General features: G+C 43.2%; 1 protein-coding gene across 1 annotated transcript; it reads left to right on the top strand.

Annotated features, from left to right (window-relative positions):
• The first annotated feature begins 36535 nt into the window (after window positions 1-36535).
• On the top strand, window positions 36536-118578 carry TRPM2 (transient receptor potential cation channel subfamily M member 2). Its single transcript, XM_069985318.1, has 32 exons — window positions 36536-36685; window positions 39616-39701; window positions 45893-46064; window positions 48600-48783; window positions 49274-49437; window positions 53719-53899; window positions 59333-59394; window positions 61102-61302; window positions 63391-63493; window positions 63633-63754; window positions 63920-64270; window positions 64705-64842; window positions 66825-66954; window positions 71900-72045; window positions 73046-73158; window positions 78958-79186; window positions 80439-80557; window positions 82957-83089; window positions 85108-85279; window positions 87149-87332; window positions 90060-90241; window positions 98795-98927; window positions 100613-100700; window positions 102554-102641; window positions 105193-105338; window positions 107499-107575; window positions 107653-107754; window positions 109282-109368; window positions 109855-109960; window positions 113650-113751; window positions 115662-115778; window positions 118453-118578. Exons 1-32 carry the CDS (start codon window positions 36536-36538, stop codon window positions 118576-118578), a joined length of 4494 nt encoding a protein of 1497 aa, XP_069841419.1.
• Window positions 118579-131858: the final 13280 nt, after the last annotated feature.

Raw genomic sequence — 131858 nt, 5'->3', positions numbered from 1 at the left:
TGTATACATGGGGAGAGGACTGGTGTGTGTGGGGTCTGTATACAGGGGGAGGGGCCTGGTGTGTGAGGTCTATACAGAGGGAGAGGACTGATGTGTGTGGTCTGTACACAGGGGGAGAGGACTGGGGTGTGTGTGTGTGGGGGGGGGGGGTGTCTGTATACAGGGGGAGAGGACTGCGGTGTGTGGGGGGGGGGGGCATGGGGAGGGGGGTGTCTGTGTACAGGGGGAGAGGCAGGGCAGTTTCTAGGTAATTTTGACTACAGGGCGAATCTTGATAAAGGCGCCCCCCCACATACACACTACGCCATTCGCCCCCCCCCCCCCCAGCACACACACTATCAACACACACCTAACCGCCCCCCCCCCCCACACACACTATGCCCCCCTGACCCCCCCCCCCTTAACACACTATCCCCCTGACCCCCCCTCCTCCACACACTATCCCCCTGACCCCCCCTCCTCCACACACTATTCCCCTGACCCCCCCCTCCACACACTATACCCCTGACTCTCCTTCTCCACATACCATCCCCCCTGACCCCCCCCCCCCCCCTCCTCCACACACTATCCCCCGGACCTCCGCCTCCTCCACACACAATCCCCCTGACCCCCCCCTCCACACACTATACCCCTGACTCCCCTTCTCCACACACTATACCCCTGACTCCCCCCCCCCTTCTCCACACACAATCCCCGGACCCCCCCTCCTCCACACACTATCCCCCCAACCCCCCCCCTCCTCCACACACTATCCCCCCCTAACCCCCCCTCCTCCACACACTATCCCCCCCTCCTCCACACACTATCCCCCCCCTAACCCCCCCTCCTCCACACACTATCCCCCCTAACCCCCCCTCCTCAACACACTATCCCCCCTAACCCCCCCCTCCTCCACACACTATCCCCCCTAACCCCCCTCCTCCACACACTATCCCCCCTAACCCCCCCTCCTCCTCACACTATCCCCCTGACCCCCCCTCCTCCACACACTATCCCCCCTGACCCCCCCTCCTCCACACACTATCCCCCCCTCCTCCACACACTATCCCCCCCCTAACCCCCCCTCCTCCACACACTATCCCCCCTAACCCCCCCTCCTCAACACACTATCCCCCCTAACCCCCCCCCCTCCTCCACACACTATCCCCCCTAACCCCCCTCCTCCACACACTATCCCCCTAACCCCCCCCCCTCCTCACACTATCCCCCTGACCCCCCCTCCTCCACACACTATCCCCCCTGACCCCCCCTCCTCCACACACTATCCCCCCTGACCCCCCCTCCTCCACACACTATCCCCCCTGACCACCCTCCTCCACACACTATCCCCCCTGACCCCCCCCTCCTCCACACACTATCCCCCCTGACCCCCCCCCCTCCTCCACACACTATCCTCCCTGACCCCCCTCCTCCACACACTATCCCCCCTGACCCCCCCTCCTCCACACACTTCCCCCCCTAACCCCCCCTCCTCCACACACTATCCCTCTGACCCCCCCCCCCCCTTCCTCCTCACACATACACACTACCCCACTTCATATTACATAGATGGCTGCCTTCTCACCTCTCAGATTAGTGCTGCAGCGGTAGTAGTGCGCATCGCCCGGCATCTTGCCCCTTGGTCTGTCAGATCCCATCCACAGCTGCCGCGACCGTGCTCATGTGACTTGCCCCGGCCATCCCTGCGCCTCACCTACTGCCCGCACTCCTCCAATCAGCGCAGAGCGGGAGCGTGGGGCCGCTGTGGCCGGCCGTGGCGAACACATTGATTGGCTGCGTGCACCACGGGCGGCCCCACGCTCACGCTCTGCGCTGATTGGAATAGTGCAGGCAGTAGGTGAGGCGCAGGGACGGCCGGGGCAAGTCACATGAGCGCGGTCGCGGCAGCTGTGGATGGGATTGTTGCTTACATGAGCATCCCGTGCCACTCATCTGACTGATTGGGGGGGGCGAGATGCCGGACGGCCGGGTGCGCTATCCAACCCAGGCTGTGTGAGGTCCAGGGGGATCCACCAGCGCCCCCTAACTCTCGGCGCCCCGTGCCGTCGCCCAGCCCGCCCAGTCAAGAAACGGCCCTGGGGAGAGGACTGGTGTGTGGGGTCTGTATACAGGGGGAGAGGACTGGTGTGTGTGTGCGTGTGTGTGGGGAGGGGGGGGTGTCTGTATACAGGGGGAGAGGCAGGGCAGTTTCTAGGTAATTTTAACTACAGGGCGAATCTTGATAAAAGCGCCCCCTCCCCCCCCCCCCCCCATACACACTACGCCATTCGCCCCCCCCCCCACAGCACACACACTATGCCCCCTGACCCCCCTCCTCCACACACTATCCCCCTGACCCCCCCTCCTCCACACACTATTTCCCTGCCCCCCCTCCACACACTATCCCCCTGACCCCCCCTCCTCCACACACTATTTCCCTGCCCCCCCCCTTCCACACACTATACCCCTGACTCCCCTTCTCCACACACCATCCCCCCTAACCCCCCCCCCCCTCCACCACGCACAATCCGCCGGACCCCCACCCCCTCCTCCACACACTATCCCCCTGACCCCCACCTCCTCCACACACAATACCCCTGACCCCCCCTCCACACACTATACCCCTGACTCCTTCTCCACGCACTATCCCCCTGACCCCCCTCCTCCACACACTATCCCCACTGACCCCCCCTCCTCCACACACTATCCCCACTGACCCCCCCTCCTCCACACACTATCCCCCCTAACCCCCCTCCTCCACACACTATCCCCCCTGCCCCCCTTCTCCACACACTATCCCCCCTAACCCCCCCTCCTCCACACACTATCCCCCCTAACCCCCCCTCCTCCACACACTATCCCCCCTAACCCCCCCTCCTCCACACACTATCCCCCCTAACCCCCCCTCCTCCACACACTATCCCCCCTAACCCCCCCTCCTCCACACACTATCCCCCCTAACCCCCCCTCCTCCACACACTATCCCCCCTAACCCCCCCTCCTCCACACACTATCCCCCCTAACCCCCCCCCCCTTCCTCCTCACACATACACACTACCCCACTTCATATTACATAGATGGCTGCCTTCTCACCTCTCATATTAGTGCTGCAGCGGTAGTAGTGCGCATCGCCCGGCATCTCGCCCCCCGCCATCTCGCCTCAGCGGCCCCACGCTCCCGCTCTGCGCTGATTGGAGGAGTGCAGGCAGTACGTGAGGCGCAGGGACGGCCGGGGCAAGTCACATGAGCGCGGTCGCGGCAGCTGTGGACGGGATTGTTGCTCACATGCGCGTCCTGTGCCACTCATCTGACAGATTGGGGGGGCGAGATGCCGGGTGGCCGGGTGCACTATCCAACCCAGGCTGTGTGAGGTCCAGGGGGAGCCACCAGCGCCCCGTGCCGTCGCCCGGCCCGCCCAGTGCAAGAAACGGCCCTGGGGAGAGGACTGGTGTGTGTGTCGGTCTGTATACAGGGAAGAGGACTGGTGTGTGGGGTCTGTATACAGGGGGAGAGGACTGGTGTGTGGGGGGTCTGTATACAGGGAAGAGGACTGGTGTGTGGGGTCTGTATACAGGGGGAGAGGACTGGTGTGTTGGGTTTGTATACAGGGGGAGAGGGCTGGTGAGTGGGGTTTGTATACAGGGGGAAGAGGGCTGGTGTGTGTGGGGACTGTATACAGGGGGAGAGGGCTGGTGTGTGTGTGTGGGGGGTCTGTATTCAGAGGGAGAGGACTGGTGTGTGGGGTCTGTATACAGGGGGAGAGGACTGGTGTGTGGGGTCTGTATACAGGGGGAGAGGACTGGTGTGTGGGGTCTGTATACAGGGGGAGAGGACTGGTGTGTGGGGTCTGTATACAGGGGGAGAGGACTGGTGTGTGGGGTCTGTATACAGGGGAGAGGACTGGTGTGTGTGGGGTCTGTATACAGAGGAAGAAGACTGGTGTGTGGTGTCTGTATACAGGGGGAGAGGACTGGTGTGTGGGGGGGGGTCTGTATACAGGGGAGATGACTGGTGTGTGTGGGGTCTGTATACAGAGGAAGAAGACTGGTGTGTGGTGTCTGTATACAGGGGGAGAGGACTGGTGTGTGTGGGGGGGTCTGTATACAGAGGGAGAGGACTGGTGTGTGGGGGGTCTGTATACAGGGGGAGAGGACTGGTGTGTGGGGTCTGTATACAGGGGGAGAGGACTGGTGTGTGTGGGGTCTGTATACAGAGGAAGAGGACTGGTGTGTGTGGTCTGTATACAGGGGGAGAGTACTGGGGTGTGGGGTCTGTATACAGGGGGAGAGGGCTGGTGTGTGTGTGTGGGGGGGTCTGTATTCAGAGGGAGAGGACTGGTGTGTGTGGTCTGTATACAGGGGGAGAGGACTGGTGTGTGGGGGGGGATCTGTATACAGAGGGAGAGGACTGGTGTGTGGGGTCTGTATACAGGGGGAGAGGACTGGTGTGTGGGGTCTGCATACAGGGGGAGAGGACTGGTGTGTGGGGTCTGTATACAGGGGGAGAGGACTGGTGTGTGGGGTCTGTTTACAGGGGGAGAGGACTGGTGTGTGGGGTCTGTATACAGTGGGAGAGGACTGGTGTGTGGGGTCTGTATACAGGGGGAGAGGACTGGTGTGTGGGGTCTGTATACAGGGGGAGAGGACTGGTGTGTGGGGTCTGTATACAGGGGAGAGGACTGGTGTGTGTGGGGTCTGTATACAGAGGAAGAAGACTGGTGTGTGGTGTCTGTATACAGAGGAAGAAGACTGGTGTGTGTGGGGGGGTCTGTATACAGAGGGAGAGGACTGGTGTGTGGGGGGTCTGTATACAGGGGGAGAGGACTGGTGTGTGGGATCTGTATACAGGGGGAGAGGACTGGTGTGTGGGGTCTGTGTACAGGGGAGAGGACTGGTGTGTGTGTGTGTGTGTGTGTGTCTGTATACAGACCCCCACACACCAGTCCTCTCCCCCTGTATACAGGGGGAGAGGACTGGTGTGTGGGGTCTGTATACAGGGGGAAAGGACTGGTGTGTGGGGTCTGTGTACAGGGGAGAGGACTGGTGTGTGTGTGTGTGTGTGTGTCTGTATACAGACCCCCACACACCAGTCCTCTCCCCCTGTATACAGACCCCCACACACCAGTCCTCTCCCCCTGTATACAGACCCCACACACCAGTCCTCTCCCCCTGTATACAGACCCCACACACCAGTCCTCTCCCCCTGTATACAGACCCCACACACCAGTCCTCTCCCTCTGAATACAGACCCCCCCCCACACACACACACCAGCCCTCTCCCCCTGTATACAGTCCCCACACACACCAGTCCTCTCCCCCTGTATACAGACCCCACACACCAGTCCTCTCCCCCTGTATACAGACCCCCCACACACGCACACCAGTCCTCTCCCCTTGTATACAGACCTCACAAACACCAGTCCTCTCACCCTGTATACAGACCCCACACACCAGTTCTTTCCCCCTGTATACAGACCCCCCCACACACACCAGTCCTCTCTTCCTGTATATAGACCCCCACACACCAGTCCTCTCTTTCTGTATACGGAGAAGACTGATGTGTGTGGGGTCTGTATACAGGGGAAAGGACTGGTGTGTGTGTCTGTCTGTATACAGGGGAGAGGACTGGTGTGTGAGGTTCTGTATACAGGGAACAGGACTGGTATGTGTGTGTCTGTATACAGACCCCACACACCAGTTCTTTCCCCCTGTATACAGGCCCCGCACACACCAGTCCTCTCCCCCTGTATACAGACCCCACACACATCAGTCATTTTCCCCTGTATACAGACCCACACACCAGTCCTCTCCCCCTGTATACAGACCCCACACACACCAGTCCTCTTCCCCTGTATACAGACCCCCCACACACACACACCAGTCCTCTCCCCCTGTATACAGACCCCACACACACACCAGTCCTCTCCCCCTGTATACAGACCACACACACACCAGTCCTCTGCCCCTGTACACAGACCCCACACACCAGTCCTCTCCCCTTGTATACAGACCAGTCCTCTCCCCTTGTATACAGACCCCACACACCAGTCCTCTCCCCTGTATACATACCCCCCCACACACACACCAGTCCTATCCCCTGTATACAGACTCCACACACCAGTCCTGTCCCACTGCATATAGACCCCACACACCAGTCCTCTCTTCCTGTATACAGACCCCATACACACCAGTCCTTTCCTCTGTATACAGACCCCACACACCAGTCCTCTCCCCCTGTATACAGACCCCTCCCACACACAAGGCCTCTCCCCTGTATAGACTTCACACACACCAGTCCTCTCCCCTGTATACAGACCCCCACACACTAGTCCTCTCCCCCAGTATACAAACCCCCACACACCAGTCCTCTACCCCTGTATACAGACCCCCACACACATTAGTGCTCTCCTCCTGTATACAGACCCCCACACACCAGTCCTCTCTTCCTGTATACGGACCCCCACCACACCAGTCCTCTCTTCCTTTATACGGACCCCACACACCAGTCCTCTCTTCCTGTATACGGACCCCCACACACCAGTCTTCTCTTCCTGTATACGGACCTCACCACATGAGGACTTGTCTGGATTATTAACCAGGCATGTGAAGTCGGAACTAGCTTTGGCTGGAGTCAGAGTCGACTCCAGCTTTAAAAAATATCTTCCAAAATTTTGTAATTAAGTTTTCATATGAATTTTATAAATGTTCCTTAATAAATATTTATGTCCTATCAATCTAAGGACCTAATTTATAACAACCAGAAAAAACATTTTCTTACATATGCTTAGTTATCTTCATACTATCAGTAATAAAGCACTGGCCCTATTAGATGAGGGTGGTCAGAGGAAAAGTTAGTGGTCACTATTTGGCAGTTTGTTTCTGAGCTGAAAGAGTCCATTGTGTGGGAGGAGATCTGTGCTGTTCTCTTCCTGGATACTGGATGATTGTGTTTGAGCAGCAGTGTAATACCGTATGAAGATATCCTGTGTAATATAGGCAAGGAGGAGAAGTGATAAATAGTGTACCAGTAAGCTCTGTCCTCAATGTGTTTTTTTTCTCTCTGGCAATAGATTGTGTGTGTGTGTGTGCGCGCGCTATGGCAGCAGCAGGGTATCTGTAAGTGCTATAGAGCAGCAGGCTATGTGTATGTGCTATGGCTGCAGCAGGCTGTGTGTGTGTGTATGCTATGAAAACCTCCAAAGAAACCAAAGCATATGCACAAATAGGTAGCACGTCAAAAAAATTCCTTTATGATAACATAAGTATACAAGAAGATCCAAAAATTAGAGAAAGATAATGGAATAAATCCGATAAGGTGCAGAGCATGTATTTATGTTATAATAAAGGAATTTTTTCGGCTTGCTATCTATTTGTGCATATGTTTTGGTTTCTTTGGAGGTTTTCATGTTATTTATATGCATTGGTTTAGCACTCTCACAAAAATTAAAGGGGTATTCTGGGCAAGAGTGAAAAATCCAGGGGGTAAAATCCTATTTACCTGACCCTGTGGCCCCTGCAGTGCATTGTCACCGTTTATGGTCACCGCTGGGTTCCCACTTCTGTGATGTCACACCCCCAATCAGAAATGCTCACTTAGCCAATCAGATAATGGCTGTAGTCACTGACTGGCTTAGCAGGTAGTTCCTGTGGGGCCACAATGATTAAGGAACACAAACGCTGACGGAGAGCTGATAAATCTGGGCCTATGTCTCACCTCTATATCACTATGGCTGACCTCTATATCACAGGTATCTAGCTGACTAGCTGCATCCATTGCACACACACACAGAGGAGAATTTGCTTTATATCTTTGCCTTATTCACTCAAGAAGTCGCCCCAGGTTCATGTAGGACGTTACGAACAAGCTGCTGAGACAACTCTACTTTACTTTGATAAATAGCTCTTCTGGTGTCTGGCCACTTATGAAGGAGCTAGAGTCTGAGTTGGTCCCAGATAAAATTCAGGAGTCAGATAAAATTTCAATATCAGAGCTGCGGCTTACTGACTCCACACCACAGCCCTGCTGTTAACCCCTTTATCACTAAAGGTCATTGCTGCACATATGTCCACGTCACAATAAAGCAGTGTTACTCCTCACCTTCTAAGAGCCATAACTCCTATTTTTCCACCTAGAGGGCTGTTTTGGGGCACATTTTTTTGTGCCATGATCTATGGCATCATATTGGTGTAGATGGGAATTTTTGATCACTTTTTATAAATTTTTTTTCTTCAATTTTATTAATGTGACACAAAAAATGCAATCTGCAATTTTTTTTCTTAGTTTTTGTTCTCTTTTCATTTACTATGCAGGAACAATACTTGAATAGTTTGGACAATTCTGCATGCCAAGATACAAAAATGTGTTTTTTTTGTTTTGTTTTTTTAACATGGACCCTGGTGCAAGGTTTTAGCTTGCCCCCCCCCCCCCACATCCCATCCAATGTCCACCGTGTCCTAATGAACTGTCACTATCCCCCTCATGTACCGTACTACTGCCTACACCTATTGTATTGTGCCACTATTTCCTCTCATGTACTGTGCCACTGCCCTTAATTAATGGACTGTATGACTGTGTCATTGTCACGGCCGCAGCGTCCCGTGCTCCAGGCCGCCGCCGCGACCTCTCTCCGCCCCATGCAGCCGCCGGGGTCCATGTGCAGGGACCCGGCGCTGCTACCTGTTCGGCCCCTGGGGGCGCCTTACCTCGCCCTGCTCCTGTATCCGTCTGTGCGGGGGGTTCGGGTTCGTACAAACCCCGCCCGAACCAGGTTCGGACCATCCCTAACACTGACCCATTTAAAGGTAGATACCAGCTGTACAAAGGTTCTGAACACCATGCAGCAACATCCAGTGACTCACAGGTGACGTCTTCTCTGATTGCAGCTGTTCATTTTTCACTTTCTTCACCATCTGGCCCATGAAGACTTTTCCTGAACACACCTTGAACCCGCAGAATCTGCCAGACAAACGTTTTAGGCTTTTCATTCATACAGTATAGGTGTCCTTTGTGCCCCCATATAACAGACCTCCTCTGTGCATCCATATAGTGGTTAGACCCTCTCAGTGTCTCCATATAGTAGTTAGGTACCCCGCTGTGCATCCATATAGTAATAAGGTGCCCCGCTGCACATCCATATTGTAATAAGGTGCCCTGCTGCGCATCCATATAGTAATAAGGTGCCCCGCTGCGCATCCATATAGTAATAAGGTGCCCTGCTTAGCATCCATATAGTAATAAGGTGCCCCGCTGCGCATCAATATATTAATAAGGTGCCCTGCTGTGCATCCATATAGTAACAGGGTGCCCCGCTGTGCATCCATATAGTAATAAGGTGCCCCACTGTGCATCCATATGGTAATAAGGTGCCCCATTCTGCATACATATGGTAGTTAGGTGCCCTTTTGAGCATCCATATAGCAGTCAGGCCCCTCTGTGTCCCCATAAAGTAATCAGGTGCTTCTGTGCATCCATATAATAGTCATGCCCTTCTGTGTGTCCTTATAGTAGTCATTCCCTTCTGTGCATCCATATAGAAGTCATGCCCTTCTGTGCATCCATATAGTAGTCATGCCCTTCTGTGCATCCATATAGTAGTCATGCCCTTCTGTGCATCCATATAGTAGTCATGCCCTTCTGTGCATCCATATAGTAGTCATGCCCTTCTGTGCATCCATATAGTAGTCATGCCCTTCTGTGTATCCATATAGTAGTCAGGCCCTTCTGTGCATCCATATAGTAGTCAGGCCCCTCCGTGTCCCCGTAAAGTAATCATGTGCTTCTGTGCACCCATATATAGTAGTCATGCCCTTCTGTGCATCCATATAGTAGTCATACCCTTCTCTGCATCCATATAGTAGCCATGCCCTTCTGTGCATCCATATAGTAGTCAGGCCCCTCTGTGTCCCTATAAAGTAATCAGGTGCTTCTGTGCACCCATATAGTAGTCATGCCCTTCTGTGTGTCATATAGTAGTCATGCCCTTCTAAGCATTTATACAGGCATCCTCATGTAATTCTTCCTGGTAGTTCCCCCAATAAATAGTATCCCCCATGTAGATGACATCCCCCTTAATCTAATCCCCCATTTAGTACATATGCCCCAGCAGGTAATCCTATTGCTGTCCCCCAATAGGTAGCCATTGCAACAGGTAGTATCCCCATGTTAAAAGCCCACACCCCTTTAAAATAAAAAATAAAAAAACAAATACTTACCCAGCTATAGCAGTCCACCATGTGGGGGGAGGGGTGCTTCATCAGCATCTTTCGTCACTCCCAGCAGAGGAAGAGCAGAGGCAGAGAGAGAGAGAGAGGAAAGGAGCAGGGAGAATGCAGCTCCCCCACTCACTATCCTGCTGCTGCAATCCACTTCAGTAGCCTAAATAAATTGCCCAAAAAGATTATTTGGTCCTTACCGCACAAAAGAATACATATCAAACCAAAAAAGATCCACAAGGGATCACACAAAATGCAGGACAGTCACACATAAATATAATTGTAATCTTTATTTGAAATATTGCTTGTTAAAAAACATGATTATGATGGGATTGAAACATAACCAAATACATACATAGGTGAGGGGACATAACAAAATGTTTTATGGAATCATATATTGCACATGCATGAAAATGAATGAAAACTGAAATAACCTGTGGCAGTGCAGGCAACCTCCACTGTGTAAAAAGCAATGTAAACACCAGTAAATAGTAGCAGGTAATGAAAACTATTTAATTAGACAATGGGTATACACAGAAAGAATCCTAAACTAAATCACAGTTGCTCAATGAGCAACATGTGTAGGTGACATCACCAAAAATAAATAGTATAAATAAATGGACAATAGGAGGATGCGTGCACTGCAACAGATCCCACTCACCCTACGCACGTTTCGCGTGACTCGCTTTGTCAAGGGATATGATCCACTTCAGTAGTGTAAGCCGGGTCCAGCAGGGTTGAGGCCCCTTCCCCAGGCTGGATCACAGCATCGCTGTACAGCAGGCAAGTAAAGATCAGTGAATACAGTGATGTTGTGATCCGGCTGGCGGGAGGGGCCTTAACCCTGCTGGCACCGGCTTACAATACTGAGGAGAGGAGAGGTTGATTACAGCAGTGCGATCCACTATTTTTCCTCTCAAGTGCAGCCTGCCGGACATGGCCCCTCCCACAAGCCAACGCCGTATAGGTACGGCGTCAGTAAATAGCTTGTGCCGCAGGTGCATATGTCAAGGGAAGGGGCTGGGGGTTGCTGGTACTTGCTGTCATCTGACTAGGTAAGAGGCCCAGTCAGATGACAGCATGAACCCTTAGCTATCCCAGTGGCACGGGACAATCAGAGGTTGTGTAATGGAGGTGTTGGGGTGGGAGTCCAGAAACAAAAGTGGCGATAGGGGCCTGGCGAGCCCCCCTAGCATAGGGACCCGGTCGCATGGCGACTGCTGCGACCCCTATAGCTACGCAACTGGGGAGGGGGTAATTTCAACGTTTATTTGGACCCGTTGTAATATTTTTTAATAGCATCAATCAGTGAGATCTGCTACTAGAGTCAGCCTGAAGCAGGAGTAAAAAGAGAGCAGGGGTACTTTGGAGAATAACTTTTTGTTGTTGTTGCTCCTCGAGTGTGGTCCCTGTGTGAGCGGCAGTGGCCCCCAAGGAGCAGACAGATTAGGGGGAAGGCACTGGAGGACAGGTCGAGTCATCAGTGAAAGAGTCAGCGCAGTACCAGGGATGAGATATTAATTTTCAGACAGATAAAGGATCGGGGCAGGTGACTTTAGAGGCAGGTCAGACAATTCAGGTCAGTAACAGAAGATGCAAACAGTACAGGCAGGGTTCAGGCAGGAAGCGTAAAACTGAAGAACAGGCATGGGGCAAAATACACAGAGAATTAGCACAATCATACAAACACTGCAACAATGCAATAATGCTCAAGCAGGTGGAGTAAATAAGCGCAGGTATGACAGGATTGGAGGTAGGCAGAAGTTGGTGGCGACAAGCTGACCCTTTAAATCCACAGCAACTGACAGTATGTGCACCTTAGTGGTCAGAGGTGTCAGTACAGTGGTGGCTCGAGTAAGGAAGCAGATGCTGGGAGTCGGAAGAGGACTTGAAGACCACTGGAGAAGCAAGCAGGGAGAAGTTGGCTGGCAGGAACAGAACTAAGACAGCAGTACCAGAGGTAAGTATTTGGAAGCCAATTTTTTTTTGTAGAAATGGCAAAAAGAAGGAAAGGAAATGTAAACTGGGAATTGCACTTATCATAATTCTTTATTGGTTTGTGAGATTTTAGTTTTCATATATTATTAAGAACTTCTAAATTTGTCAGAAACCATAATGAACAGCTTGATCCTAGAATAAGAATAAATCTGATAGCAGTGTGCAAATAGTGCATATAATGTAACCTTACTTATGATTTTGGAAGATTTCAGACTTTCAGAATAGGTTTAATTTGTGTCATTATGGTTTGTGTGGGGGGAAAAAAACATTAAATCGAATTCACAATGGATATTTGTCTGGTTTAAACTGAAAAAACTTTTAGATTAATGTGGTGGAGACACTATAATTCATATGAATGTTATGCTCTTTTTAATTATGTTTTCCAGTTAATTATAGAATGCATTACTTTGATATGGAAAACATTTGTCTTTAAGTGATATTGCTGTCTTTTCAATGTTATTCCTGAATATCAAAAAAGATTAATCTGGTATTGCCACTGTGGGGGACATTTATAAAGTTTTGTATAGTGCTTTATGCCTGCAAGCAGGCCTAAATCATGATAAATCAGGCATGGCAGGAGGCCACACCTCCTCCCTGCTTTGCTGTGCCCTCCCTTGCCTGCCCATTAGGCGAGCTGGGGATACGGCAGGCATACACCAGGAAGATGGGGCAAACCTGCGCCTGCTCCCTGGCGTACGCCCAGGCCGCAGCCTTCAGAAGTCTCTTCCTGTGAATTGAAATTTTTGGCTCCCTGGCCGGCTGATTCTGCACCCTGTAAGGCTGGGAGGGTTAATCTGTGGTCATGTTACTGGTGACCTAACTGTGATTAACCCTCCTGGCATTACAGAGTTCAGATACAGCCTGTCAGGGATGCTAATTACATATGTTTACATGGGCCCTCTCCAAAAGGAGGACGGGGAGACAGAGAGAACAGCTCACATACATATTTCTGTTTCTTTAGCACAAATCAGGCTTAGAACTGGGGGAAGGAGACAGAATATGTAATAACAAGTATGGAACAATTTGTTAGTCTTCAGGGGGGAGGGGATTCAACATGTATTTTACCTTAGCGGAATACCCCTTTAAGATTCAGATTTAGCTTTTTGTAGTTCTGAGTCTGCTCCATACCTCCTGACACCACATTTGGAGAACAGGTACAGTATGTCAAGTGTTGGGAATGGGTATTCTCATCTTGCACATTCATGGTATATCCATGATATCCACTTCTTTTGCTGCTAGGCTAGGTTTTTTTTTTGTTTTGTTTTTTTTTCATTTTTTACAAACACAATTCTAAACTTTAATTGGTAATTCTTGTTTCAAACCACTATACCCTATTTTCTGGCTTATATCACTTCATTTACCAAAAAAATCCTTACCCAGAAAACCTTGCCCATTTTAGTCTTAACTTTTAACTGTATGCTTTCCTGATCTGTAGAGCATACAATAGTGTTTATGTGTTATTATCATTATTATTATTTTCTACAGTTACTGAAGCTGCCTGAAAGACTTCCTGTTCAGTATTTTCTGACTGTAAAAAGGGTCACAGATGTGTGTTTGAAGCCTAACTGAGAAAGCCTGAGAATCGCCCAAACTATAAAATTATCGCATTTCTTACCTTGCACTGTATACAGCGTAATCGCAATAACCTACCAAAGTGCAAAATTGCTAATTTTTGGTCACATCAAATCTGGAAAAATTGGAATAAAAAGTGATTAAAGGGGTACTCCGGGCAAATTACATAATTTAACACTGCACTTACAAAGGAAAGTTATATAACATTGCCATTTACACTCATTAGGACAGCTGTAATGTTACCCGTTTTTCAAAGAATCAAAATCCCACAGGAAGTTCTGTAGTTCAGGAAGAAGGAAACACATCACGTCTTAATGCTGTTCCACAGGTGCCATATTGAGACGTGATGTATTTCCTCTCTGTCACAGGGAAACCCGCCCCTCAACACATCCTCTGCCCGCCCTACTCCTCCTCTACCCGCCCAGTTTTACAATACATACTATATTATCTGTCGGGCTCCCTCCTCTGCACGCTCTCAGTCTCCTCTGCTTCTCAGTCATCCTGGAGATCGGCATCTATCTATCTATCTATCTATCTATCTATCTATCTATCTATCTACAGCTTGCATAAGCACAACCACCATCATCAAGTATCAGCATGGCATGATGGTGGGGGTTGTATGTGTCCAAGCTGGAGTTGCACAGCTTTCAGAACTACTACCACCATCATTGTCTCTTGGACAAGATGCTGGTAGTAATTTTTCAAGCTGTGCAACTTCAGGTTGCACAACCACAACCAGGGCCGTTTTAATACATTGGTGGGCCCAGTGCACAGCCCTCAAGAGTGCCCCCCCCCCCCTTCCCTTTTGGCACATTGTATAATGTACTGAATTTGCCCCCACACTGTATTAAGAGCCCCAATACATACAGTAGTTACCTTATAACACTATTTCCACCATACAGTGATTACATATTACATAAAAACTGCACTAAACAAAACAGAAAGCTATCATCAATGATACCATTACATAATACCGCCCTAACACTACAACCCTATAACAGAGTGCAGTTACATCCAGTGACTCACTGGGGGCGTCTTCTCCAATCAGAGTCTGTCACCTTTTCTTTTTCTCTCCATCCAGCCTGGGCCACCTTGAAGTCTTCTCCTGGCTGTGAATCTTCTCTCCAGAATCTGCCAGACAAATATTTAAGGCTCCAACACATACAGTAGTTAGGTCCCTTGTACCCCTATACAGTAGTTACACCCCTCTGTACCCCTACATAGTTACACCCCTCTGTGCCTCCATAGTTTTAAGGTGTCCCTGTAGTATATAGACCCTCATGTGCTCCTCCAGTTATATACAGCCCTCCTGTGTGCTTCCCCATTAGTATATAGCCCCCCTGTGCACTCTCCCCAGTAGTATATAGCCCCCCTGTGCTCTCCCACAATAGTATATAGCCCCCCTGTGCTCTCCCCCCAATAGTATATAGCCCTTCTGTGCTCTCCCCAATAGTATATAGCCCCCCTGTGCTCTCCCCAATATATAGCCCCCCTGTGCTCTCCCCCATAGTATATAGACCCCTGTGCTCCCCAATAGTATATAGACCCCCCTGTGCGCTCTCCCATTAGTATATAGCCCTCCTGTGCTCCCCAATAGTATATAGACCCCCCTGTGCGCTCTCCCATTAGTATATAGCCCCCCGTGCTCTCCCACAATAGTATATAGCCCCCCTGTGCTCTCCCCCCAATAGTATATAGCCCCCCTGTGCTCTCCCTCCAATATTATATAGCCCCCTGTGCTCTCCGCCCAATAGTATATAGCCCCCCTGTGCTCTCCCCAATATATAGACCCCCTGTGCTCTCCCCCATAGCATATAGCCCCCTGTGCTCCCCAATAGTATATAGCCCCCTGTGCTTCCCAATAGTATATAGCCCCCTGTGCTCCCCAATAGTATATAGCTCCCATGTGCTCCCAAATAGTATATAGACCCCTGTGCTCCCCAATAGTATATAGCTCCCCCATAGTATATAGCTCCCCTGTGCTCCCCCATAGTATATAGCTCCCCTGTGCTCCCCCATAGTATATAGCTCCCCTGTGCTCCCCCATAGTATATAGCCCCCTGTGCTTCCCCATAGTATATAGCCCCCTGTGCTCCCCAATAGAATATAGCTCCCCTGTGCTCCCCCATAGTATATAGCCCCCTGTGCTCCCCCATAGTATATAGCTCCCCTGTGCTCCCGAATAGTATATAGCTCCCCTGTGCTCCCCAATACTATATAGCCCCCTGTGCTCCCCCATAGTATATAGCCCCCTGTGCTCCCCCATAGTATATAGCTTCCCCATAGTATATAGCTCCTTTGTGCTCCCCAATAGTATATAGCCCCCTGTGCTCCCCCATAGTATATAGCCCCCTGTGCTCCCCCATAGTATATAGCTCCCCAATAGTATATAGCCCCCTGTGCTCGCCAGTAGAATATAGCCCCCTGTGCTCCCCCATAGTATATAGCTCCCCTGTGCTCCCCAGTAGTATATAGCTCCCCTGTGCTCCCCCATAGTATATAGCTCCCCTGTGCTCCCCCATAGTATATAGCCCCCTGTGCTCCCCCATAGTATATAGCTCCCCTGTGCTCCCTCATAGTATATAGCCCCCTGTGCTCCCCCATAGTATATAGCTCCCCTGTGCTCCCCCATAGTATATAGCCCCCTGTGCTCCCCCATAGTATATAGCCCCCTGTGCTCCCTCATAGTATATAGCTCCCCTGTGCTCCCCCATAGTATATAGCTCCCCTGTGCTCCCCCATAGTATATAGCCCCTGTGCTCCCCCATAGTATATAGCCCCCCTGTGCTCCCCAATAGTATATAGCCCCCTGTGCTCCCCATAGTATATAGCTCCCCTGTGCTCCCCCATAGTATATAGCCCCCTGTGCTCCCCAATAGTATATGTGCTCCGCCTCCCATATAACATTGAAAAAAACAAACACTTTTACTCACCTAGGTCCACGCGTTCCTCTTCTCTTCCCTCTTGTGACCGCACTTCCTGCAGTCACAAGAGGCTGCATTCCCCTTACCCTCGCGCCGACGCTCCAGTGACGTTGGGTGCTAGAGGGAGAGTGCGGCCTCTTGTGACTGCAGGAAGTGCGGCCACAAGAGGGACTGACAGGGAGGGAGCCAATGGCTCTCTCTCTGTCAGTAACGCTGCCGCTGAAGCGCCGCAGCGGCAGCAGGCGGGCGGGGGCAGCGGCGGACGGGGAGGCCCTGCAGGGGGCGCCATGGAGGGGTAAGTAGATTACCCATCCATGGTGCTCCCCCCTGACAGGCTGGTGGCCGGAGCCCTGTGCGTCCGCACTGGTCGCACATAGCAACGGCCGGCCTGCTTGGGGGGGCCCCTTTAACCAGTGGGCCCGGTGCACGTGCACCATTTGCCCTCTGGTTAAAGCGGCCCTGACCACAACCTTCAGCATCATGCCATATTAAAAGTAGACAATGGTGGCTGCAGTTTTTATTTACTGGACACCCAAATAAGGGGGCTGGGTTGTCAGTATTTACCATTACTGCTTGTGTAGGGGACTAAGCTGTGCAGTGGGAGGGGAATAGATGGAGGGAGGCAGGGAATAGAGGAGCTAGGGATGGAGGGCGGGGTTGTGGCCATGTTTGTGGGTGGGAGGAGGAGGTGGGAGGTATACAGAGGCAGGCCAGGGGAACAAGGCATTGTGGGGACTGTAGGAATATGCAGCACACAGGCACTGATCCAAACAGGAAGCTGGAGATGTAATCAGCAGAAACAGAGAACAGTGCAAGAGTGGGAAGAAATGTGACAGAAAGGAAGCCAGTAACCATCCCCCAGTGTGTGAGGAGTTTAAATTTTACAGGGGGTGCCTGGAGTACTCCTTTAAGAAATGTCATTTATGCAAGCAAGTTACTGATAGAAAATAGAGATTATGGAGCAAAAGTGACACCTCACATAGCCCCACATAGCCCCATAGACCAAAGTATAAAAGCGTTATAAGGATGGTAATAGAGAAATTTTAAACATATTTAGTTTTCTTTAAAAGGTTTACATTTTTTTAAAGTAGTCAAATTACAAAAAAGTATCAAAGTTATAGCAGGAGGTACTGTAGAAGTAAATATTGCTGCTCAGGAAGTGGAGCAGGTTGGGAGTTACACATATTTAGGGGTGCTCGTGGATAACCAGACTAGAGGTTTAATATTTTAATGTATGTAGCAAAATAAGTGACAAGTGGCATCTTTTTTCTCAGTTTTATTTGTTGGGGAAGTACTGTGTGGATGGCTAACACTAACAAACTCAACAAGCTTATTAGGAAGGCAAGCTGGAGGGGTTGGTTGCCTTCTGGATACTTTTGAGGCTCAGACTTTTTTCTTTTTAAAAGAACCAGTGAGGAGGTGGCTAAACATAACAACATGCACTTACCTCCCTGGTTCCATTGCTGGGGCCTATGTCCTCTGCTCCACTTCCCAGCCGCTTCCTGGTCTCAATGGGGACCTAGGTCATGAAATGTCAGGCCCTCTCAGCCAGTCAGCGACCGTAGCGGGGACCTCAGCGCTGGAGCTAGGGATGTACGTGCATGTTGTTATGTTCATCCACCTCCTCCCCAGCTCTTTAGAAAAAGAAAAGCAGCGTCTGGACTTCTCCTTTAACCCTTTAAGGACGTGGCCCATTTTCGTTTTTACGTTTTCGGTTTTTCCTCCTTGTGTTTAAAAGGTCATAGCACTTGCATTTTTCCACCTAGAAACCCACATGAGCCCTTATTTTTTGCGTCACTAATTGTACTTTGCAATGACAGACTGAATTTTTGCATAAAGTACACTGCGAAACCAGAAAAAAATTCAAAGTGTGGTGAAATTGAAAAAAAACACGCATTTCTTTTATTTGGGGGAAATGTGTTTTTACGCCATTCACCCTGGGGTAAAACTGACTTGTTATGCATGTTCCTCAAGTCGTTACGATTAAAACGATATATAACATGTATAACTTATATTGTATCTGATGGCCTGTAAAAAATTCAAACCGTTGTTAACCAATATACGTTCCTTAAAATCACTCCATTCCCAGGCTTATAGCACTTTTATCCTTTGGTCTATGGGGCTGTGCGAGGTGTCATTTTTTGCGCCATGATGTTATCTTTCTATCGGTACCTTGATTGCCCATATACGTCTTTTTGATCGCTTTTTATTAAATTTTTTCTGGATTTGATGCGACCAAAAATGCGCAATTTTGCACTTTGGGATTTTTTTGCGCTGACGCCGTTTACCGTACGAGATCAGGAATGTGATTAATTAATAGTTCGGGCAATTACGCACGCGGCGATAGCAAACATGTTTATTTATTTATTTATTTGTTTACTTTTATTTAAAACCTGGGAAAAGGGGGGTGATTCAGACTTTTATTAGGGGAGAGGGCTTTTTACTATAAACAACACTTTTTTTTTTTTTTTTACACATATACTAGAAGCCCCCCTAGGGGACTTCTAGTATATACACTGTGATCTCTCATTGAGATCTCTGCAGCATAGATATGCTGCAGAGATCCATGAGATCGGCACTCGTTTGCTTTCGGCTGCTGCAGCCGGAAACAAACGAGTGCCGAGCCGAGGACGGCGCCATCTTGGACGCGTCCCCGGCCGGCATCAGTAACGGAGATCGCTCCTCCGGGACAAGGTCCCGGAGGAGCGATCTCCCCCACTAGACACCAGGGAAACGTTGCCTCCGGTAATCGGAGGCAGCTGTCAACTTTGACAGCTGCCTCCGATTAGCTAATTAGCGGGCACGGCGATCAGACCGTGCCCGCTAATAGCGGCGGTCCCGGGCTACACGCGGCACCCGGGATCGCGGCACTTCAAAGCGGGGCCGCCGCGCGGCCCCGCTTTGAAGTGCAAGTGAGGACATAGGACGTACCGGTACGTCCTATGTCCTTAAGAGGTTAAAGGGGTAGTAGAGCAAAAAATTCTTAAGGCTGCATTCCCATGTTCTGTTTTCCTCACAGAACACGGACATGGAATGCTTGTAACGGACTTTACCCCGCCCGGGCAGCATCTGTAATTAGATGCTGGGAACGGGGGAACTGTACAGATATACACAGCACTGTAATGACAGAGCCACGCGGCTGATTCATTACAGTGTGTCGCATATCTGTGCAGTTTCCCCGCTCTTAGCATCTAATTACAGATGCTGCCCGGGCGGGGGAGAGTTCGTTACAGGCATTCCATGTCCGTGTTCCATAAGGAACATGGAACGTGGGAATGCAGCCTAAGAAGTGGATAGTGATAATGAGCAATAACTCCCACCCATTATATGGGCTGTTTATGAGGCAAAGAGTATTTCAGTAACAATCTAATTCAACTAAGATGTAGGAAAAGATAAAGGAAATAGGTACATCACAGCATATTGTAGTTCTGTTTCTCACTTTGACAGCTGAATACTTTTTACTGCCAGATATGTCAGGCAGCTGGCCTGACATGGATAATAACTAGAGATGAGCGAACCTCGAGCATGCTCGAGACGATCCGAACCCGAACTTTCGGCATTTGATTAGCAGTGGCTTGGATAAAGCCCTAAGGCTATGTGAAAATCATGGACATAGTCATTGGCTGTATCCATGTTTTCCAGACAACCTTAGAGCTTTATCCAAGTTCAGCAGCCCCAGCTAATCAAATACCGAACGTTCGGGTTCGGATCGACTCGAACCCGAACCCCGGTTCACTCATCTCTAATAATAACCTCCTTCTTGCTATCAATGCTTTGCATCAATATTTTGCATAGAATGGAATTACAGTGGTGCCTTGGATTACGAGGATAATTTGTTTCGGGACTGCACTCTTAAACCAAAGCGGATTTTCCCATAAGAAATCATTGAAATGCAGACAATTGGTTCCACATCCCATAAATAATGTTTTATTATTATTGTTGTTGTTATTATTATTATTATTATTGTTATTATTACTCTGAGTAACATTTAAAACAAATGAAACAAACATTTAGAAACAGCGGAATATGTCATATCATAAGTTACTTAAAGGTATAGCAATCAGCATGTGAAGTATAATGTATAGTAAGTGCATAAACTGGAAAAAACAGAAGAAGTTTGTAGATACAGGATGGAACTGCAGATCCCCATAATGCAGTAGAGTAGTACAACAGGCTAGAATAGAGAAGCATGCACTCTCTGTCCGGGGAGAGAGGGGTTACAGCTATGAGGAGATTACCTCCACAGTACTCTGATACAAGCCCCAGCATGAAGTCCATCTGCTATGATTTGAAAGATGAGGGAGACTTCTTGGGTCAGAGTACAGGGCTTTAGACCCCGCTATGCAGACAGTGCCCCTCCCCCACTTGCTCTCTCACCCAGGGAGCTCTCAAACCAAAGCAATGCTCTTAAACCAAGTTACAATTTTAAAAACTGTGAGCTCTTTTTGCAAAGCTCTCTCAATCCAAGTTACTCCTAAACCAAGGTACCACTGTATTGATTTTTTTTTTTATTTTAGAATTGTATTGCAACATAGAAAATATACAATTGTGTTTCAATTCAGGCATTCCTTTAGGTTGCTTTTAGTAAACAGTATGTATCTAATGCATGTCTGTACCTTTAAGCCATTTCGATGTCATTGGATACTACAAAGCAGCAGTGATGAGTTTGCATATCTGGTTCAGTACAGCAAGGTCAGTAGGAATTGCAGGTTGGTGCATGCTGTCTTTGCTCTAGAAATAAGTGGCAGTCACTAATCATTTGTGTTACATATTTTATCCCATGTTATTATATTCATTACTGTTTCCAGTGCATCTGATTTAATGCTCAGATGTACTGCAGTATCTGATGCTTCTGGACTCCAGCCAAAACCAACCCTAAAATGCAGCATTTTGAAGAATATTTGTGCTAATGCTTATGAGAAGCACTTTCTTCCCATTAATTATTTTTTCCATTTCACAAAAAACACTGTGTGATGGTGGTGGCGGGGAGGGGGGGGTTAACACACAGTGTACTTTAAATTCAGACTTGACAATTGCAGCTCATTTGCACTGTAGCTCCAGCGAAAGAAGATTGCCAACTTAAGGTAGGACCATTTATTACACTTTATTAATTTTATAAAAGTGATATACCTGTATAGATCTGTACATTCACTGCATACCATTTTTATCATTCTTAGACATGACCTTAATAATGACAAATGCTGTGTATATATGACATAAGGCAATCAAAATATTTCAACCTTTGTCATGTTATGGTACATTCTGAACCGGTTACCTTTATATAGTACAAGATAATAAGTGAATAGACAGACTTTTTTAGCTGTATATCTTATACCTTGCATACATTTAAAGTCGATTAATCATTAACAGTTAATGTACTGTATGTGAAATATTCAATGAACTATTTAGTACGTTTGTGCTGACTTGTACTGTATTTTCTTAAAGGGTTAATCCCACTTTATAAAGTAATGGCATATTGCTGGGTTATACCATCATTATAGGGGAGGGATAGGGGAGTCCAGCTGCACAGCACCACCTCTATCCACCTGGATGTGTAGGGACCACTATTTAAAAAAAATTGAACTAAACCATGAATTTATAATAGGGCCATGTGACAGATCCCAAGTCATAATTTTATGCATTGTGAATGCCCCCTTTAAATGTTCTGCCTTAAAGCAGATTTGGATTACTTTAAGGTGAATCTGTCAGCTGCAATCCATGTTACAAACTGCTGACACTGTTAGATAGCTGTTAGGTCAGTGAGACATATGGTACTTTTTTCATATCTGTCTGTAACATAACATAGCAGTAACTTAGCAGTATATCATCCCATTTGATGTATTGCCATTGCCAAACTGCAACAAAGTTAAGTATCCAAAAACATATAAACATATAACTAACACATGTATTGTGCACACAATATTTCATACAATAGCTATTCATTGATCTATATCACACTGACAGCAGATTCACTTTACAAATTTGCTGATTGTTTTCCTTTATTTCTATATACTGGTGTCATGTTTCTTTGTGATCCTTCTGAAAGGATAATGTGAAGACTGCTGACATGTTTTTTTTTCTACAGAAAAGGAATTATCAGCATATTATTATGCTAAATGGCCAGAATGAAAACAGCAAAATTTCAATATAATGTTATCATATACAAATGTTGCCAACACCAACATAAGTAAAGTGGAGTGATATGTAGGTACAGCATTGCCGCTCACTGTTACATATTCTCTGGGGTCAGTAAATGTATACTGCTGCTGGAGGTGAGTAGTGCATTGCCACTCACTCACGCCCTGTCCCCAGCCCAGCAAATGTGTACAGAGAGGTTGCTGCAATTGGTTGCTGCAATTTACTGGTAGGCCAGTAACATTGAAATAGACAGGAGGGGCGGCTTCTGATAGCTCTCCCTTTGATTTGATCTCTGATCTCCTCTGTTTTTTTTTTCCAAACATATCTTTATTGTTTTCACATTTATAACAAGACAGCAAGTAAGCGAAGAGAATTGCTGTAAAATCGCATTTACAGGTCAATAAGTAATCTAGATGAATTCCAGAACATAAGACACATAAGCGGTGCTTGCTATATAAAATTCCTAACATCAGATACTAGAAAAATAACCCCAAACTGTTCCCCCCCCTCTCCCCCTCCCCTGAAACCCCCCCCCTCCCCCAGAATATCCCCCCCCCCCAAAAAAAAACATCCCACCCCCACCCTTAAACAACCCCCCCTCACCTGCAGGAATAGGAACTCGCACCCACCCATCCAATACATTGCTTAATTCTGAATTTTCAGGACTCCCAATGAGCCCGCAATATCTGCCTTCAGATACCATGTGGTGTTTCGGAAAGGGAACATCACCCTCCTGATCTCTGCCTGGTCTAGAAAAGTAATTATAAACGCCCTCAATTCCCTTGCTGGTTCAGCGTCCAATAGGTCCATTTGCAAATAATGTTTCATTTGCGACAAGATGTGTTCTACAGAGGGCATCTCCCCCGTAAGCCACCTTGCCAGTATGCCACGTTTAGCTACCAAAATCCATAAATGAAAGAGATGTGTAACCTTAACATCAGGTGGGGGGATATGCAACATCATAAGATGGGGAGTAAGTGGACAGGTGAAATGTAATTTATTTTCCAACCAGGCCAACAATGTCGACCAAAATGCCTGAACTATAGGGCAGGAGTATAAACCATGTTCCAAATCCGTACCCACCTCCCCACATTTCGGACATGCTATAATTCTGTTGGGATGAGTCGGTGTCCTAGGGAATGAGAACCCATACGTGGCATGGTGCATTATTCGGAATTGGGATTCCCTCCACTGTTCTGAAACAATAATTGACCGTACAGTATTCCACCCCTTCAGTGCTTGAACCAATAGATCCTCCATAGGCCATTTAGTTGCCCAATAGTTCAGGATAGTGGATGCCGGCCCTTTGGTAACTGCATCTCTAAGGGTCGTATACAGAGCAGAGAGAGAGTGCATAGGAATAGAGGTAGTAACATACATAGATATGGGATTAGAAGACAGTTCTGTATTTAAGTTGCGCAAACGGGAGAACAAGAAACTATGAATTTGGTGGAAGGCTAGAAAATGGCCTGGGCCTAGCCCAAACTTAGTCTGCATCTCGGGGAAGGTTAGATACCGTTTCTCGGAGGTGCACACCAAGTCCTGTACTTTTAGAATACCTCTAGTCCTCCAGTGGGTAAAAAGAGGGTTTTGTTGTCCCTGTGGGAAGGCTGGGTGGTGCCAAAGGTCTAAAAGGGTACTAACTTGCCATGGGAGCCCCAGTAGTTTCCGGCCTACTTGCCATGCCTTAATAGAGTCACGGAACAACAAGCTGAGTTTGATGTCACGCGGCATGTCCCCGTATTTTGTGTGGAGTAGGCTATTAAGGGACCAGGGCTGCGCCAGATGGGCCTCTAACGTATAGTTGGAGTAAGTACTAGATCCTCGCAGCCAGTCCAGCCCATGTCTCAGGAGACATGCGATATTGTATAAGCGAGCATCAGGCAAGTTTAAACCTCCCCTCTCTTTGGGTAGCATGAGCTTCTTGTGAGCTATTCTTGGCCTCTTTGCAGACCAGATAAATTTGCAAATAGCTGTTCTGATAAGATTTACATCAGCATGTTTTAATAGTAACGGAATGGTCTGGAGTGGATACAGGAGCTTGGCAAATCCTACCATTTTAACTAAGGCCACTCTGGCGAAAAATGAGAGAGGTAAGTGGGACCAACGTTGGAGGTCAGAGCGGATTTTTTGTATTGTGGGAGGAAAATTTAAGGAGTAAAGGGATCCTGAGTTGGTGCCGATCTTAATACCTAAATATGTAATAAAGTGCCTGGTGGACCGAACCTGCAAAGACAGTGGCGTCAGGGAGCCAGGGGCTGGATTTCGGGAGAGGTCCAATAAATTGCTCTTGTCCACATTGACCTTGAATCCGGACTGCTGCTCAAAGTCATGCAGATACTGGAAAACTTTAGCCAGATCTTTACCAGCATTGTCTAAAAAGACCAGAAGGTCATCGGCAAAAAGAGCAATGCGCACCTCATGTGCCCGTACTTTGACGCCCTCAATATCTACCGCTCTCTGAAGCCGAAGGGACAGGGGTTCGATAGCCAAATTAAAGAGGAGGGGCGAAAGGGGGCACCCCTGCCGTGTCCCCCTTTGCAGTAAGAAGGCGGCAGAGAGAAACCCTGGTGTATGTATCCTAGCTACGGGAGATGTATACAGAGCTCTTATATAGTTCATGAAGGGCCCCGTGAAACCCATCCGGTCCAACACCCGCAACATCCATCCCCAGCTCACGCTGTCAAAAGCTTTCTCGGCGTCAATAGAGAGTAGAGCTGGAGATGGATGCACATGGGGTCGGAGCGTTATCTCATCCAACACCGCCATCACCTTACGCACATTCATTACTGCAGAACGGCCTCTTACAAACCCAACCTGTGAGGGAGAAATAAGATCTGGGAGAATGCAAGCTAAACGCTCTGCCATGATTTTAGATATCAATTTCAGGTCCAAGTTCATTAAAGAAATTGGCCGATAGGATGATGGGGAGTGGGGGTCCTTGCCGGGTTTCAGCAATAGCTTTATGTGAGCAGTGTTGGACACGTTAGGGATAGGGGCCCCCCCCAAGTAAGAGGAAAAAAGGGATAGCAGTGTTGGGGAGATGTCGTCACTTAAGATCTTATAAAAGTCGGCTGAAAACCCGTCAGGACCGGGTGCCTTATGATGCTTCAGTGTAGATAAGACTTGTTTAAGTTCTTCTAGTGAGACAGGTGAGTTGAGAATGGCTAGCTGTTCCTCTGACAACGCTGGTAGTGCATGGTCCTGGAGCCAATCCGGCGGTACTTTATTATCAGTCCTGGGTGGGACTGAATATAGAGTTTCATAGTAGTTCATTAGTACAGAATTAATCATCCGAGGGTCTCTCTGTGGAAGGCCACTAGCATCAGTGAGTTGTGATATGTGTTGGGGAGTGTATGGTCCCTTTGCAAAACGGGCCAGCAATCTGCCAGCCTTACTGCCATGGCGAAACAATAAGGCGTCAAAGTAAGATCTATTCAAGTTCTCTTTTCGCTCCAACCACTGCTCATATTGTTGACGTGTGTCCTGCCATTTCTTTTTTGTGTCTACTGAGGGGGCAGTCAGAAAAGCTGTATAAGCATCTCGTAGTGCAGTACTTAGCTGCCGCAGCTGTACTGAGACCCTTTTCTGCATAGTCGCCTTATAGGCCATTATGCGGCCCCGAAGAACCGCTTTAGCGGTGTCCCAGAACAGCTGCGGTTGGGACACATGTCCCGCATTGTCCGTGGAATATTCCAACCACCACGCCTTTAACAAAGATTTAAAGTCATCATCTTTGGCTAACCCAATAGGAAATTTCCATAAGAAATCAGTACCTCTAGGTAACTGGGTATGAAAAGTACATACTAAGGGAGTGTGGTCTGATATGACCATATCTTCCAAGGTGTGTGAATTTAATCTAGGGAGAAGGGCAGCTGAGACTAACACGTAATCAATGCGGGACCATGAGCCGTGCACCGGTGAGAAATATGAATATTCTCTCGCGTCTGGGTGTAGATACCGCCATGTGTCCGTGAGTTGTTGGGACTGACAGAGGGATCGGAGCGGTGTGACAGCAGTACATGAGGAACGTGAACCAGTGCGATCTTCCACAGGAGACAAAACCTCGTTAAAGTCTCCCGCCACCAGTGTCAGTGGTAACTGAGCCGACGCCAGGTGACGGGAGAAATTGTCATAAAACGACTTGTTAGGGCCATTAGGGCCGTAGACATTATAAATCAAGACCTCCTCCGTAGGCGTATACGTAGTGCACACCATCTACCAGCGTCATCGCAGGAAAAATTCAAGACCTCACCTTGAAACGCTTTATGTACCAGAATGATCACACCCGCCCTATTATTTACCGCAGCTGATCCATAAACCTCCCCAACCCATAGTTTCCGCAACCTGAAAAAGTCTCCGCTACCCAAATGAGTTTCCTGAAGCAGTGCTAAGTCGGGTCGAAGCCTTTTCAGGTGGCGGAGGACCTTCATCCTTTTGTGAGGGGAGCGAAGGCCTTTTATGTTCCAGGATATCACACGCAACATAGCAATAATAAGATATGCTTAATATCTAGACAGTGCCCATGCGAGTTCACCACTCCTGCAGGATCCCACCCAACCTTTTCCCCACCCTCCCGACTAAACCGCCCTCCCCCCCAACAGAAAGAAAAAACAAGCTCCCTTGAAAACATTCTCCTGTCAAGGAAGCGCCGTTTCAGGACTTCACTTTTTTCCAGGCAGTAGGACTCTAACTAACTGTAAGAAATAACACCAGCTAACATATAAACCATCACCCCGGTCCCGGAGTAAACATAACAGTACTAAAGAGATTTGCTGCTTTGAACATGACCCTGATCACAGCATGTTAAGCCCTTTTAGTGATGTAGTGATAACCCCGAAAAGCTTGGCGGAGGAAATAACAAACGTTCACAGGGCAAACCCTTCAGTTGAGCAGGCGTAATCCAACACGAGAAGCGTTCTTAGGCATGTGGAAGAGAAGAACGCCTGCGTCTCTGCTCCCTTGGCGGGCTGAACCAATCTGATCCCTGCCGGCGAGGTGAAGTATTGTCTCCCCACGATGCAGGAGATTTCTTGGGGCTGCGAGCTCTCCTTGGCGTGGCGGGGTCTATGTTAAGTTCCTGGAAAGATGTTCTTTGGCATCGTCAGGGGAGTGATAGGTGGAGAACGAGCCATCCGGGTGGAACACTCGTAAGGTAGCTGGATGGAGGAGGGCGAACCGGATCTTCTTTTGGTACAGTACAGAGCAAATAGGGGAAAACAGCTTCCTCCGTCTTGTTGTCTCAGCGGAATAATCACCAAAGATCAGGAGCTTGTGATCCTCATAAAACAGGCCCCCTTTTAGACGGCGGAAGACTCGCAAAATGTCAGTTTTATCCGCATAGTCTAAATAGCGCACAATCACCTGTCTCGGGCGCGCGCGATGTTGCAGCGCAGCGTGAGATGTATCCCCCGGTGCCGGTCTCAGATCTGGGCCCAGGCGGTGCGCCCGCTCCACTTTACATATACGGTCAATGTTTAACCATTCAGGGATCAGTACCTCACAGAAGTGCTTTAGATCTTTTTGGAGAATCGTTTCCGGTACCCCCACGACCCGAAGGTTGTTCCTTCGGGAACGATCCTCCAAATCCTGGATCTTATCCCATAACTTGCGGGTTTCCTGGGCAAATATACCCTGCGGAGAGGAAAGAGTGTCCATCTGATCTTCCATATTTTGGATGCGTGTCTCTATCTCCTCTATCCGCTCGCCCTGTTGCTTTACTTCAGCTTGAAGCTGCTGGAATTGATGGGCTATAGTAGTTGCCAGGGTCTCTTGTAGGTCAGGGGCTAACCGGGTGGCTACCTCACCTGCCAATTTTACATAGTCCACGTGCACCGAGGATGCTTCCCCCCTGCCGTCTGATGATCCTTTTGTGGAGCGAGTGGGAGAAGCTGTTCTCTGACCTGCGTCATCTCGGCCTTCCGCCATGATGGTCTCCTCACGCTGTGTAAGATTTTTCACTGAACCTCGGGTTTTCGGGCCAGGAGTTTGCAGAAACCGGTCCATAGTGATGGATTATACCCTCGGACACTCAGTCGGGTAAGTTGTGCCGTGGTGCGGGTGGTAGCAGCTAATTAGCAATGTTGGGACCCGGAGCTGCGGTCTGAGACGTCCTCACTGCATGGCGCCGGAACCGGAAGTCTGATCTCCTCTGTTGTGTGTGGAAGAAGTTAGGGAACTGGGAGAGAACAGCAGTGCTGGCACAGTTAAGTAAGCACAAACATACACATTAACCCCTAGCCTGTTCTTCCCCTGTTACTGTATCTAATAGTCAACTCTGACACCTGTGTTGTAATTATTAAACATACATGTCCTCTGTTGCTGTAACTGTTAGTAATCCCTATCCCCTCTTACTGTACCTGATAATCTACCCTGTCTCCTGTTGCTGTATTTGATCTTTGCTCATGTTAGTGCACCAAATCATCGCTCCTTTAAATGTTTCTGATTGTCGTCTCTATTAGATTATGTAATTGTCGCTTCTGTTACTGTACCTGATAAAATAGACTATTGCCAAATATAGTAAAAGTATTGTAATTGTAAATTATTAGCTCATTTTTTACACATAGATAACCCTAGAGATTTTCACATTTTTGACATTCTAAAGTTTTTCACAGAGAAAGGGTTAAAGTGTCACTGTCATAACTTTTAAACTCAATAGTCAATAATCAATAGTATATGTGAAATAAAGCAAGTTTGCACTATATATTCATTATAAAACAAAGCTATACTTACCAGAAATCCAGGTCCAGTCTCCTGAAGACAGATTTTTAGACTTGTGCTGATTGAAAAAACAGACTAAACACAGGGACCCAGATTTATCAAAGGGTGTAAAATTTAGACAGGTGCAAACTCCCCACAGCAACCAATTACAGCTCAGCTTTGAGCTCTGGTAAGATGAAAGCTGAGCTGTGATTGGTTGCTGTGAGCAGTTTGCACCAGTCTAAATTTTACACCCTTTGTTAAATCACCCCAGTTAGTCTGACTAGTACAGATTGTCACAGTTCACTGTGTCCATCAATTACAAGACTGCCTTCTCTCTGTGAGTGCTCAGATGACCTGGAAAGCACAGGACTTCCTGTTTCCTGACTCTTTGAAGAAAAAAAAAAGTCAGAAAACAGGAAGTGCTGTGTTTTCCATCATAACTAAAAAATAAATAATGAATGCATATTGCAAATCTATCTATATCTACTGTTGATATAGATTTTGAAAATTATAACGACAGTGATACTTTAATCGACTAAAATTAACAATGGAAATAAGGTGCATTTTGTCACAATAAAACAATCTCTGAATCACTTAGATATATTCAAGTTTCATGAAGTTATTAGCACATAAAACAAGATCATTTAAATTTGAAAAATAGGGCTCAAGGGGTTAGGTCCCTATAGAAGACTAAAAACATTTTTAGGCCATGCTCACACACTGTATGAACCATCCAGGTCAAACAACAGCCTATTTCTGAGATGTTCACCCAGCCGATACAGCAGTATCAGCTGGATGAACATCACTTTACTATAATTGGAATGCGGCACATTCGGTTGTGCCCGTGCTCCAATTTGTCATAGACTGCAGTGTAAAGTACGGCCAGGAGCTGTACTTTACACTGTGAGCACAGGCTATCTGCTCATTGAATCACAAAACAGACCTATTAATTATTTTGTGCGGCCGCGAAGAACCACAGCCGTAGTGTATACAGGGTGTATTCACTACGGCCGTGGTTACATAGACTGCTATTTAATAAAGCAGTGCTGTCGAACAACGGCCGTTGTTGCACTCTGCAACAACAGCCGTTGTTTAACAGCAAAATACACTGTGTGAATGTGGCCTTAACCCCTAGACGACCCATGAGGTAAATGTACGTCATGGCGCTTGCCTCTGCAGCCTGTTTTGGCCTTAATGCCCAGGGCCTATTTTTCAAATCTGACCTGTCTCTCTTTATGTAGTGATAACTCTGCGGTGCTTTTAATTATCGTGGTCATTCTGAGACAGTTTTTTCGTGACATATTCCTCTTTATGTTAGTGGTATACTTTGGTTGATACATTCAGTAGTTTAAAAAAAACACATTTGCGCAAAAACTTGAAAAATATACGTTTCTTTATATATTTAATATTCTCTTGTTCTAAGAAAAATAGTCATGCCACATGAACTAATTATTACTGCAACATCTACAACATGTCTACTTTATGGTGACGTCATTTGGGACCGTCCTTTTACTTGTTAAGATGTTAGAGGACTTCGAAATTTTGCAGCGAATTTTCAAGAAAATTTCTGATTCTGATTTTATTAGGGACCAGTTTAGTTCTGAAGTAGATTTGTGGGGCCTGTATGTTAGTTACCCCCATAAATCTCTCCACTTTAAAAACTGCAGCCCTCAAAGTATTCAAAGTAACATTTCATAAGTTTATTAACTCTTTTAGTGTTTCGTAAAAATTTAAGCAGGTTGCTGGAGAAATTAAAATTTTAAATTTTTTTTGGCAGATATTCCATTTTAATCCATTTTTTTTCCTTTAAAGGAGACCTGTCACCCCCTGTGCCGGGGTGACAGGCTCCCGACCCCCCGTTACAGCCCCATATACTCACCTGATCCTGCCGGGTCTCGCTTCCTGAGCCGGTCGGGTCATGGAGATATGAGCGCCCGAAGCCCGCCTTTTTTTTTATTTCAGTTTTTTTTTGCCATTATACCATGTCACAGAGGCCTTGCAGTGCCAACATATTTGTGTAAGACAAGTTGACGTTTCCATCTGTACCATTCTGGGGGACATGTTACACCCTGATCTTTTTTATTAAGTTTTTTTATGAGGTGGTACAAATAAAAAACACAATTTAGCAGCTGTTTTTGATTATTTTTTTGTACGCCGTTTACTATATGTTGGAGTTATGTGAGGGCTTTTTTTGCAGCATAAACTGATGTTTTTAGTGGTACACCTTTTGGGTACATGTGACATTTTGATAGCTTTTATCTATATTTTGTAGGGGGAGGGATTAACAAAAAAATTTCATTTTGGTTAGCTTTTAATTTATTTTTTTACAGCTTGAGGCTGGGTTCACACTATGTATATTTCAGGCAGTATTTGGTCCTTAAGTCAGGTCCTCATAGCAACCAAAACCAGGAGTGGATTGAAAACACAGAAAGGCTCTGTTCACACAATGTTGAAATTGAGTGGATGGCTGTCATATAACGGTAAATAACTGCCATTATTTCAATATAACAGCCGTTGTTTTAAAATAACAGCAAATATTTGCCATTAAATGACGGCCATCCACTCAATTACAACATTATGTGAACAGAGCCTCAGGCTATGTTCACACTACGTATATTTGAGGCTGTATATTTGAGGCTGTATAGCAACCAAAACAAGGAGTGGATTGAAAACACAGAAAGGCTCTGTTCACATAATGTTGTAATTGAGTGGATGGCCGCCATTTAATGGCAAATATTTGCTGTTATTTTAAAACAACGGCTGTTATATTGAAGTTATTTACTGTTATATGGCGGCCATCAACTCAATTTCAACATTGTGTGGACAGATCCTTTCTGTGTTTTTAATCCACTCCTGGTTTTGGTTGCTATGAGGACCTGACATGAGGACCAAATACAGCCTCAAATATACATAGTGTGAACCCAGCCTTAATAGGGTGGGATAATTAATGTAACGGATTAATAGACGGGGTCATTACGGATGCGGCGATACCAAATATGTGTATCTTATTCATAGGGGATCATTTATAAAGTGGGTATATTTATTTTTTATCTATATTTATTTATTTACCTATTTTATTTACTTATTTAACTTATTTGTTTGTTTATTTGTTTCTGTATGTATGTATGTAATTGTGTGTGTGTTTAACTTTAACTTTTCAGGTGCATCTATAATACATTACAGCACATGATCTGTATTATAGAATGAATGAACTGTCAGAAGGCTGACAGCTCATTCATACGATCAGACACCTGCCTCAGTGCAGGGGCCTGATCGTTCTAATTCATAGCAGCTCAGAAGCATAAATCAGCGTTTGGGTTTCTATGGCAACCCCCTGAAGCTACGCAATAGCTTGGGTGGGGTCGGAAGAAGCGGATCTCCCTCCGGCTCCCCCATAGACACTGTGGTCCCATTGCCTATGGGGTTAACTGCCCGGGGGGGGGGGGGGGGATTGCGGTCGGGGGTCTGTGCCGTAATGGCAGAGCAACCTCATTGATCTATGCACTATATCTATACTGCATAGATCTCAATGAGAGATCAATTTGGTTATACTAGAACTAGGGACTCCTAGTTAGTGTGTAAAAAATATAAAATAATGTTTTTTATTAATAAAAAAATCCCCTCCCCTAATAAAAATCTGAATCACCCCCTTTTCCCATTTTATAAATAAAAATAAATAAATAAACAAACATGTTTGGTATCTCCGCATGCGTATTCGCCTAATCTATTAAATTCTCATATTCCTGATCTTGCACGGTAAACAGCGTTAGCACGGGAAAATTCCAAAGTGCAAAACTGCACATTTTTAATCGTATCAAACCCAGACAAATAGTGATAAAAAGTGAACAAAAAGTCGCATATAAGCAAAAAAGTAATAGAACATTTTTTTTAAAGGTTTTAATTTTTTATAAGCTATCTATTAAAATAAAAGTTATGCAGGAACTGTCCAGAATAGGAGAGGCTTTCTATTGGAATCCCTATAGAAAACCTCTCCTGCTCTGGACAGTTCCTGTCTTGGCCAGAGATGTCAGCAGAGAGCACTGTGTCAGACTGAAAATAAAACATTTCCTGCAGGACATTTAGTAGCTAATAAGTAAGAAGTGGGAAGACTTGAGATTTTTAAATAGAAGTAAATTTCAGATATATGTAGCTTTTTGACACCATTTGATTTGAAAGAAAATTTTCGCTGGACAACCCCCTTAAAAGAAATTTTTCTTTATTTTCTTTTCTTCTTTATGAAGAAAAAGTTTAAATTCATCTTTCAATTAGTCAAAGATTACATTATTATTCACACACTGTGAAAGCCATAAATAAAGAAAAAAAAAATGGCAGAAGAAATTTCCAACTACCCCAAAATTGTATCAATCAAAAAACTATAGATCACTGTAGAATAATGAAAATGGTATAGGGGTTACATTTTTAAACATAGTGAAACATAATAAAAAGTAGATCTTCCCACACGCATATGTGTGGCATGCGAGTCTCACTGTCCTCCACATGGATTTATACTATATGACATCGTAATGCTCGGAATGAATAAGGGCAAGTTAGCCTGAAAAGCATCAGTTTCACAAATGAAATAACAAAGAAGTTATTGATCTAGGAGCTAGAGCGTTTCTGGAGTTGTATTCTATTTGTTTATAATTAAAAAAAATGGGGGAGCTCACCTCGGTCTATAAAACCGAAATAACAAGGGGTGCAGCTAAGTGTCCAAAGGAAACTATCACCACACTGGTGGTGTGCGCTTGAATATATAGTGTCCAGCTTTTTTTCTTTTTTCTGGTATTCTATCTGTTTGTCCCCAAGTCCAGGCTATAGTGGTGTGCCGCAAGGGTCTTTTCTAGGTCTTATTCTTTTTAATATGTTTGTAAGTGACATAGGAGAAGTTTGTCTGTTTGCTGATGACACAAAAGTGTGCAATAGGGTTGATATTCCTGGAGGTTTCAGTAATATGGAAAATGGTTTTGCTTTACTAGATAAGTGGTACAACCAATGGAAATTGCAGATCAATGTTTTCAAATGTAAAATAATGCACTTAGAGAGGAGGAATCCTTCATCCGAGTATCACATCAGCAGCACTGTGTTGGCAAAGACTTCAAAAGAGAAAAATTTAATGCTAGGGAATGCTGACAGCCTTAAAATGAGTCACCAGTGCAACCATGCGGTGGGGAAAATGAATTATATGCTATATGTATAACTAGAGGTATAACCAGTAAGAAGAAGGAGATTGTGATCCTGCTGTATAGAGCTCTAGTGACATCACATTTGGAATACTGTGTCCAGGTCTGGAGACCTCACCTAGATAAAGATATATTAAAGCGACTCTGTACCCACAATCTGACCCCCCCCGCCAAACCACTTGTACCTTCAGATAGCTGCTTTTAATCCAAGATCTGTCCTGGGGTCCGTTCGGCAGGGGATGCAGTTATTGTCATAAAACAACTTTTAATCCTGCAGCGCTGTGTCTAACGGTCGGGGCTTACATTTTTATATGCACTAGGCTGCCAACCTCTCTGTCCTTCCTCCCCACCCTCCTTATCATTAGGAATGCTCCAGGCAGATTGCTTCCTATTCCTCACCTGTGTGTATAATGAACATGGGCTGGATCGTTAATACACCTGTGCAAAGCTCAAACAGCAGTAAATGTTCCTGGATCATTCCTAATGGTGAGGAGGGTATGGATGAAGGACGGAGAGGTGGTGCCAGCCTAATGAATATACAAATATAAGCCCCGGCCGTTAGACACAGCGCTGCCGGATTAAAAGTTGTTTTTATGACAATAACTGCATCCCCTGCCGAACGGATCCCAGGACAGATCTTGGATTAAAAGCAGCTATCCGAAGGTACAAGTGGTTTGGGGGGGACAGATTGTGGGTACAGAGTCGCTTTAAGTTCTAGTTGCATCCATATACTGGCAGCATGATGGTCCAATAACATGACAAATACCATATACTTTTAACATGAGATAAGAGGAAATGAGACCTCAGAAGGCACTTTGACATTTTAACTCTTTTTAGATATGGCTAGATTAAAGTGTTATCATGTCTCTATTTAATATCAACACCATTTCAACAATACAAAAACACGTTTCTTTTTTGTTTTAGTACTCATGAACCATTTAATTCCACCACCAGCAATACAACAAGGACGCTAACTTTTGTAAGATATTGTGTAGGAAACTGAAAAAAGTAATTCTCAATAATTCTCAACGACCAGTGTCACATCAGCTGTTTAGTGTTGGCACCAGTTTATCTCATCAGCCATCTCATCACTCTGGAACCAGTGTAACATTGTGTAGCTTTCACACTATATCATGAAGTCTCTTACAGTACCAGTTGTCACAACACACACGGTCAATATCAGGTTTTTGGCCCGATTCTTGGGACAAGGGCTTATCTTATGTGGTCAGGTGTCTGGTCAGAAGTCACAGAAAAGTTCTAAATGTTTATTATGATTTTCAATACATTAGCTTTTTTCAAATGTTTAAACAATGTGCAATGGAGAACATATTACATCATACAAAACATGTGTTTAATTAGAGAAACCTTCCACTTTTAGTTCCAGCATGACCATAACTAAAGCCACATCAGCCAGAGCAGCTGTTGTGGGGCTTAGAATCGAAGGGGTCCCTCAAGTAAAAGAACATTGCCTCCCTGTCATGTGAATTCTAGTCATGAGATAATTTCAAACTGAACACTAGCAGTGCCTTCCTCCTTTGTACCAAACCAAGTATGCATAGGGAATGGTTATTATACACATGTATGCAACATAAGAATATGACCAAAGGCAGCTCTCTATAGAGTACAGTTTGTCTGATAGTGGTTAAAGCTTCATTTAAGAGATTGATCCCTGTTCACAGGGGATAAATGAAAGTGACAAGTCAAAAATTGATCATGAAAGGAAAGCGTATATATTGTAATAGGCCATTTATAGATCTACGCCACCAATTTTGACTATTGTTTTTTTCTTTAGATGTCTGAAACATTTTAAATTTAAAACCAAGTCTTTATGATGTCAAACGCTGAGAGCAGCATTAGTCAAGATGAAGACAGCTTTAGGCCACAACCCAAGAGAATATCACATTTGGTATCTAACTTCAGATATACTAACAAGATCAAGCGCAAGAAAAGGACAAACTATTCCTCTTCTCGAGATGAAAAGGTAACATTATTATTTATTAACATATGATATGATATACTAATATTTCCAAAGTTCTTATGAGTACCTTTACATCAGCTCTACAGTTCCTCAAACAGAAAGGCGGTGGGGTGGAGAAAAGACTATTTCTGTGGGCCAACGTGGTCTATCAGTCTGCAGAACTTTTTTAAGACCTATGTGTGTAGCCAATACAGACAAATGTCACTTGTCACGACAGGGGGAAGGGGTGAGTCCTGATCTCACAGCCTCTGTCCCTGCCTACTTGCCGATCTGCGATATTCATTATTTGTTGAGGTAAAGTGATTCAAACATTAGAGCAAAGGGTTCTTTACAGTAATGTAGCCAAACTTTGCAATGCCCTTCAAGGTAATATTAATTGATACAATGACTGTATTGACTTGATTCTGTGAGTTTGGCTATTATGCTTATTAGGATTGGAGAAGTAATCTCACTGGTGGAGACATAAGAAAAAACTGTGATGTTATTTGATCTCCAGCAAGGTAGTTGTCTGTTCTGGCCTGTTTTTTCTTGGAATGGGTGGAAGGTTGGTAGTGGGGCTTCCCATTCCACATCCCTTCACTCCAGGTCTTGTGAGTCTGGGTTGAGCCAGCACAGGTGCTGTGGCTGAATGATTAGCTGACTATAAAAACAAACCCTGCAGAAAGAGAAATGGTGTGTTTACACAGACAAATTTATGTGACAGATTATTGAAGCCAAAGCCAGGAATGGATTTGAAATGTTCTCTGTTTATAGTCTATTTCTGGCTTTGGCTTTAACAATCTGTCACAGATCTGTCAGATAAATCTGTCTGCGTAAACACACCCTTTGGCTTGGTGTAGCTGAGAATGCAGTAAGGTTATTGGCCTCCAAGGAGCTGAATACCTGGCTTAGGTAAAGGACTGTGCTCTGTCATGTGTATGTGTTGTGTCCAGCTAGTAGTAAGCTGCACATATAGTCAGGAGTTCAAGGGTATGTTCACACTGAGTAAATCAGGCGGGATTCCGCAGCAGAACTTTCCGCCACGGAATCCTGCCTGTCTCAGTGTGTCATAGCCTGTCTATGGGGGAGTGACATGTCACTTCTTTGAGTGAAAAAAGCAGCGGCAGTGGAGGTGCGTGAGCTCTCCCATAGACAGGCTATGACACACTGAGACAGGCGTGATTCTGCCTGATTTACTCAGTGTGAACATATCCTTACTGTTTTTTAAGGGTATATTCACACGGGCAGGCTCGCAGCGAGATTCTCGCTGCGAGCCCGGCAGGTCCTGTCAGTTCCCATAAACTACATACTTGCTGCGGTCTAAACGACCGCAGCAAGTATGTAATTATACTGCGCTTAACCCCTTCTACTCCCGCCGACTCCCCCGCTGTAAGCAGCATACTTTACCTGTCCTTGCTGCACGGGTCCGGCGTCCTGCTCTCCCGCCCGGCCAATCAGTGGCTGCGGCTGGGCAACACACTAATTGGCCGGGCGGGAGAGCAGGACGCCGGACCCGTGCAGCAAGGACAGGTAATGTATGCTGCTTACAGCGGGGGAGCCGGCGGGAGTAGAAGGGGTTAAGCACGGTATAATTACATACTCGCTGCGGTCGTTTAGACCGCAGCAAGTATGTAGTTTATGGGAACTGACAGGACCTGCCGGGCTCGCAGCGAGAATCTCGCTGCGAGCCCGCCTGTGTGAATATACCCTAAAAGTGCTGGACAAGCAGGGTTTTATTTTGTTTTATGCACATGCTAATAAATACAGCCAAGTATCACTGTCTCTGACTGCTGTTTACACAGCAATCCTGCACTCTATTGAACTAATTCTCCCACAGTGCTTACCTAATGACCATAGAGAGGACCTTTCACTATTCCTGGCATGTCTTTTTTAGCAAATAAATGTAATGTACTGTACATTAAATAATAATCTTAGAACACCTTTTCTTATAGCTCTATGCTGTGCTGTTCCTCGGTTATTCTTACCAGAAAGGTGTGACTGAATAACCAGCTGAGTGTTACCAATTGGCTTGTGTCCCTAAACTGTCTGACACTATCCAATCGGAGCCGACAGTGCCAGACTATCTTGGGACAAACTCTTAAAAAGGCACTGTCGCAATTTTTTCTTTTTTAAAAAATAAATAAATAACAGGAGTTGTGCTAACAATCATTTTTGCGGGATAAGTTTTTTTTATATGTTTAACCCCTTCCCCCAAAATGACGTCCAGGGACTTCATGAAAAGCAGTGCCATTCTGCATCATGACGTCCCTAGACATCATGCTTTCCCTGCCTCCCCCCGCTGTCCCTAGGTGTGATCCGGCAGATCTTTCTGCTTCTGACCAGGAGCGGTTCTCTATGCACTGAAGTGTACTGCTCAACTACCTAGGGTACATCTAGCATCGTTCAGCACCCAGCTGGTGTGTGTGTGTGTGTGTGGAGTCATATGGTATATTTATCTGATAAAGGTGTTATTTTTGGAGGGGGCAAGCTATGCCTCAGCTCCTCAGCAGGTCTGGAACCCCAGGACCCTGATACAGTAAGCAGCAATGTGCTATGCACTACTTCTTACTGTACAGCCCAAAGAGATAGGTGGTGATGCTGTTGCATTTGCTATTGCTTTTCAGTGCTCTCCCATGCACTGCTAGGGGTGTGTAAATAGACTACTCTTCCGGCCTGAGAAAACATCACCCACATGAAAGGCCAGCCCACTGACTCTGAGAGAACTGAAAATCAATGGGTACCAGAATGCAGAACTAAAGGCTGGACTGGCCAAGGAAAGTGCTTTTCCAAATATTTCAGCTGATGACAGGTACACTTTAACTGGTAACACCCAGTTGGTTATCCATAGATTTCTAACAAGCCGTGGCATATCTGCAGTCTGCCTTTTTTTCCTAATATAATTTGTTTTGTTTAAAATTGACTTGTTTCATAATATATACACTACCTTATTACAGGAAAATATAAGCTCTTGGATTGCAGAACATATTAAAAAGAAGGAATGTACATTTTATGTGGAAAGCTCTAACATGACAGATAAAAGGTATGTCTTTATTATCTATATATTTCTGCATTTGTTAATACATTTATTATATTTTAGATACACTCCTTTTGATTGTGACATCACCTTTGACATGGCCTCCCGCGCTTGACCTGGATTTGTTACTGCTCTATTGTTTTCCCCCCTCCTGTACATTGTCACCCACTTGCTAGGGCAGGTCAACCAAGTAGGCAGGAATAGGGGGCTGGGTTTATTTTAGGGCTCACTTCTTCCCTGCCCCTGACGTTATAGATGGGCTGCACCTAAATGGGGAGAGTAGTGCTGTGCTTCTGGTAAAGATGGCCAAGAGTTTGTAGTTTGAGTGTTTAAAAAAGGAATTACATTGTGTTAAAAATTGCTCCATTTTTTTAAATAATATTTACATTTTTTTGGCTATGGGGCTCTGCAAAGGCTTATATTTTATATGTAATTTTTTGGCACAGTGATATGCAGCTTTAATCTGTGCCACACTTGCATATATGTGACTTGATGATCCCTTTTTACAGTTTTTTTTTTCTAGGATGTAATGTGACCAAAAATCAGCAATGTTGCACAAGTTATTTAGCATGCAAGATCGGAATTTGATAATTTGTCTGGGTGGGTGATTCCACGTGCAAAGAAACCAAATGTGTTTAGGGTGATTTAACCCCTTGCCGCATAAGGACGTACCGGCATGTCCAAATCTCCAGCCTGTTCCTGCAGATGGACGTGCCGGTACGTCCTCGGGATGACAGGGGCGCAGGACCTGCGCTCCTGTCATCCCCGGTGGGGCCCGGCTGTCAGAGATAGCCGGGCACCCGCCGCAGCTGCCGAGATTCGGGCCGTGCCTGGATCTCGGTAGTTAACCCCTTAGTGACCGCCAATACGGCGGTCACTAATGGGTCGGCACTGCCTTTCATCTCCCCCCACAGTGAATCCACGGTGGGGGGAGATGAAATGTATCAATCAGACCCCAGATAGGCCCCCTAGAGCCCCAGTCACTATCCCTCTCCCTCCCCTGGCAGCCAGATCCAAGATGGCCGCCACCATCGCTGTGAACAGACTATGTCTGTTCACAGCGATGGAAATGTAAAAAAGCGGAGAGCATGGGGCAGTGATCGGGGACCCCCCTGTGGGGTCCCGGTACAAGCGATCAGCGATATATACTATATACCGCTGATCGCTTGTGCCATGTGCTGCCCAGCACTTTTTATCCCCTGCCACCATAAATGATTGGTGACGGGATAAAAAGTGTCCGTCCCCCCCAAGTCACCCCCCCAGTCACCCCCCAAGTCACCCCCCAATCACCCCCCCTTCCCCATATACATTACCTGATCCATGGAGGTCCTTCCTCCTCGGCGTCCAGGCTGGTTCTGAAGTGCGCATGCGCTCCAGAACCAGCCAACTCTGAAAATTTAAAGTGACAGAGACCAATTTGGTCTCTGTCACTAAACTATGATTACTGTGATAGAAAATATCACAGTAATCATAGTAACACAGTGAAAATGAATGTGTAAAAGTGCAAAAAGTGAAAAACATACAAAAAAATAAAACACACTTTTTATTATAGTAATATTTGCAGTTTACTCCCAAATTACCCCTAACCCCCCCCCAGATTACACGTTACCACCGCACATTGCCCGTAACCACCGCACATTGCCAGTAACCACCGCACGTTGCCCGTAACCACCCCACGTTGCCCGTAACCACCGCACGTTGCCCGTAACAACCGCACGTTGCCCGTAACCACCGCACGTTGCCCGTAACCACCGCACGTTGCCCGTAACCACCGCACGTTGCCCGTAACCACCGCACGTTGACCGTAACCACCGCACGTTGACCGTAACACCCACACATTGACCGTAACACCCGCACGTTGACCGTAACACCCGCACGTTACTGGTAACCACCGCACTTTACCCGTAACCACCGCAGGTTGCCCGTAACCGCCCCAGGTTGTCCGTAATCACGCCTGATTGCACTTAACCCCCCAGATTACACGTATCCACCCCACGTTGCCCGTAACAACCGCACATTACCCATAACCACAGCACGTTGCCCGTAACCGCCGCACGTTGCTTGTAACCACCGCACGTTGCCCGTACCCACCGCACGTTGCCCATAACCACCGCACGTTGCCTGTAACCACCGCACGTTGCCAGTGACCCCCTCCAGATTGTCCGTAATCACCCCAAATTACATGTACCCACCCCAGATTACCTGTAAGCGCTTCAGTTTATCCGTAACAATCTAAGATTGTCTGTAACCCCCCCCCCCCATGTTGCCCGTAACCACTGCAGGTTGCGCATAACCACCCCAGGTTGCCCGTAATCATGCCAGATTACATGGAACCCCCCAGATTGCACGCAACCACCGCAGGTTGCCTCTTACCACCGCACGCCGCCTCTGACCACCACACGTTGCCTCTGACCACCACACGTTGCCTCTGACCACCCCAAATGGCCAATGACCCCCTCCCGATTGCCCGTAACCACGCCAGAGGTACCCACCTCAGATTACCTATAAGCACTTCAGTTTATCTGTAACCACCCCAGACTGTCCGTAACCACCCCAGATTGTCCGTAACCACAACACGTTGCCAGTAACCACCCCATGTTTCCCGTAACCACAGCAGGTTGCCTGTATCCACCCCACGTTGCCCGTGACCACCCCATGTTGACCGTATCCACCCCAGATTACCCGTAACCACCCCAGATTACCCGTAACCACCTCCAGATTACCCGGAACCACCCCAGACTGTCCGGAACCATTTTGTTTTAGTAACTGCGCTATTCGAATAACTATTACTAGCTGCGGTTTTGCTCCAGCAAATTGGCGCTCCTTCCCTTTTGAGCCCCGCTGTGTGCCCATACAGTGGTAAATGTCCACATATGCGATACAGATTTTGGGGTGCGTTTTCTTATCCCATTCCATGTGAAATTTAGAAATTTCAAACTAAACCAACATATTATTGGAAAAATTCGAGTTTTTCATTTTTACTGGCCAATTTTGAATACTTTCCTCTAATACCTGTGGGGTCAAAATGCTTATCCTACCCCAAGATGAATTCTTTGAGGGGTGCACTTTCCAAAATGGGGTGACTTTTGGGGATATTTTACTCCGCTGACACTAAAGGGGCACTACAAACGTACCTGGCGCTCAGAAACTTCTTCAGAAAAATCATGCACTGAAAATGCCAATTGGCGCTCCCTTCCTTCTGAGCCCTGCTGTGTGCCCATACAGTGGATTTTGCCCACATATGGGGTACCGTTCTACTCAGGAGAACCTGCGTTACAGATTTTGGGGTGTATTTTCTCTCCTGCTCCTCATGAAATTGAGAAATTTCCAACTAAAGGAATATATTATTGGAAAAATTCGCATTTTTCATTTTTACTGTCTACTTTTGAATACTTTCCTCTATTACCTCTGGTGTCAAAATGCTCACCACACCCCAAGATGAATTCTTTGAGGGGTGTACTTTCCAAAATGGCGTGACTTATGGGGAGATTTTACTCCGCTGACACTACAGGGACACTGCAAACGCACCTGGCACTCGGAAACTTCTTTAGCAAAATCTGCATTGAAAAGGCTAATTGGCTCTCCTTTCCTTCTGAGCCCTCCTGTGTGCCCATACAGTGGTTAATGCCCACATATGGGGTACTTTTGTACTCAGGAGAACCTGCGTTACAAATTTTGGGGTACTTTTTTTTCTTGTTCCTTGTGAAATTGAGAAATTTCAAACTAAACGAACATATTATTGGAAAAATTCGAGTTTTTCATTCTTACTGTCTACTTTTGAATACTTTCCTCTAATACCTGTGGGGTCAAAATGCTCACCACACCCCAAGATGAATTCTTTGAGGGGTGCACTTTCCAAAATGGGGTGACTTATGGCGGGATTTTACTCCGCTGGCACTACAGGGGCTCTGCAAACGCACCTGGCGCTCAGAAGCTTCTTCTGCAAAATCTGCATTGAAAAAGCTAATTGGCGCTCCTTATGTTCTGAGCCCTGCTGTGTGCCCATACAGTGGTTTATGCCCACATATGGGGTACCTTTTTACTCAAGAGAACCTGCCTTACAAATTTTGGGGTGCTTTTTTTCTCTTGTTTCTCGTGAAATTGAGAAATTTCAAACTAAACGAACATATTATTGGAAAAATTCGAGTTTTTCATTTTTACTGTCTAATTTTGAATACTTTCCTCTAATACCTGTGGGGTCAAAATGCTCCTCCTACCCCAAGATGAATTTTTTGAGGGGTGTACTTTACAAAATGGGGTGAATTTTGGGGGGGTTCTATTCTGCTGAAAATACAGGGGCTCTGCAAATGCACCTGGCACTCAGAAACTTCTTGGAAAAGCTAATTGGCGCTCCTTCCCTTCTGAGCCCCGCTGTGTGCCCATACAGTGGTTTATGCCCACATATGGGGTACTATTGTACTCAGGAGGACCTGCGGTACAAATTTTGGGGTGCTTTTTTTCTCATGTTCCTTTTGAAAATGAGGGCGGTGGGCGAAGACTGTTTACACGGAACGATCGGCGAATGTTTTGCGAACGACGAACGATGATTTAAGAACCTGTTAAAAGATCAAAATGAACGATTTGTCGCTCGTCGTTCGATCGTTCGCTGCGTTTACACGTACGAATTCAAACGTTATCGTGCAAATTTGCACGATAATCGTTCCGTGTAAACCCAGCATTAGTCTCTGTATGAGCTGTTGTTGCAGTTTGTTAACAAATTAGTGACACAGTCTGTTTGCAGAATGTCTGCCCTGTATAGTTCAGTAGTATTCAAAGGGGTATATGGAGAATAAGAAAGAGTCAATTTAAGACACCTCTTACCCATGTAGAGTATGCTTTCCGTATATCTAATCCTTTAGCTGAATAAAGCGCTGTGATAGTGGTGAGTGGCTGCAGGTCCGCGCTGCCTGTAGATCCCAGTGTAAAGTCTGATCTGTAGCTGGGCCTGGCTCTCTCGTTCTAGCAGATCTCTGTTCCGATCCTCTGTATGACCTATAAACTCTGTCTGACCTATAAACAAGGTGTGTAGTCATTTAGACAGGTACTTTATACACAAACACTGTGCACTAGCGTAAATATATGTGTCTAAACACGTTTGAGGGCGCTGGGCTACTTCCTCAGTAGGTTGTGTCACATGCACTGTGCAAAGGAGGATGAGGTCAAGTCAATTAACCCCTCCCTCTCTGGCCAGGAGCAGTAATGCACAGATGACAGAAACCAGATCCCCTGTGCTTCATCCTGCACTACACCCAGTCCAACAAGTAAGGGCTGAAGTCACTTAACCCTTTCCTTGCTGGACTGTATGCAGTCCAGACGCTGTCTGTGAAGTTTACGCTGGCTGGTACTACAGTACTGGCCAGATGAACTTCACTTCTTTTAATTTGGAATGTAGGCACATTCGGGTGTGCCCACATTCCGAATCACCATAGCAGACAATGTAAAGTGGGCCCTGACACTTGCCCGGTTGCTGCTTGCTTGTTAGAAATATCTTAAAGCATCTAAAAAACAAATAAACAAAAACTCCTTAAGGACCCATACCCGTACGCCAATGAGTCTCTAAAGTGATACAGAGAGAAGTCACTCCATGACCCCACTCTGTACCCAGCCGCCTATTTACTACATTGATCTCTGCAATTGGTGCTCAATTACTATGGGCTGCAGAAGCCCATAGTAAAGGTTTGCTGAGCTGGGATCAGTGTCATTACTTCACTGAGGCCTGTCAAGTTAATGGATCGTAGAGCTAGGTGGGACAATCCCCCCACTAAACCTCCACAGATGCTGATAGCAGCTTGGGACTGTAGCTATTAGATGCCACGGCTCAATCCCCGCATCGCCTAATTAACCATTTAAATATCACTGTCAAAACTGACAACGCTATTTAAATGCTGTTAAACAGGATCCGTGGTTGTTTAGTGATGGGATCTATTAATTACAGTGTAACAAAAAAAATCTAATAAATAAAAAAAAAACTTCTCATAATAAAACAACCCTTTTGCCATAAAAAAAAAAAAAAGTTAAGTAAAAAAAAAAGTACAAAAAAAAACATATTTGCTATTTCCGAGTGCGGTATCACTTGAACTATTAAATTATCCATTCTTGATCTTGCATCATTTTTTTAAAGCAGTAAAATAAAAGTTATTTAAGTTACTTATGGCTGTAATCAGTACAGTAAAAATGTTTTGTTTCTATATTAACAGACAGGGAGTCTGTATGTGTGGATATTCTAAAGAACAACACATAGACACAGCTACGAGACCACAGCCATTCCAAAGCAAAGAAACATGGAATGTAAATGAACATATTAAGGAAATGCCTACAGATGCATTTGGAGATATCAACTTCACCGGCCTGGGTCCAAGAATCGGAAAGGTTTGCTTTGTGATTCTTGTAGCATTATATCAATTTATCAATATATCAATATATATATGCTTTTTTTTTTTAATTAATAATTCAGTAATCTTGAACAATTTATGTCCTAAAAAGCTTTCTTTCAAGACACTTCATGCCTCTGAATTTTTTATTTACCATGTGGTACAAATAGTTATTTACTTTCTATAATTTATTAAAATGTTAATATGGTAAGTTTGTCAGGTATTTTTTTTTCAGTGGTATCACCTTTAGGCTATGTTCCCACTTCGGTACATATCAGGCAAAGGTGGCCGTCTCGTAATATAGATGGCCGTTAATAATGATCATGATCTTTATTGGTGGCTGTCTATATAATGGTATGGTCGCCTTCCCCCACTGAGTTCCTGAAGTTGGAACATAGCCTTGTTTTGATATTCCCTTGGAGATCTAATACTTGTGGTAAAAATAATTTAGTTTGCTTATCTTTCCTCTGCAGATAAGGAATTGTATTGTTATGCATTACAACATGAGAGGGAAAGAGAGAATGGTTTTCAGAGATGTGCAACATGTCTGACAAAGGGGCAAGGCTTAGTTGGAATTGGGTTTGGCTTTCAACCAGTGGTTCAACCAGGGAGGCATTGGGCTAGTGACTCAATAAGCTACAGTGCATTAGATTATTATGATATACAAAATAACCTTCATATTAAAGCTCCTATACTGTACTTGCTAATGTCATCACTACACAACAAAGTTGTTAAGGGCCTGTTACATTATGCTAATCTAGTGCATTGTACCAGCAATAATAATTGCTGGTGCTTGGCTGGGTTTGCAGTAGTGGTATTGTGAGAAGAAGAGGAACTCCCTTGCCACCAAGGATACACTGCTCAGTAATCATGACACCCTACACCCTGATGAATCTTTTAATTTAAGAACAGTAAGAACGAGTGCTCACTGTGACAGTAAAAATTCTGGCCTACCTTTCTTATGGTGCCAAGGAGTTGCTCTACACATAGGGTAGGAGAGTGAAGAGCCCCAGGCACATCAATCTGACTGCCACCCATGTACTGCTACCTGCTATTACCTGCTAATGAGATCACTTTAGAAATATCCTCCTTCGTTTACTGCAGTTTGTATACTGAAATAAATTTTCTGTAATCATTCAGGAGTTTTATTCCTTTAAGGGGTACTCTGACAAAAAAAATTCTTTCAAATCAACTGGTGTCCAAAAGTTAAATACCGTAGATTAGTAATTTCCTTCTTTTTAAAAATCTCAATTCTCCAGAAATTATCAGCTGCTGTATGTTTTTTCTTTCCAGTCTCACACAGTGCTATCTACTGCCACCTCTGTCTGTGACAGGAACTATCCAAAGCAGAAGAGGTTTTCTATGTGAATTTGTTACTGCACTGGACAGTTCTAATCACAGACTGAGGTGGCAGCAGAAAGCACTCTGTCAGACTAAAAAGAATACACCACTTCCTGCAGGACAAACAGCAGCTGATAAATACTGGATGACTAGAGATTTTTCAATAGAAGTAAATTACAAATCTATATAGCTTTCTAACAACAGTTGATTTGAACCCCCTCTGCAGGAAATTAGGTGTAAATAAGCCCATGGCGAAGTAGAACTAGCCATTGAGACTCTGAGTATACCTCTTTTATTTTAATAGCCCTCTCCAGTGCGGAAACATAAGCCTTTTTTTTTTTCTTAATTAAAATGCAAATGATGCTTAAGTGCCCAGAGGGTATTCCTAAGCACAGCACAAGCCTAGCTAAGTCCAGTCTATATCCTCTTTATTTAGTTGTTGTCAGTCAATCAGGGTAGGAAGAGGCCAGTGGGTACAGAGGCGGTGAATAAAAAGTCATTGGTTGGACTTTTGCTATGCTGGGGAATGCCCCTTGTGTACTTGTGCCATAAAAAGGCTTATATCTTGACAATGAAAAGGACCATTGAAAGATATGCTCAAGATTCCTGTTGACTAACCTTTTATATATAAGCCAATTTATCCATTGGAAACATCTCTATCGTCCCACTGACAGCTCCTCTTTAAATTCCATAGTATTAAAAAAAATAACATTAATAAACTTTGCCATTGGTTCTATTTACCTTATTAGCCATGTCTCCCTACTAGGCACTCTGAGCTGTCTGTAATGTATACAGCTGCTTGTCTAGGTTCCTGATCACCCCCGAGTGTTATCAGCTGGGGTGATGACTCCCTCCCTCACTGCCGCCAGCCTCTGTGTCATAATGACACTCTATGGGAGTGTCATTATGACATGGAGGCTGGCGGAATTCCGCGGCGGACAATTCCCCGCCACAAAATTCTGCCGTTCTTGTTCTGTGTGAACGGGGCCTAATTTATTTTCTCACTGACAGCTCCCAGGACCCTAAAGGTGACCTTTACAGATCCATCTACACAGGAATTGTTACACAGCTATCCCAAACTTGTTGCTGATGGAGGTCAGAAAGCAGCATCAGCACCACCAGGTGGCAATAGGGATTTTTATTTTTATATTCATTTGTTGTATTAAGGCTCTTGCTTTTTTTTTCTTCCCAGCAGTTTGTGAGAGTATCATCTGATACTCCATCTAATGTTCTCTACCAGCTGATGACTGAACAATGGGGACTTGAAGTTCCCAATCTTTTAATTTCAGTAACGGGAGGAGCTAAGAACTTCCGAATGAAAATGAGACTGAGAAATATCTTCCGCAGGGGTCTAGTAAAAGCAGCACAAACCACAGGTGATTTTATGTGTGTGTTTTTAGTGAAGTGTATTACATATAGAATATTAATGCAAAGATAAAGTTCTACATGTAAATGGACATTATCTTCTTAATGACAACAGAGTATAAACTTCGGAATGCCGTGGGTTGGATGCAGCACTAGTTGCTAGGTACTAAACTTGAAGCATAGAACTATATCTAGGCTTTGCTTTACAAAAAACAATATGGGAAAAATTTGTAAGTGCATTTCATAAACTTGCATCTTTTTGGTAGTCAAAATAAATATTATACTATATTATAAACTACTTTATAGGTTATAAAAAACTGCATTGAACCTTGATCAAAGTTGATCTTTGATCTGGTTATAAATAAGGTTAGTAGATTGTTCAGGTGAGAAGAAAGTGTTAGTGGAGACTGAGCTATTAGGTAACCATGTTCTGACCAAGTCCTACATGGTATTTAAAGGTTGACATTTGCTTATTTATAAAATGATAATATTTTTGAACAGGTGCCTGGATTATAACTGGGGGTTCTCATGCTGGTGTAATGAAGCAAGTTGGTGAAGCAGTAAGAGACTTTTCTGTGGGAAGTACCAACAAAAACAAAATTGTCACTATTGGTATTGTGACTTGGGGAATTGTTCACAATCGAAACAGCCTGATTTCTACTACTGTAAGTATTTGAATGTAAAGAAAATCTGTCAGCAATATCATGTTGTTCTACTGGTTACAGTGTATTAGAGAAAACATAGCTTCAACAATAGCCTCTGCCGAGTTTTATACATTAGACTCAAGGAGAGATATTTGCTGGGCAACAATCTCTGACTTCTCTATGCTGAGCTCAGTATTGTTGTTTCTTCCTATACACTTGTCGGAGAACCCTGTCACAAATTCTGAGCTGGACAGGGTAAGTCAGAGGGGAGCTGCTCAACAAATACCACTCCTTGGACCTGGTACTTAAATATCAACCACCAATACTGCAGTGGTTTAGTATAAAACCACATGTAAATATGATCAATGTGTCTCAAAGTAATGCTGTTGATGGTTAGAACAAATCATGCCATCTGTTTTTTTTTCCCTTAAAATTCATTTTTAATTACTTAGTAAATAAACTAGGCTTGATGAGAAATCTTTGAGACTTTTCATTAGTCCTAGTGGTAAATATTCTTGCAAAACTGATACAGTTGTGGTTATTTCAGTCACCTTTATCCATTCATCAAGTAGCCACAAATTTTGCAGTAGCTATTGTTAAAACATCCTGTATCTGTTAAAAGACTCCAGGGAGGGCATTGAGACTTTGATTTCTTTTTGGCTTACGTGCTATACTAATGGATTTCTCACTCTTATCAACACAGCAAAAGAGTTGTATGATTTATTTAGGGGCATTAAATTTATGGTCACAGGGGTTCAAATGAGACCAGGGCCAGCAGAGAAGGGGGGTCCATCTTGGTATTGTGGGCATATAACTTAGATCCCCAGGTGGGTGTTGCTTTCAACTGTGTCTAACGCCATGAAAGCAATTATAGAGCATGGAGCCATTGGCCTCCTCTTCCACTGCTTTACTGTTTACTGTTGGTAACTTTCAAAAATCTGTTTTGAAAAAAAAACAACAACTTAAAAATTTACAAAAACTTTCAAATCTAAATAAACAGGGAATTTGACATAAACATTGGACTTTCTGTGTTTAGAGTCTTTGAAAAAAAAGAGAGACTAAACACAGGAAATCCTGGCCATCTGCGCAAAGAAACGGCATCAATCATTTGCCATAACACTCTGTACTGGCCGGTACTCCCTGTGTTTAGTCTCTTTTTCTTCATCCAGCACAAGACTAAAAGCTGCCCTCAAGAGACTGGACCTTGATTTCAGATAAGTATAGTTTTGTTTTACAGCATGATAACAAAATAAATAAATAAATAATTTAAATTACAAACGTACTGTATTTCTACTGTTGTTTTCGATTTAGAAAGTTGTAACAACAGTGACACTTTAAATAATAATAATATTTATTTGTAGAGCACCAACAGATTCCACAGCGCTTTAAAGTATAACTATCATTTGCAAAAACTTCTGACATATCACTGTAACATACAGTATCAGAAGTGCATATCGGTTGGGGTCTGCGTGCTGAGACCCACGCTGATCACTAGAACGAATGGGCAGAAGTGCTCAGCAATGCGTGCTCTGCCCCTTCATCTCCGCTATAACTGCAGTCTATTGAATTATAACTGAGCCTGTGGAATAGGCCGAAAGTTCTATAGGCTCCCATTATAATTCCTAAGACTGCTTGCATTAGCAGTCTACGAAATTCTTCATATTAAGGAGATAAAGGGGCAGAGCATGCACTGCTGAGCGCTTCTGCTCCTTCATTCTAGGAATTGGCGGGGTCTCAGCACCCAGATCTCCACTCATATGCACGTCTCACATGTTGCTATGATATCAGAAGTTTTTACAAATGATAGTTGGAGCCCTGGACCAACTCCAGAGCAGCTATTAAAGTCAGCCCAGCTATTGAAGTCAGCCCAGCACAGGCGGACCAATCACATCACTGTTTTTCACTAGCTATATTAGGGTCCTTTTACATGCACAAATAAATTGCTTAATTGCTTGTTTAGCGAACAACAAGTGAATCCCCTAAACCGCCGATTGCGTAAGCAACACCAGGGAGTGGAATCTAAGGGGCCGCTGGTCTTCACCAGAGCCCGCCGCAAGGTGAGACCCAAAGCTGTGGATTTGCTGTGGCAAGCGACCCCCAGGTCGCTACCACTGGCTTGGCTTGCTAATGAAGGCAGGCGAGATGCACGTAGGCAGGAAGGCAGCCAGGAAGACAGCGGAACTCACAGATAGAACCAGGATAGCAATCATGGGCTGGAATCACGAGCAGCAGGAACCAAGAACAGCAGACATGATGCAGGAATCAGTCAGCAGACACAGTGCAGGAACCATGGACAGGAATCACAGGCAGGAATTATGGTCAAGCTGGGACCACATGCCATGGAAAGCATGCGGAGGCTCCAACAGGGGAGCCAGGGACTAACTGCATAAGAAATACAAGGCCGCTGTGCAGCAGCCAATTAGGGACACACTGGCCCTTTAAATTGAAGCAGCGCCAGCGCACCCTTGTAGAGGGGACATGCATGCTGGACCAAGCAGGGACAGAAGGAGCAGCTCTGTATCACGCGCGGCCGAAGGTGACAGTCATGGCCAAAATTGGCCTAAATTATACAGGGACACATAGGGTAAATACAAAGAGTGTGGGGGCGCAAGCGAATTTACATGGAGTAAGTGTAAATAGGGGAATTACAAAGAGCGTTGGGGGTACAAAGGAGCATTACAGAGAGTGTATGCATACAAGATACAAGGGGGAATACAAAGAGTTTGGAGTACAAAGCAGCATTAAATAGTGTGTAGGAGAACAAAGGGGGAATAATATAGCATATGGGGCACAAAAATCTATTAGAAAAAGTATGGAGGCACAGAGAGGGAATAAAATGGTTATCTAACTTTTAAAAATCGATTGATTGGCAGCAGTCCAGCACCTAGCACCCCAGCAGTGAAGACATAGTGTCATTCATGCTGCTTCAATGATACCAGTATTAGTCTTTCACACAACTTTTTTGGATAAGCTGTTCTATATGTATACATGGGTACACTATATAACTGATACATGCCATTCTGTAGATGACATTTCTGAGCTACAGTCTTTATATGTAAGATCCAGTTGCCCCTGAGCTGGTGGCTGGAGGCTAACGTCTATAGTGTCTGCCATACACTGCACGCACAGCACTACTGAACAATCTAAGCTGTATATCAAGACCTGGGGTGAGATCTCTTGTTTACAGTAGCTTTATGCTGTCTCTACAGTTTTGGGTCTCACCAGTAACACCCCCCCCCCCCCCAATTTCCTTCCTCACCTCTCTGTAGACTTGTATTCTCGTATTGGCAGCTTGTAATATGGTCTCAGTGAGGTAAAATTAAAGTGATACTGTAACCCCCATTTCCCTCCTGTGTGCTTTTGTTATTGTAGGACAGTATCACTAAGGTGGGGCACTCTGTTAAGTCCCCTCTTCCTGCCTCAGGTAATTCCTATTATCCACAGTCCCCCTGTGATGAGACAAAGAGAGCTGGTTTAGCGGGTGCTAAGCACCGCACTAGTAAGACTGCTTGATAAGAGGAGAAATGGATAAATAGAGTATTTCTGCACAAAGGTGGGCCTTACTATTTTGTGGGGTTTTATTCCTCCTTGGGGCTTTGAAGATCGGGAATTTGTATAGAGGTAGACAGATCCTGAAAAAAGGAGGAGCCTAGGATGTTTTCTGGCAGATTCTTTAGAGACAAGTCATAGAAAATAGTGCTCTGCTTTAAGGCCTGGGCTGGAAGGAGAAGAGAAGAAAAGCAAATTACTAGTGATGAGCGAATACTGTTCGATCGAATAGACATTCGATCGAATAGTGATATATTCGAATATTCGATATTCGTACGAATATCCCGCAAATATTCGATAAATATTCTATATGCGTTCAAATCCCCCATCTTCCGGTTTTACCCTCCAAATGGTCAAATAGATGTTTTTCACTAATCGAATACGTGTTCCCATAGACTTTAATGGGATTGAATATTCGATTGAATATTCGAATATTCGCGGGATATTCGTACGAATATCGAATATTCGAATATCTCACTATTCGCTCATCACTACAAATTACATGACCTATGCATCATTGGATTTAACCACACCTCAACAATCCAGGATTAGCCCCTAGGTCTGTAGATCCAGTCCATTTATCTCCTAACGTATACGTCTACCTTTAGTGAATCAACAGTAAACACACAAGGACAGTGCAAGGTAAGAATATTTTTATTTACTGCATTCAGGTCGGGGGTTTTATGTGTTTGACACTAAACATTTTTACATTTTACTTTTACTTGAGTACAGCATATTTTTCTTTCCTTTAAGGGTTCATTTCCCGCTCAGTACCACATAGATGAGGAAAACCAAGGAAGTCTTGCCTGCTTAGATAACAATCATTCACACTTTATTCTTGTGGATGATGGGACTAATGGCAAATATGGTGTTGAAATTTTTCTGAGGACTAAGCTGGAAAAATTTATTTCAGAACAGACAAAAGAGAAAGGAGGTAAGAATGTTTTACAACTATAGCATCATTGTAGGTTTTGCGCAGGTATGGTGGCACACCTGCTTTTATTTTAGTGGGCTGGCTATACCTTGTTCCCTTGTGACCCACCCGGACTATTGGCACTGCCACCCACAGAAAGTGGAGATGACCCAAGGAAGGTGTGTGTGCTGTGTTGGTGCTGGACAAGGAATCACAGAGTCTCTTTAGCATAAATATAATCTTCTTTACTCTGAAGATACTTGAGGTAGGCAGCAGATAATACAGCTTTGCCTTGATACAATACTTTACTCTCGATAAGTCACTTTATACTGTAGAGTTCAGATCTGTACTGAGAGTAGAAGGAGTGATACAGTCGTGCTGACTGGGTTGCGTGATGAGAGATGAAATTAAGGATCAGAAGAGTAGAGAGGAGGATGTCGAGAGAGTCCCAACCCAATGTAGTACTGTGCTCTGCCGGAACTTCGGAGGTAGAAATAGAACAATACTTGAGAGTAGAGAGAATACTTGTGCCTTTGTTTTGACTCTGTTGACTTTTGACTTTGGTCTTTGCACCACTATTGCCCACCAATGTCGAGTGACCCGTCCTAGAGGGTGACACAAGCCCCAGAACTTGTTACCTGGGATGAGTGGAAGGCTGAGGGTTCCCTGATGACACCTGTGCTGCGAGAAAGAGTTCATAGGCTTCTAGCAACTTTGCTCTATCCGAATCAGTTCCTCACTTCTTTATGCATACTGTTCTGCATTGTGTTCCTCCTTGTGGGTTAGGATGTAGGGCTGGGCGGTATACCGTCAAAATACTGATACCGTCACTGGCGTCGGTTAACCGACCTCAACCCTGACAGGACGGTATCTGCGGTATTCCCCCCCCCCCCCCTCATCCGGCGGACGCATGCTCTGCTCCCCTCAGATCTCCCTCGCTGATCCTCCGATTCACCTCCCAATCCCAGCCAGGGCGCACATATGCAAGGCAAGGTATGGAAGATCCTGCTGCGGGGGGCTGAAGAGGAACACTCTGACAGGCTGCGCACAGGCGTGCTGTGTGCTCAGCGCTGCTGCTGCCGGGCGGCTCACTCGCTTCTAGCTTCTCTGGAAGCTGCACAGTGAGCCCTGCCCCCCCCCCCTCTCCCACACATACAGTGGCTGGAGGGGGTCAGCTATAGGTCGGCACATCCTTGCTCCCATGGGCACCGCACTCTGTCGCACACAGGAATCCTCGGCGCCCCGTTATCTTTTGATCTTGTGCTGGAAGCAGCCGTGTGTGACGCTCAGCCCAGGACACAGATATATGTGCTACACCAACACTGAGTGACAGGGGCCGAGGATTCCTGTGCGGGAGAGAGAGAGAGCGCTGCCCAGGGGAGTAAGGAGGTGCCGACCTATACCTGACCCCAACTGTATGTGCGGGAGAGGGGGGGGGGGCAGGGCAGCATGTGGCAGTGACTGGGGGTAGAGAGAGAGAGAGATGGATAGATAGGAGATAGATAAAGATGGATGGATAGATAGGAGATGGATAGATAGGAGTCCTATCTATCTATCTTTCTATCCATCTATCCATCTCCTATCTCTATCTATCTATCTATCCATCTCCTATCTATCTATCTATCTATCTATCTATCTATCTATCTCCTATCTATCTATCTATCTATCTATCTATCTATCTATCTATCTCCTATCTATCTATGTATCTCCTATCTATCTATCTATCTATCTATCTATCTATCTATCTATCTATCTATCTATCTCCTATCTATCTATCTATCTATCCATCTCCTATCTATCTATCTATCTATCTATCCATCTCCTATCTATCTATCTATCTATCTATCTATCTATCTATCCATCTCCTATCTATCTATCTATCTATCTATCTATCAATCTCCTATCTATCAATCTATCTATCTATCTATCTATCTATCTATCTATCTATCTATCTATCCCCCTATCTACCCAGAGTGTGTGTGTGTGTGTGTATATATATATATAATATATATATATATATATATATATATATATATATATATATACACACATACACGCTGTCTATATATATATATATAGAGAGAGAGAGAGAGACAGACAGGAGATAGATAGATAATAAATAGTAGATAGATAGGAGACAAGTAGATAGATACACTCACCGGCCACTTTATTTGGTACACCTGTCCAACTGCACGTTACCACTTAATTTCTAATCAGCCAATCACATGGCGGCAACTCAGTGCATTTAGGCATGTAGACATAGTGAAGACAATCTCCTGCAGTTCAAACCGAGCATCAGTATGGGGAAGAAAGGTGATTTGAGTGCCTTTTGAACGTGGCATGGTTGTTGGTGCCAGAAGGGCTGGTCTGAGTATTTCAGAAACTGCTGATCTACTGGGATTTTCACGCACAACCATCTCTAGGGTTTACAGAGAATGGTCCGAAAAAGAAAAAACATCCAGTAGGCGGCAGTTCTGTGGGCGGAAATGCCTTGTTGATGCCAGAGGTCAGAGGAGAATGGGCAGACTGGTTCCAGCTGATAGAAAGGCAACTGTGACTCAAATAGCCAACCGTTACAACCAAGGTAGGCAGAAGAGCATCTCTGAACGCACAGTACGTCGAACTTTGAGGCAGATGGGCTACAGCAGCAGAAGACCACACCGGGTGCCACTCCTTTCAGCTAAGAACAGGAAACTGAGGCTACAATTTGCACAAGCTCATTAAAATTGGATAGTAGAAGATTGAAAAAATGTTGCCTGGTCTGATGAGTCTCGATTTCTGCTGCGACATTTGGATGGTAGGGTCAGAATTTGGCGTCAACAACATGAAAGCATGGATCCATCCTGCCTTGTATCAACGGTTCAGGCTGGTGGTGGTAGTGTCATGGTGTGGGGAATATTTTCTTGGCACTCTTTGGGCCCCTTGGTACCAATTGAGCATCGTTGCAACGCCACAGCCTACCTGAGTATTGTTGCTGACCATGTCCATCCCTTTATGACCACAATGTACCCAACATCTGATGGCTACTTTCAGCAGCATAATGTGCCATGTCATAAAGCTAGAATCATCTCAGACTGGTTTCTTGAACATGACAATGAGTTCACTGTACTTAAATGGCCTCCACAGTCACCAGATCTCAATCCAATAGAGCATCTTTGGGATGTGGTGGAACGGGAGATTTGCATCATGGATGTGCAGCCGACAAATCTGCGGCAACTGTGTGATGCCATCATGTCAATATGGGCCAAAATCTCTGAGGAATGCTTCCAGCACCTTGTTGAATCTATGCCACGAAGAATTGAGGCAGTTCTGAAGGCAAAAGGGGGTCCAACCCGTTACTAGCATGGTGTACCTAATAAAGTGGCCGGTGAGTGTATATTATAGAGAATCCACAGCACTCTTGAGTAAACGGAGAAAAAAAATCTGTGATTTATTTCTTTAAAGCCTAGTGCAAAATATCAGGGCGCAACATTTCAGCGGCATCTCGCCACCATTTTCAAGCGGATAGATAATAGATAGATAGGAGTTCTATCTATCTATCCATCTCCTGTCTGTCTATATATATATATATATATATATATATATATATATATATATATGCTGTATAGATAGATAGATTTAGCTAACAATATAGGCAGCACACTAAACGAACTGTGGGTGCCAGCAGACGAATCCCAGACCTTTGACCAAGTCAGCTAGTAAAAAAATACTCTGCAGCACTCCGATGGCAATACAAACGTGAAAACGTGAATTTATTCCATATAACAATGTGCAGCAAACTTCACAAGTAATATATGACGTTTTGGCGTCTCCTATGCCATTTTCAAGTGCCACTTGAAAATGGCGTAGAAGATGCCAAAACATTGTGTATTACTTGTGAAGTTTGCTGTACATTGTTATGTGGAATAAATTCACGTTTGTATAACCATTCGAAAATAGGATTTTCAAAAGGGGTGTGGCTTTTAAAAGGGGCGTGTCATAATTATTGTTCAATTTATCGTTACCGCAACGATATGTATGATAAACCGCGATATTGATTTAGGCCATTATTGCCCAGCCCTATTAGGATGATCCCTGACTTGTGCTCTCTAGTGGAAGTTTAATACTGCTTAGTGTGTCGTGAGGTTGTTTGAGATAAAACCATCTAGCTGCATGTGCTCTGGTCTACGTCTAGACTACACACTGAACTGGGGACCTGGCAGGAGCCAGGGCCCAACTTGGCTGCTGCAAGAAGCGTTCTAGCTTGTGTCCTTCCCCTACAGAAACCAAAGGTAAAAGACCCTACACTTCCTGTACCCATGTGACTTCCTTCCTACAGCGCATATAAGTTTTGCTGTGAGTGGGTGAGGAGTGCGTGTGTGGAAGTAAAGTGAAAAATGATAGATGAGAAGAAGTAAGAACTCTCATTGGTGTACAGACCCATGTGGTACATTAGCAAAACAATAACCCTTTGAGTACTACAGCCGTGCAATATCTAGGCATACATACTTGCAAAAACGACATCTTGTGGCAAAACTCTGGTACTACTACATTACAACTTAACCTTAAAAGTACAGGCTTTTACGAAGGGTGTAACCAATAGCAACACCCCTGGTGGGACACCACGTAGATGGAAATATAACAGCATTATTACAGAAGGTAAGGAGGAAAAAAATAAACATGAATGCAACACTGCATCTTCAACAGGCTGTATCCTTTAAAACTATAATAAAACAATAAAACCTCGGGTTCTTTTCCTAGAAAGCAATCAGAGCACATGTAATAATTAAAAGTTCAATTTATTGGCTAATATGCTTGCAGACTATTGATTTTATACCAATATGGTCAATGAGGTTTAGATCAAAATCAAAATGTACTTTTGATTTTGCAAAAATTAAAGGGGTTATGCAGCGCTACAAAAACATGGCCAGACAGCCCCACTCTTGTGTCCAGCTTGGGCGGGGTTTTGCTGCTCAGTTCCATTGAAGTGAATTGAGCTTAATTGCAAAGCGCACCTGAACTGGAGACAAGAGTCGTGTTGTCTCTGAAAGAAAGTGGTCATGTTTTTGTAGCACTGGATAACCCCTTTAAAATCTTTTTACTAGTTAGAGCTATTTTACTTGAATCCATAGTGGGACCCCGACTACTAACAAGAATGCAGCAGTAGTTGAGCATGCATGTTGCTGCTGCATTTACGAGACTGCTAATACTGCCTAATACAGTGCATATAGATGGTAGGTAATAGTTGATCATCATGTAGAAAGGTGATAATTTTAAACCCATTAAATGTCAAAACATTATTCACATTAGTAATAAAGACCTAAAAAGACCATGTATCAACTTCTCTGCAAAGCACATATGTCCTGTAAATCTCCCAATCTCCCTAATCTGTTTTGTGCATGATGGCTTTTTTTTTATTTGGCTTTTTTTCTTATTAATTCGATCAGTTTTCTCAACTTCCTTATCTACTTTTAGGAGTTGCCATTAAGATTCCAATAGTCTGCGTTGTGTTAGAGGGAGGACCTGGCACACTTGATGTAAGTTGCAAAAAGTAGTGTATATTTTGTTTATATGGTTAAAAAGCTGAATTATTATTTTTTTTTATTATTTATTAAGCAGCTAGTCAGCCAGTATAGAAAATTCAGCTGGTAATACTGTCAAGTTAAGGGAGGTTACAGTGAGCTCTTAATGAAAACCAGCCAACTGTCCCTACCTAATTGACTTGCTGCTCTAAGTGGCACATCGCAACAGTGCCTACACTGCAACCGTTTGGGAGTAAGAATAGTCAGACAATTTGGGTCAGTAACGAGTAGTAACATCAGGCCACAAATCAGAGCACAAGAGATGAACCAATAAACATGCCAGGGGTCAGAACCAATAGAGCAAATGCAGTACGAAATCAGAAGCAAAGAGAATACTGTGAACAAGCCGAGGTTAGAAACACAGTCAGTAGCGAAGTACAAGAGCAGGATACAAGCCGAGTTTGAGGTCATGAAACAATAGCAGGTCAGGTACACAGGGAATCAGAACACAGTACTGTAGAAATGCTGGTGAAGTAGGACAAGCCAAAATTATCATGGATAGATATGGGCTATTTTCCCACAATGTTTTTCCTTGTTCTTTTATAATTTTTTAAAATGACTTCCATCATTTTGCGGTTTGGCTGCCCATTTTAATACACTGTGTGCATTGGACGTGCTTCATTCTATTGACTTCAATGCATTAGATTAAGGTGAATTAAAATGCAGCAATAACGGACATCCTTTAAGGGGAAAAAAAAAAAAAAGCGGGCAGCTTTTTTTTCTAACTTAGTTTAAACACAGCCCTGGGGACTGTAGCTGCCCAGTTAAATTTCTTGCTGCATGTCACTCCGGGGTCATCATTGCAGCCTTAAAGCTGCACTGTCACCTCAGAAAATTTTTGACATGTCAGTTCTGATCGGTCCAGGTCTGAGTGTTCAGCCCCGTACCAATCAGGAGATAGAACTGGGAGAAGACACCATGCAGCGCCTCCTCTCCCGGCTCTGAGTTCATAGAGCTCCATTGTAAGTCCGACTGATCACGTGACTCGGGCACGTCTTCTCTCGGCTCTATCTCCTGATCAGTACAGGTCTGAACACTCAGACCAGGACTGATCAAAACATTTTGCATGTCTCTATGACATGTCAAAACATTTCTGAAGTTACAGTGACGCTTTAAGAACTTACTATATAACGAAGATACTTGGACTGTTCCATACAAGCATTCTAAAAATAAGTAACTGAGTTACTGATGATGATGATGATTATGCAATGCCTGTCACACAGAAATAATAGATTTGATAACAATTCAGGCCCCCTTATTGTACACTTATGGTCTCTTAGTTTGTTTAGTGATATATAGAGATAAGGATTGTCAGACCTTTCCAGCAGACAGGGAGGGTACTGGCTGTAGCTGTGATGTTGTGCCTAATCATTCATGGGATTGATGGCAGATTTAAAAGGGAAAGAATGTTGTTTGAAATCCAAGTTTACATGACCAAGATACAGTAAAAAAAATTATATTGTAAAAGTAATAAAGTAATGACACCATGAATAGTAAGGGTCAGTGTGCATTATATGGAAAAATACACTATTATATGGAAATCTACACTATTTTTAAATTATATTTCAAGTTTAACATATTTACTTTTTTTTTTACACTGGGATTGGCAATTAAATATCTGTTATACTAATAGGTATTAAATATCTAATGTGTCCCATGCAGACAATCTACAATGCTATCAGCAACAACACTCCATGTGTCATTGTAGAGGGATCTGGAAGAGTAGCTGATGTCATCGCCCAGGTTGCACAACTTCCTATTTCGAAAATCACAATCTCTCTGGTCCAAGAGAAATTACGTACTCTATTCCCTGACACCTTTGATACATTTACCGAACACAAGATTGTTGAATGGACCAAAAAGGTATACTAACACATTATTGGTAAACTGTTTAAAATATGTGTTAATAAAGACTAGAATAATTTTCAGTTCAAATTTACCAGCATAAATTAAAAGCTTAGTTAAAGGGGTATTCTGCGCAAAACAGACTTATGTGTTGTCCACAGGATAGGTCATCAGTCTCTGATCATCGGGTTGCTTACACTCAGGACCCCAACAACCAGCCCAGTTCAGTGTACGGATGTTGAACAGCTGATCAGCAGACACCCTTATGACGTGTGACTGATTATCTATCCTGTAGACAGCTCACAAGTCTGTTTTGCCTGGAAAACCCTAAGCCTATGTTCACACAATGGTTTTCCCTCTCCATTTAAAATGACGTCCGTCATTTTAAGTTTAAAATGACGTCCTTCACTTTGCTGTTTGGCCGGCTGTCAATGCAGTAACGGCTGTTGGTACATTATTCCAGTTTAGGTGGACTAATTGGCCTTTGTGTGTGTCTTTAATTTAAAAGCCATTGATTTTAAAGCAAATCCGTACCCACAATCTGACCCCCCCCCCCCCAAACCACTTGTACCTACAGATAGCTGCTTTTAATCTAAGATCTGTCCTGGGGTTCATTTGGCAGGTGATGCAGTTATTGTCCTAAAAAAACAATTTTAAAACTTGCAGCCCCGTGCCTAGATTGTGTATGCATTAGGCTGGCATAGCCTCTCTGTCCCTCCTCCCCGCCCTCCTCATCATTAGGAATTCTCCAGGCAGATTGTCTCCTATTCCTAACCTGTGTCAGCACGGCACATGGGCTGGATCGTTAAGGCACCTGTGCAATGTTCCGACAGGAAAAAATGTTCTAGGGGCATCCCTAAAGGCCCTATTCCACGGGCCGACATAGAGGAGCATACGAGGGCTATTAGCGCTTGTTTTCTCCTCGTTCCCTGCTCGCTGCTGCCGCTATTCCACGCGGCAGCAGCGAGCAGGTGAGTGTGGAAGTGGCCGTGGGGAGGGGCGGACGGGCTTCCCGGGTGATCGCTAGATTGTCTGGGCAGCCCATATCATACAGCAGCGATCTGCTATCGCTGCTCCTGCACTGTGTGAGTTGTTTGTCTTTCAACATGTTTGAAAGACCAACTTTGAACGATGTCGGCTGATCTTTGCCTTCTATTCCACGAGACAATTATCGGCCGTAACATCCGATATCGGCTGAATATGGTTGATAATCGTTCCCTGGAATAGGGCCTTTATGATGAAGAGGGTGGGGAGGAGGGACGGAGGGGTGGTGCAAAGTTAGGGCACAGATATTTTAGGCCACGGCCATTTGACACAGGGATGCCAGTTTAAAAGTTTTTTTTTTAGGACAATAACTGACATCACCTGCCGAACAGACCCCAGGACAGACCTTGGATTAAAGCATCTATCTTAAGGTACAAGTGGTTTGGGGGGGTCAGATTGTGGGTACAGAGTCATAATTGTAAAAACAGGAAAAAGACAGTGAAAAAATAAAAACTGTGTGAGAAGAACTAAAAGATAACATTGGCTGTTTGCAATAGACAATGTATTGCATTGAAAACTATTAACTCGCGACATTAACGGACATCTTTTTAAATAGAAAAGGTGGAAACCTTTTCTCATTTTCTGGCATTGTGTCAACATATTGTACACAAAAGAGAGCAATGGGCAGAGCTCAGAATCTCAATTTCATCTTTATTAGCATGATTTATAAAACATACATGATTAAAATAATATACCATATAATAACATTTGTATAAAAAATGACCAAATAATAAAATAGCTATAAGACTGTGTACATAAATTTTTACCATTTGGGATACTAAGGACTAGCGTAAATTAAATGTACTTGTGCAATTAAATGTGCAAAAAACAAGAGTAATCATGGTAATCGAAGGGATCCCATATGGTTACTACAATCTCTAAGAATCACCATTTAGATAAAATCATTAAACCACAATTACCACTTACTAGATCCTTAGTATCTACCGCGCTCGCCCATATTGTCGCACAGATCCGAGCCGTCTGATATTCATTGTGTAAACATAGCATTTGCATTTGGTAATTATACTTTTTGCAATTATTTTCTCCATTTTGCAATAACAGATACAAGACATTATGAGACACAGGCAGTTGCTTACCATATTCCAAGAGGACAAGGACGACCAGCATGACATTGATGTAGCTATTCTTCAAGCTTTGCTAAAAGGTAATAAGCTTACTGTATCTCCTCTTCCTTATTTTAGCACCTTTAATGGCAACATTGGCATATATTATTTACTAAAGATAATAATTTACACTTATCAGTCAAATGCAGTTATATTCAGAATTGATTTTTCTTTCTGTAGCTTCACTAAGTCATGACCAACAAGGACAAGAAAACTGGGACCATCAATTAAAGCTGGCAGTAGCATGGAACAGAGTTGATATAGCAAGAAGTGAGATTTTCACAGATGATCATCAGTGGAAGGTGTGAAAAACATTGAAAAAACATTTGTCACTTTATAACTAATCTCTAAGTGAATTAAAAAATAAAAAATATTTGCTGTTCTGCAACATGAAAGAAACAGCAGTTGATTATCTAGTTAGATTATTGATTGAATTACAGTAGTAACTTATTGTTTGTACTTTACAGCCCACAGATCTTCATCCAGTCATGACAGCTGCATTGATTGGCAATAAGCCAGCTTTTGTAAAGCTATTTCTGGAGCATGGTGTGCGTTTTGAAGAATATGCTACACAAGAAACTATAATCAACCTATACAACAACACAGATCCATCCTGTTTATTCCATAGCAAACTTGCAAAAGTTATCGAGGACGAAAGGTTTCGTTTAGAATTTGTACAATCATCCAAACTTCGTCTTTACCATGTATCTCAAGTTCTGAGGGAACTCTTGGGTGACTTCTCGAAACATCTCTATCCAAAGCCAAAAAGTACAGAGCGACCTAGACTGTCAATAGCAGTCCCGCACATCAAAATAAATGTAGGTTATAATTATAAAAATAATAATGATAGTAATGGGGATGTTTTTATGTATTTTTATGCCATTTATTTTCTTAAAGTTATTTACTTCAAGTTATCTTTCTTATCACCCAATAAATTTCAAAAACTTTAATCTATTTTGTAATATCATCATTATGAGTAATGCTAATCCTGCAAAGTTTGCAAAATTTTGCTTTGTTGACGAAGCAAATATATTCAAGATTTATTTTTGATATGCTCATCCGTCTGCTTTCCTTTCAGTGTCCTCCTCTGTGTCTCTGGTGTGTTTAGTTGCCTCCAGCCCGCTCAACCAATTACCACGGCTAGTGATTGGCTGAGCAGACTGTCAATGCTGCAACGCTGTCCTGTCTCAGTCAGTTTACGCCTAAATTTGTGAACCAAATTTTTGAAAACTTTGTCTTTTTTTTGTTTCAGGTACAAAAGGTAACACTCCGGTCTTTTCACAAAAGATCCCAAGGAAAATCATCCTGTTCAATTGATCCAGTGAGGGATCTTCTCATATGGGCCATTGTTCAAAATCGTAGGGAACTTGCTGAAATCATATGGGTCCAGGTGAGATAAGAATTGTCTGGGCAGTGTTTGAGATTGTAGTTTATCATTTATTTTCTCTGTTTTCTGTAAGGTTAGATTTTACAGTTTAAACAAACAAGATTTTACTGTACTTCTTTTAGATATCCATCACATACATTAAAGTGTCACTGTTGTTATAACTTCTAAAACCTAAATCAACAGTAGATGTGAAATAAAGTAAGTTTGCAATTTGTATTCATTATTGTTTTTAGTTATAATGGAAAACACAGCGCTTCCTTTTTTTTCCCAAAGAGTCTAAACACAGGAAGTCCAGTGTTTCCCAGGTCATCTGCAAAGTCATGTGAAGACAGTCATGTGATTGATGAGCACATTGAGCCATGACCCTCTGTACTGGCCAAACTTTGTGTTTAGTCTCTTTTAAACCATCACAAGACTAAAAAATTGGCCTTCAGGAGACTGGACCTGGATTTCTGGGAAGTATAGCTTTTTTTTACAGCATGATAACAAATAACATAATAATAATAATAAAAATAAATGTAAATTGCAAACTTGCTTTATATTACATCTACTGTTGATTTAGATGTTGAAAGTTATAATGAGAGGTAGTAACAAGATGCAGACCTCCTCTCCAAATTCCAGCAGGTATAACAGGCGCAGCTACTCCCAACAGATGATGTGTAAAATTGCTTTATTAAAATGATAAAAACATGTATAAAAGGCTCAGCATTACACGTTTCTAGACCGGACTGGTCTCTTCATAATGAGAGGTACACTTTGAAAGTGCTTCTGTTTCATAGTGATTTAGGCTATGTTCACAATATGTAAAACTACGGCCGTAGTTCTCGCTGCAGAACTACGGCTGTAGTTTTGAGGAGTTGAACATAGCCTTATTTGCAACACATCGTATACGCTACGGCCGGGATCCCGTGCTGCGCCGGAAAAAACTGACATGTCAGTTTTCTGCAGCCGGAATTCAGTGAATTCCGGACGCAGAAAGACCTGTCAGTTCACACAGTGAAGCAAGCGGTTCCGGCCGCTTGCTTCACTGTGTGCTATGGGAAGCTCTGATGCGGGCGCACACTGATGCGCCCGCATCAGAGCTCCACGGCCGGAAAGATCAGGGCTGAAATGATCAGGGCTGAGACCGTCCGTTCCGTGATCCGGCCAGGGTCACGGAATGGCCGGGTGTTCACGTAATGTGAACATAGCCTTAAAGTAGTATTTCCATCTAGAGCACAGAATAAGGGCCCTATTACACCAACAGATTATCTGACAGATTTTGTTAAACCAAAGCCAGGAATGGATTTGAAAAGAGGACAAATCTCAGTCATTCCCTTATTACCTGTTCTCTGTTTATAGTCCATTCCTGGCTTTGGCTCAAAAAAAATCTGTCAGATAATCTGTTGGTGTAATAGGGCCCTAAACCTTAAATGCCTGAGGGGCTCTGGAACCCTTATCAGGATGATCCCAGTTATCTGATTCAATTTTGCCATAGCAGCAGATGGAGAGTGAAATATGCTGTAAATGTTAAAGGGAAACCTACAGCAGGTTAGAAGACTCCAACCAGCAGTTATGTTCCCTTAGGACCAGAGACTTCAAGCCTGCTGTTAGTTTCCATTTAAACATAGGAATATCCCTTTACTGAGCTTTGTATTCTGTGAGTAGCTTAAAGGGGAACTATCAGCAGGTTAGACAAATCTAACCTGCTGATATGTCCCTACTGCACAGGAGACGCAGAGGAGGTAGGTATAGCCACGGATCAGCACTATGGGGGTTGGCAGTGCTCCTAACGGTCTCACCGGACCCCGGAGCATACGACTAACTGCACCGGAGGGGCACAGAGGAGGAAGGTAAGAGACATAACTTTCTCCTTGGCATCTTGTGTGCAGTAGGGACATATCTACAGGTTAAAGTTGTCTAACTTGCTGATAGTTTTCCTTTAAGCATATCATTTTCTTATCAATCATATTGCTTTTAAACTGGATTATCTTTGTTATTTCTAGTGTCATGATTGCATAGCAGCAGCTTTATCTTGCACTAAAATTCTAAAGGAGCTTTCAAAAGAAGAAGAAGATACAGACACATCTGAAGATATGATGACTTTGGCAGATGAATTTGAGCAGAAAGCTATTGGTAAATGAATGTTTTTCAATGTTTTTTTTTTTTAACCTGTGGCTTTTTTAAGTTTAAACAAGTTATGCAGCACTGGGCAAATCTTAGAGGACATAAATTACCCAGATTTCTTTTATTGATTATAGCCAGATACTTAAACGTGTGCTATATTTTTATTGAGGTAGCCAGCTTTTTATGATGTGCTGTACAGCAAACCCCATGGATATAGTGAACAATGGTCGGGAATTGTCCCATTGATATGAATGAAAAACATTACTGAAGATAATTTGTGACTTTTGAAGAGGTCACACAACAAGGAGGGAGGCTGATCAGGGAGCTTTATCTCTAACTACTGGTGTCACTCTTCTCAGTAATGCTGTACAGATCACTTTACAATAGCCTTCTTCTTCAACTATGAGATCCATTCTAGAGTTTCACAGACCCCTCCCTACCCAAATTTGTATGCTTCTGTCATTATTTCTATAAGTTCAGGTTTTATAGTAGTTCTACACACCCCCTGATTTGTTTACAGATTGGGGGAGATTTATCAAACTGGTGTTAAGTAGAAGTGTCATAATTTTTTAACCCCTTAACGACACAGGGCATATATTTACGCCCTGTGGTCGCCTCAGGGAGTTCAGAGGGGGGCCGCGCAGCAACCCCGCTCTGAACCTCCGCGGTCCCGGGTGCCACATGTAGCTATTAGTGGGCACGGTCCGATCGCCGTACCCGCTAATAAAGTAATCAGATGCAGCTGTCAAAGTTGACAGCCGCATCTGATTACTTATGTAGCCCGATCCCTGGTGGTCTAGTGGCGGAGATCACCCCCCCCGGGACGTTGTCCCGGAGAAGTGATCTCCGTATCTGCTGCCGGCGAGGGTCTGCACCGTAATGGCGCTGATCCCGGCTCAGCACTCGGTTGATTCCGGCTGCAGCAGTGCCTATCTCATCGATCTATGCTGTATTACTTTATACAGCACAGATCAATGAGAGATCAGAGTGCTTATACTAGAAATCCCCTAGGGGGCTTCTAGTATACTGTAAGTGTAAAAGTAAAAAAAAAAAAAAAAGTGTTAATGTTAGTAAAAAAAAAAACCCTCCCCTAATAAAAGTTTGAATCACCCCCCTTTTCCCATGTTATAAATAAAAATAAATAAATAAACTTGTTTGGTATCGCTGCATGCGTAATCACCCGAACTATTAATTCATCACATTCCTGATCACGCACGGTAAACGGCGTAAGCGCAAAATGTTGCATATGCACCATCAAGGTATCGATAGAAAGAACACATCATGGCGCAAAAAATGAGACCTCACACTGCCCCAAAGACCAAAGGATAAAAGTGCTATAAGCCTGGAAATAGAGCGATTTTAAGGAGCATATATTTGTTAACAATGGTTTGAATTTTTTACAAGCCATCACATAATATAAAAGTTATACATGTTATATATCGTTGTAATCGTAACGACTTGAGGAACATATATAATAAGTCAGTTTTACCCTAGGGCGAACGGCGCAAAAACACATACCCCCCAAATAAACAAAATGCGTTGTTGTTTTTTTTTATTTCACCACACATTAAATTTTTTTTTTGGTTTTGCAGTGTACTTTATGGAAAAGTTCAGTCTGTCATTGCAAAGTACAATTAGTGGTGCAAAAAATAAGGGCTCATATGGGTTTCTAGGTGAAAAAACGGAAGTGCTATGGCCTTTTAAGCACAAGGAGGAAAAAAATGCAAAAATTCAAGTTGGCTCTGTCCTTAAGGGGTTAAGAATCTGTGGGGAATGAAAAGTGGAATCTGATTGGTTGCTCGGGGTAACTGAGACAATTCTACTTTACACCAGGTAGATAAATCTCCTCTATAGTGTTTTTGTTGTGTTTACCCAAATAATTAGATTACCAGGTTTTCTTATTAGGGGAACTGCAGTGATAGGACTTCAACCTCCCTGAAAAGCCAGACAATCAGGGCCCGTTCACACTGAGCAAAAATGGCGGAATTTCAAGCAGAGCCCATGCTGCGAAGGCTGCTTGAAATTCCGCCTGTCCCATTGATTCTATGGGTTTTCTTGTGTGCCTCTGCTCTCTGGAAACAAGGATGGGTGTGAGATCTACTGAACTGTAGTCTAACGAGGTGAACCTGTAAGGCTCCTATACCCTAGGAGGTGAAAAATGAATGAAAGACAGGGGTAACAGGTCTTCAAGAAAGACTAATGGTAGGAGTGGTGTATAGATAAAGATATATGATGAATAGAATATTGGTATGATTTAAAATACAGACATTTATTGAACAAATAAAAGGTGATTGGAATCGAGTAGTAATAATAATATAAGTGAGTTACAAATACATGAATACGGTAAATGAATTTTCTAGCTAAAAGAATATCTAATAAACATACAGATAAATATAAAAATGCCAAGGTGAAGAACAGTAAATACACAGGGTTAAAAAACGTGTGTAAGGAAAGTCTCTGATGGTTACTGGATGATAGTCTCTGAGTCTACCGGTACGGGGTGATCAGCCCCAGGGAAAGGTCAGAAGAAAGAATAATCACGGATAAAAAATATAAAACATGAAAAATTTAAAAGGTTACTATGACCGTGTAGCAGTGGGTCGGGACTGACGTGCGCTGTTAAGTTTTGTATACATAAATATGTGGATGGCCCGTTGTTGCAGCGAGACAAGAGTAGTTATGTTGTACAGATAAGTCACAAACTGGCGTTACTGTGTGAGTAGCCCGTAAGTTACGGCTTGGTAGGGCTTTGGCAAATCGTTAATGCATGAAAAGTGCTGGTAGCACCCCTCACCCGTCCAGTCGTATTGGATACTCCGTGTGGTGTCAGGCCATTTAGCGGAGTCTTCCGACAGGTGATGCTGCTTGGTTCAGGGCGCTCGCGTTGGCGTTAGTGGAGTGCTCACTTTCATGATGTGGCAGTCTTGCGCATGCGTGCAGTCCTCTGTTGGCCGCCGAACCTCGTGGGGATTTTGGCGGTAAGTGTAAAAATAGAACGGCAGAAGAGTGCTAGTAAACAGTTCATATAAATTGTATTAATTTAAGCTGGACGCGTTTCAAAGCCTTCCTTGGCTTTTTCCTCAGCAGCAAGAGTGATGACAGTGGATTGTACTGTGTCCAGTATTTATACAGTTCAATGTCTAGTAATCAGACTTTTAATTGATAGTGAGTGCAAAACGATGGGCTGGAACAGGTGGACTGGAGTGCTTTAGGTCCACTGATTTGGACTGATGTATGAAGTAGCATAAATGGTATGAAAGTACAATAAATAGCAACTTATAAAAATAAATAGAATGAATGAATAAATAAATTTGGTTGATAAATAAATAAACAAATAATCAGCATATTTGGAAGATACCAATACAATACATAAAACTAAAAATAAGAATATAAAAACAAATGTTAAGGACAAATGGACTGGCATATTTTAGATCTACTGATTTGAACTGGTAAATTAAGTGGCATGAATTATACAGTAAATATCTGCGGAAAAGATATAAGTATATGAATTATACAATAAATATCAGCGGGAAAGGTAAAAATATAGTAGTATAGCAGATAAATGAATAAATTAGTGGATAAGTGAACTATCAGCATAATTGAAATACAAAAAACTACAAATAAGTTCATGAAACAAACGGACAAACAAAAACGAATGAGGAAAAATGATACGCAGAGCATAGGTGTGATATCTTTTTTCAAAGTAGTCTTGAAGTCAATAGGGAAACTGGATGTAGAGAAGATGATGCAATATGAAGGGGTCTTGGTGTTGAGCTGATAAAAGGAGATGTGGACCCCGAGGAACGGCGCCAGAGTCTGTCATCGCGCTGATAGTACAGCCAGGCAGATGAAGGGGTGTGGAGGAGGTCCCCAGAGTCAGGATAGGATGTTAACAGAAAGCCCAAAATTTCTATTTCTTCATTAAGGCCACCTGGAGCTATTGTGTCAAAGTCGTAGATGAATTTCGATTCTGTCCTGGACAGTGCAGAGATATCCACATATTTATGTATACAAAACTTAGCAGCGCACGTCAGTCCCGACCCACGGCTACAAGGTCATAGTAACCTTTTACATTTTTCATGTTTTATATTTTTTATCCGTGATTATTCTTTCTTCTGACCTTCCCTTGGGGCTGATCACCCCGTACCGGTAGACTCAGAGACTATCATCCAGTAACCATCAGAGACTTTCCTTACACACGCACATTGTGTGCTTATCGTTTTTTAACCCTGTGTATTTACTGTTCTTCACCTTGGCATTTTTATATTTATCTGTATGTTTATTAGATATTCTTTTAGCTAGAAAATTCATTTACCGTATTCATGTATTTGTAACTCACTTACTTGTTCAATAAATGTCTGTTTTTTTTTAAATCATACCAATACTCTATTCATCATATATCTTTACACCACTCCTACCATTAGTCTTTCTTGAGGATCTGTTACCCCTGTCTTTCATTCATTTGCCTCTGCTCTCTGCCCAAAGAATTGTCAGTCAGTTGTTTGGACAGAGAGCGGAGGCGCACTGAAACAATGGGACAGCCGGAATTTCAAGTGGCATCAGCGGCGCATGCTCCGCTTAAAATTACTCCACTTTTGCTCAGTGTGAACGCCCCTTAATGGGAAATGTAGGCAGCAGTAGAAAAAAATTTCAGTGGGTAGATAGAAAACAAAATGGTTAAAAACCTATGCCTGCCACATACACTAAAACAAGTAAGTACAAGGCATGTACAAGAACATATACATTATTATCCAATAATAAAGTCTAATATAATCATTATTATGACCCATGCCCATATAGTGGTCACATACTAGCACTACACTGGCGCTCTACACAGTAAAATCTCACTGAAGACCTGATATAACTTATTACAGTACTGTTACATCCAGTGACGCATCCTGTAAAAATTCCTGTTATGTTATTAATCTTCTAACAGGTTTTCTTGACAATTCAGGTATCTTTTCAGAGAGCTATAGAAAAGATGAAGAAAGAGCTGTGAAGCTTCTCATACGAGTTTCTGAGTCCTGGGGACAAACCACCTGTTTAAAATTAGCTCTTGAAGCTAAGGATATGAAATTTGTATCCCAAGGAGGTGTCCAGGTTTGTTTGCATCAAAAACCTCTGTAAAATGTTCTTCTGAAACTTGCTATCTGTTGCAATGGGCAGCTGGCCGCACACTTCATCCAACTATGACTCACAATTGCAGTTGGTCTCAGGACTGAGACCCAGTCTGATATTAAAGGGGTTATCCAGTGTAAAAATAAAAACATGGCCACTTTCTTCCAGAGACACCACAACTTTTGTATCCAGTTCAGGTGTGGTTTGCAATTAAGCTCCATTCACTTCAATGGAGCCGAGTGGCAAAACTCCACCCAAACTAAAGACAGGAGTGGTGCTCTCTCTGGAAGAAAGTGGCCATGTCTTTCTAACAATTGATAACCCCTTTAACTTTTGATATGTCAGAACAACATGTAAACAGTTAATAAAAATGAAAATTCTGCTTGAATGCTTGACCTCCCGGACCTCCGGGGCTCCCTCTGCCTAAGCTGTCATCATATGTACAGTCTCCGCAACTCCAGGATGCTGTAGACAGCCCGGAGTACCGGGACAGCATGGTGAGCCATGCTCCTGCAGACCAGTACATCTTCTCTGCGATGTATATAAGTATGCGAGACGGAAATATCACAGAGGCTATGTCACGGCCCCAAGATGGCTCCCATATACAGCGAGACATGACGACAAAGATTTACCAAGGACTACAAGACTTTTTGTGTTGGTTAGTGCAGAAAAACCACTAAGCACGCAGAAGCCGTGATTAACGTCTATTGAGCATTTATATAACTTTTATGGGGCAATAGAATGCTTTAATATAGCCATGCAGTTTTTTTTCCCAAAAAAACTCCAAAGGCCAGATGTTAGCTGGAGGTTAGTGGAAGTTTATGATAACAGGAATCCCTGCCGCAGACTCCACTTGAAATTCTGCCTGTCCCATTGGTTCAATGGGATTTCTCAAGCGCAATCCGCCATCCACCCAAAGAATTGAATTTTTTTTTGTATGTTTATTATTAATGTTATGTTTGTTTTAAATGCTTTCTCATAGGCTTTTCTTACAAGAGTTTGGTTTGGAGAGATGAGTGTGGACAATGAACTGTGGAGGGTGATAGTGTGTATGATTTTCTTTCCTCTTATTTACACACGCTTATTAACATTCAGGTAAGTCAGTGTTTGAAGCAGTATGAGGGAACATTATCAGTAACTTCATACTGCCCTATCTGATGTATAGTCTATCTGTTGCCTAACTTGCATTTTTGCAATTTTTTTTAGGAACAAGTGTACTGTGCCTTTCAATTTACCATAAAATGTATGACATAACCCCAAAATTTGCGGAATTATATTTTCCCCTCAATTTCACCCCATAAATTATATTTTGGGGGTTTGTAATTGATTTTTTGGAAGATTGAAAGACGTCATTACAAAGTACCTGAAAATTACAAGCCCTCACATGGTCCTGTAGGTGGAAAAATAAAAACTCTCAAGATATATATAACCTACAAACAAAACCTCAAAAAAATGTCCAAACCACAATAGGTTTTGAATAATTCATATACTGTGGTACCTTGGTTTAAGAGTAACTTGGGTTAAGAGCGTTTTGGTTTAAGAGCTCACAGTTTTTCAAAATTGTGACTTAGTTTAAGAGCATTGCTTTGGTTTAAGAGCTCCATGTATTGGGTGGGAGGGGGAGGGGGGGAGGGGGGCATGGTCTGTATAGCCTGGTCTACAGCACTGTACTCTGACCCAGGAAGTCTCCCTCACCTTCCAAATCATAGCAGATCCACTTCAGGCTAGGGCTCTCATCAGGGGACAGGACTGTGGAGGTAATCTCTTCATAGCTGTAACCCCTCTCTCCCCGGACAGAGAGTGCTGCATGTATGTGCCCACATCTGCCCTGCTCATTCCTTCATGCTCCTTGCAGTCTCTGTGCGCCCTTGTGTTTCCCATCCTCTCCATTACTGTATAGTAACTTATAATATCATATATTCAGCGGTTTCTGAATGTTTGTTTCATTTGTTTTACAAGTTATTAAGAATAATACATCATCATTTTTGGAGTGTGGAACCAATTTTCTTCATTTCAATGATTTTATGGGAAAAGTTGCTTTGGTCTAAGAGTGGATTTGGATTACAAGCACAGTCCTGGAATGAATTATGCTCGTAATCCAAGGCACCACTGTATTTTATTTAGACAAGAACCAATACCCCCATAAAAACATATACACTACAGACAAGTTAAAAATACAAAGGGAGAAGATCAGGAACATGAAATTCTCAAACAGGGTACAACTGGATGGTATATTACATATGCAATCCAAGTGGATACTAGCAACACAACATGTATCAAAAAGGCAGCACAAACATGATTATATGTAAATCTATTGCACAATCCCACAGCTAACAGAATGGATACCAGCACAACATCAGATAGTTACAGTTGTATAATAATAAATCTTATTGCACAATGCCCATACAGTATAAATTGTAAACAAGTAAATCTGACCAAGGGTGACTATCCTTGCTCATACAAATACATGTAATGTTAAACTATACAGTATATCAGTGTTTATGGGTGTGTGATGTAAACCAATGTTCTTTAGATAAGTTGCAGTATATTCAGCGTCAAAACATATATGTGTAGCTAGAAAACCTTAGATTATATAGCTCTTAGGAGGAAAAACCGAAAACGCAAAACTTTAATTTTTTAAGGTCATTTGGGCTCAGTCCTTAAGGGGTTAAAAATGTTTAGATTTTTTACACTTTTTAACAGTAAATGTAAAATGAAACAAGTTTGCAATTTACATTCATTATTTTTACCCTAGATTTTGAAAGTTATTGCCATTGCATGGCATTGATCAGTGTTATTGGTGCCCTTCACACAGATTCTGCCTTTGGCAGACTCTATTAGAAGAGCACCTGCACAGCGGTAAGTAGAACTGCTCCGGAGGTTAGGAAAACAGATTGGGTCCCCTGCAATCACATTGCGGGAGTCCTGGTTGTTTGGATGACAGGAGCTTAAAGGGTTAATGACAGTCCTCACCTGCTATGTAGCAAGCACTGGTGGCATACTGGTATGTCATGGGTCATCTGGTCACAGGCGCCCATGTCATAGGTCATCTATGGGTTGTCCAGGCTTAAAAAAATATGGCTGCTTTCCAGAAATCCACTTTTGTCCTCATTTTGGGTGTACTTTTGCAGCTCAGTTCCATTGAATTGAATGGAGTTGAATTGTAATACTATACACAACCTCTCCACAAAGGGGGCTCTGTTTTTGCAAAAATGTAGATGTGATTGTTTGAATAAAAAACCCAATAGTATATTTTTTATCACAGAAAAGATGAGGAGGTGGTCCAGATCCAAGTTATGAAGAAAGAAAACAACAACACAGAAGTGTTTCCTTATGATCCAGCACCCGCTGAAACTATGAATAATAGATTAACATCAAGTTGAGTATCTCTGTAATGATATGGTTGTGTTAGTGTGATATCATTGAGTCTAGCTTCAAATATGTAAAATACAGGAAAGAAACAATTGTTGTTTTTCCTGTGTAATATTGTGTCACATTAAAGGGGTAGTGCGGCGTTAAACATTTATTCACTAAATAACACACATTACAAAGTTATACAACTTTGTAATGTGTGTTATTTGAGTGAATGGCCCCCTTCCCCGTGTTCCCCCCACCCCGGAAGTGTGGTGCATTATACTCACCGCATTGCTGTCAACCGGCCTCCCGAAGATGACGTAGTTGACCCAAGATGGCGTCCGGGGTCGACAGCAATGCGGTGAGTATAATGCACCACACTTCCGGGGTGGGGGGAACACGGGGAAGGGGGCCATTCACTTAAATAACACACATTACAAAGTTGTATAACTTTGTAATGTGTGTTATTTAGTGAATAAATGTTTAACCCCGCACTACCCCTTTAAAGTCTACTGAAAAACAGCCATCTGTGTTTAGATTGGACTTTAGTGAAGCACATTATTAAATATGGAAAACAGCCACGTTTTCCTCATTTTTATGGACATATTTTGCTTTTATTGTACTGTGCGAACTTTACCAAAAAATGGGGTGGAGACTTAGCACTAGTACAGGCTTTGCACATGAGGTCAAGGCATAAGAGAGATTTTTTTTCCCACATATATCAGGCAGTATAGACTCAGTTATTTTTATGAGAAACTAGATGATGAACCAATAAAACTGGCCATTTTACTGGTAAAACCCCAACATTAATGAAATGCATGCGCTGGTTGGCTGTCTAGTAGTGATTCTCTGAGTATAGTGTGATACTACATGTCCTGTGCTTCTCTTTACCTGGGCCAGTTTTTTATAGAATTTTGGTCTCAACATGGTTTCAACATACAATGGTCGTCCTGGAACCAATTAATATCATATGTTAAGGGACCACTGTATAGTTTGAGGATCCTGTATACTTATAGTATATAATTGGTGAAGAGTGCTGTATACTTGTAGTGTAGAATTGGGGGGCCCTGTATTACCCGTAGTGTATAGTTTGGGGATCCTGTATACCTGTAGTATATTGTTGATGAAGGTGCTGTAAACCTGCAGTGTAGAGTTGAGGCAGGTCCTGTAATTTAGTGTATGGTATGCAGGGTTTTGTATACCTGTAGTGTAAAGTTGGGGTTGGGGGCTGTATACTTGTACCGTATAGTTGGGGTAGGGGGGTCTATCGTTTATTTCTGTGGATCTGTTCTGAGGAAGCTGGCTCCAGCATCCAATTAGATTCCAGCACCCTTTCAAAATGAAAGTAGTAATCCTTTAAGGCTTCCAACTGCCATTACTGCTTGGGAGCTGCAGCGCTAATTATGTCATCTGTGTGTGCAGTGTGGAGATTCTCCCATTCATTTCTATGGGGCGCTCCTGTACATCTGGCAAAGACGGGACCTTGGCTCTAACCTTCTCGGGCACCCAATGTATCTGTGTGCCAAATTTGGGGTCAAATGGTACAGGCGTTCGGAAGTCTATAGAAGACAGACAGACTTTAATTTTTATGATATAGACTAATGCCACAATTGATGGCAAAAATGTATCAGTTGTCATTAGGTAGCCACCTTTTCGTAGAAAGGCCAGACGAGTCATGGATGATATTTTTCCATCTGGCGGTCTAACATCCAGATCGTCCCCGGGGCAGCATCACCAGCTTTATTTCAACCTTTAGTTACCAGTTTCTCCCCACTTTCTCAGTCGCCACGACCAGACAGGAACTCCACAGTTAGGCCCCTTCACACGTCCGGAAAAACCACCCGGATTTCCGGATCCATAGACTTTAATTTGTCACGGACACTCTTCCGGATTTTTACGGAAGGGTGTCCGTTCCGAAAAATAGATCCGGAAAAAACAGGACATGTCCTATTTTTTGTCTAGAATTCCGCCCCGGATGCCCCCATAGAAGTCTATGGGAGCGCCGGAACCGAGGACGCTTTCCTGATGCATAACGCCCCACCCCCGGACTTCAGCGATCGGCGCCCGGCCGCCCCCTATCCTTTTCTCTCACCTCGGGGACTATCAGAAGGAGAAGAGGACTAGGGAAGCCAGGGCAGGATCCAGGACAGGTGAGATTATCCCCTAAAACTACTACTTCCATCATGTCCTGCTGAAAGCCCATGATGGGAGTTGTAGTTCTGCAACATGTGGCCATTCAGGTTCCAGAACTACTCCTCCCATCATGTCCTGCTGACAGTCCATGATGGGAGTTGTAGTTCTGCAACAGGTTAGAGGATGACAGAGTATAGGAGGAGGGAGGCAGTGGCACAGTAGAACTACATCTCCCATCATGGTTTGTGTGGTAATAAGCAAGACTATATCACATAATGGGAGTTGTAGTTCTGCAACAGATTAGAGGATGATACATGGCATCAGGGGGATACGGTGACAAGGTACGCATTGGGGGACGCAGTGGCAGGGTAGACGAGGGGGACGCAGTGGCAGGGTAGACGAGGGGGACGCAGTGGCAGGGTAGACGAGGAGGACGCAGTGGCAGGGTAGACGAGGGGGACGCAGTAGCAGGGTAGACGAGGGGGACGCAGTGGCAGGGTAGACGAGGGGGACGCAGTGGTAGGGTACGCGTTGGGGGACTGAGTGGCAGGGTAGTCGAGGGGGACGCAGTGGCAAGGTAGACGAGGGAAACGCAGTGGCAGGGTAGACGAGGAGGACGCAGTGGCAGCGCAGACGAGGGGGGCGCAGTGGCAGGGTAGACTAGGGGGACGCAGTGGCAGGGTAGACGAGGGGGACGCAGTGGTAGGGTAAGCGTTCCGGGAATGAGTGGCAGGGTAGGCGAGGGGGACGCAGTGGCAGGGTAGACGAGGGGGACGCAGTGGCAGGGTAGACGAGGGGGACGCAGTGGCAGGGTAGACGAGGGGGACGCAGTGGTAGGGTAGACGAGGGGGACGCAGTGGCAGGGTAGACAAGGGGGACGCAGTGGCAGGGTAGACGAGGGGAACGCAGCGGCAGGGTAGACGAGGGAGACACAGTGGCAGGGTAGACGAGGGGCGATGTGGGAACCTGTGATGTATGTTGGCATACTAGACTATATTGAAATCACTTCTTTTTTTTTTTTCTCATCAGGAAATCCTGAAGGCTTTTCCTGATGGTTTCCTGAAGGTAAAAATGGACTACTGTCAGGAAATCCTGATACTTTCCTGATGTCTTTTGAGGCCTCCTGATCAGGATTTCCTGACAGTAAAAACTGACACGGACGTGTGAAGGGGGCCTTAGTGATTGCAAAGGTGTGAATGTGATCATGAGGCCACAGGACCGCAAGCTACAGGAGGGTAGCGGGGGTTGGTATGATGACTTTATTTTCCCACCACCCCCTGCCGGCCTTGGATTTTCACCTTTCACCCAAGTTCTACTTTAACTTGAAACTTACACTGTGGTACAGTAGTCACATAAAGAGAATAATGTATATAATAATAATGCTTTTTTAATATTTTTTTATTATAGGTCACACACAAATATTCCTAAAAAGGCAAATTGTATGACGCCTACTCAGCGTTTTCAAGCTTTCTTTATGGCACCAGTAGTCATTTTCCATCTAAACATTTTAGCTTACTTTGGCTTTCTTCTACTTTTTGCATACGTGTTAATGATTGATTTTCAACCAAGTCCATCGTGGAGAGAACATGTCATCTATTTCTGGCTCTTTTCACTGGTTTGTGAGGAAATTAGGCAGGTATGGAATTCATACACATTTCATTATACATAGCAGTGTTTCTCAATTGAAGTGCTTAGGTACCACCAAATGGTCATGTTTTCAGGGTTTTTCTTAACATCGGGCAGGTGCTTTAACATATGAAATCCCTCTGGCTGAAATGCTTTACCCTGAGGGGTTTGGTTTTGAATGTATTAGCCCAAATTCACACTTGGGGCACATTGGAGTATGTTTAGTGCTGTAATTGTGGTCAGAAATTCCCATGTGCTACCTAAAACAAAATATGACAATAAAATTTTTTATTTATGATGCCAAATTTCTAGACTAGTGCTGATATGTTAGCACATGAAATGCTGAGGCTGATGGTAATTTACTTACCTTATGCTGATTTTGCTAAATCTTGACATCAATCAGTATGTACTACTGCCCAGTGATCTGCCCCGCCCCTCTTTATGAATATAGAGGCAGCACTCTGCAGTGATGTCACTGGCTCACAACACTGCAAAGCGCTAGATGAATATTCATGAGGAGGGACAGGCCAGTGGAGCAGATAGGCGGTAGTCCAGCCCCCAGTGCACTAATCCACCTAATTAACATATTGATTTAGTCAAGATTTAGCAACATTTAAGATGAAAGGTAAGAAAAAATGCCATTTTTGGAACAATACTGGTAAGTATTTTTCTATAATTTTTCTCACTTGACGATACTGTTTAGACTATGTAGAAACAAAAACAGGTACATCATAATTAGTTTGTGGTTTGGTTCTTTTATTATATAGTACATTATGGCGTTCTCTATTTTTGGCTATTTCTGAGGCTCGGTTGATATCTTTAGCTGTATAACCTTAACCAGGATTTCTTAAGAGGGATGCAAGTAACTGTGTTTCTTCATCAAACTGTTTTTTTACAGAACAATTCCTACATATCCTGATAAATTCTAACATGAAGTTTGGTATGGCTGCTACATCGGAGCACCAATAAATAATAATGTCATCGAAATAGTGGCCATACCAAGCGATGTCATCACTAAAAGGATTGAAAACATCAAAAATGTATAGTTTTTCCCGCCATGCAACATATAAATTGGCTATGGCTGGTGAGCATTTAGCACCCAGGGATGCTCCGGTGCATTGTAAATAAAAAGTATTAGAATAAATGGAGCCACATCACAGAGGAAAGAGAATATTGCCACACATTCTCTTTAACGACTTTATCTTAAATGTAGTTATGACTTCACCAGTATATGTATTTCTTTCTAATATCTATCTTTGCAGGTGCTCTATGACCCTGATAGATTTGGTCTTTTGAAACAAGCTTCATTGTACATCAATGACTTCTGGAATAAGCTAGATGTCTGTGCCATTCTGATCTTCATAAGTGGTTTGATCTGCAGGTTAGAAAAAAATGTCCTTTTTTTTGCATTGCATAAAAAAAGTATTGCATATGCATAGGGCTCTGGTCCTTAAAGCCATGTTCTTACTTTGTATGACACCGGCCATTAGGTGACTTGGCCGGGTCATGGAACGGCCGGTGTCAGAAAAGGTCATCCCGGCCGGTACTCCAGCAGCGGCCAGATGATCCTTACTGCTATTGAATTTGGATGCTGGCACATCTTTGTGCGCCCGCATCCGAATTCCCCGCTGCTCACAGAGTGGGTATACCCGTCATGCGGCCGTTAAGGGGAAGCAGAGAGGGCTCCCTCTCTGCAGCCCGCGGTCCCCAGTTGCTATGTGCAGCCAGGGACCGTGGGTATTAGCCGCCGTGGCCGGCTAATTAACTATTCAAATGCAGCTGTCAAAGCTGACAGCTGCATTTGAATACTGTATGTGGCCCCTGTCCCTGGTGTCTAGTGGGGGATTGCGGAGGGGAGATCTGTTCAAATGAGCCGGCCAGGGCTCAGCGTCGGAATGACGCTGATCCCGGCTCAGCAATCTATGTAGATGGTCTGCTGCAGACCATTATAATATAATCTCAAAGGGAGATCAGTGCTGTGTATATAGAAGTCCCCCAGGGGGCTTCATATTACTGTATGTAAAAAAAGAATAAAGTGTTTTTATTAATAAATACCCCCCCCCCCATAATAAAAGTCCAAATCACCCCCCCCCTTTCCCATTTTATAAATATAAATAAATATATAAACAAACATTTGTTATCGCCCGAAATATTAATTTATTTCATTCCTGATCTTGCACGGTAAACAGCGTAAGCGCAAAAAATTCCAAAGTGCAAAATTGCACATTTTTGGTCGCATCAAATCCAGAAAAATTGTAATAAAAAGTGTTTAAAAAGTCGCTTATGCGCAATCAAGGTACCGATAGAAAGTACATTCAATGGCCCAAAAAATGACACCTCACACAGCCCCATAGACCAAAGGATAAAAGCGCTATAAGCATGGCAATAGAGCGATTTTAAGGAACGTTTATTTTCTGTAAAAGGTTTTAATTTTTTACGAACCATCAATTAATATAAAAGCTATACAAGGTGCATATAATTTTAATCATATATACTTGAGGAACATATATAACATGTCAGTTTTTCCATAGGACACGCGGCGTGAAAGCGAAGCCCTCCCGAAGAAAAAGAATTGCGTTTTTTTTCAATTTCACTGCGCATATAATTTTTTTCTGGTTTTGCAGCATATTTTATGCAAAATTCAGCCTGTCATTGCAAAGTACAATTAGTGACACAAAAAATAAGGGCTTGTGTGGGTCCGTAGGTGTAAAAATGCAACTGCTATGGTCTTATACTGTATACACAAGGAGGGGAAAACGCAAAAACTAAAATTAGCCCGGTCCTTAAGGGGTTAAGGTCATTTTGGGCTATGGACCCCTTGATGATGGCCACATTTGTGCCGTGAAAGTGAAAAGGTGTAGCACAGAGGAGACTCTGTACCACCAGAAATAAAGCTTTTATAGGCTCTGGTGGAAAAGCTGTGTTCCCTAGAATGGGGAAGAGTGGGGAAGGAGATGAAGGGGATATCTTCTTTAGGGAAGGAAGAGAACACAATTTTTAGAGTGTACCCAATAGTAGAATGTAGCCGCGCATCCAGTAGGATCTAGGACAACATCTAGAGAGGAATATGGAGAAAGGCCTGTTCCGTAGAGAACCATTGCATTTTCTTTACACCAGTCCATAACCCTTACTAAATGGATAGCTTGATGGTAAGCATTGATATCAGGGAGCCCGATGCCAACATTGCATTTCCTATGAAAGAGGACAGAGCAGGCAATTCTGGCTGACTCATTTCCCCAGACAAATTTACTCAGTAGAAAGTTTAGTGATTTCAGAAAACCACATGGTATGTGAACTAATAGTGCCTGGAAGACATACTGTACAAGATTCTAAGCAAAATGTTAATCTCATATGGCTGAAAGAATCTAATGGTTGTCTGAGCCACATGGAAAAATGGGATAAGCGACTGCATAGAAAAAACATCAATGACAGTCAGTGTAGTATATGGTATATTACCGTTATACTGTGTTATACAGTGTGCCTATTGTATGATGGAATAATGTTCTCTTTAGAGTAGGTTTTATTCAGTAATATTGTAGTGATATGATCGGTCACTATTTATTTAGATTTTTTGTAACCGTAATACTGATAACAGTGGTGATTTTACAGTCTGCTTGTGCAATGACAATATAGAGCTAATAATTACTATATATGGTAGTGATGCTTAATCCAGGAATATTGGTATTTTTGATAACTAATAACCATACATATTTATACCTCATAAATACATTAATTTAGACTTTGGGTATAATAAGTCATTATTGTAATCTCTTTTTACAGGTTAATACCAGCGACATTTTATCCAGGAAGAATAATTCTCTCTCTAGATTTTGTAATTTTTTGCTTGCGTCTCATGCATATCTTTACAATTAGTAAAACTCTTGGACCTAAAATCATTATTGTTAAAAGAATGGTAAGTATTAGCAGCTCATTCAGCAATAATAATGCTAAGCGTTTTAAATAGGAATCATATTTTATTTTCCTATTGTGGTGCAGCAGCGAAACTGAATAGTTACTGCCATGCCCCTTGCAGTTGATCTCTGTTCCCTGTAACAGAAAAATAGATAGACAACACCTTCAATACCGGTACAGTTACATATAGTAACATAGTTAATAAGGTTTAAAAACGACAACCCTACTGTGTTGATCCAGAGAAAGGCTTTGTTCAGACGCTGTAAGAGACCGGCGGTTCCTGTCTCAGAGCCGGTCTCAGAAAAGTTCATCTGGATAATCTTTAGTGCCACTAAGTTCTGATGCCTGGCCATCCGTGCGCGCCCGCATCAGAACTTCCTACTGCACACAATAGAGCTTGTGGCTGAAGCCGCACTCTCCATTGTGTGAACTGACAGGGTTTTCTGCAGCCGCTCTGGCCCGGATTCCCTCAGCCTTCAGCACAATGTCAGTTCCGTACTAATCACGGCCGTTGCAACAACAGCAGTGATTACTGCGGAGCTTACGTTGTGTGAACATGGCCAAAGGCAAAAACCCTCATGAGGCAGATGCCAATTGCTCCATTACAGGCAGAATAATTCCTAAATGACAATAAGAATAAGTCCCTGGATCATCGTACTATCAAAACTAATTTCCATAACCTCCTTTCCTCTAGATGTAGAGAATGTCATGGTTACACGCCTAGGTGTAAAAAGTCTCAAACAACTGACAAGGTGTTGGCACTGATCCACTTACTGGCCAATACTCCAGACCTTAGTGTAATGATTCCATGTGGGGTTATACTCACTCCCATTTCGTGGTACACGCTATATAAATAAGCATATAACAGTTCTCACAGCCAAAGAGCAAGATTTTAGCGGCACTCACTTCTGTCGTTAAAATTATACTTTATTTTGACAAACAGGCATAAACAGCAGGTGCTTTACAATAGTCAATGAGCAACAGCTTTTTAACGTATAAACCGCTTTTTGCGGCTCACACTAAACTTGTGTCATTTAAACCCCCCCTGCAGCAGCTTTATTAGTTGTGTGCCATGTTAGTTGACTCAATAACTAATGGTAATAGGTGTTGTAAAGATGGGGAAAAGAGTCTAACATGTTCCAGAATACATCAAATCTATCAAACAACATACACCTCAGTGATACATTTGGTACTTCTTTGGTCTAGCTTTTCTAGCTTTAGGCTCTCTATAATTGAGCCAGTATTAATATCTGCTCAGCTGTGTGCTAAGTTGGGCCAAAGATGTTCAGGCACACTAATATTTGGTTTCTTTAATGGAGCTGCAAGCTTTGACTCCGCCTAACCTGCATGTCTTACCAATCCTCTCTCCCTGATATCATTTGTTTGGGTAAAGTCATTAGATATCTTTTGATATTTCCCGATGTCTCCCCAATATCTTTTGTTTGGGTAACCATACATTAGATGGTTAGCCAGTTCTGATGCACTTGGTAGGTTCAGTCGGCATTAATTGAAAAAATCTACAGGAAAATCTACAGGAAACAGGAAAAATCTAGAAAATATGTTGCATGTTCTTACATACCTATATAGTTATTATTTCGTAATAATACCATAATGGAATTTTATAACAAATATTCTTTTTTTTTTACCCAATATGGGGAAATTTATTAAACTAAGTATAAAGTTTAATGGTGTAAAACAAGTACATGTTTAAGCAAACCTAATATTACACTTATATTTGTGCCACCCTTGTCATTTGTATTCCGTGGGCTGACATAGCAGGATGGGGGCTTACATTGTAGCTGAATAGTACACCAGCACATAGCTGGTGTTGATTTCATTTTGTTCTGAAGATACAACTCCTATGCTACAAATTTATTATGAGACATTTACTTCTTTATAAATTTGCACCATCCTAAGTCAGCCTCTTTTTGTAAAATGTACCTTAGTGCTTCTACACATGGAGAGTAGATTGCTGTTGGCGTGAAAATATGGTACAGTATGATTTATCTGTTTTTACAGATGAAAGATGTCTTCTTTTTCCTCTTCCTTCTGGCTGTGTGGGTAGTGTCTTTTGGAGTTGCCAAGCAAGCTATATTGATCCATAATGAAATAAGAGTGGATTGGATATTCCGTGGAGTTGTCTACCATTCCTATATGACTTTATTTGGACAGATCCCTTCCTACATAGATGGTATTAAATGCATCTTAACTGATGATGAGGGCAACTTTATATTTATTGCCAATGTATAACTATGTATTTCAGGCTATGTTCACATTACGCAAAAGTACGGCCGTTGTTGCAACTGCCATGCTTTGCACGTGTATGCACATTGCCTCTCCTTCAATGGGATCCCGGACGAAGCGTATGCACATCATATACGCTCCGCTGAGAATCCCATGCGGCGCCACAAAGAACTGACATGTCAGCTTTCAATAGAAAGACCTGTTGGTTCACACAATGAAGCGTGTGGCATCAGCCGCTTGCTTCAGTGTGTGCTATGAGAGTTCTGATGCGGGAGTGTGGTGATGCGCCCGCATCGAAACAATGCGGCCGGAAAGATCATCTGACCGGGATGATCTTTGCAGAGACTCACCGTTCCGTGACATGTGAAAGTGTACCTGCACTTTCTTTTATTTTTTTATCTCTACTATATTTGTGATATACTGTATGACAACAGTGCTACTGCAATTTTACCAGTGGTGCTTGTTCATAAGTTCATAGTCACTGTTTTCAGTCTTCAGAGAATCAGGGATGGTTTCTCAATTTCCTTGCTAGTTTGCCAGCACTTTGCTTTCTAAACTTATTGCAATTCCCAACATGGTCTCTCTGCTGCCACCAAGAGCTGTGTCGTGAACTAAAGGTCTGCACAAACCCTACGCCTGACACAGCTACATAGCTGCATGCAGTATTAGTGATACTGAGACTCCCCTAAAATGTATTGTAATGCATATTAGCGTTAGAGTAGATACTACAATTGAGGAAGCAGCAGTATGATATCGCTGCAGTTGCGGCACTGTAAAGCAGCGAGTGGTGATTGACAGTTAACCCAACTTGCTCTGCTACACTGTGCTGCAGCTGCAGCGGTAGTGACACAGACAGCTTTCCCAGTTTTAATGTCTTTTCTAATGCGAATATGCATTAGATTTAATGTTAGGGGAACCTCGGTATCGCTAATCTGACATATAGCCGTATTGGTACCAGGGCTTTTGCAGCCCTGCAGTTCACAACACAGCCACTGCTTTAATAAAGGTATATTACTTTGTAATATAAATTAAAATATATATACTTGTATACATACATAATTTATTCCATTGACTGGCAGCAGTAGGGATCAACACAGCCCTTTTGCTGCTTTCAGCGTTTCGTCCCTTACTATTGCCAGTCAATGGAAGCAAATATGTACATAAAAAACTTTTCTTTTTTTTTTAAACAAAGTTACAATGTACTATAACTTTATTAAAGTAATGTATTTGAGATCACTTTCATTTTTAGGATCACCCCTTTCATTTGTTAATGTAACAAGTAAATTTATATTTAGAGATGAGCTAATTTACAGCAATAACGAAAGGAAATGGGAGAGGCACAGAGGAGTGGCAAGTTAAAAAGCAGTTGGGTGATAAGCAGACTGACGAGCTAACAAAGCGATTTGCTTCATTACTGTATAATAGCTCATCTATATTTCCTATATACTATATAAAAGAAATGTAAAAAAAAAAAAAATCACCAAAATACACCTACTCCACTTAGAAGTACAGAACTATAATATGGCTATATGTGTAGTGATAAACCCTGCAATGCTTAGAAGGTCCGTAGAGGGTTATGACTGCACATGTTTTGTGCCATCCGTTCATTCTTAGGGATATTTCACTTCTGTGTTCAATATGTGTGAGGGTCCTAGCATTTGGACCCCCCCAATGATCAATATCCTCTATCCTATGGATTTCAAGATAATGACAGTATTGGCAAAATGACATTTAATGTAGTCTATAACATTCAAAAATGTTGCTGCATTGTATACCTTATTAACATGCTAAAATGGGTGTTTTTTGTACTTTCAAGGGGTGAATTTTAATATCGACCAGTGTACTGTAAATGGGACTGATCCAAATAAGCAGAAATGTCCTGAATCAAACAAGGAAAACCTTCAGCCTGTTTTTCCTCAGTGGCTTACTGTTCTTTTACTGTGTCTCTACCTGCTTTTCACCAACATTCTACTGTTAAATCTTCTAATTGCAATGTTTAAGTAAGTGATTGTGTGATACTTATTTATAAATATGGGAATTGGATTTGGAATAGGAGGAAATACAGACATCTTTAAATTTACATGTTTTGTAATTGTATAGACTAAATGTTGATTAATTGAACATTTTTCTTACTATTAGTAGGGAATCTCACTATTTCTGTCATCTCACGTCATCTCTCTTTTTTTCGAGGTGCCATAGTGAAGTTCCACTGCCAAGGCAGAGTGAAGTGTTTCAGCAGTCCTCTCAAATATTTCTGTTCAGCTGGAGGCCCCTCAGGTCCAGCCTTCAAACTCTTAGACCCCCTTCCCCCTTTATTAGGTTTCCCTTATTAACACAAGTCACATATCAAAAGAATCATGTAATGTACACTCCAGAACACTATATCATGAACTCCTCCCCATTTGGTGTACTGTTACTTGTATTAGGAATATGTAGGCATCAGTTCCACATTGTAAGTGGAAGACATAGGCCACGTCCACATGTTTTTTTTTTTTTTTTTTACCCCATGCATTTCTATGGGGATCCGCACAATGGTTCATTAAGAGCACATTTTTACTGACACAGATTTTAAGCCATGCTGCAGAAAAAAGTCTGCCGTGTGAATGTACTTATACGTGTAATAGGATAATCTGCAGGTGAAGAGAAGAACATTAATTAAGAACAATGGCATCTGTCATGTGAACAGGCAGTCAAGACTGGGCCATAGGCACCTTAGAATGGTAGTTTTTATAGAGTCTTCACAGTATGCAGTTGTTCAAACAAAGGAAGAAAGTTGCAAACTAACAAGAGTGTGTATATGGTAAGAGAAGGCTAGCCCATCTGGTGTGACCCCACTAAAGAGCTACTGTAGCACAAACCACTGAAAAGGTTAATAATAGCTGATGGATGTCAGAACATACAATGTCCATTGTAATTACAATGAGCATCACTAGTTTACTGTTACTAGTTGGCCTGGTGTGATGAATTATCTTTTTTAACATCATGTGGTTGGCCAGGTTCCCCACTTACCTGGGGATGAATGCAAGGCAGTGCAAGCAGTATGATGCCCTGGCAATGTTCTGTCTGGAAACCTTGGATTCTGACATTTATGTGGATGTTACTTTGTCATATACCATCTACCTACACACAATCTTCCGGTAAGGTTTTCCCTAATGACAGTGACCTATTTCAGCTAAATTCTTCAGATCTCAACTGGATCAAGCATCTTTAGGATGTGTTAAGCCCCTATTCCACAAGCCGACTCGTTCTCCGCTCACTGCTGCTGCTATTACATGCGTTGGCAGTGAGCGGGGTAAGTACAGGGGGGGCCGCAGGGAGCTGAGGGGGGGCTGCCTGGGTGATTGCTAGATTGTCCGGGCAGCCCATAGCATATAGCAGCGCCTGCTGCCACCGCTCCTATTCCATAGAGAGACAGCAGCAGATCGCTGCTATATGAGTCGTTTGTTTTTCAACATGGTGAAAAACAAACGACTGCAACTATCAGCCGACATGAACAATGTCGGCTGATCATTGCCTTCTATGCCACGGGACGATTATCGTCCGTAACGGCCGATATTGCCGAATACGGCCGATAATCGTTCCGTGGAATAGGGCGTTTAGAAACAGCTGTGAAAGTTTTATGTGCCCTGATACAAATAAACACATATATCCTGTGTGCATTGACCAATCACTCACCCTACCTCTACCTGACAATGTTAGGGCAGTGAGTATGCAAAGAGAAGCCCAATTAATCAATAAATTACTGGATTCTGAGAACCTAATAGAGATTTAAAAATTTTAAAATAAAGAAAAGCCAGAATAAATTACTTACAAAAAATAATAATAACACAAAAATAATAAAATCACATTACGTAAATCTTCTATTAAATAGGCAATCATATTAAACATCTTAGAGACCAACGGTCTGGCTGCAACTTAGGGAATGATACATGTTTGCCTGGTTTTCCAGTCTATACAGTATATGAGCTTTAGGACTGCTTATGATAATTTTTTTCCATCTCATACGAGCTTCAGATAAAAGAATTAGATGTTAGCCATTACAGGCAAATATAATATTACAGTATATCTATAATTATTTGTATACAGTATTAAAAAACCATTGCATAGTATTAGAAGATGCATACATTTTTGATTCCCATGATCCAAATAGTCTCAAATCTATTTAGTATGCTGAGGCCTGGGCCATAGGATACGGGGTCTGCCCAGTTTTCAGAAAGCACAAGCAAATTTTTAAGTGCATACTGTTGTTCTTTACAGCAGATTGCTTGACAGGTGCAACCAGGAGTGGTTGTTCCCCATAGCAAACGTTTGTATGCGCCTCTTCCCTATTTGCCAGTGCCATATAAAAAGGGCTTGTTTGGGGAGCAGAGGATGGCTGTGTGGCATCTTAGCTTGTACTATCAGCCACATGGCTCAGACAGCTGATGCAGTGACATTATTGACATTAGGGGGCTCGCTGTAGGAACACTCTTTAGGTTATGGTTAAACCAGCCCTGTCCTCATACACCTGCTACCAATTAGCAGGACACTGTGTGCAAATTAACTTAATTTCTGTGGTTTTAGAAACAAATTGTACATACCATTAAAACTGCGGTCTAATTTTTTTGTTGATTGATTGTTGTGAACATTTTGTCCATCCATCTAATATGAATTAGAATAGTTAAGTATATGAATAGAATGGTTGTCCTTTCACCTAATTTGTTTACATTGATATTTATTTTTCTTAGTTATACTTTTCAACAAGTACAAGAACATACAGATCAGATCTGGAAATTTCAAAGACATGATTTAATAGAAGAGTATCATGGTCGACCACCAGCCCCTCCTCCTTTTATCCTTTTTAATCACCTACATCTGTTTATTAAGTGTGTCATCCTTCATGAACCTGCAGGGAGACAAAAGCAGCTAAGTAAGTCTTCTAAAAATCAATGGAAATGTTATCTACAGAAATTACATGCCATAACTTGCAGTGGTTGCACCACCAGAGGTCCTTAAAACAAAGGATAGCCTTAGGCTATGTTCAGACAAGTCAAAAATAGAGAAAAGGCAGTCGCTTTTGCAGTTTAAGGCTCTGTTCACACTATGTATATTTGAGGCTGTATAGCAACCAAAACCAGGAGTGGATTGAAAACACAGAAAGGATCTGTTCACATAATATTGAAATTGAGTGGATGGCCGCCATTTAATGGCAAATATTTGCTGTTATTTTAAAACAACGGCTGTTATATTGAAATAATGGCCGTTATTTACTGTTATATGGCAGCCATCCACTCAATTTCACCATTGTGTGAACAGATCCTTTCTGTGTTTTCAATCCACTCCTGGTTTTGGTTGCTATGAGGACCTGACATGAGGACCAAATACAGCCTGAAATATATGTAGTGTGAACATAGCCTAAGGCTGCGTTCACACTACGTATATTTCAGTCAGTATATGTATATTTCAGTCAGTATTGCAACCAAAACCAGGAGTGGATTAAAAACACAGAAAGGCTCTGTTCACACAATGTTGAAATTGAGTGGATGGCCGCCATTTAATGGCAAATATTTGCTGTTATTTTAGAACAACGGCTGTTATATTGAAATAATGGCAGTTATTTACTGTTATATGGCGGCCATCCACTCAATTTTAACATTGTGTGAACAGATCCTTTCTGTGTTTTTAATCCACTCCTGGTTTTGGTTGCAATACTGACTGAAATATACGTAGTGTGAACGCAGCCTAAGGCTATATTCACACTACTTAAATTCCTCCTTCATCATCTATAGGTGTTTATAGGACACCTTACACTATTAGGTATAAGCTTAGCTTGTTTTAAATTACCACGAGTTGTTTGAGTGGCAAGTGTTATATACATCTGAAAATGCACCGCATCAAGGTTGGTACACAATGGCACAAAAATGCCCTTCGCTTAAGAAGTTTTTAACGGCTACTTATGTTTTGAACCATTTTTTCCCCTCTACAATGTTTTACCTTTAATATGTTTAATTCTCACGGGGTCATTGCCTCTTTCCAATGCCGTCTGAATTCACAATATCCTGTGAGTTCTGGTGTTATCTCTTAACGGTATCACTAAAAAACCTCCAGTAAAGACAAAAAGTTCTTGTTTGTTGCTTATTGTTAAATTGTTTTTATGTAGCTGCATAGATCCATAAGTAAACACCATCTGCGCTGGACATCATAATCCGTGCAATAAGCTGTACGAAGCGAGGGACCGTAGTTATTATAATTCACTACACTAAGTTACGGTCATGTGACGATAGATGTCACACATCAAGTGTGGCTTGCGCTCCAGCTCTAGTCAACAGTCCAGTGGTTTATCTTACGGTCATGTTACGGTCACGTGACGATTGATGTCACGCCGGGGGCGTAACCACATCAAGTGTAGCTTGCGCTCCAGCTTTAGGCAACAGTCCATTGATCTATCTCATGTGCGTTCCAGCGGGCGGAAGCACATGGCTACGTTACATCAGATCCTGTAAAGGAGGGACAGGATGGAACGCACGCCTGCGTTCCACAAGGCGGAAGTAGGTGTTTGTGCACCGGTGGCGGCTTACATCGTGGATGGGCAGTTACCAACTATTTAAGGTAGGGCAGACAGCTAGACGCAGCAGCTTCTCAACACACCCCACATCGGGAACATTGTTTGGGGGTGTCTATCTGTCACCCCGCTGTGGCCATCCATCGCTATATGCATGCGGGGCATGTTTATCCTTGGACCCTGAATTGGCCATCTTTCTAGATGAGTATATCTCTCCTTTATATCTATATCTGGTCTAGTATGTATTCTTGTCTAGGTCCAAATATATACTGCAGTGTTCTCCTTATCTGTTAAATATATTTGTGGGTTGAACTCTATTGGTTGAGCAATATACTGCTGTGGTCTCTACGTATGTGATTCTGGCATTGTAGGTGTGGTTCTATCATTACAACCACATGGGAGAGACAATCACACTACATGTTATTGTGTATCAGAAGCCATTGTGTGTTTTTTATCTTGTAGTGGTGCAGATTGTAATATCTATTTATATCTTTAAATGATCATTGTTTATTGATTCCCTGATGAACCCGTAGTAAATAGACGGGGGAAACGCGTAGGAATATTTATATTTAACTGGATCTGTTGATCATTATTGTACATAATTTATGGAGTGTACACGGTTCATTTCATTTCATTAGTTTTGGGGGAATTATTTTGTAGGGACACATGGTGTTTATTGTTTTCTCCCGCGCACTTATTTGAGAGTAGGGACCGCCATCGTGGTTGGGGCCACCCTGCTAAGGAGGTGACCACCCCAAAAGGCAGGGATAGACTATCTTCTTTTAGTGCAGAGTGCACTATCCCCACCCACACCTTGGTTCTATTTTGTTTTCAGGTTCCTCTATCCACCATGCTCTGTTTGTACGTGGGAGTAAGTTGTCACAGTGTTTTGTCACGATTATTTTCTTTCTTTTTTTATATTATTTTCGGTTAAAAGTAGTGATAAGATTTTAGCGAGCTATTAAAAGTTATGTTTTAAGCCTCATTTAGTCAACTACTCCTGTCAGGCTCTAAATTATTCTAGTGACTATAGGGCTATCCTATCTGGCGGTTAGCAGAGACCCATATATTGTGTCTGCATGTTTTGGAATATATTCACACTACGTATATGTCCGGCCGCATATTTTACGCGGCCGGACATATACGTGTGAAACTCCGGCCGGGGATTAACGTAAGTTGCGGCCGGCTACGTACGGTCCGCGAACTTACGCCCGTAGTCTACTTACGCTTCCCGAGCGCCGTACGTAGTGATCTGACAGCGGTCTTTTACTTGGATATCCTCGGCTAGCCCCGGACACCCCACAGAACCTTTTGGATCGGCAAATCAAAGTGCAAAAATGAAGAAATCACCACTCCGTACAGGACCGCATGTTACGCTACAGGCGTAAGTTACAGCATTTCCGTCCAGAAACAATGGTCTGGTTCATTTTTTACGGCGCCACATACGATCCGGGCGTAAGTTCTTATGTAGTGTGAACTGTGCAGCCGTAGATCGTATACTTTCCATTGTACGCAAACTACGTAAATCTCCGGCCGCTTATTCACGGAACGCGCTACGGCCAGAAACTTACGTAGTGTGAACATAGCCTTAAATAACGTCCGGTTTTGCCACGATTTAACTGACCGAAACGGCAATGTATTGAAGTCGATGGAAAGACGAACGTCCAATACACACAATGTAATAAATAACGGACGTTATTACCACAGGCAGCAAAATAATGTTTATGTTCATTATTTTCGGACATCTTTTGCAAACAGCGGATGTTTTTTATTAGTTGTTCACACAAAGTTTTTCTTTTGTCACCCTTCGTTCTCCATTTTTACTATTAAATTCAATGGACTTTTCAATTAGGCCACACCCAAAGGCCAATGAGTAACCGAAACTAGAATAATGTACCAATAGCTGTCATTGCACTAAGGGAAGGCTAAACAGCTAAATGACGTCCGTTATTTTAGACTCAAAATGAGAGACATCATTTTAACCCCTTCACGTCAGCCATCTGTATATATACGTTCCTATTGCACATGCCCCGTGCAATAGGAATGTACATATACGTTCCTGACTGACAGGGGCTTTGTGATGAGAACGGGATCGCTGCAGGGACAGCGATCCCGCTCTCATCTGTGTACAGCACCGGAGATAATGAGGATCAGCTGCGATTCCGCAGCTGACCCCCATTAACCCCTTAGTGACCGCAGAAACGGCGGTCACTAATGGGCCAGTGCCGCCGCTGTATTTCATCTCCCCCCACCGTGAATCCACGGTGGGGGGAGATGAAATAAGTAAAAATCAGACCCCAGATCAGCCCCCTAGTTTCCCAGTCACTAAGCCCCCCTCCCGCGGCGGCCATCGGATCCAAGATGGCCGCCGCGATCACTGTGAACAGACTAATGTCTGTTCACAGTGCTCAAAAAAGAAAAATGAATGAAAGCCCCATGCTCTCCGCCACCGGAGAGCATGGGGCAGTCATCGGGACCCCCCCTGTGGGGTCCCGGTACAAGCGATCAGCGGTATATACTATATACCGCTGATCGCTTGTGCCATGTGCCGCCGGCACTTTTTATCCCCTGTCACCATGAATGATTGGTGACAGGGGATAAAAAGTGATGTCCTCCCCACCCCCCAAGTCGCCCCCCACCCCCCCTGTCACCCCCGTCCCCCAGTCACCCCCCCTTCCCCATATACTCACCTGCTCCTGGAGCTCCTTCCTCTTCCGTGTCCTGGCTGGTTATGAAGTGCGCATGCGCTCCACAACCAGCCAAGCTCTGAAAATTTAAAGTGACAGAGACCAATTTGGTCTCTGTCACTGAACTATGATTACTGTGACCACCGCACCTTGCCTCTGACCACCGCACGTCGCCTCTGACCACCGCACGTCGCCTATGACCACCGCACGTCGCCTATGACCACCGCACGTCGCCTATGACCACCGCACCTTGCATCTGACCACCGCACCTTGCCTCTGAACACTGCACCTTGCCTCTAACCACCCCAAATTGCCAGTGACCCCCTCCAGATTGCCCGTAACCACGCCAGATTACAGGTACCCACCTCTGATTACCTATTAGCACTTCAGTTTATCTGTAACCACAGCAGGTTGCCTGTAACCACCCCAGATTGTCTGTAACCACCCCAGATTGTCCGTAACCACCCCAGATTGTCCGTAACCACCCCAGATTGTCCGTAACCACCCCACGTTGCCTGTAACCACAGCAGGTTGCCTGTAACCACCCTAGATTGTCTGTAACCACAGCAGGTTGCCCGTAACCACCCCAGGTTGCCTGTAACCACCCCAGATTGTCCGTAACCACCCCAGATTGTCCGCAACCACCCCAGATTGTCCGCAACCACCCCAGATTGTCCGTAACCACAGCAGGTTGCCTGTAACCATACCAGATTGTCTGTAACCACAGCAGGTTGTCCTTATTCACCCCACGTTGCCTGTAACCACCCCAGGTTGCCTCTAACCACACCAGGTTGCCTGTAACCACCCCAGGTTGTCGTAACCACAGCAGGTTGCCTGTGACCACCCCATGTTGACCGTATCCACCCCAGATTATCCGTAACCACCCCAGATTACCCGTAACCACCTCAGACTGCCCGTAACCACCCCAGATTACCCGTAACCACCCCAGACTGCCCGTAACCACCTCAGACTGCCCGTAACCACCTCAGACTGCCCGTAACCACCTCTAGATTACCCGGAACCACCCCAGACTGACCGTAACCACCCCACATTACCTGTAATCTAATTTTTTTTATTGTATTTTAGTAACTGCGCTATTCTAATAACTGTTACTAGCTGCGGTTTTGCTCCAGCAAATTGGCGCTCCTTCCCTTCTGAGCCCTGCTGTGTGCCCATACAGTGGTTTATGCCCACATATGGGGTACCGTTGTACTCAGGAGAACCTGTGTTACAGATTTTGGGGTACATTTTTTCTCCTGTTCCTTGTGAAATTTAGAAATTTCAAACTAAACCAACATATTTTTGGAAAAATTCAAGTTTTTCATTTTTACTGGCCAATTTTGAATACTTTCCTCTAATACCTGTGGGGCCAAAATGCTCATCCTACCCCAAGATGAATTCTTTGAGGGGTGTACTTTCCGAAATGGGGTGACTTTTGGGGGGATTCTATTCTGTAGACATTACAGGGGCTCTGCAAACGCACCTGGTGCTCAGAAACTTCTTCAGAAAAATCTGCAGAGAAAATGCTAATTGGCGCTCCTTCCCTTCTGAGCCCCGCTGTGTGCCCATACAGTGGTTTATGCCCACATATGGGGTACCGTTCTACTCAGAACCTGCGTTACAGATTTTGTGGTGAATTTTCTCTCCTGTTCCTCGTGAAATTGAGAAATTTCAAACTAAAGGAACATATTATTGGAAAAATTCGAGTTTTTCATTTTTACTGTCTACTTTTGAATACTTTCCTCTAATACCTGTGGGGTCAAAATGCTCACCACACACCAAGATGAATTCTTTGAGGGGTGCACTTTCCAAAATGGGGTGACTTATGGCGAGATTTTACTCCGCTGGCACTACAGGGGCACTGCAAACCCACCTGGCGCTCAGAAACTTCTTCAGCAAAATCTGCATTGAAAAAGCTAATTGGCGCTCCTTCCCTTCTGAGCCCTAATGTGTGCCCATACAGTGGTTTATACCGACATATGAGGTACCGTTCTACTCAGGAGAACCTGCGTTACAAATTTTGGGGTACTTTTTTTCTCTTGTTCCTCGTGAAATTGAGAAATTTCAAACTAAAGGAACATATTATTGGAAAAATTCAAGTTTTTCATTTTTACTGTCTAATTTTGAATACTTTCCTCTAACACCTGTGGGGTCAAATTGCTCATCGTACCCGAAGATGAATTCTTTGAGGGGTGTACTTTCCAAAATGGGGTGACTTATGGGGTTTTTTCTCTCTGCTGACACTACAGGGGCTCTGCAAATGCACCTGGCGCTCGGAAACTTCTTCAGCAAAATCTGCAATGGAAAAGCTAATTGGCGCTCCTTCCCTTCTGAGCCCCGCTGTGTGCCCATGCAGTGGTTTACGCCCACATATGGGGTACCGTAGTACTCAAGAGAACCCGTGTTACAAATTTTGGGGTGCTTTTTCTCTCATTTCCTTTTGAAAATGAGAAACTTTAATCTAAATGTATATATTATTGGAAAATTTAAATTTTTCATTTTTTTACGGCCTAATGGTGAATACTTTCCTCCAGCCCCTGTAGGGTTAAAATGCTCATTATACCCCTAGATTAATTCTTTAAGGTGTCTAGTTTCCAAAATGGGGTCACTTATGGGGGTTTCCAGTATACAAATCTCCTAAATCAACTTAAAATAAGAACTGGTCCCTAAAAAAATCAGTTTTGGAAACTTTCACGAAAATGTGGTAATTTGCTGATAAATTTCTAAGCCCCGTAACACCCTAAAAAAGTAAAATATGTTTATGAAATGAAGCCAGAATAAAGAGGACATATCGGTAATGTGACTTAGTAACTAATTTATGTGATACGACTTTCTTTTTTTAGAAGCAGAGAATTTCAAAGTTCATAAAATGCAAATTTTTTCAATTTTTCATATTTTGATGTTTTTCACAAAAAACACACAAAGTAGTGACCAAATTTTGCCACTAATATAAAGTGCCATATGTGACGAAAAAACTATCTCAGAATCGCTAGCATACGTTAAAGCATCACTGAGCTATAAGCGCATAAAGTGAGATAGGTCAGATTTTGAAAAATGAGCCTGGTCTTTTAGGTGCAAATAGGCTTGGTCTTGAAGGGGTAAAAGGGAGCTGAAAAAACGTTGTGTGAACATTATAACTTTCAAAATCAAAACCGTAGATGTGATATAAAACAAGTTTTTTTATCATGCTTTCATGCTTTAAAACAAATCTATACTTACTTGTATCCAGGTCCAGTCTCCTGAAGGCAGATTTTTTTGTCTTGTGCTGGTTGAAAAAAGAGACCAATCGCAGGAAGTCCCAGAATACAGAGTGTTACTGCTCAATGTGTCTCTTCTTTTTTCAACACGCACAAGAGCTTCAAGAGACTCGATCTGGATACAAGTAAGTCTAGCTTTGTTTTAAAGCATGATGACTAAAATAAATAAAAAAAATAATGCAAGACCGGGTTCACACTGCATTTTTGCTTTCCATAAATGTTTCTGTTTTTAAATGGTCACTTTTAATGTACATAAAAATGTGGTCAACCATGTTTTTGTGTACGCTACATAAAAAAGGAAAAAAAACAAACATCCGTCTTGATGGTTTTTTCTTTTTTTAATAATGGAAGTCAAAGGACAAATGGATCTAAAACACAATTGCATCGGGTTTTTTAAATCATTTTTTCCATAATTCGTGTACGTTAAACATTGTGAACCCAGCCTAAGTTCCCAGAATGCTTTATTTCACATCCCCTGCTGATTTAGATTTTGAAAGTTATAACAACAGTGAAACTTTAAGCTCTTTTATATACAGAGACTTCCATGCACTGCAAAGCAGCACTACTCGCATGAAGGAGAATACATTGCAGCTCCTGCACTATTTTGAGCTAAGTGGGTGTTGTAGAGAGAGAAAATAAAGCAGAGTCCTCTATTGTTTATGCTAAACATCAATGAGGAGCCAAAAGTGTGACCTCACTGGGCACACTAATGAGAACCTATAACGTTTTCAAAAATTTTTAGATTTCAATTTCAATAGTTTTTTTGTACTATACATTCATCATTAAGTACTACTTTTGTAATCCAAGCCAATTCTAACTACATTAAATCTGCTGCATGATGGCAAAGTTCAGGACCTCAAGCCTCCCCAAGTAGGATATAAAAAATGGATTTGTTCCAATGTTAATACTGTATTGTCCTTTCTGCATGCTTTGATATTTTCTTCTAAATGTTTATTTATTTTTTACTTTTCTATTAGAGGAAAAGCTAGAAAAGAATGAAGAAGCTGCCCTCCTCTCATGGGAAGCTTTTCTAAAAGAAAATTACTTACAGCAACTTCAAAAACAGATGAAACAAAGCACAGAGCACAAGATTAGAGACACGGCTGACAAGTCAGTATTTCTTATTCTAATATCTAAATACCAGGGATATAGCTAAGGAGTCATGGGCCCTGGTGCAAAAGCTCATCTTGGCTCATCTTTTATCTTGTTTTATGACTTTACTTTCCTGACCTAACTTGTGAGACAACTCCTGTGTGTGTCAGTGCTGCTGCAAAGACCTTCATATACTGCTGAGTTTTAGCAGATCAGGCATGAGCAATGTTCACACAACATGAAAAAGGAAAAGGTGTTCTCCTTTTTTTATATAAAAAGACGTCCATTACAATGGAATGACGGACGTCCAATGCACATAGTGTATAAAAAGATGGTCATTGTCCGCGTGAAAGTCAAAATAATTATGATGACAATTATTTTCAGATATTATTTTTTAGTTGTTCACAAACAGTTTTTAATTATTGATTGTCCTTTCACCGTTTTTACTATACAATTCAATGAACTTTTCAATTAAAGACACATCCAAAGGCCAATTAGTTCTTCTAAACTAGAATAATGTACCAACAGCGTCATTGCACTGACAGGCAGGCAAACTGAAAAACAAAGGGTAAAAAATAGCCATAAACATTAACAATGCGTGTGCTAGAATCAAACAGGAGAGCTCATTAGGGAAGTGTGTCAAACCTTTCAATTCTATACAAGAATGAAGTGGTTTGCTCTCTATACCCATTAATTATATAATTTACAATCTGGAACGGACAATGTATAACCATAGGCTAGTTTCATGCCACCTCTGTGATCTGCTTTCTGTTATGTTTTTATATGCATGTAACCCTGACACAAGAGACAATGGAAACGTTTTCTAGCAACATTTTAAAGGAAAAGTCTTTTAAATTCCTGCCAACAATCACAACTTATCCCACTTTCAAATATATGCGAGATAGCGCTCATCCACTGTAATAGTTTATATCAGACTCACCCGGTGTAAGTGGGTATAGGGTGTATGAACCCTCCCCCACCTTCACCACCTGTCTACGAGAGTATTATATAGATCTCAATCTCAATAGGAACATCCGTGAGGAGGGCGCTCAGTCAGTCCAGAATGTGTGCCCCACACCGGCCATAAACAATATAACACAAAAAAAGGAAAAAAGGTACCAGCTAGAGATGAGCGAACCGGGTTCGGGTATGAGTCGATCCGAACCCGAATGATCTGCGTTTGATTAGCGGGGGCTGCTGAACTTGGATAAAGCTCTAAGTTTGTCTGGAAAACATGGATACAGCCAATGACTATATCCATGTTTTCCGCATAGCCTTAGGGCTTTATTCAAGTTCAGCAGCCACCGCTAATTAAATGCCGAAAGTTCAGGTTCGGATCGACTCGAGCATGCTCAAGGTTCGCTCATCTCTAGTACCAGCGCTCAGGGGTGGATCGATGGTAGTAGGAATATATGCAGACCAAAAAGTATCAATGTAGCTTACTTCACTGTGGGGGAGAGGATGTATTCACAAACCTGTCCCCCTCCTAGACGCATTCAGCAGTACACACTATGATAGTGGTCCTGCCAATAACCAACCGTTCTTCGGGTATATTATTTAATGTAATACATACATTATGGAACACATATCACAATCTTATGACAATCTCTGCAGATTACTTCTACCGTTAGGAGTCTTCATCTATGTACACTTATACTGTACATAACTCCACTTTGGTAATAAACATTACCTGTTATTTTTAGAGTCAACACTGTTGTGGACATGCTGGAATTGGATCAAGTAAAAAGGACTGGTTCTATGGAAAACAGACTGGTTTTCTTAGAAGAACAGGTATTTTTTTTTCTTTTATGTGCACAATGCTTGCTGTGTATGGGGTCATTGTGTGACAAAGAGTCGCTGAGGCAGTGAATGGTGAATGGGAGGTGATTTTTCGCCCCAGACTGAGCAAGGTGATTAAGACAAGTCATTGCTTGATCACTTGATAATATACCTCAGTAGACAAGAAACAGAATATAGGGTATAGCAAGTCAAGTGCACTCTTGAAGCATGATGAAACATAAAAAAACGGTTTATTTATCGGCTACAGCACAATCAAAACATCTAAAAACAAAATAATGGCAACAGCCTAGAATACAGGCTGTGGCTCGCTGCTACAGCTGAGAAGAGAATATCCCATGTGAATCGCCACTGCATGCAGCTTCGTCATGAGTGAGTGGGTAGTGTGAACATGCCAGTACTGTATATATACCTGTTTGTATGTCATCCCAAGCTTGACTAACAGAGCACCTTGAGAATGGCAGTCGGAAGTAAAGTCTGCAGCTGCGTGCGCCCTGCATTATTATGTGTGCGACATAAGCAAGTCATGTGATGGACCACCAGATACCGTGCAAGATTGCAAGTAGGTGCAGAAGGAAAAGATGCACAGATACACAGAGGCCACCCCGAGTGCAATATCTAGAAGATAGCCATAAAGCGTATGAGCCATGCATCTGCTCAAAACGCTGTCAAAATAAAGGTTAAGGAATGGCATCAGAGACTAATACTATGAGTACAGATGTCTGAAGAGTAATAGCATGAATAAGCATATTTGTGACTAGTACGCTAATTTTCAATACATACTGTACTAGAAATGACATGAAGCGAATAAGAAGGGGGAATTGTACCAATGTAAAAGTGCATAATATATCAAGTATAATTGATCAATGCAATAATAAATGTATAAAAGTATAAAATGGTTAAAAAAATGTTGTCCCTTCCTATGCATATCTACAATCTAGTGTTTAAGAACCACATACTAAATATCCAATATAAGGCCATGTGCGTAAGTATAACACAGGCCATTCTGTGACCCGGCCAGGTGACAGAACGGCCGGTGTTACTGAAGATTGTCCCAGCTGGTACTGCAGTACCGGCTGGATGATCTTCACTTCTGCTGAATTCGGATGTGGACACACCCATGTGCTCCCGCATCCCAATTCGCTGCTGCACACAATGGAGCTCCATTCTGTGTGCTGACAGGATCACTGCGGCCGCTATTCAATGAATAGCGGCCTCAGAAAACTGACATGTCAGTTATTTTCGTGGCTGCTAGCCATCCTGGCCGGATATATATGTATATATACTCCGGCCGGGATTCCCTCTAGCTGCAGCACAAAGTAAGTTAAGTATTAATCACGGCAGTGTTGCAAATTGGCAACAACGGCTGTGAATAATACTTTACTTACGTTGTATGAACATGGCCTAATAAAGCATGAACATGTATGTGTGTGTGTGTGTGTGTGTGTATATGTGTGTGTGTGTGTATATATATATATATATATATATATATATATATATATATATTTATTTATTTATTTATTTTAATATATCACAAAAGAAGAGTATATTTTGTAACACCAAAAGTTAAAATGGTAAGTGTATAGAATAATGAAAAGCATAATATGACGCCTATGATATATGAAGCAAAAATATATAAAATAGTGACCCTTGTTAGAACCAAAAAGAAGGGAAGGACCCCCATACAGGTCCTAGTGCTGATAAAAGCTGAAGATGCTAATGCGCAACACCGCTAGCCCACAGGCCCACAGGCATTTTACAGCCGTCTAATGGCAGCTTTATACAAGTCTTGTGGAAATTATGAAAAGTTTGGACTCATAAATTCTTCTTTTTTTTTTTTTAATCAGGCACTAAGATCCGCAAAAGCATTAAACTGGATTGTTAACACACTCCTGGATAACGGATTTGGTTCCAAAGAGTCTGCACCAGTTATTGGTAATTTAGCTTTCCAGCCTTGTCTTCCTAATTGAGGTAGATAGCTTCATTTTACTGCCCAAACTGCCCTGATGGCTGCAGAGTTTGCTGCTTTGACATCTTTGGCCCATTGCTTCTGCAGCCAGCTTCAGATTGTATGGCAATAAAAATAATTTCAGACCTAAGATCTCATTCCAAAATTAACTCAGAATCCAGACCAGGCCCGAAATTAATTCAGACAATTGACAAGACCATTATTTTAATTTTACACATAGCATTTAACTAGCGTGAATTAGCACCAGTTTTCTGCGAATTGCACAATTTATGGCAAAATAGTTCTAATTTACACTAATTTACACTAATTTAACATAGCCTAAAATAAATGAAAAACCAGGCCCCTAAAATGAAGGTAGACACCAGACCAGACTCCTAAATAACACAGGCTCTGCATCAGACTTTGCCTCAGTACCTCTTTATTAGAATACATGATACTGGTTCACCCCTTATACCACCTCCTCTACAGTACCTCTCTTAGCTAACAAAAGCTGCATCACTGGAGATGAATAGAACAACTGTGAACTTTATAAGTGCTCAACCGGAATTGAGGATCCGAAATTGAGGATCCGCATATCATGGAATGTGTGAAAGAGACCTTACCTTCCCCACACTCATGCTCTTCTTTATGTCCAGTGTTGCTGCACCTGAATGGGGAACCTTCGGCAGCTTTGGCTGTCCAGGCATGATGATAATTGTAGTTTTGCAACAGCTGTACAGTCAAAAGTTTCCCATCCCCTGACTAGAAGGACCCAGTGTGGCAGCACCTGGACTTGAGGAGGAGCCTGGGAGAGAGCAATGTATTACTGATTAAAACCATGGCACAGTGACAGATTAAATTATGGCTACCCAAACTGCCCTTTTTATATTCGGTCATTGTTGAAATGGCTTATGCTGCGTTTACAAGGAACGTTTATCGTGCAAATTCGCACGATAAAGATTGAACGATAATCGTACGTGTAAACGCAGCGAACGATCAAACAACGAACGGGAAATCCTTCATTTTGATCTTACAACATGTTCTAAAATCGTCGTTCGTTGTTTGCAAAAAATTCGCAGATCATTCCGTGTAAACAGTCGTTCGCCGATTTAACCAATGTGTGAGATAGGCTTAAGTGATCGCAAAACGAATTTCCGTATGATATATCGTACCGTCTAAACGCTGACCGTTATGAAAAAAAAATCGTTACTCCAACATCGTTAATCGTACAATCGGGCCAATTATCATTTCGTGCAGCATTAGTCAGGGTGCTGCCTTGAATCCTTTTCAGGTGCAGAGGTATCTGTGGCACCTGCCCTTAATGCCAAGGTCCTCCTACAACAAAGGAAGACACCAATATTACTAATGGCATGTAGTAAGTGGGGGTCCTGTTACAGATTTTTCTCTGGGGTTCAGGAACTTTAAAATCATTATGACTGAAATGTCGCTGGCCTTTCCAATTTAGATGAATTAAAGTGATTCTTATAAAAATAATGAGTGACACAGAGCTTGATGGATGAATTTTTTTTCTTCAAATAAAATGTTCATTTAGGGTGCCTTTACACACCAGATCCGTAGTGGATTTTACGCTACGAATTCGCAGCGAAATCCGCTGCGGATCTATTGCCAGTTCTTTCCTATGAGAATACATATTTGCAGCGGGATTGACATCCCGCTGCAAGTATGTAAGTTAACCCACTGACGGCCAAAGCATATATTACGTGTTCCACGCTGCGGCTTGCATCGGGGGTTCCTGGCGTCTGCTCGTCCCACTCAGCCACTCACTGTGCTGCCCCGCCAGAGCCACTGATTGGCTGAGCTGATTGTCCAGCTGGGAACCCCTGAAGAAAGTCAGAGCGGGGAGCAGGTGATATATGCTCAGGCTGGCGGTGGGTTAACTTACATACTTTCAGCGGGATGTCAATCCCTCTGCGAGTATGTATTCTCATAGGAAAGAACTGGCAATATATCCGCAGCGGATTTCGCTATGAAAGGTCTAGGCCTGTGCACAGATGACATCACGGGGGCAGGGAAAGTGGTGTTGTGGGCGGGGCTAAGTGGTGCTTCGGCCGTGAAGACCCTCCTAGCCCCTCCCCACAATCTGAAAAGATCACTTTTTACTGGAACAAGCACCATGATGTATGATATAAAATATGGTATAAAAACTGCTTAATTTACCCTTTACACCTGTGTAGAGAAGTCATAATGCAAAAAGGGCATGACGGTGTCACTTTAATGTTTCAACTGTGGGAATGTGCCATACATTCGTAAAGAAAGATGGCCATCTATTAATAATGATGGCCACAAATAATGATCATGATCATTATTTGCTGCTTTCATTATCAGTAGACTGCTGCTTTCCCTGCTATATAATGAGATGTTTCTCTAGTGGGAATATAGCCATAAATTGCCTATGTTTAAGTGTGACATGCCAGAAGTTTATTTTCTTTTGTTGTTGTTTTTTATATGGCGTGTGTTTGCAGCCTTTGCACCATGAAACATTTTACTATTAATTAATACTTTTATTTTTGTTAATAGTGTCCAGTAAGCTACTTGGTGAAATAGACCTAAAGGATAAGGATGAATCTCTCATTTCTTCATGTCATGTCAATGCTAGGAATATTCATTACCCTGATTCCAATATTGTACGTTTCCCAGTGCCTGATGAGAAAGTACCATGGGAGGTAAATGTCTTATTTATTTGTGTATGTGATATATATCAATATGTTAATGTTAATTTTTTTTACATGTAAGGTTTGATGTGGGACCTCAAAGAGAGCGAATGATTTACAAATCCTTCTTAGATCATTCCTCTCAGCGATTCTTCTGATATGAAGGAAAATTAGCTTTTTGCCGTGCCACTCCCTTCACCCTCCAGCTGCTGATTTACAGCTGTCTGCCTACATGTAGAATAGATAATCAACTTCCAATCAGCAGCCAGTGGACAGAGGAAGTTAGTGCTTATGAATATCGAGGATAGCTGAGCACACACATAATGAACAACATAGTGGTCAACTTTATACTCACCACCTCTTAAAGCGACTCTGTATCCACAATTAGAGATGAGCGAACCTGCCGGATTTCTGGTTCGTACAAACCAGAAATCTCGGCATCTGACTCCCGCTGTCTGCCGGCTCTGTGCAGCGGGTGGATACAGCGTAAGGAACGCCAAGAAAAATAGGATACAGCCTTAGGTTCGCTCATCTATATCCACAATCTGACCCCCCCAAAATCGCTCTTACCGTCGGATAGCTGCTTTTATTCCAAGATCTATCCTGGGGTCCATTTGGCAGGTGATGCAGTTATTGTCCTAAAAAACAACTTTTAAACTTGCATCCTGTGTCAAATTGGCATGGCTTAGAGTGTCTATGCCCTAGGCTTGCACCACCTCTTCGTCCCCCCTCTCTGCCCTCTTCACCATTAGGAATGCCCCTGGGCACAATTTTTGTCTGAACACTGCACAGGTGCCTTAACGATCCAGCACATGTGCAGTGTTCGGACAGGTGGTGATTAGGAGAAATCCTGCCTGGGGGCATTCCTAATAGTAAAGAGGGTGGGGAGGAGGGACAGAGAGGTGGTACAAGCCTAAGGCATAGAAACTCTAGGCCATGACGGTTTCACACAGGGTGCAAGTTTAAAAGTTGTTTTTTAGGACAACAAGTGCATCATACCCTGCCGAACGGACCCCAGGACAGATCATGGATTAAAAGCAGCTTTCATGAGGTACAAGCGGTTTGGGAGGCAGATTGTGGGTGCAGAATCGCTTTAACCTGCTTGACAACTCAATAAAAGGTACAGATAGACAACAGTGTCAGCAGTCAATAAAGTATCTTCCAATAATTAAAGAAGCCCATATACTAATATATCATGTTTGGAGAATGTAGAATAATTTGTAGAATAAAGTCTGTGGCCTAAAGGGGTTATCCAGGATTAGAAATAACCCAGATACTTTCTTGCAAAAACAGCACCACCCCTGTCCTCAGGTTTTGTGTGTGAAATTGCAATTGCCCAGCTCCTGCACTACACCTTTCAACATATTTAATTTTTATATTTTCATTAAAGTTTTCTCAAATCATAAAGTGTGTGTGTGTGTGTGTGTGTGTGTGAGAGAGGGAGGGGGGGGGGGCAACACCCTTAATTTAACTGCTTGGTAAAGAAACAGAAAAGTAATGCTTGCTGTTTGTGTTATGATTTTATTTTATTGTTCCTATGTTATTCCTGTTACTTATCCCATTCCCTTTGTCAGTGAGGTTAATTTCTACACGCAATGATACTATTCAGTAAGTACTGACTGATGCACAAGGGGGCAGCATAACATAGCGACAGGCAAGCTGGTTTCAGTGTATGTTTACACACCAGAAAATAAAATAAAAATATGGCTGTAATTTTTATGTTAAAATACAAGCATATTATCAATATAATAATGCTCTTCACTGAAGTCAAAGGGAAACTGGCCGTAAGTGCACACATTGTAAAAGAAAATCATTTTTTGCAAGGATATCTGCTTTTCACTTGACTTTAATGTAGCAGATTATTAGATTCAAAATATGGCTGTGTTTTATTCGCCTTTTTTTTTACTGTATGTGAACACAGCCTATAATGCCATATTTAGTTATAAATCAACTATGGAACGAAAATCTGCAATTATGGAACAGTAAGGTTAATAATGTGGATACATTTTTAATTTGTTATTAAAGGGTTTTTTCAGTGAAAACTATTTCAAATAGATATCACTGTTGGACCCCATTAATTTTAATAAAGATGTACAGGTACTCTAATTTACTAATGTATTTATATTATGAATTTACTTAGATACTAAATATGTGCCTGTTATTTGTTTTTAGGTGGAATTCAGTATATATAGTCCTCCATTTTATACGGCTATTAGGAAGGATACACGTTTTCATGACCCCTATACGGAGTAAGGCATGGACAATTTCTAAATTTATCATTTTGTAAAGCAGCAATAAATGTGTTAATATAGACCTTTATTTTTAGCTCCCCAGAGATACTTCAAAAAATAAAATATAACACGTATGATGGAATTATAAATCGACAAAGCTACTGTGCAACTTATGTGGTGCAAGATGGCCTGCCACTGTAAGATTTTTTAATATTTGATAGAATTTGTGATCTTCATGTTCAGTTATGATTACATAGAATTAATATTGTAGCTTTTTTCTTTTATCTTTGCCCTTTTTTCTTTATGCATGCTATACTTAACTTGGTTTCATTCACATGTTCTATATTTTACAGTATTCTGATTTTGATGCCGTTTAAGGCCGGGTTCACAAACAGTATGACACCGGACGTTTTGTGATCTGGCCATGTCAGAGAACGGCCAGTGTCAGGGAAGTTCATCCCAGCCGGTACTGCAGTACAGGTCAGATGAACTTCATTGTGTGTGCCCGCATCCCAATTACCCATAGCTTGTGTGGCCACTACTCAATGAATGGCGGCCGCACAAAACTGACATGTCAGTTTTCGCTGGGGTCGCTTAGAATCCCAACCGGAGTGTATACTATGTGTATACACTCCGGCCGGGATTCAGTTGACTTGAGTGCAATGTAAATTTTCAATTAATCACGGCTGGTGTTGCACTTTGCAACAACGGGCATGATTTATTGAAAATTTACTTTGTGTGAACATCACCTAAGGGGATTTTCACACACTGTATTTTTTTTTTTAAACGGCCGCTTTACAATGAAAACAGTGGCCGTTCTTTTCAGCCTGAGCATTGCATTGCATTGAAATCAATGCAATGCCTCCAGTTCCATGCACATTGACACTGACCGTTGTTCCCTCTATGGCCGTGAAAATAATTGACATGACTACGGCTATTGTGTCCACACAATGTATGGCCATTCTGGTGGCCGTACATTGCATGGCGTGCAAAGGTTAATTGGATTGACCCAAATGTGCCTGCAATCCAAATAAAATAGAATTATGTTCCTGCGGCCGATATGGCAGTATCGGTGGGAGGAATATGTCAAACATTGGTCGTTGTTTACCACAGCAAACAACGGCCGTTGTTAATACTGTGTGCCAACATAGCGATCATAGTGATCATTACAAGCAGACTAGTGGTACCTCCATATGGCCCTTCTGTGGCTTCATTAAGAGAAAAGATGGTTTTAACCCCCCTCATAAAGAGCTAAAGAAACATGCCTGCCACTAAAGTGTCCCCAGCTACAATGTCTCTCAAGTATCGAGTATTAAAACAGGGAAGAGGAACCTTCAGCCCTCTAGATGCTGCAAAACTACAATTCCCATCATGCCTGGACAGCCATAGCTAGGTTTACAATAGCTGCCAGGCAAAAGGTTCCCCTTCCCTGTATTAGATAATTAGTACAATTTATCGACAGAACCAATAATCGGAACAATCAAGGTCAGATAATCAAGTCATTATATATTTTAGTTTTTCTGTGCCAGGATAGCATTACTAGTTACACATTAGCTGTGTTTTAGGCTTCCCTCAGACACAAATTTGGCACAACATAACCTGCTGCAATTTAACAAAACTGCAAATTACTTAAAAAAAATATCAAAATGTCCTGAAAACAGCGATAAACAAAACAATGTTATGTTGGTATTGCATTTTATATTTCTCTTTTCCTTTTGTGGTAGGAATCCAGTTGGACGAACTGGTCTGAGAGGCAGAGGAAGTCTTTGTTGGTTTGGTCCAAATCATTCTATTCACCCAATAATTACACAGTATGTAGACATAATTTCTTTGCAAATAAAGTTAGTTATTCCAATGACGGGCGGTCAATCCTCAAAATGACGGACCTAATTTTGGACTCAAAATGACAGACGTCAATTTAAAAATTATCAATGGCCAAAAAGAAAACGTTGTTAGAACATAGCATATCATAGTTATGTTGAAAAAACATGTAATGGCTATGTTCACACATCAAAAAAAAGAGAAAAGGCGTTCGCCTCTATTTAAAAAGACGTCCGTTATTGTATTTCTTTGGCTGCTTGTTAGAGCTCTTCCTCACCCAGGCCACTGGCGACAACAGGGGTCCTATGTTATTTGTCAGCTACCTTTTTAATGAAACAAGAGAATGCTCTCTGTACATGGGCAACAGTGTTATTTTTCTATTCTTGGTGGGCAATATCATCCCGCTAAATACATAGCGTATTACATAACTGTCTATTTTATTAATCTAAGTGCAGTGTATACTCTGCTTTTTGTAGGTGGAAGAGAAATAAAGATGGATCTATTAGCAGAAAGAAATCTAAGAAAATGCTGGAGATACTAGCCATCAAGCACATTTCTTCCGAGCACTGGGCTCTTCCAGGAGTAAGATTCTTCGCTACATTACCATTATTTTAAAATGTCCCCTATGAATTTTATTGGACAATTATGGTATAATTTAAAAACAAAATCTGGTAAACTAAAAAATGCTATTTTTTTTTCTACTAAACTAAGGATATGCTCACATCGTAAAATAAATATAAAATACGTCTGTAAAGGTACAAATCTGTCTGTATTTTCAATAAAATAATGTGCTCAATGGGAAATAAGCCAGCAGTTCACACACACACACACACACACACACACACACACACACACACACACACACACACACACACACACACACACACACACACACACACACACAGTATAGAATGTACATGCTCATTATTTATGGCCTGCTTTTGCAAAATATTACATTTTTCTTTTCATTTTTATTTTCACTATTTTACATTATTTTATGTTACTGTGTGTGAAGCTCTTTTTATTTTTGTTTCAAAAAGCCTGGGGAGAGACACAATACATGTCCACAGCCTACACAGCGTTTGGAGGCACAGAGACTCCCGACCAGCCTGCTTGTTAACCATCCAGTGGCTAACCCTCCTTACTGCCAGCATGTCATAGACTGAAAAGGCTCTTTTTATTTATTTATTTTTTTTATTTAACCCTTTAAGGACATGGCCCATTTTCGTTTTTACGTTTTCGGTTTTTCCTCCTTGTGTTTAAAAGGTCATAGCACTTGCATTTTTCCACCTAGAAACCCCCATGACCCCTTATTTTTTGCGTCACTAATTGTACTTTGCAATTACAGGCTGAATTTTTGCATAAAGTACACTGCGAAACCAGAAAAAAATTCGAAGTGTGGTGAAATTGAAAAAAAAAACGCATTTCTTTTATTTGGGGGAAATGTGTTTTTACGCCATTCACCCTGGGGTAAAACTGACTTGTTATGCATGTTCCTCAAGTCGTTACGATTAAAACGATATATAACATGTATAACTTATATTGTATCTGATGGCCTGTAAAAAATTCAAACCGTTGTTAACCAATATACGTTCCTTAAAATCGCTCCATTCCCAGGCTTATAGCGCTTTTATCCTTTGGTCTATGGGGCTGTGCGAGGTGTCATTTTTTGCGCCATGATTTGATCTTTCTATCGGTACCTTGATTGCCCATATACGTCTTTTTGATCGCTTTTTATTACATTTTTTCTGGATTTGATGCGACCAAAAATGCGCAATTTTGCACTTTGGGATTTTTTTTGCGCTGACGCCGTTTACCGTACGAGATCAGGAATGTGATTAATTAATAGTTCGGGCGATTACGCACGCGGCGATAGCAAACATGTTTATTTATTTATTTATTTGTTTACTTTTATTTAAAACCTGGGAAAAGGGGGGTGATTCAGACTTTTATTAGGGGAGGGGGCTTTTTACTATTAACAACACTTTTTTTTTTTTTTTTACACATATACTAGAAGCCCCCATGGGGGACTTCTAGTATATACACTGTGATCTCTCATTGAGATCTCTGCAGCATAGATATGCTGCAGAGATCCATGAGATCGGCACTCGTTTGCTTTCGGCTGCTGCAGCCGGAAGTAAACGAGTGCCGAGCCGAGGACGGCGCCATCTTGGACGCGTCCCCAGCCGGCATCAGTAACGGAGATCGCTCCTCCGGGACAAGGTCCCGGAGGAGCGATCTCCCCCACTAGACACCAGGGAAACGTTGCCTCCGGTAATCGGAGGCAGCTGTCAACTTTGAGAGCTGCCTCCGATTAGCTAATTAGCGGGCACGGCGATCAGACCGTGCCCGCTAATAGCGGCGGTCCCGGGCTACACGCGGCACCCGGGATCGCGGCACTTCAAAGCTTTGAAGTGCAAGTGAGGACATAGGACGTACCGGTACGTCCTATGTCCTTAAGAGGTTAAAGAATAACTCCGGCCAAAATGTATTTTTTTATATGTTAGACAAATTCCTAATGTACACTAATTATAGGAAATGTACATATAGTACTGTTTTCCTGAATTTAGTAGATTAGGCTGGCTTCAATTTCTCAAAAAAAAAAAAAAAAGTGACATCATGAATCAGATGTAATTCGCATGAAGTGTATGTAGCTGGGGGCATCCTATGTCTGGGGTCTGTAGGGGGCAGCATGGGGACATATGATGCTGCTCTCCCACTGTTGTAGAAATACAACTCTCAGCAGGGGCTCCTGGCTGCTGCTCAGCCCGCACAGCACTGGGCAGCATGGGGAGGGAGGGGGGTAAGGTAGGTAGATGCATATATCAAGGAGGATAATGTCCTTTAACTGTGATAGAAGAACCTTTTAAAGCGGCTACCAGCACGGCTGAATAAATTAACAGAGAGCCAAATAATTTATTTATATGGGGAAAGTGCCACTTCTGGTGCCTCAAAAGATAGGACAGGCCACAGATGTAACCTAATTGTGGAGGTAGGTCAATTTGGAATGTAAGGGGTTGAATACTTTATCGTACAGAGATTTGAAGGGGTTTGATAGCGATTTTAATGTGTTTTTTAGCATTTTTGTCACATTTGTTTTTCAAGACAGATTTACATGAACCTACTATACAGTAATCCGACTGAGCAGAAACACTGAGCATGAACACTGGGTTAACTTCAAGCACCACACTCCCTTACTGATAATGGACACTAGCTTTACAATACCCACCGACTAAAAATAGAAAATGTTTTCACAGTACCCACTAATTGATAATACAAGATTTGTTTACAATACCCAGTTGCTCGATATAATGGACCATGTCTTCACAGTACCAAGGGACTTGGTATAATATACACACAGCGACTTGCTATAATGCAGAAAAGCACCCAGTCACTTTGTATACTGGACACTGGCTGCACCGCTCAAATTTTTTTTTTTCCGAATTTTTTTTTTCTATTTTCCGCACCCTATCGCCGTTGAGTGTTGATCAGCATCGCACGAAAGTGCGCTGCTAATCAGCAACTCCTCCTTTTTGGCGTAGGGTGTTTTTTTTCTATATTCCACTGCCACGGTCTGCTGATAAGTGCCGCACATAAGTGCGGCATTTATCAGCAACGCCTTTGTTGGTGTAGGTTTTTTTTATACTTACTGTAAAAAAAATATGTCACGAGAAAACAATCTCAGAATCAGCCGGATAGGTAAAAGCATCCCGAAGTTATTAATGAATAAAGTGACACTGGTCATATTCATAAAATTTGTCTCTGTCATTAAGGCCATTTCAGGCTCTGTCCTTAAGGGGTTAATGACCCTGTAGAGGGGCTGCAGAGTAGAATTTCAGTATTTGCAGATGACTGGGTAAAGGAATCAACATAGAGGAGAATACTATAATATAAAGAGGGATATGGGAAGCTAGAGGCTTGGGCAGAGAAATGGCAAGTGACGTTTAGGCTATGTTTGAACAATGTTTGTTTTTGGCCTTATTTTTGTTACAGCCATCATTTTGAAGTAAAAATATGGTCAAAATTATCCAAACACGGCTGTATTTTTTCCTCAAAATGACCACTGTCCCTAATATATGACCAAAAACAAATGTTGTGTATACATGTGGATAAATGTAATAGCCACAGTGGGGATTAATGTAATGTTATGCACTTATGCAAAACGTAAGGTTATGCCTTAGAAACAGAAGGTATAATTATGTGCTAAATAACACTGTTGCTTGCTACAAATAATATTAAGCCACTTATCCTATTATTCGTTTCCTTAACAGGGTTCTCTTGAACCAGGGGAAACCCTTCCACACAAGCTAAAGAAGATCTTAAAGTACAAATTTTTAGAGAAATTTCAACAATCGTTAAATGAAAGTACTGAAGTAAGAAAATTTCTGTTATTTATATCTTTAGGCTGGGTTCACACTACGTATATTTGAGGCTGTATGTTTGAGGCTGTATAGCAACCAAAACAAGGAGTGGATTGAAAACACAGAAAGGCTATGTTCACATAATGTTGTAATTGAGTGGATGGCCGTCATTTAATGGCAAATATTTGCTGTTATTTTAAAAAACAACGGCTGTTATATTGAAATAATGGAAGTTATTTACCATTATATGGCGGCCATCCACTCAATTTCAACATTGTGTGAACAGATCCTTTCTGGGTTTTCAATCCACTCCTGGTTTTGGTTGCTATGAGGACCTGACATGAGGACCAAATACAGCCTGAAATATACATAGTGTGAACCCAGCCTAACCCTGTATTTACCATCATTTTAGACCAGCTTAGAAGTAAAAGCTGGATTTTGATTAGTCGCCATAGCAAACACTTTCAGTTTTTTGACTGTACTAGGTTTTATAGATGTCACACCCGCGGCCGCGGCACATACCTCTCGCCGCACCGCTGCTGCCCCATCTCCTGCTCTGTGCGGGGGCTCCTCCTTCAGCTCCCTGTCAGCCCGAAGGGAGCCTCCCTGTCTCCTAGGGAGCGCGCGCGCCGGCTCTGCTATAACTTAAAGGTTCACTGTGCCTTTAATTGACTGCTGCTCTGCTCTGAGATTCTCCTATAAATTGCAGCCCTGCCCCACCACAGGTGTTGGAGCCTCTGCATGCTTCCTAGTGTGTTTAGTCCCAGCTACCTGTTTGTGCCTATCCTGTGTTCCTGCACATTGTTTCTGCTACCTGCAGTTCCCTGTATCCAGCTGCCTACCTGCGTGTCTGCCTGCTTGCCTACTGTTCCAGCTACACCTCGTCCGCCGTCACTAGCAAGCCAAGCCAGGGGTAGCGACCTGGGGGTCGCCTGCCGCAGCAGGTCCGTCCCGCCTTGCGGCGGGCTCTGGTGAAAACCAGCGGCCCCTTAGACTCCGCTCTCTGGTGCGGCTTACGCCATCGCTAGTGACGGTCCAGTGGATCCATGACTCCAGTCGTTACAATATATGAGTAATTATTGCTTATTGAACTTTCCTGTCTGTATTATATGTACAGCTTCTGGCAGTCACCATTGGTTAATTTTAGTGATGGCAATGCAGCTTTGCATTCAGGTCTGCTTGAATCTTCAATGTATTGCCTATTTCCCCTCGTTATTCATTACATGGTATAAAAAAACATGGTAGCATAGCCAGTGCCCGGGAATGGAACAGCGCCATATGCTGGAAGCGGGCCGGAGTTCAAAAAAAGGACCACAGCATCAGTTTCCCTGTACCAGCGCTGTTCTATCCACGTGAAAATCTTAAAGTGGATGTACTAGTGGTACATTCGCTTTAATCCGACATACATCAGAAGCAGCAAAGATCAGACTTCCGCTTACTGCCTAGATACCAGGCAGATTACCATGTAAAGTAGTGCTTACAGCATCTAGGTGGTTACTTGACAGGTCGGCTTCCCCACACACAATTTTGAACCCCTAATCTGTTGTCTGGACAGTGGTGTAGCTACCATGAAGGCAGACCTTACAGCTGCTATGGGGTGCATTACACTGCATTACATATGTACTGCACAAAAAGCAAGCCCCCACACAGCTTCATACTGAAAAATAAAAGATTCATGGCTTTAAGAAGCTGAGTAAAATCAACTAAAACATCTCTCCAGTGTGAACAATCATTCATACTGCCCCATTCCAACTGTATTTCTTGATTGTTGGCTATTAGTTGGTTATATATACAAATGCAGCAGCAGGAACTTTGTGTGGGAATTTGGCAAGATAATGTAAAAGGTTTAGAGTGTTCTATAAACATTTTTTTGGTGTAATCTGTTTGTTATCCCCAAAATGGTTTATATGTTGATACTGCAGGTATACAAAGGCTATGTGGATGATCCAAGAAATACAGACAATGCTTGGATAGAAACAACTGCACTAAGCCTTCACTTTGATAGACAGGATGACCCACTACTACTGCAGTTAAATCAGGTAAGTTAATAACTAAATTATGTATATATATATATATATATATATATATATATATATATATATATATATATATATATATTAAACCAGGAAAATACATCATTTGTATTGAAATAAATAGAATGACCTGGAAAATGTAACTGGGATTTGCATGTATGATTCACATGGTCTCATTCACTTGTCCAGTGTTCAATGAAAAACATTGAATGTCTGTTCATTGCATCCATGCGCTGGGTTGGGAGCTGGAGAGATGGCAGCCCGCAGCCAGTGACAGGAGCTGGGGAGATGGAAGCCAGGAACAGGGGAGATGGGATATGAGAGGCGGGAGGGGGGGAGCTGAGAGCCAGGAGCAGGGGAGATGAGAGCTGAGAGCCGGGAGCAGGGGAGCTGAGAGCCAGTAACAGGGGTGATGGGATCTGAGAGGTGGGAGGGGGGGAGCTGAGAGCCAGGAGCAGGGGAGATGAGAGCTGAGAGCCGGGAGCGGGGGAGCTGAGAGCCAGGAGCGGGGGAGATGAGAGCCGGGAGCAGGGGAGATTAGAGCCGGGAGCGAGGGAGCCGGAAACAGGGAAGATGAGAGCTGGGAGCAGGGAAGATGAGAACCGGGAGCGGGGGAGATGGGAGCTGGGAGCAGGCGAGGTGAGAGCCGAGAGCAGGTGACAGCAGCGGGGGACATGAGAGCTGGGAGCGGTTAACAGGAGCGGGGGGAGGCATCCGTGCCACCATCCACACTATGACCTGTTCTATTTTTTCGCATCAAGGATCCGGCACGCATGGTGTAAATGCCCACATAGGATTTCGTGGGCCCTAAAATTGTCCGTGGTCGCGGATCTGCAACCACTGACAATTTCACGGAACATGTGAATAAGGCCTTATGCGTAGCCCTGGTTTCTGTAAGAATAGGAAAATACCCAAAGGTTAGGCAAATATGCGTAACCCTGCGTATGCCCTGGTTTCTGTAAGAATAGGAAAATACCAAAAGTTAGGCAAATAAGCTTGAAAGATGGGTAAAAATTTGAAAGGTATTATAGAAGTGCCTTCTCTCCAACTACAATTTTGCTGGGTTTATACTGATTAGTTGTTGATCTTTTGGAAAGGAAAAACATTGATCTACTGTATGCATTATTAAACTGAGTTCTGTGTAACCTGTATATTTCTTTTTGCATAGTATTCATGTCGCTAGTAATCAGCCATGGTTTCTATGCAGTTAAGCCAAACAGCACAGGGGAATTGTGTTCCCGTGTGCCATGCTGCTATTGGTTTGTAGCAGGAGCTAAAAGGACTTAAAGCGACTCTGTACCCACAATCTGACCCCCCCAAACCACTTATATCTTCAGATAGCTGCTTTTAATCCAAGATCTGTCCTGGGGTCCGTTCGGCAGGTGATGCAGTTATTGTCCTAAAAACTACTTTTAAACTTGCATCCCAGTGCCCAAAGGGAGTATCTGTGCCCTAACTTTTCACCATCCCCTGTTCCTCCCCCCCCCCCTCTTCATTATTAGGAATGCCACTGAAACATTTACTCCTGTCTGAACATTGCACAGCTGCTTAACGATCCAGCCCATGTGCTGTGCTAACACAGCTGATGAATAGGAGGTAATCTGCCTGGAGCATTCCTAATGGTGGGGAGGAGGGACAGAGAGGTTGTGCCAGCCTACTGCATTTACAATCTAGGCCATGCCCATTGGGAACAGGGCTGCCAGTTTAAAAGTTGTTTTTTAGGACAATACCTGCATCACCTGCCGAATGGACCACAGGACAGATCCTGGATTAAAAGCAGCTATCTGACTGTACAAGCCGTTTGTGGGGGTCAGATTGTGGGTACAGAGCCTCTACCAGATCCATTGTACTTCTTAAAAGTGACTTTTAATTGGCAGTGGCCCTAAAGGGGTTTCCAAGTAAAATGGACTAATCTGCAGGGAGCTGACATCTGTCACCTGTGCAAGTCAATTGTATGTTACTTTTCATTAATATGTCTGTGCTCGAGAATGTAAAAAAATATTTTAGTCTATAGTAAAAAGTCAAAGAGGCTTTGCCGAGCTCCTGAAGTGCAGCAAGCTGTAACCCCTCCCTACTGCTCCCTCCCATACCTAATTGTTTTCAGTTTACTTCTCCCGCCCTCCTGATTGTTTTCTGGCATCAGTCATGTGTTGTCCATGAATATGTGTTGCCTGATGGATAAATGATGGAAAATGTAATTTTAGGAAGACAACAATGAGTTGCTGCTCTGTCTTCTTTGAACTTTGCAATGTACATTGATTGTTATTTTTTGGAGCATTGCAGGGACTGGAATGCTTAGATTTGTGGAGTATAGAGATTTTTATTGGGTAGTGCAGACTGCTTCTTTTTTCATCCTGAGCCTGCTTAGGACTCCAGGTGTCAATCAAGCGGAGAGAGAGGCGTGAGGAGGAATTCAGGTTTACAGCTATTCAGGAGCTTGGGAAAGCCTCTTTGACTCTTTACACCAGATAATAAATACATTTCTCTACATTCTGGAATCTCAGTGGGATATGTGAAAGGTACCATGTGTCTCCCTGGGATAACAGCTATCTAACAGTGTCAGCAAATTGGAACATAGATTACAGCCGACAGATTCCCTTTAATTATACCAACTGTTTCCTAACTGAAATACCACTTAGGCTTTTTTTTTATAATCATGTTTTCTGTTGTTTCTTTTCAGAATATACAAATTCATAATCAGGATATTGCAATTCGTTGGCAAGTTGTGGACCAAAAGATACCCCTTTATGCAAATCACAAAGACATACTTCAGAAGGCAGTAGACTGTTACAATGCCTATTATTAATGTAGTGCACATCCTACTATCTGCTACTAATTCTTCAGTTCGCCTTGTCCTTTGGGTAAATGATATGTTTATTACATTGTAATGTCTTAAAATTTACTATAAGGATACTTTAACATACAGCAGATTGTAAAAATGCCCATGCCTGAAAATCCTTTTTATTTTACCGGGACAATCACATAAAATAATTGAATACAGTTTGCATCATATCAATATACTCAAGGTGTAACTTGAAAGACAATAAATGGAGTTATTTGCATATAGCAAAGTTAAGTCTGAGGGCCCTATTACACAATTACCGGACGTTCTGGATAGTAATTGTTTTATGTAATAACTTGTGTGGAAAGGCAACAATTAGCCGATATGAACAATATCCACCCGGGCAATCTTTAGATCCCTCCTGCAGCTTTGTTTTTCAAATAGTAACAGCACATCTTCCATGTCAGTTGTACACGTTATTACAAATATTCTTTCTATAGAATGTATAAACCAAATCTATTTAACAATATAGTAAAATAACTATAAACCCTAGTAGATAATAATTAAACAAGCAACCAGTTTGAACATTTTCCTATTAAACATATCTCATGTTAATAAGCAAATGGGCTATTAGAAAACCTAATATACAATTAAAGTCTTTACCAGAGCTATACTCCATACCTAAAAATGCAATGGCCCAGATGTAAAGGAGAACTCCGGGCAAATGTTTTTTCTACCATTGAGCTCACAACCCCAAGTTGTATACTAAAGTAATATAAAGGCTGCATCAGTGGAAGGGACAAGCGCAGGTTAATATTAATGATGTTATTGCTTTAAAGCTGTCCAGCCTGAAAAGGTTTTTGTTGCTGTTGAGGAGCCAGCTAAAGATGGCATGTGTTTTGTAGCCCCAAGTTATGTATATGTGGGATGCTAAAATTATTATGTTAATTTGTTTTCCCTAAGACCCATTGGCATCACAACATATGGGGTAAATTCGCCCCTGCGAGCCCCTGGGACGAAGGAATATTTAATGAAAAAATAACCATTAAATTTTAATCCCCTCCTCCATGAGGTATAAATAGGCTCCACCTCCTCCTAGACCTCAGTCTAATTATAAAGAAACATAAAACACAGGGAGGGAGTCTTGTGATGCCAATGGGTCTTAAGGAAAACAAATTAACATAATAATTTTAGCTTCCCTTACGTCCCATTGGCATCTCAACATATGGGGAATTAGCAAGCATTATCCCCAATGGGCGGGTTATTACAGCCGCATTAAGAACAGATCTTGCAAAGGTTGTTCTTGACAAGAAAGAAGTATCCAGCCTGAAATATCTCACAAAGGTGGTCAAAGACGACAAGGTAGCTGCCTGGCATATGTCCTCAAGTGGCACAGCAGCATGCTCTGCCCAAGTGGAGGCCACAGCTCTAGTAGAGTGAGCCCTGGTAAATTCTGGTGGATCCAGATCAGCAGAGGAGTAACATAAGGCAATGGAGTCACAGATCCATCTGAATATTGAAGGTTTTGAAGCCTTTCTCCCCTTGTTCTTTCCTGCGAAAGGGATAAAGAAATTCTCGTCTTTACGAAAATCACCTACTCTATGTAGATAGATCTTGATAGCTCTGGATACGTCCAATAAAGAAAGATCCAAGTCTTCTTTAGATGATCCAGTAGGAGAAAATACAGGCAATACTATTGGCTGGTTGATGTTGGCAAATGAAGCCACCATAGGCAGGAATCCTGGAAGGAACCAAAGGATAACCTTGTCTTGGGAAAAAAATCACGTATGGAGGTGCGGAGTCAAGGGCTTAAAGTTCTCCAACTCTCTTAGCAGAGGTAATGGCTAGTAAAAGAGAAACTTTCAATGTTAACTTGAAGTCTACTTCACCCCCAAGGCTTAAAAAAGGGAGGAAGACACAGGCGTCTCAACACAAATGATAAGTCCCATGGGTCTACCTGCTTTACCAGGTTAGGCCTAGTCTAGCCTTAACAAAATTCTTTACCTCCAAGATCTGAAAGAAACGTGAGTTTAGGTGTGCAGAGAGGGCTGCTATCTGCACCTTGATGGAACTAGGTTTTAAGCCTTTATAGAAGCCTTCCTGTAAAAACTCCAATGACTGTGGAGTAGAAGGTTTAAGTCCATCAATACTCCTGCTTGCACACCAATCTTGAAAATCTTCCAAATACGTGCATAAGATTTATTTGTAGTGCTACTACGAGCGTGAGAAAGGGTATACTATACCTTCTCAGAAAAACTAGAGTCTAATACGGTCCTCTCAGTCTCCAAGCTGTCAAACTGAGGCTGGAAAGATTCCTGCACAGATGTTGACCCTGGAATATTAGATCCGGATGCAGAGGTAATCTCCAAAATTCCCCTCTGCTCATATTCATGGGCAGGGTGAACCATGACCCCTTCGGCCAAAAGGGAGTTATTATTATTACTGACGACTGATCTAGACTGATCTTCGTCAAACTCTGGGAATCATGGCTATGGGAGGAAAGATATACGCCAGCTGGTATGTCCATGGTATTGTCATTGAGTCCACTACCGTGGGATTGTCTGCCCTATAAAGGGAACAGAAATTCCTCAGTTTGGCATTGCTTGCTGATGCCATGAGGTCTCTCTGAGGAAGCCCCCACCTCTGGGTTAACTGAATGAACACTCTCCTTGAGAGAGACCATTCCCCCGGTAATGTCAGGCCTCAACTCAGTCAATCCCCAATATATTGTCGACACCCCTGAAATGAATCGCAGAGAGTCTGGTTATTCTGGTTTCTGCCCAACAGAAAAATCTTCTCTACTTCCCTGAGGAGAGAAGGGGATCTGGTACCTCCCTGTTTAGGTACGCCACACAGGTCATGTCGTTCATCCGGATTCTGACTGCTCTCTCTAAAATAGGAGGAGAAAAATGAAGAAGAGCTAGGTAAATCGCTCTGAGCTCCCTCACGTTGGAGGGCAGAGCAGATTCCTGTTGACTCCAAGATCCTGCAGTCGTGATGACTGTCAGATGAGCTCCCCAACCTGTTCCTGAAGCATCTGTCGTGATGGTTATCCAGTGTGGTTCTGAAAATAAAACTCCATGTTTGACTTGTCTCCACCACATTAGAGAATGTCTTGCTTGAGTCGATAGAACATGTATCGCATCCAAGTCCTTCAGTCCTCGGTTCCATACTGTTAGTGCTTCTCTCTGAAGAAATCTCATGTGCCATAACGCCCATGGCACCGCGTCCGCAGCTGAGGCAAGGAGCCCTAGAAAGCGCATTTATGTTTTTATGGATACCTGACGAGGAGGAATTAGGAATTAAGTCTGATTTTCTATGTTGATAAGCCAACCTAATTGTTGAAGTATGTCCTGCACATAGTTCAACTGAACTCTCAGTGAATCCTGAGTCTGAGTCATAATCAACCAATCGTCCAGGTAAGGGATAACTTTATCCCCTGTAAACGGAAGCGAACCATCATGGTGACACTACCTATGTGAAAAAAAAGGGTGCGGAGGTATTCCGGATGGAAGGACTTTGAATTGTAAGTGTCTTACCTTCCCCTGGATTTGGATGGCGAAGGCTCTCCTGTGAGCCTTCAGAATCGGTACATGAAGATATGCATCCGGTAGATCTATGGTGACCATAAAATCTCCCTCCTGGAGGATAGATTTTACCGATCTTATGTTCTCCATGTGGAACGTCTTCTTTACGATGCACCTGTTGAGATATCGCAAATCTATAATAAGCCTCCAATTTCCGGATGGCTTCAGCACTAGTAACACTGAGGAGTAAACTCCCTGACCGATCTCAGATAGAGGAACATCCTCTAGAGCCTCAATGGAAAGGAGGTAAAGAATTTCTGTCTCTAGGACTAAGTGTCTTTCTGGCTTAAGATTTCTTGACAGAAGAAATCTTGGAGGAGGAAGAGATGATAAATGAAGGACATAACCATTTTGAATAATATTTAACACCCAGGGATCTTTCCTTAATTCTTCCCAGGCAGGGAGAAACAAACTCAGACGTCCCCCACTGGACTGCTTCTGGCATCAGAAGTCTGGTTTCTTGTTGGTGTCCTTATTCTGCTGCTTCCCGGAACCTCTTCTGGAATAGTTTCTTCCTCAACCTCTGTACTGGTATCTCCCTTTGCCTCGCTGAGGAGATTTTGCTCTGCGAAAGGAATCACCGCTCTTATAGGACAATGGTAGGGACTTCCCCTCCTTGTCAGACAATTCCTCCATTAATTTATCCAGCTCAGAGCCAAACAGCCTACCTGGCTGGAACTCCATATTACAGAGCTGAATTTTGGAGTTAGCATCTCCAACCCAGGGTTTTAACCATAGCGCCCTTCGGCAGCGGTCGAGCGTACTAGTTTTTTTTACGCTAACCTGGTTCCCTGAGATGCATCATCGCAGAGGAAGTCAATGGCCATAATGACCTTTTTTAAGGAGCGAAGGACCTTGTCCCTGCTAGCTCTACCTTCCAAATTTTCCTGGACCTTGGTCAGCCATCTTCTTAGGCTTCTAGAAACCTTAAAGAAGAAATGGAGACTGCCCCTTGGGCTGCCGCTGCCGTATATGATCTCTTGAGGGCTACCTCCACCCTTCTATCCATCGGATCCTTAAGATTGGATCCGTCCTCCGCAGGCAGCACAGTACATTTCGACAGTTTGGCTATGGCCGGGTCCACCTTTGGAGGCTCAATCCAGTCCTTACATTGTTCTTCCTTGAGAACATATAAGGTCTTAAACCTCTTGCTCAAACCTGGAGCCTTTTCCGGTTCCTTCCATTCCGCCTGTAACATAGACAATGAAGTCTTACCCACAGAAAAAGCCCTAGGCTTTTTTGAGGAGGACCAATCTTATCCTCTTCTATTTCCTCAGGGTGTATTTCAGCTTGCACAGCTTAGCAGAGCTTGTGAATTCTATCAGCTGTGAAATACCCCCTGAATAATTCTTTCTCATCTTCAGAAGTAGAAGAGGTTTCAGAAGAAGATGATGACTTAACTTCATCAATCACAGTAAAACTGAAAATGACCATAATCCTACAGCCATAAAGTAATATACTCAAAGGCTGGGAGTAGAGAGAGAAATACTCCATTTGGTCTTTAACTTAGGACACGGGCGGCGATTCTCATTAGCCGCTAAAGTCTTTTGCACATAGTCCTTGACCCATACAACTACATCCTGAACATCAGGCTCCTCATAGGTTTTGGTCTGCATGAAGGACAGCGTACTTGGGCATTATAAATATTTTTAGGCATTCATAAATATTTTTATGAAAGAAAGAAAGGATGAATCTTATCTGGAAAAAAAGATCCTCCTACGGTATCCATAGCCGTCAGGTAGAGGAGTCTCACACTCGGCACATGAAATGCTTCCTTAGGTCTTTTGCCAGCAGCAGGACTGGTCTCCATTTCAGACATCTGCAAATAATCAATGTATTACAATACATATAAACCACTAGCCTGGCTAGAGTGATATCGGAAAGAGACACTAGGTGGCAGCAACACTTACTTTTAAGTATATAGAAGAGAGATCACAGCACTTTGCACTCAGATGTTTTCTATTAGATCCAAATGAGCCACAGAAAATCCTTCCAGAGGAAGACAGCCAGACCTAAAGGTAGCAACAGCTTACCTTCTGCCTTGAACACACAGCTAATCCGGCATGCAGAGAGCGCGTGCCGCTGCCAGCCCCCGGAAGTGACATGACGCCGACGCCGTAGTGCTGAGACGCACGCAGCGCAGATGCGTTCCACAGTCGAACGGGACTGGAAGAAAAGCCAGCGGCTCGGGTGACATGCAGAGTGCGTTCCAAGACGCACTAGGTAAGAAAAACTTAAAAGCTAAGACCTGCAGAAGCAAATATCAGGATACTACCTGGACACCGGCTCCAGCGGCATCCCAGCAATCATTACCTGGAGAGAAAACCTGAATGCAACAGGTTAACAAAGCATAAAAACGGAGGAGGGACAAAGTCCCCTAGGGCTAACAGCAACGAAGTAAAAAAAAACTGAGGTCTAGGGGGAGGTGGAGCCTATTTATACCTCATGGAGGAGGGGATTAAAATTTAATTGTTATTTTTTCATTAAATATTCCTTCGTCCCAGGGGCTCGCATGGGCGAATTTACCCCATATGTTGTGATGCCAATGGGACGTAAGGGAAACTGGGATAAGTGAGTTGCCGTTGATATTAAATGGCCTAATATGTGGACAGAATAGCTTTTTCCACATTATGACATCACAATTCCTAGCCAAAGCTTTAGACATTGCTTGTTTAGACACGCCATCTTGTGATATAAAATACAGTACAAACATAAAACAGAACAAGCTAAATTCTGACAAGATCATCTTATATCACTAGTAAACTTGTATAGCTGGTGATATACTGTATGCAACATTATGTGATATACAAAATGTTAGTCAAGCTGTTGTTTTCTTTACAATTGGCAGCCACCAGTGTAATATTAGGACAACCCATTTAAAACTGGGTTCAAATACAGTATTTTGGTAAGTATTTTTAGCTAAAAATAGATGTGGAACTGGCTCAAAAAATATAAAGCTGTGTTCCAGCACTGTAAATCTATAACAATAAAGTCTGTAAAAAAAAAACTCGCCCCCCCCCCCCCCCCCCACCCAATTTATTAATGTGCTCTATTGAAAATAGAAAAATGGCTGTCAGTGCACACATTGTATAGAAAGATGGCTGTAATAAAGTTCGAAAGAAAAATAACATTACAACAAAAATTGACATTATTTTTCTAACCTGTTCAAATGTAGCTTTATTTTGCAACTGTAAAATGTTTAAAATCATCTGTATTTCAATAAACCCAAAGACAATTGGCTTATTGGCCAACTAAAAAATATGGTTCTTATTCAAATCACAGCCATAAAATCTGTTAAAATGGCATTTTTTTTTTTACTATAAGGCTATGTTCACACAGCATAAGTTCCGCGGGAATCACGGCCGTTGTTACATTGGCCGTGATTCCCATATAACTTACGTAGTGCTGCCTTCTGAGGGAATCCCAGCCGGAGTGTATACACATACAATACACTCCGGCTGGGATCCCTAGTGGCACAATAGAAAACTGACATGTCAGTTTTATGCGGCCGCTATTCATTGAAAAACGGCCGCAGAAAACCATTTCAGTGCACACTATGGAGCGAGCGGCTCCGATCACACACTCCATATTGTTCAGTGGGGAGTCCTGATGCGGGCGCGCATGGATGCGCCCACATCAGAACTCTGCGGCGCTAAAGATCATTCGGCCGGTACTGTAGTACCGCCCGGGAGGATCTTTTCAGAGAATGGCCATTCCAAGACCCGGCTGGGTCACGGAACGGCCGGTCTCTTACAGTGTGTGAACATAGCCTAATAATACATGTTCATTTTTAAGTTTAAGTGTCACTTTCGTTATAACTTTCAAAATCTAAACCAATAGGAGATGTGATATAAAGCACGTTTGCAATTTACATTTTATTTTTTTTTATTTATCATGGAAAACAACGGCACTCAGTGTCTGACTGGGCCACCGGAGGATCCCCACACTAACCGTCCGGCAGCTGGGGCCCCCAGACAGTGATGGGCCCCAGTGTCGGACGCAGCGGCAGGCAAGCAGCAGCATTGCTGCTGGTGGCTGCCACTGGCCAGGTGTGAGCTGGGTGAGCATGGTAGGCCGCCCCCCCCCTCTATGCAGCTTTGGGGCCGGGGCTAGCTTCCGACGCAGGCCAGAAGCTCACAGCTGCAGCCCTGCTATGCCCGAACTTCTCTCCTGCTCGGCAGCGCACATATGACGTCATTGTGGCGCTGCCGAGCAGGAGAGAAGTTTGGGCACCACAGGGCTGCAGCTGTGAGCTTCCGGGCCTGTGTTATACAGGCTGCCTGTGCTGGAAGCTCACCCCGGCCCCATAACTGCAATGGGGGGGACAAGCCCAGCCTGCCTCTCTAGCCCTGTCACCCTGTCTGTTCCCTCAGCCCCCTGTCTGCTCCCCCTGCCCCCCATCCTCTCCCCCTCGCCCATGTCTTCTCCCTCTGCCCCCAGCCCCCTGCTGCTCTCTCTGCCCACCGACTGCTCCCACTGCCTGTCTTTTTTCTCTGCCCCCTGTCCGCTACTCCCCCTGCCCCCGTCTTCTCCCTTTGCCCTGTCTTCTCCCCCTACCCCCGCTGCTTCAACTGCCGCCCTAGCTTCTCCCCTGCCCCCAGCTGCTGCCCCTGCCCCCCCTGCTACTCCCTCAGCTGCTGCCCCCCAGCTGTTCCACCTGCTCTCCCTGCCCCCAGCTTCTCCCCCTGCCCCCCAGCTGCTCCCACTGCCCCCCAACTGCTCCCGGTGCCCCCAGCTTCCCCCCTGCCCCCCCAGCTTCTCCCCCTGCCCCCGAAGCTGCTCCACCTGCCTCCTGGCTGCTGCCCCTACACCCCCCAGCTGCTCCTCCTTTCCTTTAGCTTCTCCCCTTCTCCCCCTGCCAACCCAGCTGCTCCCCCTGCCCCCCATCTTCTCCCCCTGTCATCCCAGCTTCTCTCCCTGCCACCCCCAGCTGCTCCCCCTGCCACCCCCAGCTGCCTCCCTTCTTCTGTCACCCCCAGCTGCCTCCCTTCCCCAATCACCCCCAGCTGCCTCCCTTCCCCAGTCACCCCCAGCTGCTCCCCCTGCCACCTCCAGCTGCCTCCCTTCCCCAGTCACCCCCAGATGCCCCTCTGCCAATGAGTTGTGATTGGAAAAGTCTTCATGATGACTGCACCAGATGGAGAAGAAAGCAAAGAGTGAACAAGAATCGCAGAAGATGTTACCTGTGAGTCATTAGTAACTGCACTGTAATCACTTCTATAGTGTGCAGAGCCTGTGTACCAATGGGTCAGTGTATGGTTTGTGGTAATGTAATGACACAGCCCCGTGGTCACTATAGTACATTAGCCCAAACGTTTAAACTGCCTAGGAGCTCCTAGGTCCGGTCCTGGGCTGCAGACTGTCAGTAAATGCTGGGAGTTTTAGTGCCTGCAGCTGTTGTAGTTGGGTCCTAGGTGCATTATACACTGGATGCTTTGCGGCATATAAGAATACATAGATCTGTAGGGGCTTAGTGTAGGGAAGTTACCCCAGAACAGCACTAATAGGGGATAGAACAAGAACATCTATCCCTATCCCCTATTAGTACTGTTCTGGGGTCACTTCCCTACACTGAGCCCCCACAAAACTCTGTATTCTGATCTCCCACAAAGCATCCAGTGTATAATGCACCTAGGACCCAACTACAACAGCTGCAGGCACTACAACTCCCAGCATTTACTGACAGTCTGCAGCCCTCAGGATATGCTGGAAGTTGTAGTACAGTAAGGAGACAATCCTCTGATAACTGCTGCGGTAGACAGATGTATTGCTGGACCTTCAGGCAGGGCCGGTTTTAGACTAGATGTGGCCCTGGACAAAGTTGAAGGTGGGGCCCCAAATGCTAAAATATTTTAGCAACAATTTAAGGTCCCCATACATTTTACTCTTTTGTTGGTGGTACCTGTTGTTCCTGGTGGGTTCGGCCATCAGTGTAAGGTGTATGGGGCTCTCTGGACAGTCCTCTGACAGATGATATCAGTGGACATAGGGGGTCGAGCTTGATGGAAAATCAATGCCCAACCTCTTTGTTCTCAGAGAGATAAGCCGCCATCAGATCTGTATGGCTATGGCTTTCCCCTCTCATAGAGAACACAGGAAAACTCAGATGTGCCAAATTTCTGTGTATGGGGAGGACGGGACCAGATGGGAGAGATAATTGTCAGCTGAAGGATTGTTCAGCCAGCAGTTATTGGAAGCGTACGGCCACGTTTAAGGCCGTATTACACGGCCTGATATTCTGCAGAAGTGAGCGCCAATCTGGTAGAATGGAGCTCGGTTAGAGAGCCTACTACATGGCATTTTATGATGCAGCAAAAGCTATGGAGGAGATATATCAAACTGGTGTAAACAAGAATTTGCTCAGTTGCCCCTAGCGACCAATCAGATTCCACCTATTTAGAATCTGAGTAATAAGAAGGTTTAATCTGATTGGTTGCTAGGGGCAACTGAGCCAGTTTCACTTTACACCATGTTTGATAAATCTCCCCCTATGTGTATACATGTCGCGACTGCCCCTACATGTCAGGACTGCCACTAGTGGTGTAAACACAAGAACTATTTATATGAATTGCTTTAAAAAAAAAAAATCCCTATAATCAGGACCAAATATTACCTCCATACCGTTATTGAAGAAAACACACTATATATAGGCCAATATTACCACCATAAAGTGACCGCCCCATAATGACTCTATATACAGACCAATATTACCGCCATAGAGTGACCACCGCATTATGACTCTATATACACTATATACAGACCAATATTACCGCCATAGAGTGACCACCGCATAATGACTCTATATACACTATATACAGACCAATATTATCGCTATAGACTGACCACTGTATAATAAATGACTCTATATACACTGTATACAGACCAATATTATGTGGCTGTCACTCTATGGCTGTACTATTGGTCTGTATATAGTGTATATATAGAGTCATTATGTGGCAGTCAATCTATGGCAGTAATGACTGTATATATACACTATATACAGACCAATATTACCGCCATAGACTGACCACCACATAATAACTATATACACACTATATACAGACCAATATTACCGCAATAGATTGACCACTGCATAATGACTCTATATACAGACCAATATTATTGCCACAGGCTGACCCCTGTATAATGACTCTATATACACTCTATATACAGACCAATATTACCGCCGTAGAGTGACCACTGCATAATGACTCTATATACAGACCAATATTACTGCCATAGGCTGACCCCTGTATAATGACTCTATATACACTGTATGCAGACCAATATTATGTGGCGATCACTCTATGGCTGTACTATATATACTGTACTGTGGCTGTACTGTATATAGTGTCATTATGTGGTAGTCAATCTATGGCAGTAATGACTCTATATATACGCTATATACAGACCAATATTAATGCCAAAGAGTGACCACTGCATAATGACACTATATACAGACCAATATTACCGCCATAGAGTGACCACTGCATAATGACTCTATATACAGACCAAAATTACTGCCATAGACTGACCCCTGTATAATGACTCTATATACACATTATATACAGACCAATATTATGTGGCGATCACTCTATGGTTGTACTATTGGTCTGTATATAGTGTGTATATAGAGTCATTATGTGGTGGTCACTGTATGGCGGTAATATTGGTCTGTATATAGTGTCATTATGTGGTAGTCAATCTATGGCAGTAATGACTCTATATATACGCTATATACAGACCAATATTAATGCCAAAGAGTGACCACTGCATAATGACACTATATACAGACCAATATTACCGCCATACAGTGACCACCACCTAAGGACTGAATACCACCTTATTTTTTTCTCAATAAACTACACCGTATTGCCTTAGTGATGTCATCATAAGCTATACATAGGATCTGCAGCAATTACATAGGACTGATGAGGCCGGAGAATGGCTGCAGCTCCTATACACAGTCTATTCATCTCAACACTTGGAGTCAGCAGTGCTTATACACACACACCATTTTATATATATATATATATATATATATATATATATATATATATATATATATATATATTATATATATATATATATATATATATATACACACACACACACACACACACACACACACACACACATCCATGAAAACACATTGTACAGATACAAACCATCCAGTCCATACACTATACACATGACATGTAACACACACTACATTCATCCATTATACACTTACATTCATACACATTACACACTACATGTACAGAATACTTACTCCCTCTAGCATGCTGGGTGCAGTGGTGAATCCCCCTCATGTTCCTTAGCAGCAGGCTGTAATCCTCACCCGGCAGCCCTCTCCTCCATCGTCCCGACAGCTCCACACCAGAGGAGGAAGTCACATGCAGTAAGAGGAGCTGGAGGGAGGGGGAGCAGACACGGAGCCCAGCATCCTGCAGCCTCTGCGTGACCCCTGATAGCAGCAGCCAGGGATCACTCCCAGACGCTGCAGGACCCTGTCTGCGCTCTCCTCTCCTACTGTAACTGCGGTAGGGGGCCTCTGGGGGCTGGGCAATTGCCCTGCTTGCCCCCCCCCCCCCCTAACGCCGGCCCTGCCTTCAGGGCTGATGATTGTCACCACTGATTGCAGCCACCAGAAGCCTCTGCACACAGTGATTTACAGTGTCCTCTCAGGGACTACAACTCCCAGCATACCCTGAGAGCTGTAAAAATTAAGGGTGTTCTGAGGGTTTTAGTTCAACTAAAAATGGTACTCACAAGGGATTTGTTACAGATACAGATGAATCCAGGAAAGGGACAGATCAACATGTCGTGTCTCACTGGTTCTATATTGGTGGGCCCCAAGGATCATTTCCTCTGGTGGGCCTCAGGTACCCCAGTCCAACTCTGACTGCACTTGTTTTCTGACTCTTTTTTTCTCAGAAAAGAGGAAACAGAAAACAGGTCCTGTGTATCTCAGGCCATCTGAGCGCTCACAGAGAGAAGGCAATCATGTGATTGATGGTCACATTGTGCCATTACACTCTGTACTGGCTAAAATTACTGTGTTTAGTCTGTTTTTTCAACCAGCACAAGTCAGTAAATCTGCCTTCAGGAGAATGGACCTGGATTTCTGGTAAGTTCAGCTTTGTTTTACAGCATCATAACAACAACAACAACAACAACATGAATGTTTATTGCAAACTTGCTTTATTTCACATCTACTGTTAATTAGATTTTGTAATTTTTTTTTTAATTTTTTACACTTAATACCATTGTTACCTGTGGCTTCATCCTGCACCTCTGATATGGAAAGTTTGTACTTTCAGGAGCAGTCTCTTCCTCTCCATGTACCAGTCTATTATTAACTTTATTCATGATTTTATGTTATATTCTGTATGTATACTATTCTATGTATGTATTCTATGTTAATCTCTTTAATATATGTTCAATGCACTGGAATAAAGGAAGCTTTAAAAATTAAAATTAATCTGTCTAATGTATTGTTTTTAATTGTCTGATTATTCGGTGTACAATACAGTATGCTATAAATAGTATATAGTACAGTATCAGCATTTATGGTCCAAGTTCAGAACAATGATCTATAGATACAATGACAAATGCAATTGCCAAACAATACCACATGATGTCACTCATGCACCAAGTTAAACCAAAGCACGTTTATGAATGGTAGAATGCTGTGTATTCCAAACATTAGCAGTC

This window comes from Dendropsophus ebraccatus, chromosome 9, assembly GCF_027789765.1.
Source record: "Dendropsophus ebraccatus isolate aDenEbr1 chromosome 9, aDenEbr1.pat, whole genome shotgun sequence".
Classification (NCBI taxonomy): Eukaryota; Metazoa; Chordata; class Amphibia; order Anura; family Hylidae; genus Dendropsophus; species Dendropsophus ebraccatus.
This window is presented reverse-complemented; position numbering and strand designations above follow the sequence as displayed.

What these genes read in the sequence shown, in the direction of transcription:
- TRPM2 (XM_069985318.1), top strand. Translation starts at nt 36,536, where the DNA reads ATGTCAAACGCTGAGAGCAGCATTAGTCAAGATGAAGACAGCTTTAGG. An exon ending in CAGATGATCATCAGTGGAAG is followed by an intron (nt 63,755 to 63,919) that starts GTGTGAAAAACA and finishes TGTACTTTACAG; the next exon opens with CCCACAGATCTTCATCCAGT. An exon ending in ACACGCTTATTAACATTCAG is followed by an intron (nt 73,159 to 78,957) that starts GTAAGTCAGTGT and finishes TTTTTATTATAG; the next exon opens with GTCACACACAAATATTCCTA.